The sequence below is a fragment of the Neofelis nebulosa genome, chromosome 6 (genome assembly GCF_028018385.1).
Source record: "Neofelis nebulosa isolate mNeoNeb1 chromosome 6, mNeoNeb1.pri, whole genome shotgun sequence".
NCBI classification, from domain to species: Eukaryota; Metazoa; Chordata; class Mammalia; order Carnivora; family Felidae; genus Neofelis; species Neofelis nebulosa.
This window is the reverse complement of record NC_080787.1, coordinates 81,868,948-81,979,639: the sequence shown is the minus strand read 5'-3', so window position 1 is coordinate 81,979,639 and position 110,692 is coordinate 81,868,948. Positions and strand designations below refer to the sequence as shown.

Genomic DNA, 110,692 nt, shown 5'->3' with positions numbered 1-110,692 from the left:
ACCTTTATGATATCTGTGCAAAGTGCATTTTTAAACATATTCACATTATAGATAACACTATACATACACAGAAAGCAAATTATATAAACACCTTAAAAGTCACCAAGGCACAAAAAATACATTAAATATAAATGATCCCCTGGCTATTAAAGCATGTTTAACAGTCCCTCCACCAGGGAGTCTTTATTATCTAGGACTGGTATTAGATATATGTAAGAAAGTAATAAAATAAAGAAATAAACTTAAAATATATATATTGGGCACGTGGGTGGTTCAGTCAGTTAAGTGCTGGGCTCTTGGTTTCAGCTCAGGTCATGATCTCACCATTCGTGGGTTCGACCCCCAAGTCTCATTCTGAGCTGAAGCATGGAGCCTGCTTAGGATTCTCTCTCTCCCTCTCTCTGCCCCTCCCCCACTCCCATGAGTACATGCTGTGTCTCTCTCTCCCTCTTAAAAATAAATAAACTTTAAAAAAAAAAAGAAGTTTGTAAGACAGTAATAAAACTACAGCTCTAAAATTCAGCTATTAGTAATTCACATGGGCCCTATGTACAACTGCCTATAGGGCCAGGCAAATAAGGCACAGGAGTAATGCAGGAGACCAAAAAGACAGCAGGGACTGGGACTAGAAATGTTTGGCCTATGAAAGGGCACAGCTACTACTCACAGGAATACTAGCCAAGTATTGGCAAATATTCAGATTTTTTTCCCAAGGGACTAGAAATCCAGATTTTATGTAAAATTTCCAGATTTTAAAAATTCATGTGGACCTCTGCTCTAATTGTTCCAAATTAGTGAGGTTTATTATACATTAATTTAATCCCATTAACATTTAATACTTTAATGAGGCTAAAATATTGCCTAGGTTTTAAAGTTTTAATGTTTACCATTAAAAATGATTTTAGAAATAAATAAGCTATCTTAGTCATAATCTTCTAAATATATTAATATCTAAATACATCATAATTTCAGCCTTTAATGCTGCCAAACTTTTTCTAACAAATAGAAGCTGAGTGGGCAGAGTTTTATTTTTCAGTTTTAATAGAATGAAAAATGTGCTCCAGAGAACAACTTTTAGTTTTTTGTAGCAGTTTGACAGAATCCAGAAAACATTCACACAACCAATGAATGTGCTAGATTCACAAAATTTAGTAATTTCCATTGATGCAAAGATATTTGTCAATATTTGCCACTGTTCATAACTTGGTGATATCTACTTTAAAAATACAGTCTTCAACTAGGTCTCATCAACAGCTCTAGTTAAGTTCACCTTGACCCCATATGTGATTTTACCCTGTCCCCCACGAAGACCAGCTATGTAAATCTGGGGCCTGGGCACTCGGGTGCTGCTTTCTCTCATAGACTGCGTGCTGGCATCCTTTGGTGGGTACACCTGTGAACAATTTTCTCTTCTCATGTGACTGAGGTCAGTTTGTACTGAGTGAGTAACCTTCCGACGCAAATTGGCCTAAGAAGAAAGAGAATACACAGGAATTAACCCATCTCTAAAGAACAAATAATTTGGCTGAATCTTTTTTCTCAGTCCACAAAGAAATTAGACCTACAACACAGCATTTTTCTACAAAACATTAAAACATTAGAAAAACTAGAACATAATAAATATCCTTTGCCAAGAAGTGAGAAAATACATAAAATGTTGAAAACGGACCCAAAGAAAGAACATACAGATCACACTTAACAGTGAGCCCAATTATTTGTTAATATAATCTTTTAATTCCTTCATTATTATATTTTGAGATTTATACAACTTGGATTTTTCCACCATACTCGGTTTATTTTTTTTAAAGACAAAAATTTAAGATTTCGTTTCTTTTTTAAATGGGCTTCACCCAAGACTTTTAATATAAAAAGTTCTGATGTCTTTAGGTTATATTTTACATTATTCTACATCTTGCTTGCTCTTTTTATGGATTACTAATAAACATGAAGTTAAACAGATTACTCAGGCTGGGAAGCAAAGAGGAGTTTTATTGAAAGGAGACAAGGAGTGGAGTGCCTGGGTTGCTCAGTCAGTTGAGCATCCGACTCTTGATTCTGGCTCAGGTTGCGATATCACAGTCCCTGAGACTGAGCCCCATATCGGGCTCTGTGTGAGTGTGGAGCCTGCTTGGGATTCTCTCCCACTCTCTCTCTGCCCCTGCCCCACTCATTCTTTCTCTGTCAAAATAAATAAACTTTAAAAAACAAGCAAACAAAAAAGGAGACTAGGAGTTACTGAAGTAACAAAGAAGTCCAAGAAAAGAACTCAGAAGCATAAAAGCCTGTCACTTAAAAAGGTAGAGACCGGCGTAGCGTAAATGGGTCCAACATGGCAGAAAAGTAGGGGGATCTGTACCTCTCGCATCTCTCAAAGAAGGGCTGAAGCCAAAGGACTTTGAACCTCAAGAATCTTGGAGAAAAAGAGACTGAGTCTACCGGGGAGAAACAGGGACAAACTGAAGGGCCATGGGTGGGTGATTGCAAACGGGGGGAGATAAAACAGTCCGCATAGGCACGGAGGGGAGGGATCCCCTTCTGCAGAGAGCCAAAAGGAAGAGAAAGAGTGGCTAGGGAAGCATAGGATTATATCTGGACAAGAGAAAACCCTTGGACCAGGATGGAGAAGGATCCCATCTCTAACTGCGGGGCTTTCTTCAGACTGGGGCAGGCTGCCTGGTTCATGCACCTGGGGAGGAGGGGAGCCATCTCTGGGTTCAGTGGTAGATTAGGGCACAGTCCACAGCAGGAGAAACCGGTCCTCTCCCCTGAAGTGCTTCCGCACAGGACAAAACCAGCTGGGACCACATATGGGGCCTGGATAGAGAGGCAGTTCCCCAGTACCACGGCACACGGAGCAGGGATTTAAATCCCAGCCAAGAGCCTGGCACGGGAGTCAGTGGAGTCAGACAGATAACCTCATTTGCGGCTGCGGCCAGTGAGGATGGCTCCAAAGGAGTGATTTGGGACACCGGGTTGTGGAGAAGAGACTGGGGCTGGGGGGGGGGGGGGGGGGGAGGGGGGTCGCCATCTTTCTCACCACCACCACCAAGGTGAGGCCTCAGAGATCCCACCATGGAAACCACAGTGGAGGGGTGGGACCAGCCTACACCAAACCACGCATATCTACTGGGTAACTGCGTATCTACTGGAGAGGGATAGACGCTTTGGAGGCAGTCGGCCCCCTCCTCCAGACTAGCACTGCTGCATTGCCTGGATTAATCCTAGGATAAATCTTGTTATTTAGATATATTCTCCCTTCCATTTCTCCTTCTTATCTCTTCCCTCCTCTAGGCTGGCTATTCTGGTTATTGGTTTGTTTAAACAGACATATTTAATCCATTCTCTAGATACGTGTTCTACACCTCATTTACTTTCCTTTCTCTCTCTCTCTGGAAAAATAATGTCTTCTAGTTTCTCTGTCTGGGTAACATTATCTTTGTTTCTTTTTCCCCACATCCTTCCTTATTTTCCTCTCTCTCTCTCTCTCTCTCTCTGGATTAAGCCTTTTAGTCTCTCTGCCTGGTCAATGTTTATTTTTTCTCCCCCCCAACGCCCACCCCTGTCATTTCTCTCTTTGTTCTTCAATCAGTACTGCCTCCACCCTGTTCTTTATTTGTAGCTGGTGTTCCTAGTATTTTATTTTTGGATTGTTTTTAGTTTTTTGTTTCTGTTTGTTTTATTGGTGTGTTTGCATATTTTTGTTTCCTGTTTGTTTGTTTGTTTGTTTGTTTTCCTTTCCAGGGCTACTTCAAGGAACAAATCAAAGCACACCTGATGGAGAGTCCAAAACATCATTACGAATAGGGAAATAAAATAACCAAAGTCACAACAGAGAACAAGTAACACACTCCAAAAAACATCTCTTGAAGAGCCATGCCCTGGACAGTGTATGACCCCCCCTTTAATATAGCAGTGCTCACAATGCAGAGCATATAACAAGCTTTTAAAATTCATAAGGGACAAAAAACTAGCCAAAATGATGATACGGAAGAATTCTCCTCAAAAGAAATTCCAGGAAGAAGTGACACTAAAGAATGGATCAAAACAGATAAAGGAACATAACTGAACAAGAATTTAGAATAATAGTCATAAAATTAATCATTGGGCTTGGAAAAAGCATAGAAGACAGCAGAGAATCTATTGCTGCAGAGATCAAGGAACTAAAAATAGTCATGATGAGTTAAAAAATGCTATAAATTAGGTGCAAAACATAATGGAGGCAGTCACAGCGAGGATTGAAGAGGCAGAGGAGAGAATAGGTGAATTAGAAGATATAATTATGGAAAAAGAAGAAGCTGAGAAAAAAGAGATAAAAAAAAAAATCCAGGATCACGTGGGGGAATTAGTGAACTACATGATTCAATCAAAGGGAACAATATCCGTATCATAGGAATCCAGAAGAAAGAGAGAGAGAGAAAGGGGCTGAAGGTGTACTTGAACAAATCATAGCTGAGAACTTCCCCAATCTGGGGAAGGAAACGGGCATTGAAATCCAAGAAGCACAGAGAACTCCTTTCAGACGGAACTTGAATCGATCTTCTGTACGGCCTATCATAGTGAAACTGGCAAAATACAAGGATAAAGAGAATTCTGAAAGCAGCTAGGGATAAACAGGACTTAACGTACAAAGGTAGGCACATAAGGGTAGTAGCAGACCTATCTACTGAAACTCGGCAGGCCAGAAAGGAATGGCAGGAAATCTTCAACGTGATGAACAGAAAAAATATGCAGCCGAGAATCCTTTATCCAGCAAGCCTGTCACTGAGAATAGAAGGAGAGATAAAGATTTTCCAAAACGAACAAAACCTGAAGGAATTCATCACCACTAAACCAGCCCTACAAGACATCCTAAGGGAGATTCTGTGAGTAAAATGTTGCAAGGACCACAAAGTACCAGAGACATCACTACAAGCATGAAATCTACAGATAACACAACGACTCTAAACCCGTATCTTTTAATAACAACACTGAATGTAAATGGACTAAGTGCTCCGATCAAAAGACATAGGGTATCAGAATGGATAAAAAAAACAAGACCCATCTATTTGCTGTCTAAAGAGACTCATTTTAGACCCGAGGACACCTTCAGATTGAAAGTGAGGGGATGGAGAACTACCTATCATGCAACTGGAAGTCAAAAGAAAGCTGGAGGAGCCATACTTACATCACACAAACTAGACTTTAAATTAAAGGCCATAACAAGAGATGAAGAAGGGCATTATATAATAATTACAGGGTCTATCCATCAGGAAGAGCTAACAATTATAAATGCCTATGCACCAAATTCAAGAGCACCCCAGTGTATAAAACGATTAATCACAAACATAAGCAACCTTATTGATAAGAATGTGGTAATTGCAGGGGACTTTAATACTCCACTGACAACAATGGATAGATCATCTAGACAGAGAATCAGTAAAGAAACAATGGCCCTGAATGATCCACTGGACCAGATGGACTTGACAGATATATTTAGAACTCTGCATCCCAAAGCTATACTTTCTTCTTGAGTGCACATGGAACATCCTCCAAGATAGATCACATACTGGGTCACAAAACAGCCCTCAATAGATATAAAAGAATTGAGATCATACCATGCACACTTTCAGATCTCAATGCTATGAAACTTGAAATTAACCACAGGAATAAGTCTAGAAAACCTCCAAAAGCATGGAGGTTAAAGAACACCCTACTAAAAAACGAATGGGTCAACCAGGCCATTACATAAGAAATTTAAAAATATATGGAAACAAATGAAAATGAAAATACAACAATCCAAACGCTTTGGGATGCAGCAAAGGCAGTCCTAAGAGGAAAATACATTGCAATCCAGGCCTATCTCAAGAAACAAGAAAAATCCCCAATACGAAATCTAATAGCACACCTAAAGGAACTCAAAGCAGAACAGGAAAGACACCCCAAACCCAGAAGAAGAAGAGAAATAATAAAGACCAGAGCAGAAAGAAACAATATAGACTCAAAAAAAAAAAAACAACAACAACAACAACAGTAGAACAGATCAATGAAACCAACAGTTAGTTTTTGAAAAAATAAACAAATCGATAAACCTCTAACCAGGCTTCTCAAAAAGAAAAGAGAGAGGACCCAAATAGATAAAAGCACAAATGAAAATGGATTTATTACAACCAATCCCTCAGAAATACAAGCAATTAGCAGGGAATACTATGAAAAATTATTAACACCTACACACTACCAAAACTCAAAAGGGAAGAAACAAAAAATTTGAACAGACCCATAACTAACTAGTGAAGAAGTTAAATCAGGTATCAAAAATCTCCCAGCAAATAAGAGTCTGGACCAGATGGCTTCCCTGAGGAATTCTAGCAGACATTTAAAGCAGAGTTAATACCTATCTTTCTCAAGCTACTCCAAAAAAACAGAACGGGAAGGAAAACTTCCAGATTCATCTATGAAGCCAGCATTACTCTGATTCCCAAACCAGACAGAGACTCAGCAAAAAAAGACAACTATCCCAGGCCAATATCCCTGATGAATATAGACGCAAAAATTCTCAACCAGATACTAGCAAATCTAATTCAACAGCATATAAAAAATAATTATTCACCATGATCAAGTGGGATTCTTTCCTGAGCTGCAGGGCTGGTTCAATATTCGCAAATCAATCAGTGTGATTACATCACATTCATAAAAGAAAAAATAACAACCATATGATCCTGTCAATAGATGCAGAAAAAGCATTTGACAAAATATAGCATCCTTTCTTAATAAAAACCCTCAAGAAAGTCGGGATAGAAGGAACATACTTAAACATCATAAAAGCCATTTATGAAAAGCCCACAGCTAATATCATCCTCAATGAGGAAAAACTGAGAGCTTTCCCCCTGAGATCAGGAACACGACAGGGATGTCCTCTCTCACCACTGTTGTTTAACATAGTGTTGGAAGTCCTAGCATCAACAATCAGACAACAAAATGAAATAAAAGGCATCAAAATTGGCAAAGATGAAGTCAAACTTTCACTTTTCACAAACGACATGACACTCGACATGGAAAACCTCACAGACTCCACCAAACGTCTGCTAGAACTGATACATGAATTCAGCAAAGCCGCAGGATACAAAATTAATGTACAGAAATCGATTGCATTTTTATACACCAATAATGAAGCAACACAAATACAAATAAAGAAATTGATCCCATTCACATTTGCACCAAGAACCATAAAATACCTAGGAATAAACCTAACCAAAATATAAAAGATCTGCATGCCAAATACTATAGAAAGCTTATGAAGGAAACTGAAGAAGACACAAAGAAATGGAAAAACATTCCAGGCTCATGGATTGGAAGAATAAATATTGTTAAAATGTCACTACTACACAAAGCAATCTACACATTCAGTGCAATCCCAATCAAAATTGCACCAGCATTCTTCCCAAAGCTAGAACAAGCAATCCTAAAATTTGTATGGAACCACAAAAGATCCTGAATAGTCAAAGTAATACTGAAGAAGAAAACCAAAGTGGGAGGCATCACAATCCCAGACTTTAGCCTGTACTGCAAAGCTGTAATCACCAAGACAGTATGGTATAGGCACAAAAACCGACACATAGACCAATGGAATAGAACAGAGACCCCAGATTTGGACCCACAAACTCAAAATGGATGAAGGACCTGAATGTCAGACAGGAAACCATCAAAACCCTACAGGAGAAAGCAGGAAAAACCTCTTTGACCTCAGCCACAGCAATTTCTTACCTGACACATCTCCAAAGGCAAGGGAATTAAAAACTATTGGGACCTCATCAAGATAAAAAGCTTTTGCACTGCAAAGGAAACAATCAACAAAACCGAAAGGCAACCGACAGCATGGGAAAAGAGACTTGCAAATGACATATCAGACAAAGGGCTAGTATCCAAAATCTATAAAGAACTCACCAAACTCCACACCTGAAAAACAATCCAGTGAAGAAATGGGCAGAAGACATGAATAAACACTTCTCTAAAGAAGACATCCAGATGGCCAATAGGCACATGAAAAGATGCTCAACGTCACTCCTCGTCAGGGAAATACAAATCAAAACCACACTGAGATACCACCTTACACTGGTCAGAGTGGCTACAATGAACAAATCAGTAGACTACAGATGCTGGAGAACATGTGGAGAAACGGGAACCCTCTTGCACTGTTGGTGGGAATGCAAACTGGTGCAGCCACTCTGGAAAACAGTGTGGACGTTCCTCAAAAAATTAAAAATAGATCTACCCTATGACCCAGCAATAGCACTGCTAGGAATTTACCCAAGGGATACAGGAGTGCTGATGCATAGGGGCACTTGTACCCCAATGTTCATAGCAGCACTTTCAACAGTAGCAAAATTATGGGAAGAACCTAAATGTCCATCAACTGACAAGTGGATAAAGAAGATGTGGTTTATATATACAATGGAATACTACTTGGCAATGAGAAAGAATGAAATCTGGCCATTTGTAGCAACGTGGATGAAACTGGAGGGTATTATGCTAAGTGAAATAAGTCAGTCAGAGAAAGACAGATACCATATGTTTTCACTTCTGTGGATCTGGAGAAACTTAACAGAAGACCATGGGGGAGGGGAAGGGGAAGAAAAAGTTACAGAGAGGGAGGGAGGCAAACCATAAGAGACTCTTAAATAGGAGAACAAACTGAGGGTTGATGGGGGTGTGGGGGGAGAGGGGAAAGTGGGTGATGGGAATTGAGGAGGGCACCTGGGCACTGGGTGTTGTATGGAAACCAATTTGAGAATACATTATATTATAAATAAATAAATAAAAATAAAAATAAAATACAATAAAAATGTAGAGACCTGGAAGGAGAGGAAATATTCCAGATTTTGAGACACCGTGGATGACTGAGAACCAAAACTACTTCCTCCACACTGAGTTTATTGTCTACATTAGTATGACTTTTCTATTTGGACATCTTCATTAGCATAATTTGATCATTCCAAGAGACTCTTACCAAAGCAAATAACTTGATTGTTCACTACAGAACATCCCAAAAGACACACCTTCAGTAGTAAGTACCAACACACAGATTCTTCCCATCAGTGCTGGGCTGCTTTTTCATGATCTTTACCTAATCTAATTCAAGCCCTCATCCCATCCCCTGACCTACTTTTGGCTTTGAAAGACCTACCTTCCCCCAAACTTCACATTCTCAATACATTCTGACCTTGCTCTTCCCCCTCAAGACACTGCCTAGGCTCTGCTGAGGTGCTGATTCCTCTTATAGCTTTAAGCAATACACTCAGTTTTGTCTTACCAGCACATTGTACTGGTCATATATAGGGAGCCAGCATTTGACGTGATGCGATTCCAGAGGAGAATTAGGTCTAAGGTGAGCCTCAGAATTAAGTGGAGGTTGAAGAATGAGAAGAAGAGTTCAGTCGGTATGCAGTGCAGCCCCACGGAATATGCCATTCTTTTAACATTTCCAGTCCAGACCTATGCTGGCACCTCTACCTCTCATATCCATCCAACCATCATTCCCCTCTTCTCCTTTGCCTATTTATACCTCAGACCAACTTAAAATGTCACCAGGGTTCATTTTTTATTTCACTTCTATTCTACCACTTACCAAGAGGTATTGAGATATTTTTAGTGTATCAGTGTCACTTGCTAGACAATTAGTTTCTGAAGAACAAGTGTGTAATATCTGTGTTACCCATAGGTATCTGATGGGCTCAAGTGAGTTTAGTAGATAACACAAAAGAACATTGGGGATGGAGCTTCATGTACTACAGAAGAGTAACTGATAGGAATGCTAATGGAACGAGGATCTGGAAGACATACCAGGAAGCTGATCCTTCCTCATCCCAGGAAATTAAGGGACTGAAAAGCTGCCATCACAAAGGGTGGCAAGAGAAATGCCATGATTGGTGAAAAGCCTGTGAGACACTGAATATACAAACTGCCAAAAGCTAGACCTTGTATGACAATAGAACTCAGTTCCACAACCTCTATAGCTGTAGCTATAAGCCTGGAACAGACAGGACTTGGCCAGCTTCCCTATTTTTTTGCTACCCACCCCCCCCCCCCACCTTCCAACTGAGGACCAACCAGAGAAAGCCAATTATGCCCACCAAACCATTCACATAAGAGCCTCAACTTTGAGTTAGCCTGCTTCCATTTTCCCCATGTCAACAATCTCCAGTCAGAGCATGCTTGAAGCCTTCCCCTTTTTTTCACTATAAGGCTTTCCCACTTTCCCTGCCTGCTTTGGAGTTCCTGCCAACGGCCAGTGATGATGGTTGACTCCCTTGCTATAGAAAACTTTGAATAAATAGCCTCTGTTCTGATTTGGGTAGTCTTCATTTACTCCCATACCTGATTTCAGTTAAAGAGATGGATAAAATATACTAAGAAAAGGCTATAGATATAAAAGTTTATTTCCTTCGTACTCTAAATACTTATTGTCTAAAATGACAAGATACTGTAAAAAGGGTGAGAGGGAAGAATTCCACTGAGTCATACAGGGATGAGATTTTCAAAGCCAAGCTTTGAGGGCAGGCACCTCTTATGATTAAGGTGACTGAGAATTAGAAGGACAAGAGAGCTCAGTGCCTATAGAGAACATGCTGACGTAAGAGGGGACACAAGAGAGGTTAACATTCTGCTCCTCAAAAAAAAAAAAAAAAAAAGACTAGAAAAGACAAAGATATACTTTAAATGATTAGAGGAAGCTGAAAGTGCTCTAAATCTCATAGATTACAATAGATGGATATAGAAAGAAAGAGAGAGCAACTACCATTGTTCTAGTCACTGGATGGTATAATTTGAGAATAGTTTCATGCTTCCGTATGTGCTTAAAATTAGAAGACAATCTTACAATGTAAAGCTGGCAAATTATATGCAAAGAACTCTGTATACATCCCACTAGTTTATACAAGTCATTTAAATTACCCACTCTATGACTAACAACACATTAAAGTTCCCTAACCTATAGCTCTCAGCTTTAGCACCATCTTCCTGGAAACTCCCACACCATGAGGGCCAAGTGGAGGGAGAAGCAAATACACAGGCTGAAGCGAGAAAGAAGAAAGATGAGGCAGAGTTCCAAGTAAATGGCCAGTGTGTACACCCATGGAAGCCACAGGAGCAGAAACAAGGAAAGCTAGAGGCCAGGGACGCTGGTAGAAATTGTTGGACAGCATGCCTATTTTCTAGAAATTGATTCAATGAATCTAGAACATCTATTGCCATCTTATCACAACAACTACCCTTGAGAGACCCACCCTGCTCGTACCAAAACAATCCCTTTTGGTCCTGTGCCCTGGACCTGTAACTTTTGGGACTAATTCTGCTTTAATTTGTGGCTGAATGTAACACATGTACAAAATATCATCTCTTCTGCTGTCTTAGCTGAAGAAAACAAATTCCCCAACCTATAAATAATTTTAGAAAATATTGTTACAAACCAATTTTATAGCTTTTCTTCTCAATTCCCATTCATTCCACTCATATGATCTCACAATCGTTGGTGGCAATATGTGCGTATCTGTTTGTGTGCTACTTTCACACTTTGTAATTGGTTTTATATGATGTTTGTCAACATCTTTCATCTAAAGAAATGAAGTTCTGTAATCAGTATTTATTAAAAAGCAGCATTATTTAGAGATAACTAAAAATAAACTGACAAAAAGATTAGAAAAATAAGAATTTTTCAACATGGAATATACTCATAAAGACAGCAGAGAAAATAAGCTAATAGTAGTGAACTAAACGTGATAATTTTACTGGGCACTATGGCTTTCTTTGTACCTGACTTTGTGAACTTAATATGGGAGGTATATTTTGGGAGGGGAAAACCTAACATCACTCATTCAAGTCAAATGCCCCTCTCCAATTTTCACAATCGGTAGCATACATGAATACTTTGTTGAAAACTGACTGAAGTTTAAAATAGCCATTAAATGTTAAATATGAATCACATTTGTTTAAAGTATCAAAACATCTTTAGGATATATCTAAACCCCAAACTATGCATACACTTGGTTTTGTTTTAGTTGAATATTTTGATTTTCTGCTGGGATACCCACAAGCTCACTATTAAAATATTAAATATTAATTCCAGGCTAAATAAGATATGATTGTGCTATATATGAAGTTGCTGGAGAGAGTGGTAGAGGTTTAAGGAACTCAGATCATAGTGCACAGGAGGGACAGATTAACTTTTTTTTTAATTCCAATGTAACTAACCCAGTGTTATATTAGTTTCAGGTGTATAATATAGTGATTCAACAATTCTATACATTACTCTGTACTCATCACGATAAGTGGACTCTTAATTCCCTTCACCTATTTCACCCATCTCCTCACCTACCTCTCCTCTAACAACCACAAGTTTGTTCTCTGTATTTAACAGTCTGGTTTTTTTGTATCTTTATCTCTTTGCCCATTTGCTTTTGTTTCTTAAACTCCACATATGAATGAAATCATATGGTATTTGTCTTTCTCTGACTGCCTTATTTCACTTGGCATTACATCCTCTTGATCCATCCATGTTGTTACAAATGGCAAGGTTTCATTCTTTGTTATGCCTGAGTAATATTCCATTGTATGTATGTGTATATATATGTATATGTGTATATATATACACATATATGTGTATATGTGTGTATATACATGTATATACATATACATACACACATATATATGCCATGTAAGATTACATATACATATGTACATATGTACATATACATACACACACACACACACATATATATATATATATATATATATATATATGCCATGTAAGATTAACTTCTTACTCAAATCAAACAGCAGATAATTACTGATTGCCTACCACCTAACATAAGATATAATTTTTTTTTGCCTTCAGAACGATGTTGTGGTATAGTTGGGTAGATAAAAACATGTTGCAAGATGATTAGCAATATTACACAGTACAAGTAAATGGCAAGTAAATAATTATAAGAACTACAGCTTTGAAATATGAAGGGAGAAAACTCACTTCCATAGGTACTTAAGGTCACTGAAGAAGAGCTGGGAATTAAGTACACAGAAAGAAAGGAAAAAAACAAGACCCAAAATATAGGGGAAAATTGTTTAATGGAAAACTATGCATTATCTACATATAGCATACATTTCTGATGATCTGATTCTAACCTTTCACTGCCTTTGAAGTATCTTACAACTCTGTAAGTTATAAATAAGTGGTGGCATGGTCAAATAATTCTTGTCTATAGACATGCAAATTCATAATTCCTTCAAGGTTTTTTATGGAACCTGACAATATAAATTCTCAAATTTATATGGAAAGTAAAGACTCAAGTATAGCCAAGATCCTTTAGAGAGGAAAGGGTGGGAGAACTCACTCTACTAGGTATCAAAACTTACTATAAAGCTATAGTAAGATATAGATACAGGAATTTTTTAAAAATTGAACTGAATAGAATAGAGAGATTAAAAATTAAGCCTGTGCATATAAGACACTATAGATATGGAGAAAGGAAAGAGTACTGAACAAATGGTCTGGGAAAATTCATTACTCAAATAGAAAAAAAATTAAAATTGGATCTTCACCTCCCAATAGACACAAAAATCAAATCCAAGTCAATTAAAGAGTCAGGTATGAAAGGCAAATCCAAAATCCATATTTTTTTACAAAACAATATAGGAGAATATTTTTATGATCTAAGATACATGAAGATTTCTTAAACAAGACAAAATTTGAGACGTGAAGAAAAGATTAATAAATGACATATTAAAATGAAAAACTTTCATTCATGAGAAGACATCACAAAAAGAATGAAAAACAGAGGGGTGCCTGGGTGGCTCAGTCGGTTGAGCATCTAACTCCTGGTTTCGGCTCAGGTCAAAGTATTCACATAGGCTACCAATTGTGAAAATTGAAGAGGGGCATTTGACTTAGGAATGAGTGATGTTAGGTTTTCCCCTCCCAAAATACACCTCCCATATTAAGTTCATGGGTTCAAACCCCACATACGGGGTTCTGCGCTAGCAGTGTGGAGCCTGCTTGGGATTCTTTCTGCCTCTCCCTCTTTCTCTGCCCCTTCCCTGCCTGTACTCGCTCTCTCTCTTTCTCAAAATAAATAAATAAGCTTTAAAAAAACAGAATGAAATACAAAACTGGGAGAGCACAAGCCAGTGGAACACAATTAAAAGCCTAGAAACAAACCCATTCCATATGAGAATTGTTAATTCAATGGAGGGGTCATCATACTGAGTGGGAAAACCATGTATTAATATTAGCATCACCAGCCACTGCTGGGATCACATACAGTTTTAGAAGTGGGCACAGTAGAAAATAGAACTAAAACCATTAAGCTTTATTAAGATATAATTAATGAAACTAGTAATTATTAAAAAAAACTAAATGGTACTATGAATGGGACAACCTAATATAATAAACATAAAAATTCTTTTATTATTTTAATTCATTTCCAGTTAAAATCTCAGTAAGATTTTGGGGGAAACTTAGCAAATTTATTAAGAAAACTACCATGCATGACTAAGACAATTTTGAAAAAATACAAGGCAAAGGAAAGAGCTTACCCTATCAGGTAATAAAATATATCAGAAAGTATTATCTTACAACTCTAAGTTATCACCTGTGTTATCTGTGTTAAGTTCTTTAATTTTAGATAAGGAAATCCTACAGACTCAGTTATTTATCTAAACGTAGTCTTTCTCTTCCAGATTTTTCCAGTCTAATTTATCAATTTGACTCCTTATCTTGTTTTCATTATTCTTTGTGGATTTCATTAGTTTCCTTCTTTGGGGTGAATCTCTTTCCAATAGCATTAAAGGCCCTCTTCTGATCCAGTCTCTGGACTTTGGAACAACAATGTATAGCTTTCTAATTAATTATACTTTTAAATGTCATAAATTCTTAAAATACTGACTCTGCTTACCTGAGAATATGGAATGAGGGTTTCGAACTGTTGATGAAGTTCCAGTAGCTGAATTAATTCTGCATTTTTTTTTGCTTTTTCCTTAATTAAATCAATATAGTTTTCAGGACTTTCTGCAAATAAATATGCAGCATCTCTGGTATTAAAAGTGTAATACTTTTCTTTATATTTCAAAATTCCAATTGCTGGATTTCCTGAAAATTAAGAAAAGGAAATGAATGAGATATAAAATAGTAAGTGATTCTATGTTTATAATACATCCATAGAATCATCCCCTACATACTGCATATTTAACATATGACTTATGCATATTTAACATGTTTTCATTTTGTTAAAATGCTAAAATTAGCAATTTTAAATTGTACATTTTGTTAAATTCTATTTTATGTGAAATTCATATTAAATTAATTTTAACGAATGGTTTTATGTAAAAATTATTTTACTATACAGATCTAAAATGTTTGAAAATCTTTTATGAGAAGGCACATAGTCATCTCGTGGTTTCAAATCTCCTTTAACTAAACTAACTACTATAAGCATTGTTTTAAAAATAATTCTATAAAAACTACAAAAATGGGACAACTTACCCAAAATATGTTTCCTTTTTTTTTTTTAAGATTTTTACTTTTAAGTAATCTCTACACCCAACATGGGGCTCAAACTCATGACCCCAAGATCAAGAGCTGCATGCTCCATCGACCAAGCCAACCAGGCATCCCCAAAATACAAGTCTCTATGTTAGAAAGTATTTCCCACTGTGAACAGATACTACAAAAATAAGGGTTATTAAATATCCACATAGTTGGTGGGAATTATATATGAAACAATAGTACTGCCTTATTTATTTTTTCATTTGTTCAACAAAATTTATTGGCCCTATTCCTGGCACTAAGGAAATAAAAACAAAATTGCTGCTCTCAACAAATCAACAAATATACCATAGGCCAGAGAGTACTGCAAAAAAAGGTTAAAAATAAAGCCAAGGGGCACCTGGCCAGTTAAGTGTCCGATTCTTGATTTCAGCTCAAGTCACGATCTCAGGTCATGAGATTGAGTCCCGCATTGGGTTCCGTGCTGGGTGTGGAGCCTGCTTAAGATTCATTCCCCCCCACCCTCAAAAAAAATAAATAAGCTTGTTAAACACATAATAAAAGGAAGAAGGGTGTGGTTGATATTTTAAATTGGGTGATCTAGGAATGCTAAATAAAATGAAGGAGCAAGGTATGTAGCTATCTGAGGGATAGACAGAGTTTTCCAAGTAGAGGGAATAAATAGCAAGCATAAAGGCTCTGAGGTGAAAATGGGCTTGAGATGTTCAAGAATAACAAGAAAGCCAGTGAGGCTTGAGTAGGCAAGGGAAAGTGATTGGCAATAAAACCGGTGTAGTCATTGAAAAGGATCCTAACTAGTTAGTAAGCCTTGGGATTTAAGTCATGTGGTCTGGAGTCCTGAATGGAAGGGGAAAAGTCCTACAGAATTCCTGAGTTAGTGCAGTTTGCTGCTGCCCAGAAAATAATGTAGCAAACAGAAATAATGTAGTGAACAAAGTAGTCAGGGCTAGCTTATTGAGAGAGGATTCTGAAACCCATAGCCCCACAAGCTCTTCTACTTTCCTATTTCTCTCTCTTTATTAGAATCCCAGATAGTGGAAGCTTGAAGGGGCCAAACAGACCTCCTGGACTAGAAGCCAGGCTCTCCTGAACCTTAGCCCATAGCTTTTTCAATTATATCATGCTACCTCTGTCATCACCCTACAGCTATGGTTCTTTGCGTTTGTGTCTCTTGTGACTCCCTTCCTTTCTTATTTGTGATGGATGGATGGATGGATGATGCATGGATGGATGCATGGATGGATGGAAGGAAGGAAGGAAGGAAGGGAAGAAGGAAGGAAGAAGGAAAGAAGGAAGGAAGGGGAAAGAAAAGGAAAAGAGAAAAGAAGAGAAGAGAAGGAAAGAAAGAAAACCATCTATATTCCATCACTTCTTATTTCTTCATGGCTTTTGATTGTTACCCCCCCACCCCCACCAGTATCACTGACCCTCATGGGGCCTCAGAATACTATTCTCTCAGCTCCCTATGGTAAACCTCTTACTTCCATTATGAAAAATCTAATACCATAAAAAATGAGTCAGGGGCATCTTGGTGGCTCAGTCAGTTGAAGAGTCCAATTCTTGGTTTTGGCTCAGGTCATGATCTCACAGCTCGTGAGTTCGAGCCCTGCATTGGGCTCTGTGCTGACAATACAAGAGCCTGTTTAGAATTCTCTCTCTCACCTTCTCTCTCTGCCCCTCCCCTCACACGCACTCTCTTTCTCTCTCTCAAAAATAAACTTAAAAGTCAGTATGCATGTTCTCTAGCCTGTATGTAGTTCCTATAATTCTAATAAAAAAAGTAATATCCAACTACGAAATATAACAAAAGAAATGACAAAGAAAGAAGAAAAGGAAAAAAGAGGTTAATGGTGTAAGGTAAATCAGAAATAATTTTGTCCAACTGTTTTCATTCTAGCCCTAGCTGACTTTTTATTTCCAATTCACACAGCACTTTTTGGATAATAATTTATTTCACCTCAATTTCTGACTTACTCTTTGTTAGGGGAGAAGCTCTAGTAATATATACAGAGAGATTTTACTTGATAAAATATTGGCCATTTCCTTAGGTGGATCTGACTTATACAGAAATCCTGATCTATGTTAATAGAACACAACCATAAAGCAACAGAGTATTTTTTTAATAAACATAATCAGCCAAATTAGTGTTGCTCTTTCAACTAATTACTTTGGAAGATGATCTATTTTACTAACGCCATGTGAATTTCTGGAGTCCCTCATTGGCCATATGAGTCATCCCTCTTTTATGATAATGTAGCATCCAGATTTCATTATCTACACATTCTATCACTTATTTGTTTTCGTTTCTAAATGTAGAAGCTTCATGAATTTGCATGTCATCCTTGCGCAGGGGCCATGCTGATCTTCTCTGTATTGCTCTGATTTTAGTATATGTGCTGCCGAAGCGAGCACCTCACTTATCATTTGTGTGTAATTCTTGTTTATGTCAGTCCACCGGATTATTCTGTGAGCACTTCAAAAATGAAGATTTTGGTCTGGATCATCTTTGTGGCTCCTTTCCTAGTTCACCGTCAGATCCCATAAAGTTTTAAAAAATGATAAGTGAAAAAAAAATGAATAAGTAAGTGGCAAGGACGGCTTTATTTAAAGAAAAAATGGGAAGTCAAAGCAATATCATTTCCCACAATATACCTGGAAGAAGAAGACCATCTGTTGTAGCAAATGTATAAGCACAAAATCCTCGATACTGAATTAACAATTTATCAAAATTGGCCGTTGTTTCTGGGAAAAGCCATTCTTGTTTTCTGAAATCCACCGGACGTACTCTATCTTCTAAAATAAAAGAGGAGGACAAGAAAAATTTCAGTCAAGGAGAAGAGTAAACAACCCAAGAAAATATGCAGAAAAGACTGGCTGTTGTGTGACTAAAATAGAGAGAAATCAACTTCATTCAAGACTGTATGGCTCTTCATAATACACTAGGTGGGCAAATTCTTTAAATGTGATGCTCCTATACTAGGACTATTGTTTCCTGAAACAGCTGAGAATGTTCTGAGCAGAAAGCTTCAAGGAAATCTCTCTTAGTAATTTAATTTTGATAACAAGGTGCACAATCTTTGTTCTTTACACTTTTAAAAATCCTTCCTAATGGTGGCTGGCTTACTTATTTACATGTGATAAACAAATAGTCCACATTTTTTATACAAACAAAAACACATATTTGTAAAACACTGATCCCAAAGGTTCTTAGCTTTGGCAATCCTACTATACTTCTGGGTCTGGCTCTACATCAAAACAGCAATACCACAAATGCCCTTGTGACTACAACTAGAAGTAAATGCATACTTTGGGGAAAATAAACCTTCCTTCTTTTTTCCTGATATGCCTGAAAGCCTCAAAACAGAGAGGAGATGTGGCAAGTGTTAATTAAATTCTTTTAGAAGAACATTCGGTCTCCCAATTCACTGGAGCAGTAACATGATAAATAGTGTTCTGGTGAATAAAAAGTTGTGACATATAGTGGAAAGTGACATGTTTAACTCCAAGAAGTAAATTGTCTTGCCAATAATGGTGAGTTTAAAATCTACTGTTGAAGTAGTTTAATATTTACTGCTGAAGTGACTTTAACCTTTTTTTAAATTTTTTTTTAACATTTATTTATTTTTGAGAGATGAGAGCACGAGCCGGGAAGGGGCAGAGGGAGAGGGAGTTACAGAATTCGAAGCAGGCTCCAAGCTCTGAGTTGTCAGCACAGAGCCAGATGCGGGGCCCAAACCCACGAACTGTGAGACCATTACCTGAGCCGAAGTCAGACACTTAAACAACTGAGCCACCCAGGCGCCCCTAAGTGACTTTAACTTTTTAATTTCACTTGGTATTTGTGTAGATATGTTGTTTTAATACAATAAAATAAGTAGGAAAAACTTTACCTGGAAGGATGCTTTTCAGTCTTTCTAATTTAGTTTTCAAGTTTATTTTTTAAGTCCAGTAGTTGAAGAATGGAAATTACAACTTCATTTTTATTTTCCACTTATACAAAATTTGAATTTGTAAAAGAAATTTAGAGAGTAAATTATCAAATCTCATTTTCTGGAAAAAACTTTCTTTTTAGGCAACAATGCCCAGACTCTATTTTGGCATTTCTCAAGAACTTCCCATTGTCTTTAAGACAAAAGATACCAAAAAAGTAAAAAGTAGTTTGTTGATAAAGACAGCCTTCTTATAAGAATCAGTGCATCTCTTAAAGGGTCTAAAATAAGCTCAATTTTACAGGGATAAATTTCATTGATTTATAAATTTCAGCCTGAATCTGAGGTAGATATATGGCAAATGACATGCTAAAGAAATAGAGGTCTAAATATGGCAAACATTAATATCTTCTCCTACTATAAATCAATAATAAGATCACTAAGACTACAACAGAAACACATAAGCAAGGAAAATCATTGCTAACCAAAACCCTGACAATAACATTAAGAATGCTTATTATTGGGGGCACCTGGGTGGCTCAGTAGGTTAAGCAGCCGACTCTTGATTTCGGCTCAGATCATGACCTTGGCTCAGATCACGATCTCATGGTCTGTGAGATCGAGTCCTGCATTGGGCTCTGCACTTATAGTGTGGAACCTGCTTGGGATTCTCTCTCTTCCCCTCCCCACTTGCTCTCTGTCTCAAAATAAATAAATAAACATTAATTTTTTTTTTTTTTACAAAAGAATGCTTATTACTGGATAGTAAGGTACTTAGCTTACATATTTTCTGTTTCCTGCACTTTTCATAATGAACATTAGTACTCTTTTAATCAAGAAAGATGTTTAATACCTTATCAAAAGGATAGAGCATGAAAATTTTACTTTTTTTAAAAACAAACTTTATGCTCAACATGGGGCTCTAACTCATGACCCCAAGATCAAGCGTTGGATGCTCCACTGACTGACCCAGCCAGGTGCCCCAAGCGTGAAAATTTTAAAAGAGTGCCTTTATTCTAGAGGCACTTTTAAGAGGAAGAGGAAGTCAAGGATGGTTTCTATTACCCATGTGTTCCTTCATCCTGCACACATCAGTCTTCACAGTCAGCCCATCAAGAAGATTCTGCATTACTTTCTCAGGAAAGAGGAGTTCATGAGCACCCAAGAATGGCTCAAGGTGAGTTGTCAAATTACTGAGGACACTAATCAAAACAGTTTCATCCTGGAAGCTAGTCCACAGATTGGAAAGTGCAATGAAGATGGGCTGAAGAAGAGAAAAGAATGTTTAAAATGTAACTGTTTAATAGAATTACAAATCACTGTGCTCTTAAAAACAAAAACAAATTTGTGTTAGTAAAGAAATTCTTCTGAAGACAAGTCAAAGTCTTGTGAAGTTAAACAATAAAATCTACATAGCAATAGGATTCATAAATTATGAGAAAAAAAAACTTGTATTTTATTTCAAACTATTCGTGTTGGTGTGATTGTCATAAAGTTAATTTACCCCCCCCCACCCAAAAAGCCAAACACATCGATCACCTAAGAAAGATTTATGGATGCTTGACCTCAAAAAGCCAAGAGGAAAATATCTTCTTTTTGTAAAAAAGCTAAATATGACTCATTACTATTAGATTAATCTGGTTCAATCATGATTAAAAGAACCTGAAAGTCTACAGATATATCTTGAGGCATATCTTGTGAGCTGCAAGTTAAAGATTTTAGATCAGTGAGATAAAAACTTTTTTTAATGTTTATATTATTTATTTTGGGGAGAGGCTGAGAGAGAGAGAGAGAGAGAGAGGGAGGGAGATTGGGGGAGGGGCAGAGAAAGAGGGAGAGAGAGAGAATCCCAAGCAGGCTCCACATTGTCAGCACAGAGCCCGACACGGGGCTCAAATCCATGAACCAGGAGATCATGGCCTGAGCAGAAATCAAGAGTCAGATATTTAACCTACTGAGCCACCAGGTGCCATGAGATAAAACGTTTTTTATTCATACTAAAGGTCACTGACTTATTGAATAAACATATACAGAAACTAATTAGGCCCTACTCATAGGTAAAACAACTTAGCCTTTTGTTTCTTGGCTTTTAAAACCTAACATTGGGAATGGTTACACAAAATCGTCAAGGCCTCAAAATGCTCTATAAAATATTGCATGTGCACCCTACACCTCCTTTGGGCTACCAGATTTGCCCCTAAGATGGTACAGATAATCAGAAAGTCAGTGTAAGTGCAGGCCTGGTAAACACAGGGATTATCCTCTGTCTCTTCATAAAGGACACAAGTCACATCACCCCTTGGCTGAAGGCAATCTCTAACCAGCCACTGTGAACGTGTTCTCAACACTGCATTACAGATTCGTTTTGTTGCCACAGCCCGTGCTGGTATTATGGCTATCATAATATATACCCGCGTTTCCTTTAGTAGCAACTGCCTGCAGAGGGAAGTCCCGCATCCAACTTACACGGTTATTACAAAACAACCATAAAGAACAGGATCAACTTGTACAAAAACCAGTATTATATTTTTAGTGATTAACTATAATTATGATTACTTATGATTCGATTGTATAGGACTCAAAGGTATATTCACTCTTAAGCAAGGTCAAAGTTGATGGCAAATACTTACAAAGACTTGTGATGTTGGGACAGCAGTCTTTGATTTTACAGTCATTTTTAATTGTTCCAGTTGGGCTCCTAACTGCTTTATCATCATTTCTACTTCTTCAGCACAGGTAATTATATCTGACTGTGAAGACAACATAATTTGCATTAATATTTTTATAACGTCACTAAAAAATTCATGTGTTTTAAGCCCTACCTGCTCCTAAGCACAACGGGAGCAGAAATTCTATTCTCCATGGTATCTGCAAACCAAGAACAGTGCTGGTGTGCCAACGGCACTCCAGAAATATCTGTTGGATAGATGAATCTTTTGAAATACAATAGCTATAATTTTTTCCCAAAGGTATTCTTTTTCTCAAGGTATTCTTTGACAGGCAGTATAACTGCATTCCTGAGAAGGGGATCCTACGACACAACTTTGTTCAGCTGTTATTTTCCCACTCCTTAATGATAAAATTAATGAGGTGTTCCTCTAAAAACAATTTTGATACCAAGATTTTTTAAAATTACATCCAAGAATGCAGAACATCTTAAAAATCACATCACTGAAAGAAAAACAATGTATTTCTGATATGACAATAGTAATCTGAAAATAAGGTATTAAATGCTGAATCTGAAATAATTACTAACATTTATTCTATGTGCTAAGCATCATAGTAAATACTTATAAGTACAAAAAGGACGTTAAGTATAAATAAGAAAACTAAGATGTAGACAGGTAAGTAAAGTGCCCAAGGATACACAGCTAATAAAGGGTGGAATCATGGTTCTATCCCAGACCAATGGAGCCCAGAACCCAGCTCTTACCCATTATATTGTACTGTCTAAGATGTGACCAGAAATAGCGGTGGTATGGGTTTATCAGTACACTGTAAAAGAGTGACAGTTACTTGGAGGAAAAAAAAATGTATTTGAGTCTTCAAATATGAGCCTAAGTATATGCTTTACTAGACTATTTTTTTTAAGTTTATTTATTTTGAGAGAGAGACAGAGAGAGAGAGAGTGCATTGTGCACACACGAGCAAAGGAGGGGCAGAGAGAGGGAGGAAGAGACAGAATCCCAAACCAGCTCCATGCTGTCAGCACAGAGCGAGAAGCGGGGCTCAATCTCACTGAACGTGAGATCAGGAGCAGAGCAGAAATCAAGAGTCAGACCACCAGAATGAGCCACCCAGGCACCCCTACTAGACTATTTTTAATTGACAAAAATATTACTTCTTTTAAAATATCAAATATTATTGTATTTCAACTAATGAAATATTTTATTCACAGATCTTAACATGCATCCTGTTTTAATTTTACCTATACTTTTCTTTAAGCATCTCCTTCCCCTTGCTACATGCTCCATGTAATCCTATCTATCCCATCTAATAGGTCCCTTGCCTACCTCATAGAGTTTTCCCCCTTGTTTGTTAGTTTTGTTTTAGAAATCAAATATGAGTGGTGTCTGGGTGGCTCACTCAGTTAAGTGTCTGACTCTCGGTTTCGTCTCAGGTCATGATCTCACAGTTTCATGAGTTCGAGCCCCACATCGGGTTCTACGCTGACAGCATGGAGCCTACTTGAGATTCTCACTCTCTCTCTCTCTCTCTCTCTCTCCCTCACTGTCTGACCCTCCCCACTCATGCTGTCTCTGTCTCTCAAAATAAATAAACTTAAAAATAAAAATAAAATATGAAAATGGGGTCCCTAAAGTCTCTTCAGATTTGTGCAACAGCAACAAGAAACAGAAATAATATGCTCTCCAAAGTAAAAGTTACATTCAATACATGACTTCATTAAATCTATAATTGAAAATACTCTAGACTTCCTCCCCAGAGCTATGCTTTCAGAGGACACCGACAGAGTAGTCATACAGAAATACTTGATTTTTCCTGATTATGACCTAAAACAATCACTCTGTTAACATTTTATCAAAAAGAATTTGTTGACAACTATGTGGAAGTTTTAGTGTAAAATGGTCCTCACAAATAAGTAGAAAGACAGTCTGTGTTCATGGACGGGAAGAGTTAATATTGTTAAAATGTCCATACTACCCAAATCCATCTATAGATTCAATGCAATTCCTATAAAAATTCCGGTGGATGGGGCGCCTGGGTGGCTCAGTCGGTTGGGTGACCGACTTCGGCTCAGGTCACAATCTCATGTTCCGTGAGTTCGAGCCCGCATCGGGCTCTGGGCTGACGGTTCAGAGCCTGGAGCCTGTTTCAGATTCTGTGTTTCCCTCTCTCTCTGACCCTCCCCGTTCATGCTCTGTCTCTCTCTGTCTCAAAATAAATAAACGTTAAAAATTCCAGTGGCATTTTTCAAAGAAATAGAAAAACAATCCTCTAACTTGTATGGAGCCATAAAAGACCCCCATGTACCCAAGCAAGCTTGAGAAAGAAGAACAAAGCTGGAGGCATCATGCTTCCTAATTTCAAACTATATTGCAAAGCTATAGTAATCAAAACAGTATGTTAGTGGCATAGAAACAGACACATAGATCAACAGAATACAGAGCCCAGAAATAAACCCATCATATACGGTCAACTAATTTATGACAAAGAAAGCAATAATATACAATGTGGAAAGGACAGTCTCTTGAATAAATGGTGCTGGGAAAACTGGACAGCAACGTGCAAAAGAATGAAACATACAGAAAATCAAGTCATATTGGATTAAAGACATGAATCTAAGACCTGAAATCCTGAAATTTCTAGAAGAAAACATGGAGCAGTAAGCCTCTTGACATCAGTCTTGGTGATATTTTTTTGATTTGACACCAGAAGCAAAAGAAACAAGAACAAAAGTAAACAAGTGAGTCTATAATAAACCAAAGAGCTTCTATACAGCAAAGGAAACCATCAACAAAATGGAAAGGCAACTTGCTGAATGGGATAAAATATTTGCAAGTCATATATCTGATAAGAGGTTAACATCCAAAGTATACAAAGAACTCCTATAAATAAACAGCAAAAACAGCAGCAGCAACAACAAGAACAACAAAACCCAAACAATCCAATTAACAAATGGCCAGAGGATCCAAATAACATTTTTCCAAAGAAGACATACAAATAGCCAACAGGTACATGGAAAAATGCTTGACATCACTTACCATCAGGGAAAGGCAAATTAAAACCACAATGAGGGATCACCTCACACCTATCAGTATCAAAAGACAAGTGGTAACAAGTGTCAGCAAAGATGTGGAGAAAAGCAAACCCTCATGCACTGTTGGTGGGGAAAATAAATTGGTGCAGCCACTATGAAAAATGGTATGAAGATTCTTCAAAAAATTGAAAATAGAACTACCACTGTAACCCCTATCAAAAAACACCAGCACTCTTCACAGAGCTAGAACAAATAATCCTAAAATTTGTATGGAACCAGAAAAGACACCGAATAGCCAAAGCAATCTTGAAAAAGAAAACCAAAGCAGGAGGCATCACAATCCCAGACCTCAAACTGTATTATAAAGCTGTAATCATCAAGACAGTATGGTACTGGCACAAGAACAGACACTCAGATCAGTGGAACAGAATAGAGAACCCAGAAATGGACCCACAAACATATGGCCAACTAATCTTTGACAAAGCAGAAAAGAATATCCAATGGAAGAAAGACAGTCTCTTGAGCAAGTGGTGCTGGGCTAACTGGACAGCGACATGCAGAAGAATGAACCTGGACCACTTTCTTCACCATACACAAAAATAAACTCAAAATAAGACCTAAATGTAAGACAGGAAGCCATCAAAATCCTCAAGGAGAAAGCAGGCAAAAACCTTTTTTTTTTTTTCAACGTTTTTTATTTATTTTTGGGACAGAGAGAGACAGAGCATGAATGGGGCAGGGGCAGAGAGAGAGGGAGACACAGAATTGGAAACAGGCTCCAGGCTCTGAGCCATCAGCCCAGAGCCCGACGCGGGGCTCGAACTCACGGACCGCGAGATCGTGACCTGGCTGAAGTCGGACGCTTAACCGACTGCGCCACCCAAGCGCCCCGCAAAAACCTTTTTGATCTTGTCTGCAGCAACTTCTTACTCAACACGTCTCCGGAGGCAAGGGAGACAAAAGCAAAAATCAACTACTGGGACCTCAATAAAATAAAACGCTTCTGCACAGCAAAGGAAAAAATCAGCAGAACTAAAAGGCAATCAATGGAATGGGAGAAGATATTTGCAAATGACATATCAGATAAAGGGTTTGTACCCAAAATCTATAAAGAACTCATCAAACTCAACACCCAAAAAACAAATAATCCAGTGAAGAAATGGGCAAAAGACATGAATAGACACTTCTCCAAAGAAGACATCCAGATGGCCGACACATGAAAAAATGCTCAACATCACTCATCCTCAGGGAAATACAAATCAAAATCACAGTGAGATAACACCTTACACCTGTCAGAATGGCTGACATTAACAACTCAGGCAACAACAGATGTTGGCGAGGATGCGGAGAAAGAAGATCTCTTTTGCACTGCTGGTGGATCTGTGATTTTATCTTACTAGGAAGTTAACAGTTTAGTCTGCCTTAGTTTCATAAATGGTGTTAGGGCTGGTAGGAATGCAAACTGGTGCTGCCACTCTGGAAAACAGTATAGAAGTTCCTCAAAAAATTAAAAATAGAACTACCCTACAACCTAGCAATTTCACTACTAGGTATTTATTCAAGAGATACAGGTGTGCTGTTTCGAAGGGGCACATGCACCCCAATGTTTATAGCAGCACTATCGACAATAGCCAAAGTATGGAAAGAGCCCAAATGTCCATCGCTGGATGAATGGATAAAGAAAATGTGGTATATATGTACAATGGAGTATTATTCAGCAATCAAAAAGCCATTTGCAACTATTTGGACAGAACTGGAGGGCATTATGCTAAGCGAAATTAGTCAGTCAGAGAAAGACAAATATCATGACTTCACTCATATGAGGACTTTAAGATACAAAACGTTCAAAACGATGAACATAATGGAAGTAAAATTAATATAAAAACAGAGAGGGGGACCAAACCTAACAGACTCTTAAATATAGAAAACAAACAGAGGGTTGCTAGAGGGGTTTGGGGAGGGGGGATGGGCTAAATGGGTAAGGGACATTAAGGAATTTACTCCTGAAATCATGCTAACTAACTTGGATGTAAATTTAAAAATTAATTAATTTAAAAATAAATAAATAAACTTAAAAAATGCAAAAAAAAAAAAATTAAACTACCATATGATCGATCTAGCAATTCCACTTCTCAGTATATGTCCAAAGGACATAGGCACCCCCATGTTCATTGCAGCATTATTTACAATAGTCAAGACATGGAAGCAACCTAAGTGACCATTGATGGATGAACAGATAAAGAAAATATGGCATATACATATGGGTGTGTGTACACACACAGACCCAGACACACACGCGCACACACACGCACACACACACACGCACACACACACACACTGGAATATTATTCAGTCACACACAAAAAAAGAGGGAAACCCTGCCCGTTGTGACAACATGGATGGACCTTGAGGGCATTATGCTAAGTGATATAAGTCAGAGAGAGAAAGACAAATATTGTATGATCTTATAGGTGGGATCTACAAAAATAAAAATAAAAAGCAATTTTTTAAATACAGAGAACAGACTAGTAGTTACCATAGGCAGGGGGTGGGCCGTGGGTGAAATGGGTGAAGGAGATCAGAAAGTACAAACTTATTTGTAAGATAAACAAGTCCCGGGGATATAATGTAACAATATGGTGACTATAGCTAATAATACTGTATCAGATGTTTGAAAGTTGCAGAGAGTAAATCTTAAAACTTCTCATCACAAGAAAAAAGGTTTTGTAACTATGTGTGGTGAAGGATGTTACTTATTGTGGTAGTCAATTTGCAATATACACATACACTATGTGTATGTTGTAAATCACTATGTTGTAAAACTGAAACCAATATATGTTATGTGTCAATTATATTTCAATTTAAAAAGCCAGTTTCACTCAAGAATATCTTTGACAATGCACAGGGCACCTGGGTGTCTCAGTTGGTTAAGTGACCGACTTTGCCTCAGGTCATGATCTCATGGCAGCTCGTAAAGTTCAAGCCCGCCTTGGGCTCTGTGCTGAGAGCTCAGAGCCTGGAGCCTGCTTCTGATTCTAGATCTTCCTCTCTCTCTGCCCCTCCCCCACTCTTGCGCACTCAAAAACAAACATTTTAAGAAATTTTTAAGAAGAGTATCTTTGATGATGCAGTAAAAAGTATTAATTTTACTAAATCTTGATCCATAAGTACAAGCTTTTTAACAATCAGTAAGATGGGATGGAAAGTACATATAAAACACATCTGCTGGATATTAAAATGCATAGTTCTCTCGAGGAAAACATTTACTGATTGAATTTTGAGCTGAACTACCATCTTTTCTTCCCGCAGAACATGATTTTTACTTGAAAGAGCAACTGACTGACAAACTATGACTTTTGAGCCTTAGCTATTTGGCAGGTATTTTCCTGAAATAAATGAAATGGGTCTCTCACTTCAGGAAAACAAGAGCTCTGGTTGCCAAAGATAAATTTTGCATTGTGAAACACTTGTATCTGACACCATGAAGTTGACAGCATCCTAACACTTAAACATATTTCTCATGAGACTGTTGGTGAAAAAAAAATAATAATAAAATTTGTCCTCTAGGAATTCTATCTCTTTTTTAAAAGTTTTTGTTCAGGAGCGCCTGGGTGGCTCGGTTGGTTACACGTCCGACTTCGGCTCAGGTCACGATCTCCCGGTCCGTGAGTTCGAGCCCCACGTCGGGCTCTGTGCTGACAGCTCAGAGCCTGGAGCCTGTTTCACATTCTGTGTCTCCCTTTCTCTCTGCCCCTCCCCTGTTCATGCTCTGTCTCAAAAATAAATAAACGTTAAAAAAAATTTTTTTTAAAAATTTTTGTTCATAATGAGTCAAAAAACTGCTTTGGAAAAGCATATGATGCCAGCATGCTTCTTCCCCACTCTTTTCTTTGTTTTTTTTTGGTTTTTTTGTTTTTTTTGTTTTTATAAGAGACAGCATCTCGAGTGGACAGCATCCGCTCTCGAGCAGAGAAGGGGCAGAGGGATAGAGAGAGAAAATCTCAAGCAGGCTCCACACTCAATGTGGAGCCAGACATGCTGCTAAATCCCACAACCCTGGAATCATGACCTGAGCTGAAATCAAGAGTTGTACGCTCAACTGACTGAGCCACCCAGGTACCCCTTCGTTTTAAAAGCCACCCAGTCCCTTTTAATTAATAAATTCCTCATAATTTGTTCCATGGACATTTTCAACAAGTCTAAAACAAACATAAATTCCACCTACCTGATTTTTTTTTTTTTTTTTACTGGCATTATCAGGAAAAAATCAAGAAGTCTAATGTTGTCTACTCTGTGAATAGGCCCTGTGAACATAGCTTAGGGAGAAGAAATCTACTAAAGTCTTGACTTACACATTTTACGAATGTTACATGTGAAATGCAGCATTTACTTGCACCATAACAATGAGTGGCTTTCTCTGGTGACTGCCTTGCACTTCAGAGCCCCACAGAGGATGGAATTCTGTTCCTTCAGCTAAGACAGCCAACAAGACTGTGATCACCCCTCCCTCGTCTCTTTCAGAATATCTGAATTTGTTGCGGTGCCTGGGTGGCTCAGTCAGTTAAGTGTCCGACTTCAGCTCCAGTCATAATCTCGCCGCCGTGAGTTCAAGCCTTGCAACAGGCTCTGTGCTGACAGCTCGAAGCCTGGAACCTGCTTCTGCTTCAGATTCTGTGTCTCCCTCTCTCTCTGCCCCTCCCCAACTCACACTGTGTCTCTCTCTGTCTCTCAAAAATAAATAAACGTTAAAGAAATGTAAAAAAGAAGAATATCTGAATTTGTTTCCTGAAGCAGATAAAATCCTAATAGAAAATAAAATAACTCACTACCTTACCCAGGCTATAATTAAATTTTTTAAATGAATGTTTACATAAACTTTATGTAATATTGGCAAAAAAAAAGTTTAAAATCAAATTCAAACCTTCAAAAAGTTATATTAATACATCCTTTCAAATAATGTGACTTTAGAAAAGAATATTCACAGATTTCATAGATAGGAAAAATTCTCAGCTCAACATAAACTGACATATTTTATAACCCAGAGATAATACCGATTAACCTATATCCATTCTATAACAAGCAACCTTAACTGTAACTCAGGTAGATTGATGGGAGAAGATTGGATATTTAAAAACAAAACAACAAAAACACCAACTAAGCCAAAAAGAGTCAGATGATTAAGAGAACTCATTCTGACCCTGACTAAAGTTAGCATAAAACAGTCACAAAGAGTGGGGAGACCAGAAAGTTAACTTTCTCAATAGAGTAAGCACCAAAGGGCTTCAACCTGAGATACTGTCTAGAAAAATAAGAGCTCTTCAGTTTGTTCTCCTCCAGAAATAAAATCAGAGCCATTCTGCTTAAGTCCTAACAACAATGACAGTGGCAATAATAAACATTATCTGGGGCCCCTGGGTAGCTCAGTTGGTTAAGCGATCGACTTTGGCTCAGGTCATGATCTCACAGTTATGGGTTCAAGCCCCATGTCGGGCTCTGTGCTGACAGTTCAGAGCCTGGAGCTGCTTCGGATACTATGTCTCCCTCTCTCTCTGCCCCTCCCCTGCTTGTGCTCTTTCTCTCTCAAAAATAAATAAACATTAAAACATTTTAAAAATAATAATAAACATTAGCAGCAACAGCAATTTATTGAGCACATAACTATGTGCCGGGCACTGTTCTACCTTACTTGTATACTGAAGACTATCAATAATCCCACTTTACAGATGTGGAAACCAAGACAGAGAAGTTAAGCAATTTCCTCAAAGACACGGATTGAGTGGCAAAGTCAGGATTAGAACACAAGCATTCTAGTTGCAGAGCCCACACTCATTGCTTATATACTCTACTCGCTGTCCCTCTAGCTCTGAGGATGAAAACAACAATGAGACTTTCAGACTGGAAATTAGCTGAGCATGATCCACAAATGAAAGCTCTGAGAAGATGCTACATAATGGATGACATTCTCTACAACATCCTTACATTATGTGTGACAGTTTCTGAAGGTTCTTTCTTATGGTATCCCTTCCAAACACAGATGATGAAGTCAATGTGAGATTCTTAATCCTACAGATCTACGTGTACTTCAAGATAAACTGATTATAAAATCCTCTCAGTATCTGACTAGTTAGATAAGGCTGATAGCCACAAATCAATGTTAGAGGAACATCCACCTAAAGAATAATTTGATTTAGGGGCGCCTGGGTAACTCAGTCGAGCATTCAACTTCAGCTCAGGTCATGGTCTCATGGTTCATGGGTTCAAGCCCCTCATCAGGCTCTCTGCTGTAAGGAGCCTGCTTCAAATCTTCTATCCACCCCTCTCTCTGCCCCTTCCTCTCTTTCTCTCTCTCTCTCAAAAATAAACATTAAACAATGATTCTAAACCATTAGAATAGCTGATTTACAATCCTCATCTCTGAAGGCAATTAGATAGTTGGCCAGTTGTGAGGACCACAACCTAGTTTCTTGCCATGAAGTAATGTCATCTGGATGTCTTTCTTTCTATTCCCTACAGTGAAGGTAAGGAGAGAAGATAGATCAAGTGCATCCAGAAGGAGTATCAAGTCATCAAGATACGAATTAAAAACACATCCTGTTCTGTCCTTCAAGACACTGGTATTCACTCATATGAAAGAAGTTCACTGACCCTGAGTCTCACAGTTATTGGAAAGTAGACATTGTGTAAAGGTAAACAGTGACCAGTGGGATGAATGTGTTAATTAACTCAATGGAAGAAACACGTTCACAATGTATACATACATCAAATCATCACATTGTACATTTTTAATATCTTACAGTGTTGTCAATTATGTCTCAATAAAGCTAAAAACAAAAACAAACAAACAAACAAAAAACATCGACTGGTAGGAACACAGCTCACTGTCAAGATGCAGTTAACAAACTGTGTCCCCTAAAACCCTAGGGTGGAATGGGGATGTTCCTTGGTGAAAAGGTCCCTCAATCCTTTCACCTAGATACCTGTTTTATACTTTTAGGGTTCTGAGTAAAATTGTATCTGAAAGTGCTCTGCCACTTTTTAAAAAAAGTTTAAAATCACCACTTTACCATATTTTCCAACTATGTGGGGTTACTGTGTGGCTTGTTCAATAGATCTAAAAATACTAGAAATAGGGATGCCTGGGTGGCTCAGTCAGTTAGGCATCCAACTTCAGCTCAGGTCATGATCTCATAGTTTGTGAGTTCGAGCCCTGCATCAGGCTTTCTGCTGTCAGCACAGAGCCTGCTTTGGATCCTCTATCTGTCTGTCTGTCTCCCTCTGCCCCTCCCCCGCTCACTCGTGTGTGTGTGTGTGTGTGTGTGTGTGTGTGTGTGTGCACGCGCGCACGCGCATGCATGCACATGCGCGCTCTCTCTCAAAAATAAACATGAAAATAATATTTTAAAAATAAAAATACTAGCAATAAAAATCTTTTCAACCAATTTTTGCAAGAACAATTACATAAAAATTATTTGGCCAACTACCTGCCAAAATGTACATTAGATACTTGCTTTGCATGAAAACAATACAGTATTACTTACATACACACACACACACACACCCCTGCTTAACTACAGCATACTAACAATCATTCCACTGAGCACCAGAGACAATCAACAACTACACAAATCAATTCCTATCAATATTTTTCATTAAAATAAAAATCCAGCTTCCCCATTTCTATTTTAGTTCTCAGCCCAACATATGCAATATAAACCGAGCAGTTATTAAGGCTGCCTCCTGTATCAGTAACCTGATTCTACCTTTTGTTTAATATATATTAAACAAAATATATAAATATTTTTAATATTTATGCCCATAATGTATAAAGTAGTTGCATTCTATGGAAAAGGCCAGATCTTATGACATTAACTCACCAAAATGATCTGAAGGAAGGTCTCATATTGCCGCATATTATACAGTGCTTCTTTTAACATATATGGCTGAAGTTCCATACTCAAGAGTGGGTTCTTTGCTACTGTCTCAAGGATGGCTGTGTAGCGGTATGCCTGGTCCTGCGCAATCTGAAGTTGGGAATCGATGTGTTGAGTGGTGGCTGGGATTGCTTCCTGTAGAATAGCTGGCACTGTTTTTAAAAGTATATTGAGAGACATGAAAGAATCTACAAAGAAGAAGAAGCCTACGAAGTGGTTGCATTTTGAGCATTAAATTTAGTTAGTTTTTTTCCTTAACCAAATTAATAATAAGAAGGTATATATTTCATATATTTCTCCCTACACCATGAAATAAAGAACTGGGCGGGGGGTGGGGGGGGTGAAATCTGTCCAAACAAAAGACATTGTAGAGCAGATCAGCTTTTGCCACTAAAATATAGAAGAATCTAAAGAATAGATAGACTTTGGTATTATGTGCTACTGATCATGTACCTCTAGAAAAGGCATATTTTGTTAAAAAAAAAAAAAAAAAGAAAGGGGGGAAGTATGTGACTTAAGAAACTCATCAGGATATTGGGGCACTGGGTGGCTTAGTCAGTTAAGCATATGACTTCAGCTGACAGCTCAGAGCCTAGAGCCTGCTTCAAATTCTGTGTCTCTCTTTCTCTCTGCCTTTCCCCCACTCACACTCTGTCTCTCTCTCTCAAAAATAAACATTAAAAAAAAAAAAAAGGAAACTCATCAGGATACCGAAAAAAACAGAACAGTCTAGCAAGATAAGGAACTTTATAAAGAATAGGAACTTGAGGGGCGCCTGGGTGGCGCAGTCGGTTAAGCGTCCGACTTCAGCCAGGTCACGATCTCGCGGTCCGTGAGTTCGAGCCCCGCGTCAGGCTCTGGGCTGATGGCTCGGAGCCTGGAGCCTGTTTCTGACTCTGTGTCTCCCTCTCTCTCTGCCCCTCCCCCGTTCATGCTCTGTCTCTCTCTGTCCCAAAAATAAATAAAAAACGTTGAAAAAAAAAATTAAAAAAAAAAAAAGAATAGGAACTTGACTTTCTAGAACAGTTTTTAAAACATAAAAACTGACCCTGTTATACTAGATAAGTGATCTGGTAAAAAGATACTAACATCTTCTCAGTGGGCCTACATGTATACCAAATTCATAAGGAAGTTCGTTCTACTGAGTCCTTAATCAAGTATTTCATGAGTGCTTTCAAACTTACAGATGGTGAATGCATTAAGTATGTAACAGCACAGTAAATGCTCCTGGATTTGCAGATTTGCAAATATCCCCTCTTATACCTTTGCATTCTGTTAATTGCATCAGCCACTGTTTTCAGGGTTATTTTTATTTTTTTAATTGGTTATTTGACTTGGAATAAAGAACACAGAGCCCATTGAATTAAGGAGGCTGGCCTCGAGGCAGGCTCCTCATTCCTTCTACTGATTCACTCTCCCCCACTAGCTTCGTGGTTTATGATACTGCAAGTCTTGCCCCAGAAAAACTAAAAATTACCATCTATTATGAAAGTAGTTGTGCCTAAGGTAGAGTCAAAACTGAACACCTTAAATCTAAGAATGCCAGCGGAGTACTGTACGTTATTTTCCTCACTGTGCAGGTTAGATTTTAAACCTGCATAACTTGTAGACTTAACCTAAGGATATACCTACAGTCATCAATGCCTTCTCCTCCTTTTCCACAGTCTCGGTTAAATAAACGAATCCCAGTAACAACCATGGTAAGTTCTTTCAGTTGGCGTTCTTTGTCCTTCTTAGAAAGTGTTAGAAACGTCCCAAGCTCAGCCTGAGGGAAAATACTCTGTAGGGCAGCTAAAACAAACCACAAAAAGGACAACAAAATGGTAGAATAAAGATATCAGATCCTAAACTATAGCGTTCTTTCAGCAGAAAGTTGAGAGGCCTGTCCTTACAGAGCTACTTATATGATTCTTTGCATTTCTGATACCTGGTTACAGAATATATAACAACATTTATCACATCTCAAAGCTGGGCTCCTGAAAATAATGCCATTGCCTTGTGTCTATTTTCAATAATTAAGCACCCATCAGTAATTTTTGACAATGGGCATTAAAACAAGCTTTCTAATTAGAATTCTGAATAGAAGAAATCACTGCTTTAAAATAATTGTGGAAGAAAGCCAAAAAAGACTAGAAATCTTGCGTCTTCCTTACCTTAAATTATCAAAGTGGGCAAATACTTCCTGAGGCTAAAACAGCGTCCTTTTCCATCATCCATTTTAGGTGACAAATGCAACGCCTTTAATCAATATGAAATCTCCCTTTCCAACAGTCCCCATTACCTGATCAGCCTGGCACTGTTAATCACACTGCCAGTGTTTCTCTCATGAGGAATGATGGATCCCTGGACATGTGCAGCTCCAAGAAAATTAACAATATGCACTTTCCAGAGGTGCTACTTGGGTTTTAGAGTTAATAAACACTGTACAAGGAATCTGGCTAAGTTTTAACCTCTTATTTGTGCTGATTTTTTTTTCCAGATAAAAAGGGAAATTCAGTCTTCAATACTTTTAATTTAACAGCTTTTACAAGATATACAATGTTCACATCTTTTCACATATGGAATGGGAATCATACAGATTTTTTACCTGTTGCCTCTCTGACAACCTTGATATCTGTAGGGGATCCCAGCCCAGAACGTAGTAACACATAGCTGACAATCTTTCGGTAGAGGCTTTCCAATTCTTCTCTAGTGCATGCTCTGTTATCTGTAATTTCTCTGATAACAGAGCCTAATCTAGACTCCAGGATTCGGTGATGTTCTTCAAGAAATTCCTCTAAAATTGGCAAAGGACAATGTTCCACATATTTGACTTAGAATTCTCATCACAGAAGAAAGTAGGACCAGAGGAAAAAAATAGCTTGGGTATGGCAACTCTATTGCACAAAAACAAGTGTTTTCTTAAGGTGTAATAATCACAATAAAAAATAAACAGTGGTCAGTAAGTAACCTCAAGGCAAAAATCTAGTAGGAAAGATTATTACAGTGCTTTAAATGGCATGTTTTTTCAAAATACATAAGACTTTCAACAGACAACCCAACAGTAATATCTAAGAGGGCTAAAACCTCCTAATTAAGCAGGAAAAGCATAAAAGACAATTTATAATATATATATATTATAAACACACATACTAGAAACATATATATATATGTATATATAGAAACATATGTATATATATATGTTTCTAGTATGTGTGTTTATAATATATATATATTATATATACACATATACACACACACACACACACACACACACACACATATATTTACACTACATGTAAGCCCAGGTAGTGTACTATATGCAAGCATGTATAGTATAAATATACATATATGTAAATATTCCTGTTCGATTATTTTAGGTCTAGATAAATTTACTTTGAATAGCATTACTGGTAATCTGATGTTGCATTGAGAATTATATCCCTCTCCCCTCTTCCTGTGATATGGTGAGGACTAGGCCTAATTGTGGCAGAAACCACAATTCACGTAGGACAATTCTTGCAACTAACTCAGTAAGACATCCCATTTTACTATTACAAGGGCAATAATTAACATACCAACCATGTACAATATATATCTAAACCCTTACCACAAAAACAACTGAGAACTTTATGAAATTTAAAAATCTAAATTACAATTTCATCAATTCCATTATCACTTTAAAATTTCATTATTATTAAGCAAAAAAGCAAGATATGTAATTTATATATGTAGCATAACTGCAAGTTCAATACACTTCACCAAATGGTTAATAATAATGGTATTGCAGTGGGGCAGAGGGAGTCTAGTCTATAGAGGAATTTATTTTCCTCTTTCTCTTGTTTCCAGTGTACCTTTGATGTATATATTAAACTACTTACATAAGGAAATAAGTTCTAAACTTCAATTTCCCATCATTCATTTCATTTTGGGATAGTTACCTAATTTAGGTAAGCACTATAAGATAATATAAAGCAAAAACAAAAAAATTAGCAAATGAGAAACTCTTAACTTCAATGGGCTGATTGTTTTAATTTCTAATTATAGTGTTAGCAATAAAATGGTTAAAGCACAATGGACTTGGAAACATAACTATCATAGGCATAATAATTAGACTTTACTTTTAACACTCACAAAGGCCATTAATGTTTTTCTCATTGAGCATATCCACCTTCATTACATTCTTCAAAGTTGGAAAATTTTTCAAAAGATAGACTAAAAAATTAAATTAATCACTGTCAACCAAATGAAGCCCTTATTACTTGCAATACAATATGAATCCTTTAAAAAGGGTATCAAAATAGGTAGCATGTTACCTCGACTTGTATAATTCATATCAAAGTAGACTTGCATCTTAATGGTGTCCAGGGATGGATTTTTACTATCCAATAGCCGAGATACACAAAGCTAGAAAAGAATATCCCATGTTTCTGGTTATATTTTCTGAAATATAAGTATTTCCTACAGTTATTTTCAAAAATTAAGAGAAACATCAAGGCAATGGTTTCTGACATTTATCCACCAATAGCCCCTTTTATTATTTTGCTCTTTGAGGACTTCATGCTTCACAGTTTACCCCACCACAACGTTTATTAAGTAATAAGTTATTTCCCTGAGATCAGCAATATCACCATATGCAGGTGGCTAATAGTCTAGTCAAAGGCGAGAAATCTGACCCTTTGGTTTGTCTATCCAGTCTGGATATGAGTAAATGCTCCACGAAGCTTAGGCTCCTGTCCAGAGCTCATCTAGAGCCCCTCATTACTATTTATTTGAGCCTCTTAAGCAACACTCATTCTTTGCTGATTTGGGGGGTTACTTTTATTTCATAAAAGGCTGTTCCTCTCTCACAAAATCTCTTTGGTTCTGGTTTCTATTTCAAAATTTCCTCCCCTGGTCTGTTTTCTCCCATTTTCCTCCCACATAGATGGCCCATTCTACTTCTCTTTAGATTAGATGATCAACCTGACTTCTTTCTCTCTTTCCTATCTCACCCCTTAGGCTTTATATATGCAGGCAGCAGACATAGCAGCGGCAACACCCTCCTTGCACCTTCCTGAGCACCAACCCTGCTTTCCTGGGAGGACGGAGACTGAATATAAGACCAAGGCCTGGAACCTGTGCTTTTATGGAGTCTGTGCACCTAGATCCCTCCAGGTGGAAAAGTACTGTTCTAAAAACAAACTTCCTTCACAAATACAAAAATTAACTCATCCACATGATTTTTAATTGAGAAAAAAAGGAAACAATCTTTGTCCTCTGAAGCAAGAGGTACATTGATAATTTATGTACCTGTCACATTAAAAGTAAATTGAGTTTGATTCTTTTTAACTTAGGTAAGTTAGAGGAAAAAAGAAAAACTCTTCTTGAGCCCTGAAAAAGAGAAAAATTTATTTTCTGCCTCTCCTTGATTTTCCTCCAGATATTTCCAATAAAATTTCTGACCGACCATCACGGCCATTTCCCCTATTGCTAAGAACAGGTTTCATACCACATTTAAAATCAGCACAGAGGGCTCCTGGGTTGTTCAGTCAGTTAAGTGACCGACTCTTGATCTTGGCTTAGGTCATGAGCTCACAGTTCATGAGGTCAAGCCCCAAGTCAGAGTCTGCACTCACAGCGCTGAGCCTGCTTGGGATTCTCTGTTTCCCTCTCTGCCCCTCCTCCACTCACGTTCTCTGTCTCTCAAAATACATACATACATACAGACAGACAGACAATCATCACAGAAAGACCCAGCTCTAGGCTGCCCTGCGTAATCATGGCATCTCTACTGCAAAATCATCCTAACAGCTCCAGGCTTCCAAAGCTCTTCCTGATCCCTCTGGAAGCTGCATATAGACCTGCGCTCCATTGTGTGAATTGTTGGCTATGAGAGACGATGGGTGATGGGGTGATGAAAATTTTCTCTGCCATTTGCTTGAGCCCAGGAAATATCCATACACCAGCTTGGGAAAGCTTGTTTATAAAGTCCTTTGTGTGAAGGAGGGAATTAAAATTAAAATCATTAAGCCTGGGAGAAAAAAATTATGTTCAATTTTTAGGAAATACATTTAGGAATATTTACAAAATAAATATGTAAGCACCTATATCCAGTGAGTCAAACTCAAAACACGTGAAAAAACTAATGTCTAAAATTTCTGCCTTCTTTGGTTCCTAAAACTAGTTTTCAGGCAAATATACTTTATTTCTAACTATGAATTATTTGCTAGAGCTTCAATTTTTCCTTCAGAATTGAAAAGCACAAATTACACTGAATCAATAATTATATGAATCTTAATTTAGTACTATGTAATTTTATACTGTATGACAAGTCAGTTAATAATGTTCTTGATGTGGGGTGCCTGGGTAGCTCAGTCAATTAAGCATCCCAACTTTGGCTCAGGTCATGATCTCACAGTTTGTGGGTTCGAGCCCCACGTCGGGCTCTGTGCTGACAGATCAGAGCCTGGAGCCTGCTTTGGATTCTGTGTCTCCCTCTCCCTCTGCCCTGATTGCACTGTCTCTCTGTCTCTCAAAAATAAATAAACACTAAAAGAACTTAACAAATAATAATGTTTTCAATGTAACATTAGATTAATAACAAGAGGTCTCTCTTGGGGCGCCTGGGTGGCGCAGTCGGTTAAGCGGCCGACTTCAGCCAGGTCACGATCTCGCGTCTGTGAGTTCGAGCCCCGCGTCGGGCTCTGTGCTGATAGCTCGGAGCCTGGAGCCTGTTTCCAATTCTGTGTCTCCCTCTCTCTCTGCCCCTCCCCCGTTCATGCTCTGTGTCTCTCTGTCCCAAAAATAAAAATAAAAAAAAACATTGAAAAAAAAAATTTAAAAAAAAAATAACAAGAGGTCTCTAAAATACTGTGAAGATACCGCTGCCTGCCAATATCCACACCCGTCCTTCCTAATAGCCCCAATCTGGACTGGGACAAAGATTTGTTCTGTTGAAAAAAAGAAAAAGAAATCAATGTCCCAGGCTCACTTGCATTATCATTCTGGTCAATAAATGTAAGCACATGAGAAAAGTTCTGAGAAAGCTATTACTTTCTTAATAGAAAGTGACAGACCCAACTGGCACACACACTTTGCCCTTTGCCCTCTTCCCTCACACCTACCTAGAGATGGAGTAACTATCTTGTAACCATTGCATGAAAGCCTATACAGGATGGTGGCCCAGGAAGCCAGGAAAAACAACCTATGTATCTCTAGACTTTATGAGAAACAATACATTTCACACTTGTTTCTACCACTAGTTGGTAGGGTCTTATTTCATGAAGCACAGCACTAATGGCTAACACAACTATTGTATTCAGAATTGCAAAGAAATAATTTAAAATTTGAGAACTGTTGTATAACCACCTTAACAAGTTTCTGTACGTCACTTTTCATGAGAGTTCTATCCATGTTAAAGCCATTACTTGGGTCCAAGACAACAGCTTTCACCTGTGAATAGGAAAGAATCTATTAAATCATTTTATCTCATATAATTATGAAACTATTTTGTTTCCATTTTTTAAACAGCTGCCTCCTGATTACTCAGGGGTCGATTATTCAGCTGATTTTATCATCCAATTCATCAGCACCTTCATTACAGGTCAAAGAAAGGAAGCAATAAACATCAAATTTGAATATGGTGTTCACAAAATTATATGGAGAAATAACTTGAAAGCAGTGAGTAGACTCTAGATAGGGAAACTATTTGAATATTTTATCACATTTTTATTGTGTATCATTAAAACAAAAGCAAGAACATAGAGACCAAGGCAATGAGTAATTTTTACAAAGGTGAACAAAAATACACGTTAAAACTCTGACGTATGACATAATTGATGTTTCCAAAACCAATCAAGATCTTCTAAATCAGTTTCTATATATCTAGAACTGACATGCTTCATTGAAAAACATTTTTTTGCTAACTTGTCCAATGGTCTCAATGTTTGCAACTGAATAACATTTAGGAAAGCTTCACAGAATTTTAAGAGCGAAATGGGTACCACTTAAGGCTATTTTTTAATAAAGCAGTAATTCAAAAAAATATTCATTCTTACCATAAAAGCTGCCAGAGTTTCAGAAACAGTCTCTCCATGGGCTGCACATTCTTGTCCTATTTCTCGAATGATATTCTTTATAACACTTTCTGCCTGAGTGGGAGGCATTCTATCTAAATAAAACAATGTTTTTTTTAAGAATTATTATTTGAAATGACTCTATTCAAAAACCCCACCCCCACCCCCAGCCAAGCTTACAGACAAAATTCACAGGTGGCTGCACTTGGCCCCGACTCTTTGTTTTCCTAGGTCACAGGGCCCTCCCTACACTGTCAGAAAATAGATCCCAACTATAAAACATATTCTTCTCTAGCCTGACCACAACCCTCATCTCAGACAAGCCCCAGACAGAGCCCCAGGAGAAACCTGCTGCCTCCTGCTCTACCTGGACAAGAATTGACCCCCTCCCTACCTCCCCACACCCACCATGGGTACAGGTGCAACCCTATCACATCCTAAAAGAAGAAAAACAAACAAACAAAACCCTTAAAAGTCTCAGCCCAGGGGCGCCTGGGTGGCTCAGTAGGTTAAGCCTCTGATTCTTGGTTTCGGCTCAGGTCATGATCTCACAGTTTGTGAGTTCGAATCTCGTGTTGGGCTCCATGCTGGTGGTTTGGAGCCTGGTTGGGATTCTCTCTCTCCCCCTTCCTTCTCTCTCTGCCCTTACCCTGCTTGCTCTGTCTCTCAAAATAAATAAACTTAAAAAAAAAATTTTTTTTTAAAAGGCCCAACCCAAAAGAAGTCCCAGCGACATCTCTCTGGATATCTGGCCCCTCTCCTCCCGTGGAGAGTAAATAAACTCTGTCCTGCCTCTAGCTCTACTCTTCGTGCAATTCTTTGCCACCCTAACAGTATTTATATATGATTTTTTCCTCTTTAGATTTCTTATTATATTTGTAAAGAGTCATACAATTATTTATCTCAACTTATTAGCATGCATTAGCATCTATAAAGATAAAAAACTTCTATATTTATAAAAATGAGGGATTTTGTTGATGACAGAAAGAGCAATCAGGACGTCAAACTGGGACTGAAATATTTTCAATTTTGTGAAAATGACATAAGTAGAGACATTTTTAAAATAGAGCAGGAGCAGCCATTTCAGGGGAACTGCCTCACACGTCCCCTTCTCTGAATCTTTGAACTAAGCCAAACTGCCAACATTCCAAGTCGGCAAGAACAAGAAAATCCTGTTTGAAAAGCATGATGATAAATACAAACTTTTGACTAGTGACTACTTCACCTGACCAATGAATGAAGTATAAATCTAGCCCTGCCTGTCAGCACCAATGAGCTCTTTTTTAAAAACTTACCTACACTTTTTTTTCCATAAAAACCCTGAGGCCACCTCCTTTAATCAGTACACTATTTGGGTTTCTACCTAAACCTGTACACCCCTGACCCCAATCATTTTATCCCAAACAACCGCCTTATCCCTTGAACTGGTTTGTTTTTGGGTTGACAATTTAAATGATAGTCACCAAAAGCATATTTATATTTTTTTAATTGGATAACTAAACATTATTGGGGAGGTAGATATAATGAGAAACATCAGGCCTATGGGCAGATGGCAGATTACAGTTTGAAAGAGGAAACGCTTATGCCACCACATTCACTAAATGATCTTTAATAATTATATGAGACTCTTGGAAAACAATTCTTGCTTGGATCATCTAAATTCTCTTTCCTACGCATCCAAGTTGGAGTTTGGACTTTTGATTAAAAACATAAAAGAAAAAAATCAAAATCTATTATGTGAAATATCAAACAATTTTTAAATGAACTCCTAGTATTAAGTATTAATTCCATTTACTACAAACCAGTAAAGGGTGGTAGGTTTTAATGATTATTGAGTTTTCCGATCTTCCTAAGCATCCATCAGTAACTGAGCACAGGATTTCTTTGCATGTAGAGAATAACAAAGACAATTCGGGTAGATAAAGCTAACTCTCAGCATTATTTGTGTTCAGATAAGGTCGCACTTGGCATTTTGTCCAGCAGAACCAGACTGCCTGGGATCCACGGTGACTTGTTCATTTTCTTTTTTTTTTTTTTTTTTGAAATTTCATTTCCTTGGTTATTTTTTTTTCAATATATGAAATTTATTGTCAAACTGGTTTCCATACAACACCCAGTGCTCATCCCAAAAGGTGCCCTCCTCAATACCCATCACCCACCCTCCCCTCCCTCCCACCCCCCATCAAACCTCAGTTTGTTCTCAGTTTTTAACAGTCTCTTATGCTTTGGCTCTCTCCCACTCTAACCTCTTTTTTTTTTTTTTCTTTCCCCTCCTCCATGGATTTCTGTTAAGTTTCTCAGGATCCACATAAGAGTGAAAACGTATGGTATCTGTCTTTCTCTGTATGGCTTACTTCACTTAGCATCACACTCTCCAGTTCCATCCACGTTGCTACAAAGGGCCATATTTCGTTCTTTCTCATTGCCATGTACCTGAGACTCTGGACATTTGCTTCCCCTCTCCGTAAGCCGGCTTCCTCCTCTAAAAAATTTGATGAGACTACTACCCTCTCCCCAGAGTTGTCCCAAGACCGAAGTAAGTTCTACACACTTAGTGTTTAAAACAGCACGTGGCATAACGCAAGCGCTTAATACGTGTAACTAGTATTCAAAAAGTGTTAGTTGCGCGTGTGCGCGTGTCCGTCTGTGCGTGCGCCCATGTCTGTGCGCGTTCCCGAGTGCCGTGGGCCCCGCGCAGGGGGTCACTACTGACTCCCCTCAGTACCCTCCTCCTTCCCACTTGAAGCTCTACATCTCCCGACATCTGGCCTTTAGGGGTGCGAGTAACACCCCGGAGAGACCCGAACCTCTGATGCCGGCTCAGAGCGAGTTAGAGGTCTGACCTGCGGGCCTGGGAGACTCCGGCCGGAAGCAACCTGTTTCCGCTCAGCCTGGGCGCAAGGAAAGGAGTTCTGACCGACAGGTCTCAACCGAGGCTGCACAGAGAGTCTCCAGCCTCAGGGGCTCTACCCGCTGTCCGTGCTCCCTCCTCGCGGCTGAAGGGCGCAGAGCCCCGGGTGGGGTCACCGTGGCTTGGAGAGCCGGTGGCCAGTCTATACGATGGTTTCCCTCTTTCCCCGCTTTGCGGGACTTCAGGGTACTCCACGAGGGCCCGGTAACCATGGAGATGTAACGCTGGGCCAGCATGGGCGGGGCCGGCATGGGTGGGACCAACGTAGGGAGGCGTGGCTGGGCCCAAGCTGCAGATTTTCCCGGGAAGGATGGGCAAGAGATTTTAAAAACCGAAACAGAATATGGAAGGTCCTAAACCCGAAGTAGACTACAGGTTCACTACACCTCAGTGGTTAATTGTATCAAAACACAAGATTTCCTAAAAAAGAGTACTTACTTTTGTGAAAAATTAATAAAAGGAAACGTCACTAAAAGCGCAGTTGAGAGGCTAGAAGGGGAGCCTGGTAGGGGGAGCCTCTACCTCTTCACCATTAAATTATAGGAAGAATTGTCAGTTACACACTTCAACAAAAGAACCCTCAAAAGGACAGAATCATCAATTACAGGCCCCAACAGAGAAAGATGTATATTGTAGCCTATAAGAAATTGACTACCCCTGCAACTCAGCCAGTGAGAAACCTTCATCCCCCTAAATTCTTGCTTTTCTCCAATGGACTTTTATTCAAAACAACCCCTCCCAACTTCCTCCTTCTCAATTAAATAATGTTCCTTTGCTTTGTTTGTTGTTTTTGCCTACAGCTCTTATCCCAAATTGCAGTCATCTGTTATTCCTGAATAAACCTATTTTGCTAGTGAACTAACTGAAGCTTTATTTTTCTTAAAGTCAGCACAGATTCAAATGCAGGACTCCAACTCACAGATGGTGAGATCATGACCTGAGCCCAAATCAAAAGTCTGTCACTTAACCAAGTCGATGCCACCTTTAAAAGGGAGCCAGGGGAGGCAGGATCCAGTGTGGAGAGGATAAGAAAATGGAGGGGCTGTATTGTTGGAGTTTATATAAAAGTACCTGGGTTTTTTTTTTTTTTAAATAAAAAGGATCACAGTTTAACTTCATGCACTGTTTAAAGGAAGTCTGTAATAGGATGGTGTAAGATGTCAGAAGAGAAAACCACACATTCAAGGAAGCACATTATAAGGACACACCCACGACTAAAGTTGGGATAATGAGGTTTTATTCCTTAACAGTAATGTTCATTAGGCCTGCCTACTGACATGGAAGTACAAAATGGGATTAAACTGATACTAGAAACCAGTATCAACAAAGTTTTATTTTTAAACAGGCTACTGACAATTTTTCTGAAACAGCAAAGACAGTTGACCCTTGAACATCTTTGGGTGCTCTGACACCCACCTCCTCCCTCAAAAATCGAAAGTTTCTGACTCTGCAAAAACTTAATTACTAATAGCCTACTGTTAACCAGAAACTTACCCATAACACAGTTGATTAACATGTATTTTGTATGTTGTATGTATTATATACTGTGTCCTTACAATAAAGCTAGAGGAAAAAATGTTATGGGGTGAAGTAGGTAAAGGGAATTAAGAGGTACAAACTTCCAGTTATAACACAAGTAAGTCACAAGTATGCAGGTATGCAAAGCATAACCTAGGGAAAAAAATCAATAATACTGTAATAATGCTGTATGGTGACAAATCATGGCAGATGATAACTACACTTATCATGGTAAGTATTTCATGAGGTATTAAGTATTTATTCATTATGTTGTACACCTGAAACTAATGTTGCATGTCAACCATACTTTAAATAAATAAATAAATTAATTAATTAATTAAATTTTAAAAATTATTTTTAAAAATCTACTTTTCTTTATGATTGCAAACTATCTTTAAAGGCAATAAATGATGAGGGGCACCTGGGTGGTTCAGTCGGTTGAGTTTACAACTTCGGCTCAGGTCATGATCACATGGTTCATGGGTTCGAGCCCCATGTCAGGCTCTGCACTGAGAGCTTGGTGCCTGCTTGGGATTCTCTCTCTCCCTCTCTCTCTGCCCTTCCCTGCTATGCTCTCTCTCTCAAAAATAAATAAATAAACATTTTTTTAAAGGTAACAAATGATGAGTGAAAGCATTAATTCTTTGTTTCCTATCTTTTTGTCCATCACATGAGTCAACCAGTAGACAAACAACAAGCCTTAGGATCAGATTTTCACAAATCAGGGGGAAGTTGAAACTTTTACTGCAGATAACCGAGCATGGGGTCCTGCTCTTTCATGTATTACGGATGAATCAAAATTATAAAAACACAAAATGAAACAAATTAAACCAGTGAATCCTATTATCATGAAATTGAAACCTCTAAAAAAAAGTGAAGGCAGTAGTGGTTCTTTCTTAAAATTATTTTTCCCTTATAATAATCCTCATCAGGAAAACAAGATCCAAGCACAACAACCTTTGCTATTATAGGCTCTGTGGCCAAGATTCTCAAGTCTAAGTCTGGAGATGGGTAGCGTTCCTTGGGACCCCCCATGATGAACTCTGATATGCCCTACTTATCCATTTTGTGTATGTGGACAATATTACTGCGAGTGTCTTCCTGTCTTTACCCACCCACTCCCACACCCATTTCCCCAATCTTTAACTCATAACCAAGTCTTCATTAATGTCTGTCAAATCCATTCAGTTCTCTCCATTCCCACTTCTCCTGAATTAACTGAAGCAATCTTTTCTTGTCTGGATTACTGCAGCAGCCGACTAACTGAGCTCCCTGACTTCAGTGTTATACCCTCCAAATCTTTGCCTATACTAAAATGATATTTTAAAAATATAAATCTTATTGTGTCATTCTCCTGCTTAAAATCTCATGAAGGCTTCTGAGTGGCTTTGGGGTGAAGTTCAAACTCCTAGGCATGGCATGTAAGGGCTTTCATGATGTGATCTCAGCTCCACCCATCCAACCTCAGCTCTTGCAACTGCCTTCCTCCTCCTCACAGAACACTCTTTCCATTTTCTGATCATGTTGTATTACTCACTGGCCTCCCTTGCGAATAGGTTACTCCCTCTAGATGATGTCCCTTTTCCCTCTTCACCTGGCTAATTTCTCCGTGTTTCCAGAAGTCATGTCTATTTTGAAGCTTTCTGTGGCCTGACAATATTAGGTTTAGGGTCCTAAACCTTAACATCTATCTAATTCCAAAACATTTTCACCACTCCCCAAAGAAAGTTCCATACCCATTAAGCAATCACTCCCCATTCCCCTTCCCCACAGTACTTACATTTGACAGAGCTGTCAGTACTCTAGGGAAGTCTATTTTCTTGTCTGTCTCTTCTACTAGACCATAGGCTCCTTGAAGGCAGGGAACACGTTTTGTGGACCTAAGAACAGAGCCTGGTATGAAATAGTCACACCAGATTATTTGGATAAAGAAGGTGAGTATAGGTGTGGGTGAATGAAAAAAAGAGAAATTTTGGAAGTCTTTAACGTCTTTAATGGAGGGTTGGATAAATTTCAGAAGGAAATAACAATTTTAGAGGGAAAGGAAAAAACATTTAAATTATAGGTCTCCAGAAGAACTTCTGACTCTACCTTGGCTCTCCTGATTCAGGATGCCCTACTTATCCCCAAGCACCCCTTTACGCAGCCCCAAGAAGAGACTGCCCTCAGTCTTCTCCCCTTCCTTCCATGCCTCAAACTAGAGCTGAACAGTTTCTAGTGGTACCTGGGCTTCAGAAGGTGGGGGCTGAGTTAACTAACCCCTAGGCTTATAAGACTTCTTAGGAGACCAGGTGTTGGAGGTAGGCATGGGGGGTGGGGGTGGGGATTTGGTTCCAGATTGAATTTCATCTTTGTTATTTTCTCCCACAATGGGGAGAACTATGGCATGACTCCCAAAGGTGAACTTTAATTTGGTACAGTCTAAACCTTTATTAAAGGAAGAATATTTTCTCAGTTATCAAGGAACTCACCTTGCTCTGAAGCCCATAAGTCCTCATTTTTGTGAGGAGGGATTTTTTTTGGCTCCCCTTCCAGGTTTGCTGAAATTATAAAAGAGCTACATTCCACTTTCAGAAGCTGTCTTCTTATGACCAAATAAAGGCCAAAGACCCATCAAATTATTTCCTTTCAATTGTCCCTCTGATGGGGCAGGCTGGATTGCCAGTTCCTCCTGACACACTGCAAGGGATAATGTATCGCCTGGATTTCTCACTCCACTCCAAGCTCATTATCTCTAACACCAATCTTCTCTCCAAACCAGTCCTGCTCTCTTCATTCTTTATTGGGATGAATTGCCTTTAATTTATTAACAGGCCCCGTAATTTTAGCAGCCCCAAACCTGCTTTGGGTAACCCTGCTTCTCTCCCTCCCTGATCTTTCACACTCAGATCCATCACTAAGCCTGTATATCCTACCTTTTTAGCGTGTCTCATAGCCATTCCCTTCCCTAACTACCATGTTCTGAGGTCCATTACTGGAATCTCTTACTTGTTTCCTTTGCTTCCAGCCTGCTCCACTCCCAAAGGCAAAGCTGGTCGTATAATTCCCTATGTACAGCCACTTGGAGACTTCTCATTACCTACAGGAGAAAGTCCAGTTCCCCTTGCATGGGATGCAAGTTCCTTCTTGATCCGGCCTCTTCATCATTAGACCTGCACTGTCCAGAATGGTAGCCACCAGCCATATGATCTGTTTACATTTAAATTAGTTAAAATTAGATGAAATTTAAAATTCAATTCCTCAGTTTCCCTACCACATGTGGCTAGTGGCTACTGCATTTGACCATGAAGATATAAAACAGTTCCCTCCTGCACTGTTGGTGGGAACACAAACTGGTACAGCTACTCTGAAGAACAGTATGGAGGTTCCTCAAGAAACTAAAAACAGAACCACCCTATGATCCAGCAATTGCACTATTATGTATTTACCCAAAGGACACAAAAATACAGATGTGAAGGGACATGTGCATCCCAATGTTGGTGGCAGCATTATCAACAATAACAAAACTATGGAAAGAGCTGAAATGTCCATTGACTGATGAATAAAGAATATGTGGTATATATACATAGTGGAATATTATTCGGCCATCAAAAAGAATGAAATCTTGCCATTTGCCATGAATGGATGGAGCTAGAATTAACTCAAAAGGGATTACTTACACTAAGTGAAATAAGTCAGTCAAAGACTACCATATAATTTCACTTATATGTAGAATTTAAGAAACAAAAGAGATGAACATATGCGAAGTGGGGGGAAAAGAGAGAGAGGGAAATAAATCATAAAAGACTCTTAAAGACAGAGAACAAACTGAGGGTTGATGGAGAGAAGTGGTTGGGGAATGGGCTAGATGGGTGATGGGCATTAAGGAGGGCACTTGTTCTGATGAGCACTGGGTATTTTATGTAAGTGAGGAATCACTGAATTCTACTCCTGAAACCAATATTGCATTGTATGTTAACTAACTAGAATTTAACTAAAAATTTGAAAAAAAAAAAAAAAGAATTTCCACTCCTTTAGGTAAATACTAAAGAGTGAAATTACGGACTCATAAGACTATGTTTAATTTTCAAAAAAACACCTGCCATACTATCTTCCAAGGTTGCTGTACCATTTTGCATTCTCACCAGCAATGAATGAGAGTTCATGTGCTCCACATTTTCATGTGCACTTGATATTGTCAATATTTTGGATGTTCCCCATTCTAAAAGGTGTGTAATAGTATCTCACTGCTTTAATTTTGCAACTCCTTAATGACTATATGTTAAACATCTTCTCAAATGTTGTTTGTTATCTGGATATCTGTTTTTGTGAGGTGTCTATTCATATTTTGTGTCCATTTAAAAAATTGAGTTGTTTGGGACACCTGGGTGGCTCAGTTAAGCATCTGACTCTTGGTTTTGCCTCAAGTCATGATCTCTCAGTTCGTGAGATCAAGCCCCAAGTTGGGCTCTGCACTGACAGCTTGGAGCCTGCTTGGGATTCTCTTTTTCCCTCCCTCTCTCTGCCCCTCTCCCTCTCATGCACGCTCTCTATCAAAAATAAATAAATTTTAAATAAAAATCAAGTTGTTTGTTTTCTTGCTGTTGAGTTTCAAGAATTCTTTGTATATTTTAAGAAATAGTTGTTGTTGTTGTTGTTGTTTTATCAGATATGTGTTTTGCAAAGACTGTCCCAGTCTATGGTTGTCTTTTCATGCTCTTAATCAGCTCTTTTGCAGAATAGAGTTCTTAATTTTAATTAAGTCCAACTTACCAATGTTTTCTATCATGGATTGTGCTTTTGATGTTTTATTTGGAAAGTGATTGCCAAACCCAAGGGCACGCAGATTGTTTTTTTTTTTTTTTTTCCTATGTTATCCTCAAGGAGGTCTTACAGTTTTGTACAGTTAGGTCTATGATCCATTTTGAGTTAATTTTTGTGACAGGTTTAAGGTTTGTATTTGTTGGCTTGTTTTTATGTTTCTGGATGTCCAGTTATTCCAGCACATTTGTTGAAAAGATTAACCTTTCTCCTTTGAATTGTACTTGCTCCTTTGGTCAAAGATCAGCTGACTACATTTGCGCGGATCAATATTGCTGGTATCTCTATTCTATTCCATTGATCTGTCTATTCTTTGACCAATACCACACTGTCTTGTTTACTATAGGCTTGTGGTAAGTCTGAAAGTAAGGTACCATCAGTTATTCCATTACTTTCTTGTCTTTCATCTTTTACTATTCTAATTTGGCCTTCTGGTTAGATGTTGAAGTGTAGTATTGGTAATACCGAGCTCCATCATTTTCAGAGAAATGCTTATATTATCACATTAATTATAGTATTTGCTGGAAATAAATACCCCCCCCCCTTTTTTTTTTTTGTTAAGGAAGCTCCCTGCTATTCCTGGTATGGGAATTTGCATTTTGACAAACACTCCAGGCTATTCTAGTTCAAGTGGTCCAGAGACACACACTTTGAAAAAGTAACTAATAGGGGCGCCTGGGTGGCGCAGTCGGTTAAGCGTCCGACTTCAGCCAGGTCACGATCTCGCGGTCCATGAGTTCGAGCCCCGCGTCAGGCTCTGGGCTGATGGCTCAGAGCCTGGAGCCTGTTTCCGATTCTGTGTCTCCCTCTCTCTCTGCCCCTCCCCCGTTCATGCTATGTCTCTCTCTGTCCCAAAAATAAATAAAAAACGTTGAAAAAAAAAAATTTAAAAAAAAAAAGAAAAAGTAACTAATAGAAAAATACCATATCCAGCAAGGAATTCCCCATCTTTTTAGCATTATATACAAATTCTGTCTTTGATTCTAATGGAGAACGATACACTTGTGTATTAGACACTTTAAAAAATAGATCAGCTATGTTGTTGATGGAGTAATAAACATGACTTAAAATACCAAAAATGTCATGATTTACTGACACTTGTAATTTTTTAACCAATATTAGAATTGCTGAAGACTTCCGGTACAATAAATTGCATGTAACCAGGTAACCATAAGCACAATCAAGATAATTAACATATCATCAGCCCCTCTGCCCCAAGTTCCCTCCTGTCTCAGTGTAATCTCCCTTTCATTCCTCCCTTATGCTTCGATCCCAGGCAACCATTTATCTGCTTTCTGTCTCAATAGATTAGTTTGCATTTTCTAGATGTTTATATAAATGGAATCATACAATATGTATTTTTTGCTTTTCTATTTTTTTTCAGATAGCATAATTGTCTTGAGATTCATCCATGTCGTTGTGTACATCAATAGTTCATTCCCACTTCTTACTGATTAATATTTCATTGTATGGATATACCACAATTTTCTTGTCACTAGTAAATCCAAATTTTTAATGCGGTAATAACAAAGTTATTTGGCTCAGAAGAACAGATTAGAAACCCTTTAACATTACAGAAATTCCCCAAACAAGGAAATGAAGAATAAATTATGAGAAAAGGTAGGATCAGGGTAGGATCTTTGTGATGAGAACAAAGTCTGAAAGAGAGAAGGCAGAGGAGGGTGAGGAATTTGGAAAATAAAAATAGAATATGAACTGAAAAATCTATCATAAGAAGTTGGTAGCAGGTACAACAGTCAATTTCAAAACATTTAAGTTTAATGAGGTTAATTTATCAATCTTTTTCTCTACAGTTAATACATTTTATGTTCTATTTAAGAAAAGCTTACCGGGGCGCCTGGGTGGCGCAGTCGGTTAAGCGTCCGACTTCAGCCAGGTCACGATCTTGCGGTCCGTGAGTTCGAGCCCCGCGTCAGGCTCTGGGCTGATGGCTCGGAGCCTGGAGACTGTTTCCGATTCTGTGTCTCCCTCTCTCTCTCTGCCCCTCCCCTGTTCATGCTCTGTCTCTCTCTGTCCCAAAAATAAATAAAAAACGTTGAAAAAAAAATTTAAAAAAAGAAAAGAAAAGCTTACCTACCACTTGAAGATATTTTAAGTTGCCTTTTAGAAGCTTTACTGTTTTGCCTTTCTCATTTAGATCTCTGCTATACTGTGAACTGATTTTGGTCATTGGTGTGAAGTAGAAGCAAATATTCTTCCCTACCTTCACCCCCACCCCATATGGATATCCAGTTGGTCTTACACCATTTATTTAAAAAGATCATTCCTCTTCATCATATTGCAGTGTCTCCTTTACCACAAGTCAGTAGGTGTAAATGTGCTGTTATGGACCTGTATTCTAGTCTTTTATCCATCCTTGCCACAATACCATACTGTATTAATTATTGTAGCTCTGTAATAGATATTGGTAAGAACAAAACAACCATTGTTCTTCTTTAAGATTATATTGGTTATTTTTAGCTCTTTGCCCTTCCATGTAAAACTTAGTGTAATTTTGTTAATTTTCATGAAATTACTGGTTAGATATTTTTTGGTTTCCATAGATCAACTAGAATCTATAAATTAATCTTTAACCTCTTTATAATATTGGGTCTTTCAATGGACGAGCATTAAATATTTTTCTATTTACTTAGTTCTTTAATTTCTCTCAATATATTTTATAGTTTCCTGTGCATATGTTTTGCATATCTTTTATTAATTTGAGGGCCATTGGAAAAATACTGATGTTCAAGCCCCACTCCCAGAGATTCTGAATCAACTGGTCTGGTATAGGTTCCACTGATATTTCTCCAAGATCCCCAAGTGGTTATAGTGTGTAGCCACAGTTGAGAAACACTGCTCTGGAAACCTCTCTCAAGGCTGAAATTAATCTATTATGTGTGTTCTTGAGGTGCTGTCATTCACCCAGTTAAAAACTGTTTACATATATTATCATCCAGTCTTGGCCTTTTAGCTCTGGAACCTATCAATGTTATCTTATTTGGAAAAAGAGTCTTTGCAGATGTAATTAAGTTAAGGACCCTGAGTGAGGAGTCAGTGAGGAGATTCTCCTGGATTATCCAGGTGGGCCCTAAACACCATTCCAAGTATCCTTATAAGAGAGAGGCAAAGGAAGAGAACACAGACACAATGAGGAGAAAGCAATGTGAAGAGGGAGCACAGAGAGATGTAGCTACAAGCCAAGGGATGCCAGCAATCTCCAGAAGATGGAACAGGCAAGCAACAGGTTTTCTCCTAAAGCTTCCAGAGGTAGTGGGGCCTGACGATACCTTTACTTTAGACTTCTGAGCTCTAAAAGCTGTGACAGAATAAATTTCTGTTGTTTTAAGTTACTCAGTTCATGTGAATTTATTACCGCAGCCCTAGGAAATTAATACATGGCCTTTTCGGATAGCATCTGCTCATTTAAACCTATAAGCTGAATATGCTAGAAAAGAAGCATACAAATAGAGTGGAGTGATTAAGGCTTCGGACATGAACTTGGAAAAGTTACTTGAACTCTGTGGGTCTTACTTTTCTAATCTGTACAACAGTGCCTACTGACCAAATGGTCCTTGTGATCATCCGGTTATTTAGGATACAGAAAGCCCTTGGAAGAGATCCTGTGCTAACAATTATTGTAAGAAAAGAAAACATCAGGGGCGCCTGGGTGGCTCAGTCGGTTGAGTGTCCGACTTCGGCTCAGGTCATGATCTCACGGTTCGTGAGTTCGAGCCCTGCGTCTGGCCCTGTGCTGACAGCTCGGGGCCTGGATCCTGCTTTGGATTCTGTGTCTCGCTCTTTCTCTGCCCCTCCCCTGCTCATGCTCTGTCTCTCTCTCTGTCTCAAAAATAAATAAAATATTTAAAAAAATGTTAAAAAAAAAAAACATCATAAAGAAAGAATGTGACACAGCAGGTAGAATGGTTAGGTGTTTTTGTTTTTGTTTGTTTTTTTTTATTTTTTAAAAATGTTTATTTATTTTTGACAGAGAGAGAGAGAGAGAGAGAGAGAGAGAGAGAGAGACAGAGCATGAGCGGGGGAGGGGCAGAGAGAGAGGGAGACACAGAATCTGAAACAGGCTCCAGGCTCCGAGCTGTCAGCACAGAGCCTGATGCGGGGCTCAAACTCACAGACCGTGAGATCATGACCTGAGCCAAAGTCAGATGCTTAACCGACTGAGCCCCCCAGGTGCCCCATTTTGTTTTTTTGTTTTTTTTGTTTGTTTTTGTTTCTGAAGGAAAAAAATATCTCTTTTTCTAAGACAGAGTTTTAATCAGAGGTGCATAGGGAGCTTCTAAGGCTGTATGGACCTGATACTATATTCAAACTGCTGTGTACATGGGCATTTTTTTTTGGAGAGAGGGGTCATGGTTTTATCAGATCCTCAAAGAGTTTTATGATTCAGTGAAGGTTAAGGGTTGAAAAGACTGAGAGGGTGTGAACAGAGAGTGCTGTGGTGAGGAAATACTCTACTCCACAACACTCCAGCCTCATATTCTCCATCCCTCATTGAAACAAACTTGACAATTACCATGTTGGGCAGGGAGGCCAAGGAGCACAGTACAGTAGTGGAAACAAGGGGTGGCTTAGAGACAAGAGCGTTAGATTCATCTTACTTCCTTAATAAACACATCTAAGTAGAAAGAGGAGTGTGCTATGTGAATATAGCTTCTAGGCAAGTCCTCAGCTCCTTCCAGTATGTTGCTGCCCCAGCCTATCCTATATAAAACATTCTGGGTGCAGCTCATGGAATAAATAAGAGAGTCGATAGGGTATGTGCAGGGAAGGGAGACCTAAGACTGGCCTGCGGAGGCAAAGGTGGAATTGATGGACGAGGTAACCTTTCTTGTTTCCTCGTTTTAGAAAGCCACAAAAAAGGGGAGCCCTAAGTAAGCTCCCAACACTGTAATCCTGTTATTTTAAATCTGCAATGACCCAGATTTGCTCCATTTGTGTACTTTCCCCAGCAGTACGCCAAGCAAAAGACACTAGCAAAGGTCAAACTGACGTGGAGAAATAGTATGGGAAAATGTGCCAAGCTGACCAGGATGGGGCTGAGTTTACCAAGTGTGTTTACCAAGGCCCACGTGGTGGAAAGAGAGAGTAGTGCTATTACTTCTGATACTGAGTGAGACGAAGCTGAGGTTTGTGGAGTCTAAATGTCAAGAAAGGGTGAAATGAAAATTTCCTGGTGTGTGATCAGTGTTACCACTAAAACACGTTGGAATGGCGGGAAGACCAAATTTGTGCTGTCTACAGCATGTATAAGTGAGGTACTATTGAGGCTGAACAACAACCTCTATGAGGGAATTAAGGGAATAAGTATTGCCAGGTGTGTGACTTTTCATTCCCAGAAAGAATAATAATCAGGTTGTTATCCTCAGAGGTAAGCAGAGCTCCTAAGAAGGAAGCTCCTCCTGCTGCTTTAATATCATCTTTCATACAAAAAAAAAAAAAAAACACTGAGAAGGATTACTTCCAAATTCAGCCTCAATGATATACAATAAGTGATAACCACACAAATGATGGAAAGGATTCCTATGTAGACCATCATGCCACTTTTCTTACCTATATGTAAGGGAGCCATCTGCTGTCAAAACAGGATCCTACAGCTACAAATTCTTCCACTTCTCCCTGCAACTACTTAACTGCATAAGCTAGTTCCAGACTAACAATTCTATAGAATTCTGTAGAATCCGAGAAATTGACATAAATCACTTTTAGAGAGAAGAAACTCAGAGTACCCAATCTGTTTTGCAAGTCAGAAGATATTCATTTCTTCTGAATATTCATTTTGCAAGTCATAAGATATTCACTTAAATACATTTATTACATACTGCAATTCTCAAAGAGGGTTCTGTCTTGCAGGAATTAATACGGCAGTCTGTAATCACAAACCTCCCTGTCAATTTCCTTCTTCGTGTTTTTGGTAATATTATTCCTTCCTCAACTTGTCTTTGCCTGTCCCAGTCCCACCCAACCCCCATCCTCAGTTCAAGCCTTATTGCATTCATGAAGACTCTGTCATTGCTCTAGCATACAACGACCTCTCCTTGGACCTCTGCTGTACCAGTTTGCACATCATCGTCCACGCACCGCTTCATGGTAACATGCTGACGGCCAGCATACCACACATCCGCACTGTTGTAAGCACTTCACTTGTATTAACCTGTTCAGTTCTCGTAACAACCCTATGAGGTAGTTACTATTACAATCCCCATTTTGCAAAAGAGGAAATTGAGCCTGAGCGAGGCTAAAAAGACCCCTGTCCAACACCATCAAGGCTATCACACCATGTGGCCACCATTAAACTCACACGTCAGCCTTTCCCATTTGCTTATAAGCACTCAGAGAACAAGAACCGTGTTGTAACATTCTTCAGGAGTTTTCACGGTGCCTGGCCTGGCGCTAGGATCTTAGGGGCTGATGTCCACAGCTTTACCACAGTTTACTAATTTTACAGTAAGTCAGAAGACTGAGAGAAGAAGATCATTTTGTCCCATTTAATCAGGCACATAAAAAAAGAGATACTACAGTAATACCAAGAAACTTGTACTGAGGATGTACTATGAGCCAGGCACGTGGTAGGTATGTTTATATACTAACTTATTGAATCCTTTGAATAAGTCATTTAAGAAAGGTATGCTTATACATATTTGGCCCTTGAGGAAACTGAAGCACAGAGAGGTAGAGTAACTTGCTTGAGGTCACACAGACTCCAGCCTATGCCTAATCTACATGCTATCATCTCATACTTACTACATAAGAATGCTTCTCTGCAAAGGAGTTTAGAAATTTTGAAGGCTATAAAATGAAAATGACCTTCCCCATCTTATACCAACTCTCAATCTTGCAGGAGTGGTACAAGAAGGTGAGTCTCCACAGATGCATTGCACTGTCCCTTGGGGACCTCACTGGTTACTGCTGCCACCATGAGCTGACCTCAGGGGGGCACTGCTCCCCTTTTAACACCTTGGCTTTGACACGTTTGCTTTTAAAACTCACAGCAATCCTAAAGCAAGTCTGGAACATTTAAATCAGAATTTGCCAAAGTCCAGGGTAATAAAACAAAGAAAGAAAGAGCGTAACAAAGAGTACCATAATCTGCTTATAAGATGTACCCTGCTGAGGGCACCTTGGTGGCTCAGTCAGTTGAGCATCCAACTTCAGCTCAGGTAACAATCTCATGTTTGTGAGTTCAAGCCCCATATCAGGCTCTCTGCTGTGGGCAAAGAGCCTGCTTTGGATCCTTGGTCCCCTCTCTCTCTGCCCCTCCCCAGCTCATCCTCGCTCGCTCTCTCTCTCTCTCTCAAAATAAATAAATAAACTTAAAAAAATAAAAAAGATGTGGCCTGCTTGAACTAAATGTACGCTTGACCTTCCTTCCTGCTGAGGCTCCATTCTTGTGTTTACCCCACAAGAGCACTCACCTGGCACCCTTCCTCTTCAAAGTCATGAGGCCGTTAGAGGGCTTGGTCCAGGAAAAATAAGACCCTTCTGTGGGATGAGACAGAATTCAGATTCCTGTTTCCTGCTTCTTCCACAGATGACAGACCCTGGCATTGAACGCTTTCTTGGGGAGATACCTTCCCGTTAGCCACTCCCTCCAGGAATGAGACCTGTTTTTAAGGCTAATAGGACATCCTAAATCTAATGCCTCTATAATATATTTACATGTACAGTAGTAGATGGCCGCAAACCAATGTCGTTGGCCAGGGTATCAAAAAGAAGTCTCATACCAGAATGCCCAAGAGATTAATGAAGCCAATACAATGAATGAACTCCAGCCAAGAGCTCATCTCCCAAAACATGTGCAAGTGCACAGGAGCCTGCATGCGCATGGATTAGAGGGTGCTGATGGGCATTTTTGTTTCCAGATACTGTAATCTGAGGTGCTAATGACTGGGAGATCATCAAGGAGACTATGTATGGAGATAAAATCATTGAGGACAGTATATTCACGATCACTTCTACTGACACTGCCTCCAAACCTTTTTGTCTGCTGCTGCCAGGAGCCTGACTACCTTGAGGAGAATGAGACCCATAATTAGAGATGCTCAAAAAGCTATCCATTAATTTAATTAAATGCCTGTTTAATGCTTTTATTAAAAAAAAAAACAACTCTTTCTGAATTTAGCAACAACGCTTTCTTTACCTAGAAGTCTTTTTCTGGGGCTTGTTTTGGGATCAATTTGGTCTTAGCTTCTAGTGAATCCACCCCATCTAGTCCCAGGATATATAGGCTCTTATGTGTTCCAGCAATTCTTGCTTTAAAAAAAAAATTATTTATTTAATTTGAGAGAGAGTATATGTGCACATGCGAGGGGCAGAGAGAAAGAGAGGGAGAAAGAGAGAATCCCAAGCAGGCTCCAAGCTGTCAGTGCAGAGCCTACCTTGGGACTTGATCTCTCGAGTGTTGAGATCATGACCTGAGTCTAAACCAAGAGTCAGCCGCTTAACCGACCGAGCCACTCAGGCGCCCCTCCAGCAGTGCCTTCTAACATGGCACATATCACAAGTATAAGGCACTGCAGAGGTAGTGGTTATTGTTAAGAATAGATGAAATAGTTTCTTCTACTCGAAAAATATTTCCTTCCTGATCGTTTAGAAATAATGTTATCAATCATGTCTGTTTTGTAGATGCAACTGTAAATAATGTTATCAATCATGTCTGTTTTGTAGATGCACAGAAAAGGAAAACTTTTCTGTGGACGTAGATATCTGTGACATCTTTACACAAAGTAAAGTTCTGTAAATCTGGCCTGCAGGCCAAATTAATTACCCTGCCTGTATGGCTTGTAAGCTAAGAATAATTGTTATATTGTTAACTACTTGAAAAAAACAAAGAGCAGTAATACTTTGTGACATGTGACAGTTACACCAAATTCAGATGTCAGGGTCCATAATAAACTTGGATTGGAACCCAGCCACCCTTGTCCTGGGTGTTGTTATGACAGCTTCTGCTCCACATCGGCAGAGCTGAGGAGTTGTGACAGAGCTGGTATGGCCTGAAAAGCTGGAAATGTTTCGTATCTGGTTCTTTACAGAAAAAGTTTAGCAACCCCTGACATTGTGTATCAGACTGTCTTCCTTTGATGAACAAACTATATCTTCATTCTTTCAAGTCATCTTAGAAATTACAAATGTAATTTGTAAGGAAATAAGAGACCCAAAGAGGTTATAAATAGTTTGAGTGATATAGAACCTGAGCTAAAACACTTGGCCAAATTACTTAAGTTCCCTACACCTTAGCTCTATTATTTACCAAAAAACAGTGCTGACCTCATACAGTTGCAGTAGAGGGGAATGGAAATAGCACATAAGGGGTTTAACACAGTGTCTGGCATAAACGTTTACTAAATGTAGCTATTTTTATTAGCTAATAATATCATTATTACTATTAAAATTCAGATCTTTTGACTTATCCTAATACCCTTTACACTATAATAAACTGTACTTTCCCCCAAAGAAAAAACAGGGATAGGTTATATAATCATTGATTTTAAAATGTTATTGCTTTTTATCAAGACTTGAGATAGTTTCTACTCTCCAGACATCTGATCCTCTCATATCCTCGTTTCTACCAGTGTGACATCATAATGGCCACAGATGGTCTTTTGGTAAATGGATATCACTCAGGAAGACCTTACAACCATTTCTCCTCTTCTATCTGCACAGTGAGAGTAAGAATGCTTGTTCTACATAACTGGAAGCTCAAAGGAGATAGTAGATATGAAGGCGCTTTGAGAAGTGAAATGTCTTTGCAGTAAAATTATACATGTATGGAGCCTTTTGAAAAGTAGGCAATTCCTAAGATTGCTATCTGTTCATAGGCTGTTGAGAGTCTTATCATGTGAACTATGACCTAAATATAACCCCTAGGTTCTCCTGATTTGGAGAAGAGCGAGAAATGCCCAGCTCAGAACCTTGGAGACAGTGCCAGCGATGGAAGAAGAGAAGTTGTCAGGAGAAAGTGAACAAATGAGGGATGTTCTGAAGTTCTTGCCTGCTGTGTGCCTAAGCACTACCCACCCCGTGCCTCTCTCTGTGGACCTGGTCTACTTGTATCCATGTGCCTTCCTTTCTTCCCCATCTTCCTTTTTGCTCCTGTCTTCCCTGTTCCCTTCCTCCATCTCCCTCCCTGCGCACTGTCCTTTCTCCTCCTCTCTTACTTTATCCTCAAGAGTATTATTAGTTTTTATGCAACAAAATACTTCTCTTCCATGTCCTTAATGTTATATTATTCTTCCACTCATGTAAATGATTGTTTCATGTTACTTGAGATGAAAGAAATAAATAGGACTCTGTTACACTTATCATGATGAGCACTGAGTAATGTATAGAATTTTTGAGTCGTTATATTGTACACCTAAAACTAATATAACACTAGATGTTGACAATACTGGAAGTTAACTGGTAAATAAATAAATAAAAGACTTTATTGTTTGCAAAGCTCTTTTCCATGATTTAATTTGTTAATCCTTAGGTCTTCTCACCCCATTAGAAAGCAATGTTCCAAATTACAAAAACAAATGACAGCAAAGAGCTTTTACCTATTTTTTATTTCCTAAATAGAAAAGTTCCTCTTAACTGAAGAGCTTCCTGAGTCATGAATCTGGAGTATCACCTGGTTGATTTAGCTCCTTATTTCCTGATCTTACTGTGGATATCTTTCTCTGATCCATTTTGAAGATGTTCATGATCATGTGTTGACTTAACTAGCAAATTCCTAATTCTGTAGCATGGTATTGGAGGGCCTCCATGATTACCTGTGACCTCTCTTTCCAGCTTCATTCCTCACGACCCCTCTTTATGTACCATTTTGTTTACATTTCCCTGACTGTGCCTTTCCTCATAAATTTCTCTCTGCTTAGATTACCCTAACTTCTTTTTACCAAATCTGCCAATTGAGATTCAACTAGTCCTTCAAGGCCCTGATCACAACTAAACCATTATATTTCTCACAACTCCTACATCCTGTTGTTAATGCTTTCCCTGGAGCACTCTGGCATTGTGTTGTTATTATTATTATTTATAAACCCATCATCCATCATGGATGGATCCATCCATCCATCAACCCATCATGATATATCTCTAATTCCTGCAAATTTAGTACAATGATTGCACATAATAGGTTTTCCACAAACGCTTAATGAATGACCAAACCTACCATCTCCAGCCTAAATTCTCTATACAAGATACGAAAACAATTCAATTTTTAAGGGTTTTCATTACATTTTGGAGTCAAATCACCTTCCTTATTAAGTACCAGATTTTACCTTAGCATTTTTGACATGATGTTTGATATGCCACTGCTAGGTGTTTTTCTACGTAAAATCGTAGTTCTGGGAAAAATGAAAAACATCTGCCATAGGCACTTATTCAAACACTACAATCACATAAGGACTAGGCAAACATGATTCTGAATCTGATGCTAACCTTTAGGATGGCTTTAGGTTTTACAAAACGATAACATGACCTCAAGGCTGGCTTTACTTTTAGATTCCAGTAATCCAGAAAACACTCTATTTTATTTATTTTTCTGCGATGGGTCATAAAGTGTGACATTGACATGGTGGAAAAAATTACATCTGAATCCATTTGTAATTGAAAGAGAATATGTTTGATGATATATTTTGGAAGTGCCCCTCTACAAAGAAAGTAGGAATCCGTTATATAATCATTTATTTTAAAATGTTAATGGTGTTTTACTAAGACTCAAGACATCTGATCCACTAATGTCCTCAAGTTTCTGCCAAGGTGACATCATAATGACCACAGATGGTCCTTTGGGAAATGGATATCACTTACTCAGGAAGAGAATGCAGTATATTTTCAGCTCAGATTTCTTAGCAACATAAGGAATTAATTTGGGTAAAATCAAAAGCCATTTCCTCTAAAAGCTACTGTTTTTTACCCTTTTCAAGTTCAGCAATTTCCCCCCACACCCAGATTTTTTTTTAACTTTATTTTCACCCAGACGTTTTCATGTTTCCTTCTAAAGGTTTATATAACCTATTCTTAATTAAATTAAATTAAATTAAATTAAATTAATTAATTAAAAAAAATTTTTTTGAGAGAGAGACAGAGTGTGAGGGAGGGAGGCGCAGAGAGAGAGGGGACACAGAATCCTAAGCAGGCTCCAGGCTCTGAGCTGTCAGCACAGAGCCCCACATGGGGCTCAAACTCAGGAACCATGAGATCATGATCTGAGCCGAGGTCAGATGCTTAGACTGAACCAGCCAGGTGCCCCTCCTCATGACTTTTTATAAACAATCCCTTTTTTTCTGTCATAAAGCTTTTTATGTTTATGGTGGTTTTTTGTTTGTTTGTTTGTTTGTTTGTTTTGTTTTGTTTTTAAGTAAGCTCTATACCCAACATGTGGCTTGAACTCACTACCCTGAGATCAAGCATTGTATGCTCTACTGACTGAGCCAGCCAGGAGCCCCAGGGCTTTTTTGTTTAAATAGAAATAAATGAAATACAAAATTGAGTGTAGGTAAAATAGGGACCAGAGAGGTGCAAGAGAGGTGGCTTGGCCCTGGGATTATGGGGGTGGGGGGAGGAATATGTACAGATGTGTCCATGATGGTGGAGAATAGCATTGTCACTTTTTCTGTCTTCTCAATCACCTTCTCCCTCTGCAGAAACCTGTGTCCCCAATGGCACTCCTAGTGACCCTCAAATGGACCCTAATGCCATCCTTTGAGATGAAAGAGGGGTAAGTGTTCATACTATTCCACAAGTTGAGTTCAAGGTCTCCCTGAAGGGATGAATCATAGGTTAACTCTTTAGAAACACAGTTTGTGAATAAGAGCTGATGGATTGGATATTGATTAAAAGCCATGCCAGAGATCTTTTTTCTCCTCTTCATTTGCAGACTCTCAAAAACTGACCCTCTCTCAACTCTTGCCCGACTCCTGGCACAAGTAAATAGCTAAGTGCATGTTTATGTTTTATCACAGCGTGAGGGGCATTTGGGGCAAAAACCATATATTTGAAGCAATTTAGAAACTCATCTTAGGCAATTTGCCAGAGAGTTAAAACATTAAACGATTCCTTCTAGGTGCTCCATATCATCACTTACTGTTTTAGCAATGAAGTCGATTGAGGATTGCAAGGCTCCCTCTGCTCCTATCCCTCACTTGTTCATTCTCTCTTTCAAAATAAATGAAATAAACTTTTAAAAAATTGCTATGATTTTACTTCTCTCTAGATAATAAAATGGTGATATGTATCAACATGGATAGATCTCAAAAACATAATGTGAGGTGAAAAAGGCAAGCGTCAGAATAATGTATTCAAAATAAGAGCATCTATTTAAAGTTTATCTCTTATTTCTGAGTACAAAAGTGTAGTAAAATGAAGACTGGGAGGGTGTGCACTCAGGAGAGTGACCATCTCTAAGGAGGGAAGAAAATGGAACTGAAAAGAGAACAGGAGACCTACATTTTATCTGTGCTATTTTATGTGTGTTATTAGAATATATAAAGCAAACATGACCATGCTACGGACTGAATGTGTTCCTCCAAATTCATATGTTGAGATTCTAATCCCCAGTGAGGTGATGTTAGGGGCTGGGGCCTTTGGCAGGTAGTGGGGTCATGAGGATGGAGCCCTTGTGGATGCAACTGGTGCCCTTATTAAACACACACACAGACTTGACTTTGCTTTCTCCCTCTGCTCCCTGCCGTGTGAGGACACAATGAACCCGACTGTCATCTGCAAGACTATCATCACTCTGGGTCTGCTTATGCCTTGATTCTGGATTTCCCGGCTTCATAACTGTGAGAAATAAATGTTTGTTGTTTAAGTTACCAGTCTGTGGCATTTTGTTATAACACCTTGAGCTGATTAAGACAATGACCAAATGTTGACATTTGTTCATTCTGAGTAGTGGACTATATAGGTGCTTCTTATATGATTCTCTGTACTTTTCTGTATTAAAATAAAACAAAACAAACACACAGGAACCAGAAAGTATTGAGCAAGAATTAGAAGAATGAATCAGGTATATATATTTTTTCTATGTCTGATTACTTTAATCTCTAGCTATTTCATTTAGTTTTAGATCATAAAATAATTCTGAATTTTTTCCAAGAGTCAGAATAGCCTTACGATAGATAACTACTCACTCTATTGTATTCAAAAAGCACAGCAGCTGGGCTTTATAAAATTAGCTGCTTGTTAATCCTAATAAGGTGTAACTTTTGCTACTAATTAGTTTCAGAAGACAGATTTGCATTCAAATTTAACACATTATTGTGTTAAAGAAGAGACCACATCTTGATAATTTTTTTTAATTTTAGTATCTTATATATAGTAGATGTTCAATAAATATCTTTGAAATCCATGAAACTAATTTTTTTAAGTTTATTTATTTATTTTGAGAGAAACAGAGAGAGTGCGAGTAGGGGAGGGGCAGACAGAGAGGGAGAGAGGGAGAATCCCAAGCAGGCTCCGCACTGTTAGCACAGAGCCCAACTTGGGACTCAATCTTGTCAACTGTGAGATCATTGACTGGAGCCAAAATCAAGAGTTGGACACTCAACAGACTGAGCCACCCAGGTGCCCCTCCATGAAACTAATTTATCCTTTTCTCAGCATTAAAAAAAATTAGCAACAAGAGGGGCGCCTGGGTGGCTCAGTCTGTTGAGCGTCTGACTTCGGCTCAGGTCATGATCTCGCGGTCTGTGAGTTTGAGCCCCATGTCAGGCTCTGTGCTGACAGCTCAGAGCCTGGAGCCTGCTTTGGATTCTGCGTCTCCCTCTCTCTCTCTGCTCTTCCCCCACTCATGCTCTGTCTCTCTCTCTCTGTCAAAAATAAATAAACATTAAAAAAAATTAAAAACAAACAAACAAAAAATTAGCAACAAGAAAAAAACTTCCAGGAACAGTTATGTAGCAGTTTTATAATGTGAGTTATAGTTATTATTTTTTTAATGTGATATATTCACATGGTTCAAAATTAAAGGTTTAAAGTGATATGCAATGAAAACTAAGGCTCCATTCAACTCTTGATCCCCAGACACTCACTTCTCTCCTAAATAAGCAACCAAAATGACCAGCTTTTGTGCATATGTCTGGAAAAGAGATATTATATACATATACAAGCAAATGGATATATATCCTTTTTTTCTCTGTTTATACAAATAGTAACATATTCATGGCTCTAAATACCATCTACAGATGACATTGATTAGACAGTCATTTGGATGTCTAATAAATATTTCCGAGTCAACATTTTCAAAATCTGAATTCCCGATCTTTCCTCCAAACAGGTTCCATCAGCGGCTTCCCTTTCAGTCCATGGCACCCCCAGCCTTCAGGTTGCTCAGTCATCCTTGACCCTCCTGTTTACATGCCACATCTAGTCTATCAGAAAAGCCTGTTGGCTACTATGAAAACATTTCCAGAATCTGATCACTGCTCACCACCCCTCTCTTGTCGCCCAGGTGATGGACACCAGCCTGTCTTCTGAAGGTCCCTGTCTCCCCTGGCCTCCCAGGGCTCTCTCTGCTTCCACTGCTGTCTCCCACAGCCTATTCTCCACAAAGTACAGGATGAAGGCCTTTAAATTCGAGGTCATACAATGCCACTCAGTGCCTCAGATCCCTACAGGGCTCCTCATTCCTCAGAATAAAAGTCACCATCCTGACATGGCCCTGCCTTGATCTGTCTCCCACTGTCTTTCTCACTTTCTTCCTACTGCTCTTTCCAGATCCCTCAACTCAGCCTGGCCCACCTCTCTGCTGCTCCCACACCAGCAGACACATCCCCACACTCGGGTCCTTTACTCTAGCCCCTATGCTGAGAACTCCTCTCTCAGAAACTTGATGGAAACAAATTCCATCAAGGCTTTGTTCAACTCTTGCCTTAGAAGGCCCAACCTGAGGGGTGCTTTGGTGGTTCAGTTGGTTAACCCTCCAACTCTTGATTTCAACTTAGGTCATTTTCAACTCAGGTCATGATTTCATGGCAGTGAGATCGAACCTCGAGTTGAGCCTGGCTGAATGTGATGACTGCTTGGGATTCTCTCTCTCCCCCTCTCTCTGCCCCTCCCCCATTCTTGCTCTTTCTCTCAACATAAATTAATAAACATTAAAAAAAAAAAAAAGAGGCCCAACCTGACCAAGGTATTTTTATTTTTATTTTTTTTCAATATATGAAGTTTATTGTCAAATTGGTTTCATTACAACACCCAGTGCTCATCCCAAAAGGTGCCCTCCTCAATACCCATCACCCACCCTCCCCTCCCTCCCACCTCCCACCAACCCTCAGTTTGTTCTCAGTTTTTAAGAGTCTCTTATGCTTTGGCTCTCTCCCACTCTAACCTCTTCTTTTTTTTTTTTTCTTCCCCTCCCCCATGGGTTTCTGTTAAGTTTCTCAGGATCCACATAAGAGTGAAAACATATGGTATCTGTCTTTCTCTGTATGGCTTATTTCACTTAGCATAACACTCTCCAGTTCCATCCATGTTGCTACAAAGGGCCATATTTCATTCTTTCTCATTGCCACGTAGTACTCCATTGTGTATATAAACCACAATTTCTTTATCCATTCATCAGTTGATGGACATTTAGGCTCTTTCCATAATTTGGCTATTGTTGAGAGTGCTGCTGTAAACATTGGGGTACAAGTACCCTATGCATCAGTACTCCTGTATCCCTTGGGTAAATTCCTAGCAGTGCTATTGCTGGGTCATAGGGTAGGTCTATTTTTAATTTTTTGAGGAACCTCCACACTGTTTTCCAGACTGGCTGCACCAGTTTGCATTCCCACCAACAGTGCAAGAGGGTTCCTGATTCTCCACATCCTCTCCAGCATCTATAGTCTCCCGATTTGTTCATTTTGTCCACTCTGACTGGCATGAGGTGATATCTGAGTGTGGTTTTGATTTGTATTTCCCTGATGAGGAGCGATGTTGAGCATCTTTTCATGTGCCTGTTGGCCATCCGGATGTCTTCTTTAGAGAAGTGTCTATTCATGTTTTCTGCCCATTTCTTCACTGGGTTATTTGATTTTCGGGTGTGGAGTTTGGTGAGCTCTTTATAGATTTTGGATACTAGCCCTTTGTCCGATATGTCATGTGCAAATATCTTTTCCCCTTCCATTGGTTGCCTTTTAGTTTTGTTGGTTGTTTCCTTTGCAGTGCAGAAGCTTTTTATCTTCATAAGGTCCCAGTAGTTCATTTTTGCTTTTAATTCCCTTGCCTTTGGGGATGTGTCAAGTAAGAAATTGCTACAGCTGACTGACCAAGGTATTTTTAGTGATGCACATTATCTTCTTCTTCACCCCCAGCCCTCTGGATCTCCCATGCCTTGCTCTACTCTTTTACCCATAAAACCTACCAGTGTCTGATATACTATATAATGTTCATGTTTGTTATTTACTGATTGTCTCCTTTAACAGAATGCAAGCTCCACTACAGTTAAGATCTTCATCTATTTTATGGACATATCCCAAGTGTCTAGTGTGATGCCTGACACATAGCAGATGCTCAAGTGTATTTGATGAATACATGAATGTATAACTAGATTATACTATGCATATCATTGGCACCTTTTCATTAAATGATGTATTCATTTATCCAGCAAATATATTTTGGAGACCTTGGAATTTTTTTACCAGCACATACTTTTTTCTTACAGAAGCTTATTATTTCATTGGCATTACATTGTTGGAAAGATATATCATAATTTACATAATTCACCCAACCAGTTCTTTTAGATTGGTTCTAGTCTTTTATTTATACAGATAATACTGTAATGATAATCTGGTCCATGTTTATTTTACATATGTGAGAATATCTATAGGATCAACCCCTAGAAGTGCAATTACTGGATCAAAGAGTATATGCTTTTTAATTTTAATAGCACTGCCAAATTGAATTATATAGAACTTGTACCAATTTACATTCCTTCCAGCAATGTATGAGAATGTTTGCTCACACTTTCATCAAGGCAGTTTATAATCTTGTTATCTTTGCCAGTCTGATAGGTAGACAATGTAGCTTTAATTTGCATGCTCCTATTTTGAGTGATTGGAACATTTTTCCATAGGTTTAACTGACATTTGATTCTTTTCTACTTACTATTTATGTTTTTGATCTATTTTTCTATAGGGTTGTTGATCTATTTCTTACTGCTTCCTAGAAGTCCTTTATATATAGCAGAGATATTTGCCCTTTGTCTGTGATAAGAAATGCAAATAATTTTCTTTGGTTTGTGGTTTGTCTTTTGGCCTTCTTCCGATTTTTGGCCTAGCAGATTAAAAAAAATTTTTTTTAGAAGTTGGGTGCACTGTGTTTGTTTGTTTAATATTTTAGAGAAAGAGATTGTGAGCAGAGGGTGGGGGCAGGGGCAGAGGGAGGGAGAGAGATTCTTAAGCAGACTCCATGCTCAGCGTGGAGCCCCACCTGGGGCTTGATGCCGCAACTCTGGGATCATGACCTGAGCCAAAATCAAGAGTTGGACGCTCAACTGACTGAGCCACCCAGGTGCCCCTGCCCCTGGGTGTTTATTCATGCTTTTTTCTTCTGGGTTTTGCATCAAATATTGATGGCCATCCTCAATCTGATTTATTTGAACATTCTCAAGTGGCTTCTTCTAATACATTTGCAGTTTCATTTTTACTTTTCAACATTTGATCCACCTGGAACATCTTTTGATGTGTTATGAGATAAGAGTTGATAACTTGGCAATGGCTACCCACTTGCCTCCAAGCCATTAATTAATTGAATAAGTCATTTTTTTTCGCTACTTCAAAGTGCCATCTTTGACCTAAGCTGAATGAATAAATGACATTAAGAAGATTCAAAGTCAAATATTCTGTTGTTTGAGACAGTATTCTTAAGTTTTCCCTATACTTTTACATTTTATTCTTTTATTTAATTTTTTTAGGTTTATTTATTATTTTGAGGGGGAGGAAGGGCAGAGAGAGAGGGGGAGAGAGAGAGAGAGAGAGAGAGAGAGAGAGAGAATCCCAAGCAGCCTCTGTGCCACCAAAGCAGAGCCCAACACGGGGCTTGAACCCACAAACTGTGAGATCATGACCTGAGCTGAAATCGAGTCCTACGCCTAACCGACTGAGCCACCCCAAGCACCCTCATTTTATTCTTAATTTCTATTCTGTGCCACTGATTCTTGCGTCTACTCATGCCCAGGACTCCTGTTTCAGGTTTTAATGGCATATAGTGAAAAGGCCCATCCTCATAGGTACTGTTGGAATTTCCCTAAATATTCTTGCTGCTTATTTTTTCACTTGAATTTAGAAGCAGCCTAATTACCTTCCAAAAACAATGCCAGGACCAAGCCCAAGATCAACAACAAAAGCAACAACACCAACCCTGAGGTATTTCTCTGGGTTTCTCTTACATTCATGCTCTCCAGCTCCAATCTTGGCTATTTCCTGTAGCATATTGAAATCACCAGAAAACAAACTCTTTCCTCTTCTGTCTCTGAGCTAATTCTTTCTGGGGGTTTGGTTGCAGGGGCAAGCATAGTTTCACCCCCACGGCTGCCTTAGGCTGTTGTCCTGGACTCTGAGCTTCAGCAAGGCTGTTACCTTTCTATTCATTTTTTCCTTATCAGTTCATGTGATAGCATAATTTAAAGTGGTTTGTTCAAAATCATAATTATAAGGGACTTACCACAATATGCTTTTTATTAATTTCTTTTAGACAGAAGTCTTAAAATCCTGAAACAATCTTGCAGTCATTCCAATTCAAACTGTATGTTACAATTCTGTCCTTTAAATTTCTAAGTGTACTTTCCACTTGAGTTCTTAAAGATTCAGAGACATGGCTGGTTTCTATGCAACCACTCAGGTGAAGTACATATTCTATCTTGCTGCTTTCCATTCCTTAGCGAAGTGCTTAACATCTGTAGTCAATAAACATACTCCACAGGGTGAAAGAGGGGGAAAAAAAGAATTGAGTAAAAGTATTTTAACTTTTAGCAGGCTTTCATAAGATTAAAAATTTTAAAGCTACAATAAAAGAAGTTCTACCCATCATAAACTAAATATACTTTAAAATCCACAAGCAGTCAATAAGCTATAATTCACACCACACACACACACACACACACACACACTGAGGAAATAAGATATAATGAAGTTGGTACATCCTACAATTTAGAATAAATGCTTTAGGATCTGCATGGGAAATGCAGAACCATATGTGTCCTGTGGTCTCATTTTTATAGGGATGAAAAATAACTAACATTTGGAGTACTTCCTTTGTCTCAGGAACTATGCTAAGTATTCCACTGATTCCTCAATAAGACCTTAAGTGTCTGGGTACAATTTTTATCTATACTTTGTAGATAAAAAATATTAGGATTAATAAGCAATTTGCCTAAAGTCAGCAGCTACCAGCTGGCTGACCAGGATTTACCCCAGGAAGCTAGACTCCAGATCTCTATGCTGCTACTAGACTTAAATGAGATGCTAAAATGGGAGCATTTGCAGGGTTTCTTCCTAGATGGGGTAATTATAAATGATTTTTTAAAAATCAGCTTTATGAAAGTTTAATATACATAATAAAATTCACTAATTGTGTATACTATTAGATACATGTTTTTAAATATGTATTCAGTGGTATTATCATCACCAAAATTGTAATATTGAACATTTTTATCATCCCAAGAAATTTCTCTGTGCATCTTCACCATTGACCTCTTTGCCCCCATAGTTCCTGGCTCCTGGGAACCCCACTGATCTCCTTTCTTTCATGAGAGTTTTGCCTCTTCTAAAATTTCATATAAATTAAATCATATAGTAGTTGTCTGTTGAGGATGAATTTTTGAATTTACCATAATGCATTGGAAATTCATTATGTTGTTGCATGTATCAGTAAGTTATTACTTTTTAAAAATCTTTTTGAGTTTTTATTTATTTTGAGAGACAGAGCAGAGGAGGGGCAGAGAGAGAGGGAGAGAGAGAGAATCCCAGGCAGGCTCTGTGCTGTCAGCACAGAGACCGATGCGGGGTTCGAACTCATGAACCATGAGATCACGACCTGAGCTGAAACCAAGAGTCCGATGCTTAACTCTAACAGAGTGATTCATCCAGGTGCCCCGGTAAGCTATTTCTTTTTATTGTTGAGTGATTTTCCATCGTATGGGTACACCACAATTTGCTTATTTGCCAATCGATGGACATTTGGGTTATTTTCAGTTTGGGGTAACTACAAATAAAGCTGCTATGAACATTTGAATACAAATCCTTGTTTGACATATGTTTTAATTTCTTCTGAGTAAATACTACAAATAAGACTTCTGGGTCAAATGGTATCATGTAGTCATATGATAAAGCTGTATTTATCCTTATACAAAATTTCCAAATAATTTTTCGAAGAGTGTGAACCATTTTGTATTGCCCCCAGCAATGGGTAAATGTTGTAGTTATGCTATATCCTTGTCTACACTTGGTATTGTCCATATTTAAAGTTTAGGCATTAGTGTGTGGGTATGTGTATAGTGGTATTTCATTGTGGGGTTTTCTATCTACAAATATTTATTGAAGGCCTATTATTTATCACGTACCATGCTATACATAGGGAGTAAAATGGTTAGTAATACAGAGTTGATCCCCACCCTCATAGAGCTTAAAGACCTGAGGGGAAGACAAATAAGCAATTACGACAGAGAATGCCTAAGCAGTGCTGTATTATGGTGACTCCTAACACAAAATAGCTGCAATTTTGTACCCACCAAGACTTCTTTTCCATAATTGAAACATTTACATGCAAAGTTGCTCAGAGAAATAAGGAGAAAAAAGAAGACTTCCATAGAGGTGATTTTAAACTCCATATTAACAACATTCTTATACATACTAGCTGCTTTGTCAGTATTTACATCCTGAAAATCAGTTTGAAAATACACAATATTTTAGAACTCTGGAGACAGGGAACCTGATATTTTTTAGAGCAAAGAACCAAAAATATAAACACAGCATCAATCCTGATTTGTGCTTCTAGAATCCTATAGAATTAATTCTTTGTAAGCTGATGTTACTTGTGGAAAGTCTTTGAAAAGACAAGACAAGTGTGGTCAATTTTCCAAACACTCATAAAGTTCTATGTAATTAGGTTCTGAAGATATACAGGGAGATGTACAACTTTTCAGTCTGGAAGCGGATGAAGACACGCTGTCAGATCACTCCATTACAACAGTTAGTAGAGTACTACCTGAGCAGAGGTGACTGCAAAGCACAGTGCAAACCAAAACAATGGCATGTCTCCTAGTAATGGAGAGAGCTGGGGAGGGTTTCAACAGAAGTGGCATCAAGATCCTGAGTGATGAATTATCAAGTCCAGGGGTAGGATGGAAGAAAGTATCCAGGTGGAAGTAATGAGGTATACTGCTACTTCACCTTTGTAAGTCATGACTTTCCCAGAATAGCAGACCAGTGCCTCTCAGATGTCACACAAAGGTATCTGAACCAATAAAATAACGACAAAAATCTGGTACCTAGAGATTCTTCCATTCAAGCAAAATTACAGGAGAGAAGCCCTCCCAGAAAATCTGGACTGGGTGCGGCCCCACAGCTTCTCAGTTTACCGAGGCTGATATTAATCAGTTGTGACAACTGGGTAGGAAACTAGTCCATTGTTTAGTAGGAAAGAACCAAAAGAAAGCGATCAGTGTGAACAATAGTGTAATTGAGAAAAGTCAACTTGGCAAGGGTACTTATTTTGTACTGAATTTGAAATTTACAAAGCTCTCCTTCCAACTTGGAGGACTACAAAAGGAAAGAAGGTAAGTTTTTGTCTTGAACAAAGGACACTGGTTTAGGAAAGAAAGGGAGTAGCCTAATTTGGTAAGGAAACATAAGCTTTAAGCCAATTCTCCTAAAATTTCAACAGGAGCCAATGCAATGCATATTCCATTCCATTAAACTAACATCCATGATGCTTATGAACTGGGATTCACCAGAAAATCCACTGAAATGTCACTCCAAGTACCATTACTTCTTTGTGAAATGGCTTTTCTTTCACTCTTTAGCCCCAGGGAGGTCCTTAGGCTTGAAAGACTAGCCCTTGTCATTTTACAATTAGATGCTGTGTGAGCTTAAGCATTTGTAAGAGACTAATTTTCTCTATCTGTAAAATTAAGCCAGTAATATCTACTTCATAGGATTTTTGTAAAGAAAGTATGTCGAGTTCTGAGCACAAAGCTGTACCTAATAAAAAAACAAACAAAAATATACTAATCATCCCATCTTTCTGGCCAGGGTACTGCAGGCCTATGACCTGTAAAGATACCCTTTAGCAGTTTGACTTATGTCAGAAAGCCTGTTCCCCTGAACGTGTCCTCTACATAACCATCCCCCCCACCAATAACATATCTGTGCATCTCAAGATATCCTGAAGCATTATTTTCTCCTTACAGTAGGGGCTGGGACTCCTCAAGGTAATTAGAGAAAGAAGGCACAAGGGAAGATAATTTAACTGGGAATAAAATTTGCACTATGAACAAAATAAAACACAAAATTCAAATCTTAATCAGTTTGGAAAAATCATTTCAACTGAATATCCCCAAAGAGAAAAACTTGATGCATATTGTTCCTTTTATTCAAAGGCTGAATGGTAAGCCACCTAGGACTTCCAGGTTTTTCTTTCTTTTTCCTGTGTAGTCTCTGGTTGTTCCCATTTCGAAATGGCCGTTGCTGCTTTCCAAGGAAATGTTCAGGAGGGCAGCTGCCTTGGAGGTTGGTCACCAGGACTCTTCGGCATTAAAACATGAATATAAAGGCCTGCTAGAGGCCTTGTCTAGCTCTTAGAGGTAGGCAGGTCCATGGCTGTGTGCTGCCCTCTCTCTTAGTCCCAAAGTCTATTTTTGCCTGTCTTTTAAAAAGAGACCTTCCAAAAATAAAAAATAAAAATAAAAGTAAAAATAAAAATAAAAGAGCCCCTCAACAGATGCTCTATTCAATAACTATAAAAAGGCAAACTGGGGCGCCTGAGTGGCTCAGTTGGTTGAGCATCCACTCTTGATTTCAGCTCAGGTCATGATCCCAGGGTCATGGGATTGAGCCCTATGTGGGGTTCCAGCTGAGCATGGAGCCTGCTTGGGATTCTCTCTCTCTCTCTCTCTCTCTCTCTCTCTCTCTCTCTCTCCCTCTGTCCCTCTCCCCCACTCATGTTCTCTCTCTCTCTAAACTAAAATTAAAAAAAAAAAAGGCAAATCAGTTGTAGTCATTTAACACCATCTCAAAGCCTTGATCGTAAATGGTGAAATGGCCAGCATAGCCATGCTGTGTCCAAACTCTCAAGTGCACCACTGCTTTTTCTTCTGGTGGTCCCATAACCAAGAAACTGACATCATGCAGGGAACCGTCAGGGTCCACCTGGAAGACCCAGGTGCCCAGCAGCTCAGGGGCTAAGTGAAGTTGGCAAGTGTGTTGCAGTGTGCAGTGTGGACCCTGGAGAGGAGCAGCAAGAGGGTGGAGAGCAGCTAGCGGGATCAGGGACCCATGATGGCAGGGCCCCAGAAGAGAGAAGGAGAGAGCAGGAGCCAGAGAGCAGCAGGCCAAGAGTCTCACTGTGGTTTTTATTTGTGTTTCCCCAATATTAATTTTGAATAGCTTTTCATGTATTTAATTGCCATTTAAAAAATGTTTACTTATTTGTTTTTGAGAGAGAGAGAGAGAGAGAGAGAGAGAGAGAGAGAGAGAGAGAGAATCCCAAGCAGGTTCCATGTTATTAATGCAGAGACTGATGTGGGGATCAAACCCACAAACCATGAGATCATGACTGGAGCCAAAATCAAGAGTCAGACACCTAACCACCTGAGCCACCTAGGCATCCCTAACTGCCATTTGTATATCTTCTTTGGCAAAGGGTTCAAACTTTAGCGGGAAGGACTGTTTGACTTCTTATTGAACTGTGAATGTTCTTTATATATTCTGCACTAATGCTCTTAATCAGGTATATATTTTCCAAATATTTTCCATTATTTTGTGGCTTGCTTTCTGAGTTCCAAATATTTTCTAAATTCACTTACTCTTTGTTTTCTGACGTGTGGGTTCTTTAGAAGTTCTTTAATTTCCAAATATTTAGGGATTTTCACATATTTTTTTTTAATGTTTCTTTATTTTTGAGAGAGAGAGAAAGGGAGGGGCAGAGAGAGACAGGGACAGAAGATCGAAAGCAGGCTCTGCACTGACAGCAGTGAGCCCAAAGCAGGGCTCAAACTCATGAACCATGAGATGCCTAAGTTGGCCGCCTAACTGACTGAGCCACCTAGGTGCCCCTTTTTCTGTATTTCTAATTTAATTCAGTTGTAATTAAAGAATATATTTCACATATTTTCAATCCTTTTAAATTTGAGACTTGGTTTTGGCCCATTTTATGGTCCTTATTTATGAGTACTCCATATTTATTTGAAATATTAATTAGGTCAATTTGCTTCATAGAGTTGTTCATGTCTTCTAAGTCCTTGTTGATTTTCTGTCTTCTTGTTTCACCAATAACCAAGAGAGGATTGTTGACGCTTCCAACTATAATTGAGGATTCATTTATTTTTCCTTTCTATTCTATCAGTTTTTGCATCATATAATTTGCAGCTGTGATATTGAGTGAATACACATTTGTGGTTGCATGATCTCTTGATGAATCAATCGTTTATCATTTTGAAATGTCCCTCTTTTCCTCTGATAAGATTGCTTGTTCTTAAATCTACTTTGCCTATTATTAATATAGCCAATCGACTTTTCTTTTGACTAGTGTTTGTGTGGTATTGTCATTTTTCATCCTTTTACTTTTAACCTGTGTGTCTTTATACCTAACTTGGGTTTCTTGTGGGTGGCAAATGGTTGAGTCTTGCTTTTTTATCCAATCAGACAATCTCTACATTGTAATTAGAGTGTTTATACCACTTACCATTATACATACCATTATACCATTTACACCGAATCCATTTACACTGAATACCATTTACACTGTATCCATATAGCTGGGTAAACCTGCCATACTGATACTCATTTTCTATTAATCTCCTCTCTTCTTTGTTCCATTTTTCTCTCATTTTTTTGCCTTCTTTTGGATTAATTGAATATATTTTGTGGTTCCATTCATACATTATTGGCTTAGTTGCTATAACTATTTGCCTTCTGTTCTAGTGGTTGCTCTAGGGCTTACATTGTACATCTTTAACTTATCATGGTCAAATATTATACTACCATTTAACACGGGTGTGTAAGAGTCTTACTACACTATGCTTCCATCTTCTTCCTCCCATGTGGTGTAATTGTTGCCATACATGGGAGTGGGAGGGTTTTTTTGGCATTTTTTTAAGTTTATCTATTTTTATTTTTTTATGTATAATTTATTGTCAAATTGGTCTCCATACAAGACCCAGTGCTCATCCCAACAGGTGCCCTCCTCAATGCCAATCACCCACTTTCCCCTCTCCCCCGACCCCCCATCAACCCTCAGTTTGTTCTCAGTATTTAAGAGTCTCTTATGATTTGCCTCCTTCCCTCTTTGTAACTGTTTTTCCCCCCTTCCCCTCCCTGCTGGTCTTCTGTTAAGTTTCCCAGGATCCACATATGAGTGAAAAAATATGGTATACGTCTTTCTCTGCCTGACTTATTTCATTTAGCAAAACTCTCCAGTTCCATCCACATTGCTACAAAAGGCCATATTTCATTCTTTCTCATTGCCACATTGTATTCCATTGTGTATATAAACCACAATTTCTTTATCCATTCATCAGTTGATGGATATTTAGGCTCTTTCCATAATTTGTCTATTGTTGAAAGTGCTGCTATAAACATTGGGGTACAAGTGCCCCTATGCATCAGCACTCCTGTATCCCTTGGGTAAATTCCTAGCAGTGCTATTGCTGGGTCATAGGGTAGATCTATTTTTAATTTTTTGAGGAACCTCCACACTGTTTTCCAGAGTGGCTGCACAGTTTGCATTCCCACCAACAGTGCAAGAGTGTTCTCGTTTCTCCACATCCTCTCCAGCATCTATAGTCTCCTGATTTGTTCATTTTAACCACTCTGACTGGCGTGAGGTGGTATCTCAGTGTGGTTTTGATTTGTCCATACATGTTACTTCTACATATGTTATAACCTCCACAACACATTATTTGTCTTCAAATAGTCAGTTATAAAGAGGTGGAAATGAGGAAAAATATCTTTTACATTTACTCACATATTTATCAATCCTAGTGTTCCTTATTCCTTTATGTATATCCAACTTCTTATCTGATATCACTTCCTGCTGCCAAAAGAATTTCCTTTCATATTGATTATATTGCAGATGTGCTAACAATAGATTTTCTCAGCTTTTGTTTGCCTGATATTTTGCCTTCATTTTTGCAGAATGTTTTACTGGGTAGACCTAGTTTTGTTTTTCTCTCTCAGCACTTTAAAGATGTCACTCCATTGTTTTCTGCCTTGTTTAGTTACTGATGAGAAACTTGAAGTCAGCTGTGGTTCTTTGTTCCTCCATAGGTAAAGTATCTTTTTTCCTCTGGTTGCATTGTAGCTTTTTTCTTGATCACTTACTTTTGACAGTTTGATTGATGTGCTTCAGTGTAGATTTCTTTTTACTTATTTTGTTTGGAGTTTATTAAGCTTCATAGATCTGTGGCTTTGTATTTTCCTCAAATTTAGAATATGTTCAGCTATCATTTCCTCAAATATTTTTTCTGCATCTCCCACTTTTTTTCCCCCTGCAACTCCAATTACATGTATGTTAGGCTTTTTTTTTTTTTTAATGTTGTTACACAGATCTTTGAGACTTTTAATATTTTCAGTCTGTTTTCTTTTTTGTGCTTTTCAGTTTGGATTTCTATTGCAATTAACTCCAAGTTTATCTTTCCCTCTTAATCCCACACAGGGTATTTTTCATTTCAGATGTCATATTTTTCATCTCTACTTGATTCATTTCACACACACACACACACACACACACAGAGGCACCTGTATCACAAACTACTCTTTGAAAGTAGCTTTGGGTGGTACATGCACATGTCCTCTTAACTCAATGGACGTTGACCTGGACCACTGCAGTCTCAGGAGACCATACTGTAATGGTGGACATTTAATCCTTGTGTCCATTTCTCCAGGGTAAACCACTGCCTCCTCCCCATTTCAACAGACACTCTGGCTTCTGTTCCTCCTTAGTGTAACCTTGCCCTTTGCACTCACTCTGTACCCTTCTGCATCCTCTTCCTTAGCCTTCCTGGTACCTCCCTGCTCCCCAGTTCTCTGCTCCCACACTCCACTCTCAGGTCCTCTTTCTTCAACCCAACCTTAGGGTACTGTCTCAGTTCCCATCCTGATGCTTCCACTAGCTTCCTATTTCCTCAACTTCCATCAATACCTTCTTTTCACTCTTCTCCCAGCATTAAACACTCATTCCTCAGGTGTTCACAGCGTCAGTCAAACTTCAGTCTACTACCCCAGTTCTTCCAAATCAATCCCCAAACCTCCTAACCACCTACCCTCCAAATTCCATTCATACCTCTGGATCTAGTCTTTCTTTCTCAATTCATGGAATTGCGGGAATTCATGTTGCTGAAGTTCTGCCAATACCTGCCTCCTTCCCCATCCTTACCATATTCCTGCCCACTCTTGTTCTTAGCCCTTGGGGTCATTATTACTTGCTTAGTCCCTCTTCTCTCTGTCTGGTTTTAGCATTTCCACTCTGCCCTGCCAGTCTCCATGAGGCCATAATTCTTCCTACCTTCTCTCTTTCTTCCCAAAGCATGATGTTTACTTAAGTAAAGATTTAAATCAAACACCAAATAAATAATACAGAGAAGAGTTCTTAGATATGGGGAAATTATGAAGATGGTATGCGATGATTGCCTTTTGTTATCTGATCCAAGGAGCCTACAAAACCATATTAATACAAAAGAGTATATTTCATTTTTAGTTAATTATTTCAATAATAACCTCTTTTATTGCTTATCTGGAAATAATATTAAATTATTTTTTATTAATTATGCAGAAATTAAGGGATAAAATGCAAAACAAAATGAGTGATAGATGAGTCTAGGCATTTCCTTAACAATATATTGTGCATATTGTTATGTTGCAAAGTTAAGATGAGTGACCAAGTCAAGATCAGTCAAGATACACACTTCAAGTAATTGAATTACCAAATACTACCTGTTGGCCAAGAAGTCTTCTCAGGGTATCAGTGTCCTTATGGAGGCAGATAAAAGCCTAGAGATGAGACACAGGGAGTGATTGGACATACCCCTTGGAGACTGGCTTGTCTAAATTTCTCAGCAATAAAATTGTGGAGTTTATTCTCACAACTCACCTGTTATGTTTGGGATGCTCCCTGGCCAGAGTCTACTGAGTGGATATGTAAGACCAGAGAGCATGAAGCCAGACTATGACCCTCTGCAGCTTCCTGGAACTGAGTGACCACAGTTGCAAGATTTTCTTTTGTATCTTCCTGAGGCCTTTCCCAAAGAGGCTGTGATTCTCCTTGACTTATAAAGAACCCAGAGATCATATTTAATCAGATAGAAGTCTGTTTGCCTCAACCAACAGACAAAATAACCATCTACTCTTGGCCACGTGACAATTTTGAGAAGAACAAAATTCCGTGAGAACTAGGAAAAATTTCCCTTCAGATTGTAGAAGTCACTTTGCCGGGAAAAAAATTTGCATCAAGCCATTCCTTCACTAATGTGGATAGGACTTAGCACTAAACAAAAATATCAGTTAAGCTAGAAGGCGACTCATGGTAAATTTTAACATCTGCCAGTACAGAATAAAAAACATGAATTAGGGAATGGGGCTGTGAGTACATTATTGTTGCTTCTCCAGCCCCTGACAATATTATAACACATGTATTCACTATCTTTCTATTCACTTGGCTGACTTTCTCCAAGAGTAAATACTACCACCTACTTCATGTACTAAGAACCCAAGCATCTAACCTAGTACCTGACATACAGTAGGTTGCTTCCTGATGCATGTTGAATAAACATAAGTAATAGTTAATATCCCATGTGTCTCTATATATCCCATATGTTTCTAGAGATTGTATTCTCTGGATTGTAGATGAGATTTCTAATTGAAAATATGAGATTTCTAATTGAAATATGAGATTTCTAATTGAAATCTATAACTCAATGGATAATTCTATTGTGTAATTAAACGATAGTCCTTCAAATGGGTAAATGATACAAATAGCCCTGCTTGGGAGGAGGTCAGCCTTTCACTCTTTGCAGATGACATTATATTCTATACAGAAAACTCAAAAGATTCCACCAAAAAAACCTGCTAGATTGATTCATGAATTCAGCAAAGTTGCAGGATATAAAATCAATGCACAGAAATCGGTTGCATTCCTATACACCAACAATGAAGTGACAGAGAAATTAAGGAATCAATCCCATTTACAGTTGCACAAAAAACCATAAAATACCTAGGAATAAATCTAACCAAAGAGGTGAAACATCTATACGCTGAAAACTATAGAAAGCTGATGAAATAAATTGAAGACGACACCAAAAAATGGAAAAAGATTCCATGCTCCTGGATAGGAAGAACAAATATTGTTAAAATGTCGATACTACCCAAATCAATCTACATATTCAAGGCAATCCCTATCAAAATAACACCAGCATTCTTCACAGAGCTAGAACAAATAATCCTAAAATTTGTATGGAACCAGAAAAGACCCCAAATAGCCAAAGCAATCTTGAAAAAGAAAACCAAAGCTGGAGGCATCACAATCCTAGACTTCAAGCTATACTACAAAGCTGTAACCATCAAGACAGTATGGTACTGGCACAAGAACAGACACTCAGATCAGTGGAACAGAAGAGAGAACTCAGAAATGGACCCACAAACGTATGGCTAACTAATCTTCGACAAAGCAGGAAAGAATATCCAATGGAATAAAGACAGTCTCTTCAGCAACTGGTGATGGGAAAACTTGACAGCAACATGCAGAAAAATGAACCTGGACCACTTTCTTACACCATACACAAAAATAAACTCAAAATGGATGAAAGACCTCAATGTAAGACAGGAAGCCATCAAAATCCTCGAGGAGAAAGCAGGCAAAAACCTCTTTGATCTTGCCTGCAGCAACTTCTTACTCAACACATCTCCGGAGGCAAGAGAAACAAAAGCAAAAATGATCTACTGGGACCTCATCAAAATAAAAAGCTCCTGCATGGAGAAGGAAACAATCAGCAAAACTAAAAGGCAACCAATGGAATGGGAGAAGATATTTGCAAATGACATATCAGATAAAGGGTTAGTATCCAAAATCTATAAAGAACTTATCAAACCCCACACCCAAAAAACAAATAATCCAGTGAAGAAATGGGCAAAAGACATGAATAGACACTTCTCCAAAGAAGACATCCAGATGGTCAACCGACACATGAAAAAATGCTCAACATCACTCATCATCAGGGAAATACAAATCAAAACCACAGTGAGATACCACCTTATACCTGTCAGAATGGCTAACATTAACAACTCAGGTAACAACAGATGTTGGCGAGGATGCGGAGAAAGAGGATCTCTTTTGCATTGTTGGTGGCAATGCAAGCTGATGCAGCCACTCTGGAAAACAGTATGGAGGTTCCTCAAAAAACTAAAAATAGCAGTACCCTACGACCCAGCAATTGCACTACTAGGCATTTATCCAACGGATACAGGTGTGCTGTTTTGAAGGGACACATGCACCCCCCATGTTTATAGCAGCACTATCAACAATAGCCAAAGTATGGAAGAGCCCAAATGTCCATCAATGGATGAATGGGCAAAGAAGATGTGGTGTATATATATACAATGGAGTATTACTCGGCAATCAAAAAGAGTGAAATCTTGCCATCTGCAACTATGTGGATGGAACTGGAGGGTATTACGCTAAGTGAAATTAGTCAGAGAAAGACAAAAATCATATGACTTCACTCATATGAGAACTTTAAGAGACAAAACAGGTGAACATAAGGGAAGGGAAACAAAAATAATATAAAAACAGGGAGGGGGACAAAACAGAAGAGACTCATAAATATGGAGAACAAACTGAGGGTTACTGGAGGGGTTATGGGAGGGGGGATGGGCTAAATGGGTAAGGGGCACTAAGGAATCTACTCCTGAAATCATTGTTGCACTATATGCTAACTAATTTGGATGTAAATTTTAAAAAATTAAAAATAAAATTAAAAATAAATAAACAAACAAACAAACCCAAATAGCCCTGCTTGGGAACACTGAGTTGGGAGTGAGGGGATAGGAAATACTTGTGCAGTATAAAGTGATATATCAAGGATACTGACTGGCTCTGGAGTTTGTTATGGGTCCTCTGCAGAAAGGTCTCAAAGTTTAGTGGTGGGATATAGACACCCACATGGATAAGAGGGAAAGAGACTATGGGAAATAGGAAATATCACGTATGGTCAAGAGTAAAAAAAAAAAAAAAAAAAAAAGCAGACTGACAGACTTGGATCCTCGAAAATGTTTAGACCTAACATGAAGTCGCTATGTATAAAAGAGTAATTTTAAATTCATTCAACTCAATATTAAAGTGTTTTTATTTGGAACTAACTAGAGTAAAGCCCACTTATTATCAATCCTGCAATTTGGAAACAGATAGCAATGGGTTGAATGCATCCGAACTTCTCAGGTAGTGTGACCTTATGCAAAATACCTAACCTCAAAGTGCCTGAAATTCTTTGTCTGGTTGCTGTGAGGAAGAGGTGGAATACTGCAGGTGAAACACTCACACACACTGCCTGGCTTATAATAACTGGACCACAAACAGCAATGCTTTCTTCTTTCCTTTTCTGAGTGATGTCAGCCAAGCAAGAGGAGTTTATTAGTGGCAAATGAATGTCAAACTCCTCTGATCTGTAAGTGAACCTAAGTTTTGCCGAATAGTGACTATCTGGTGTCAGTGTAAATAAGGCCCCCAAAACTAGAATATGCAAGATTTAAATAGGTTAAGCGGAATCCAAGTTAGATAAAACATCAAAGTGACTTCTTTGTAACATAAAGGTCCACTGATTACTAAATAGCCCAACTCCTGTGCTTTCTGACAGGATGGGTGGGGTCTTCTCCATCTCTCCTAGGGGTACCCTGCATCTGTTTCCCAGCTTGTGGATCTATTTTCTCTAAAAACAAGATTTCTTGTTGGTGGTGGTGGAATGACTTCTAGAAAATTAAACTGAAGTCATTTCTTAGAGTCCCCAGATTAAGTTCCCAGATGGCTTCCAGGAATTAATATAGCTTCCTATATATCAGAAACCATGGGAACTGCATGCACTTCTATTTTATAGGTAGCACCTAAGACAACTGAAAAAAATGTACTCTTTAAGGTATCCTTAAAAGAATTTTCCAAAATGTTTCCAATTTTAATAACTTACATTGGGCTTAGTCTCTAAGGTCTATAATGATCTCTTTAGGTATTGTACTCAAAGTAAATGATATCAGGAGAGTTAAGTGTTCTCAACTCACATTATGCTAAAAAAAATGGTTCACTCAAGGAATCTTTCTTTTTGAAAATAGTCTGATTTAGTCTCAATCAAGTTTCCCCAGATAACCTTGGAGTAAGTGTCCCACTGAGATTTCAAAAACATACCTCATTATCAATTTTCACTTGACCTGGAGATTCTCACCTTTGAACTACAGGCGATTGATCTCTGTTCAGGACCCCAGGGGGAATCTGCCCTTCTAGACTTTGGAGTGGTGGGAGGGAGCTATTGGGTATGCCCCTCCATAAATTCACCCCTGGGGCTTGGTATCTGGGAGAGCTCATCAAGCACATTGGAGAAAGTTGTCCAGTTCTTCACCCCTTCATTCTTGGCTCCCAGCCACGACCACTGGAACAGCCAAGATTCTGCACAATAATTCAGACTTGCCCTGATACAATTGGCAGCTACTCAGTGTTTACACAGGCACTAAATTAGGCTGTCATGCTGTAATTGTGGAAAACACATGGGCTTGAAGTCAAACAAGTTCTGTGATCTTCAGCAAGTGACTTTGCTTCTCTGAGTCTCAGGTTGTTCATTTTCAAAGTGGGGATCCTCGTAGGAAGCTTACAGGGTTGCTATCAGATTTCATTAAGACAAGATTTAGGGGGCGCCTGGGTGGCTTGGTTGGTTAATCGTCCGACTTCGGCTCAGGTCATGATCTCACGGTCCGTGAGTTCGAGCCCCATGTCAGGCTCTGTGCTGACAGCTCAGAGCCTGGAGCCTGTTTCAAATTCTGTGTCTTCCTCTCTCTCTGCTCCTCCCCTGTTCATGCTCTGTCTCTCTCTGTCTCAAAAATAAATAAACGTTAAAAAAAATTTTATAAAAAAAAAAAGACAAGATCTAGTAAGGAACCTAGCACACAGTCTGATACCCAGGACATACTCAGTTAAGTGGCCATTGCTATATTTTCCAGTGTATCATTTTTTAATCCATCAGGGTCATCCTTATCAGTGCCATAGAAACAAGAGACTACTGAGAGGTCCCATAGAATGTGGCACTGGAACGTGGATGGAACTGGAGAATGTTATGCTAAGTGAAATAAGCCATACAGAGAAAGACAGATACCATATGTTTTCACTCTTATGTGGATCCTGAGAAACTTAACAGAAACCCATGGGGGAGGGGGAGGAAAAAAGAAAAAAAGGGGTTAGAGTGGAAGAGAGCCAAAGCATAAGAGACTCTTAAAAACTGAGAACAAACTGAGGGTTGATGGGGGGTGGGAGGGAGGGGAGGGTGGGTGATGGGTATTGAGGAGGGCACCTTTTGGGATGAGCACTGGGTGTTGTAATGAAACCAATTTGACAATAAATTTCATATATTGAAAAAAAAAAGAATGTGGCACTGGAAATATGAGTGACATCTCATTTTTAGTCTACCATCAGCCTTTCTTGCTTCTTAGGGCCATTATGTATCCACTGTGAACTGTTAATTCTCAGGGGTATACTATCTGGAAAACATTCAAACTAGGAAGAACTATGGATTGAGGTGATCAAATCAGGGTGAAGGATTTGGGTAAGGGCAAAGATGACGTTCCTTCGGTCTGGTCCTGGGAGAGTAAAGCTGAGTGAGAACAAGAGAAGTGAAAGAAGACCCTCCTGCCATGGTTGGTGCTGACTCCAGACTCTGAGGTGAGTGGCAAATGGGGGCCTGGGATCAGGTCAGTCTGTCCTGATAGGACCTCCTGTGATCACCCCCTATGACAGGATGATGATTAGCATTTTGTGAGAGTGGGCAGGTAAGTCCTCTGATGGATCCAAATTACTTTGAAAACTCTAAGGAAGCTGTTGGTTGGGATTGAGGTGGGAGCAGGGACTGTAGTATGGACAAGGAAAATATTAAAAACACAGATAATTTCATTTCTTCCAATCTGGTTGAAGACTAAGAAGCTAGGTTCCTTTTTCCAAACCAAAAATACATTGCCTGCTTTCTTTTCACATTACCCACTATGTCACTGATGCCAAAGGAGTCATACTTAACTGCGGCCATAAAGTGAATACCTTCAGAAGACAGTTTCCTTCTGTTCCCCTATGGTATGTGGTCACATTTGAATCTGGTAGATGACTCCAATAATTCAGATACGACAATGTTAGGTATGACTTCCTCTGACTTCTACGAGACAAAAATAATGTATGACATAGAGAACATACCACGTTCTTCCTGTCCTCATCACAGAATCCACAAAGACACGACACAGACTTGCAGAGTACCCAGCAGACACCAAAGCCTTGGCGTTCAGGCTGAACAAAATAATGACTAAAACCATGGACTGAAGACCCACACTCTGGCTGTGACTGTAATAGTCATGATTTGAGGGAAAGCTGCATGACTTAGAAAGTTAACCTATCTGTGACTGTGTTACTGGTTTGTACCTTTCACAGACTGCTGTGAAAATGAATGAGTCCTCTTATGTGCCATGTTCAGCGTGCCTGGCACACACTAGCACTTCCTAGTGTTGACTGCTGTTATTATCCACTGGATTCTGAAAAACCTTAGGTCTCTCTCTCTCTCTCGCTGCATCCATGTGCCTGTGCCTTGTAATATTTTGAACCTTAGCTCTGTCATTAGTTGTGTGCTCTGGGAAAAATTATTAAACCTCCCTAGCCTAAGTTTCCCTCTATAAATAGGGGACAAGAATAATTAGTTTCAAAAGTCATTGTGAGGATTGAGAATAATGTTTTTAAAGTGTTCCACATATGTAAATATCTGAACACACAGTAGTTTTTATTTTGTTATCTGTAAAAAAATAGGGTAACAGATGCCTGTCCTGTCTCTCTCACGGATTGTTGTAAGAAGAAAGTAAATGAAAAAGCTGCAAAGAGCACTATATAAATGTTAGTACTTCCAGCAAGCAGGCAATCAGTTAGTAGGAATTGCTCTGGTCCTGCAATATCAGGAAGCTACATACTGAGGAGAGTGTAGTCCATTATGCAATTGTAAACAAATTGCCATTTTTACCATTCGGAAATTGAAGAATGGTCAATGTAAACAAATCTACTTAAGGCTTGCTCAAGAACAGTACTTGTTAATTTACTGAAAAATGCTTTCCAAGTTGTTGTTTCAAAGCCACCAACATAAGTTGGTGATGAATAATTTAAGGATGTTACATCAGAGTGGATAGATTTTTAGAGAATTTAGTATGGCTTGGGTTTTCTTTCATTCAAATTTAGTAGATGTTGACATGTATTGATCCTGAGCATTGTGGTACTTAAGTTTTCTGCATTTTAACCCAAAGAAGGTGGGTTCAAAGCACTCTTGGGCTCGAGTATAGATACAAGAAGACTTCCTATTCCTGAAGCAGGAGACTGACCTCTAAAGATGTATTTTTCGGGATGCCTGGGTGATTGAGAGTCCAGCTCTTTATTTCGGCTCAGGTCATGATCCTAGGGTCCTGGGATTGAGCCCTGCATTGGGCTCCACACTGAGTGTGGAACGTGTTTACGATTCTCTGTCTCTCCCTCTGCCTCTCTGCCCCTCTGCCCCACTCACGTGCTCTCTCCCTCTCTAAAAAGTTTAAAGAAATAAATAAATAAAGATGCATTTTTCTTTCACAACTGACCAATATAAATGAATCTTCTCTGAATTATCTTATATAGGGCTCCCAGAACTTAAATGTTATCTTACTGGATTTGAGGGAAATTGCTTTTTTTCCCTACAATGCTGTTGCAGTTCACCAAAAAACAGTCTTTACTGGACGTTAACACACCTCTCCACAATGGGAACAATCTAAAAGGATGACTCTTAACTTGTTTTCAATGGCAACAATTTCTAAAATAGTTACATGTCTGATGTAGACATGAATAAAGCCAGTTAACAGAAGTTTCTTTGGACTTCTTCCAAGAAACCTTCTCCCCTCCTAAATAGTTTTAGTCCCTCTTACTTTTTTTTCTCCTCAGTTAGATTTAGAACTCAATGTAGCCTGGAATGTGCTTTTTGAGTATTTTGGTTTTCCATCAAAATGCCCACAGCCTGTTGTACCCTGCACGTAACTGGGAATCAATAAATGGTTTTTGAGTTCATTTATTTAGTCTTCGGAACAATGGCTTTGTAGTGAAATTTCAGTTAAAGACTTCTTCTAATCAAGAGTTGTTTCATTCTCCTCAATAATAAGATTGGAAGGTGTTTTCTTTCTTTCTGGCAGAATAAAATCTGCGTGTCCTGGTGAAAGCTTAGGAAATGTATAATTGATGTATTTTTGAAATGCTGCCCTTGTTTCCTGCAATTCCTCCTCCAGGAAATCCTTCCAATTTGTCATGATGCCTAGCTGTTTCACTATGGACAGCAGCTCCCCCTGGGTGTTAACCAGCTTATCCATCACATTTCCAAGTGTGGCCTGATGTGTCTTCTCTGCCTCTTGGAGCACTTCCTGAACCTCTTCTTGCTTCTGCCTCTGAGCCATGCAATAGTAGACGTTCATTTCATGTTCTTTTTCTTTTATCAGTTGGCTCACATTCTTCTTTTGATCCTTCATAGCTGTTATACCAGTATTCAAAAGTTCCTCCATGGCCATTCTACAAAAGATATGGATTTATAAGTTAGATGGGTTAGCCGCTAAAAACAAAAAGATGTTGCCTTTCACCTAAGATGGATGAGACATTATTGCATTGTTTAAATGAGCCACCAGTCTGAGACAGGCAGGTAGAAATGAGCTTTTGGACTGCATTAGCTGTCAACAATTCAAAAACATTTTTCAAGCAGGGAGGTCACTCACTGAGTTTCCCGCTGGAGGCTAAGGCGAGGCCTACTAGCCGAGTATCTGGTAGTTTTAGGGACCTGAGTCCTCTCTGGCTAGAAAAATATGAATGCAATGTGTAAAAATGAAGAAATATAGGGTCAGAGTTCCAAACCCCTAGAGAAAGCATTTCTCTGTATCAGTCCAGCACTTCCCTTTAGCCAGAGGGGAGGAAATTGTACTCATAGTTTTATCTGAACAGTACTCTATGATAGTTGCCTGAACCTTTTGGTCTCAAAACACCTTTTGACTCTTAAAATGATCAAAGAACCCAAACGACTTTTGTTTATATGGATTATATCTAGTGGCACTGATAGTATTATAATTAAAAGTGAGACATTTAAAAAATATTCATAAATTTATGTAAGGTATGATTAAATCTATTAAATGTAATTAACTTACCTTTTATGAAAAATGTATTTTCCAAATTAAAAAAAATGGTGAAGGCGTGCCTGGGTGGCTCAGCTGGTTGAGTGTCTGACTCTGGTTTTGGCTCAGGTCATGATCTCATGGTTCATGAGTTCAAGCCCCACTTTGGGCTCTGTGCTGACAGTGTGGAGCCTGCTTGGGATTCTCTCTCTCTCCCTCTCTCTGCCCCTCCCCTGATTGCTCTGTGTCTCTCTCAAAATGAATAAATAAACTTAATTTTTTTTAATTGGTGAGAAAAGTGGCATAATTTCACATTTCTTCTTGTAAACTCTTTACTTGTCTAGCTTAAAAGCAAGGAAGATGGATTTTTCATATTGTTTCAATCTGTTGTGACATCATACATCATAAAACCATAGAAAATGCCACTATATACTTGTGAGGTAATGAGAGTGAAAAGGCAAATAACATCTTACTATTATCAAGAAAATACTTTGACCTCAAGAACCCCCTGAAAGGGTGTTAGGGACACTGAGCAGTCCTGGGATCACACTTTGAGAACCACTTCTGAACGAGTTCACAGACCTCTGGTTGTTATGTATTTAATTATATGAAATTTATAGCAGCCAACTGTTTTGAATTCTTACCGTGTCCAAGGCAAGGCAAGTAAATGAGCATCCCATATATATATTTGCACAATATTTCCTCAGAACAAATCCCATGAGGTATATCTATTATTACGCCTATTTTACTGATGAGGAAACAGGCTCGGAGAGGTCAAGTAATTTGCCCAATTTCACTTAATTAGTAAAGTGGCAAAATGAGCAACCTAGGCAGTCTGAGTCCAAGTCGAAAGCTTTTAGCTGCTGCAATATACTCTGGTGGATGCCTTGGGTTAACCTAGTTTGAGTAGAACCTCTAAAGATTTGAGGATCAAGTAATTTACAGATGTGATTCAAATATTTAGGGTTGTTAATAAAAATCCTCCCCCCCCCCGCCTCCTAGTCTAACACAATCTTCCCAAGACTTGGCATCTGCCCTTCTTCTAACTGCTTTCTTCTAAGATACAATTCTCTCATTGTCTCCAATTCTTTCAACTTGACTTTCAAACGTGGCCAACTTCCCCAATCTTGAGGTAAACATCAGTTGTCCCCTCACCTCTCTAGCTGCAATGCTATGTCTCTCTTCTCCCTTTTCCCACCAGTCAGGCTGTATCTATGGTTAAAGACAAGGGTTAACATTTACTAAGTACTTACTACCTGTCCTGCTTTAGATTCTCTCTCTCTCCCCCTCTGCCCCTCTCCCCTACTCACTCTCTCTCTTCAAAAAAATTAAATTAAGTATTTTTTAATACAAATTACCCATAATTTTTTTTCTCAAAAGAGGGCCTAGAAATCATATCATATGAGGAAAGACTAAAGTAACTGGCTTAGTACTTTTTGTTTTTTTCTTTTCTCCTCCAAATGAAAGCTTGGACAATCTCTCTCTCTTCTCAAGTCTCTGAAGGATCACTAACGCAGAGAGTGAGAAGCCAAGTGTGGATGTGAGGATGAGACTGAGCACATTTTGGATCCACATTAGGAAGCACATGACAAGAAGAGGCATTCGGCATTTTAACCAACCACTTCAACCACCTGCAAAATTCCTGTTACAGAAGCACTCGGGAGGCTCCCCAGTGCCTGGCAGGCATCCAACAAAAGGGATGGCAGGTTCAACTCGATGACCTCCAATGCCCCTCTGACATGATGTGAATGTTTATGCTTCTTTCTGTAAGTGGTGGGGTCTATCTGCCATCTCTAATTTTATGAGGCTCTATTCTTGGAATTTCAGAATTACATACCATATTTACATGTAGTGCTGGCCAGAAATGAACTATTTTTGAATAAATTTAGTATGTGTCCTATATATGTGTGTGTATATATATATATATATATGATTCAGTCTGATATTTTATAAAATGGGTTCTCAGAGAAGAAAAATGGATTATTGGGGTGCCTGGGTGTTTCAGTCAGTTAAGCGTCTGACTTTGGCTCAGGTCATTAACTTGTTTTCTGAGTTTGATCCCCACTTCAGGCTTTGTGCTGACAGCTCAGAACCTGGAACGTACTTTGGATTCTGTGTCTTCCTCTCTCTCTGCCCCTTCCCTGCTCGCAGTCTGTCTCTCAAAAATAAATAAAGATTAAAAAAAACTTTAAAAACGTAGATTGCTAAATAAAAAATAGAGACTAATATATAATAATCCAACCTCATTAGACTCTTGGGGAAAAAAATGAAGCATGGAAAAACCATACCAGCAATTGATTTGTGCTTTGCTCTTTAGGGCCTCTCTTAGCTCCTTCTCTCATTTTTTGGGGGACACTGTTGAAATGGTACAAGATATATAGCTCACAAGTTTAAAGAATAATATCTGTCCATTCCTTCCCTTCTACCTAGTAAGTGAACTTTTCATTTTCCCCATATATTTTGCTAAGAGTACACTTTTCAACCTCCTTTCTATGTCTATCAGTAAAAATCCTGGCTCTCTTATATCAGGATGAACCAATGCTTCATTTCCCCATTTCTTCAATTCCTAAATTATAAAGGGATTTGTTCCCCAAACTCATTTGTCATCAGGTATTTAGGGTGATGTTGAAAATTTGCCTGATGTGCCCACAATAAGCTATTAATCCATTTTTTCACTTGAACTATAGGACTGTTAGCACTATTTTAATCAGTTATAACCATTGTGTTGTGAGGAAAATATATTCTGATTATCCGCCTGAGAAGCTGGGAACCAAAGGGCACCCGGGTGGCTCAGTTGGCTAAGCATCCAACTCTTGATTTCGGCTCAGGTCATGGTCTCACAGTTTGTAGGATCAAGCCCCACGTCAGCTCTGCACTGACAGCGTGGAGCCTATTTGGGATTCTCTCCCTCTCTCTCTGACCCTCCCCCACTCATTCTCTCTCTCTTTTTCTCTCTCTCTCTCTGCCTGTCTCTCTCTCTCTCTCAAAATAAATAAACATTAAAAATTAAAAAAAAGAAAAGGAAATTGGAAACCTGGTCTTTCAGGATTAGTGATACCCTCAAACTGAGGCGACAGGCATTATATAGGTTTGGTTGTGGGCGCATCTCCAGAGACCAACCTTCAGCAGTGCATTTATATCTCAGGGTTGTTTGTATTCTTAACCTTCCCTTGGTTCTGCATCATTACACTACCCACTTTCCCCTCTACATGTTTGCTCATGCTGTCCTCACTCTTTTCAGTCTTTCACAAATGGGATCTCCTTCCTTCCAAGTCCCAACCCAAGACTAACTGCCTCCAACAAACCTACCTCACCGCACAGCTTGCACCCTTGTTACTTGACCTTTCCAGGGCTTTCCCAGCACTTACATGTTCTTTGTACCTGCCCATCTAGCCTTGGTCTGTGGGGCAGCCATGCTTTTGTGACTTCACATGTTGAAGAAATACCCTTATTTCCTTACACTAGAACTCAGGACCATATCCACAGAAGATACTTTATAAGCTCTGGTGAAATGAGAAGGGTAGTATAATGGAAGGTCATAAGCTTTGGTATCATATAGACCAGGGTTCACATCAGGCTCTGTCACCTCTCCTCTACATGACCTTCTCTACATGACCTCTAAATGAGGTTGCTCAGTCTCTCTCTTAAGTCTCAGAGTTTTCATCTGAAGATATGGAGAATGATAGAATCCCTCAGGAAGGGATATAAGAATTCAGTGAGAAGCACACAAAGGGCCTTGCATGTGCTAGGTGTTAAATAAAAGGTAGCTATCATTAGGAATTAGAGCCATGACCACAAAAATTCCTGAGCAGCCACTTCATTCACACCTTTGTCTTGGACTAGAAAACACTTAGAAGAACCTTTCCAGGCAAAGCTTGCCTGCCTGCTTGCTTGCTTGCTTGCTTGCTTTTTTTCTTCCTCCTCTCCTTCCTTCCAGCGAAAGAGTATGGTGTCTCCTAGATAATCTATTTAGAATCTAATCACCCCAGTCCACAAAAACATTTTCTGTGAATTTAACATATTTGTCATAATATGTATGTGTTCGGAATACTTAAGTCTTGATAGTTTCTAGTCAAATAAAAGATCTACAGTTGAATTCTAAACACTGGTCCTTCTCCATGTATTGGTTTCTGCAAATACTCTAAGGAACACTAGAATCTAGCAATGTCTAGAAGTAAGATCTGATGTACTGCAGAGTGAGTTCAGCTAATTAGAACAGATTTGAAACTTTGTTTAATAAATATATTTTTTAAGTTTATTTATTTTGAGAGACAGTAAGGGAGCGGGGAAGGAGCAGAGAGAGAGAGAGAGAGAGAGAGAGAGAGAATCCCAAGTAGGCTCCACGCTGCCAGTGAAGAGCCTGACTCTGGGCTCGAACTCATGAACTGTGAGATTATGACCTGGGCCGAAAACAAGAGTCAGATGTTTACCAACTGAGCCACCCAGGCCCCCCATGTTTAATAAATATTTAAAGAATGCATACCCTGTGCCAAGCTCTCTTCCAGGCATTTGGAATACATTAATGAACAAAATGGACACTCCAGTTGGATACACGTAAACAACAGACATGGCAGTTCCCTAATTTTAGTCAACTGATTTAATAAAAGGCAGTCATTGAAAATATTCTATTCAAACCTCAGAGAAGAAAGGGCTGGGGCAGCGGGGAGGTGGGGGGGTTGTGGTGGTGAAGGCAACAGAGTGAGGGAAGGAGCAGACACTGTAGGTACATGAGGAGTGGTTCCAGAAGCCCCTATAGGAGGAGCGGACTTCCTGTAGATGCAGGGCGGGGAGAAGGGAGAGGAGGATACTACCTTTCACCACATCGGACCACAACTCATTTGGGAGTTACCGCCTTCTCTACCTTTCTCCCAGAATCCTCTTTTACTTTCTTCTTCTTTTGCCTCAATGATGATTTATAGCCTATGCATGAAGAAAGGTACCACTGAAACAGCCACAGCTGCAGCCTTCATTTTTACTTATCTGCAAAATAAGATTCTTAGAGGACTTTACCTTTGGCCCTGCTCTAAACAGTTCTAACAAAGAAGATTTTTACCCATTAACTACACACAAATCGATTTGTTCATTAAGTCAAAGAGCAAAGCAAAAGAGACAAGTCCTAGACTAGATGGCAAACAGAGGTTTCAGTCCTGGTTCTGCTGCTGCAGCCATGTGATCTTAGGCAAGTCACTTAACACCTGGAAACTGTGGTTTTTCTCTTGGTCCCAATAATCACTAGGGATCCTGACTGTTGTCCTGTTAAAACTGGCCAATTCCATCAAATGTTCATTGAATACGTAATAATGGTTACTTTGGGGGCACATGGGTGGCTCAGTCGGTTAAGCATCCAACTCTTGATTTCAGCTCAGGTCATGATCTCACAGTCATGAGATTGAGCCCTGCATTTGGCCCTGTGCTGAGGGTAGAGCCTGCTTGGGATTCTCTCTCTCCCTCTCTCTCTACCTGTCTCCTGCTTGTGCTCATGTCTGCTCTCTCTCTCTTTCTGTCTCTCAAGATAAATAAATAAACATTAATTTTTTTTAATGTTTATTTATTTTTGAGAGAGAGAGAGAGAGACAGAGCACAAGCGGGGGGGGAGGGGAGCAGAGAGAGAGGGAGACACAGAATCCAAAGCAGGCTCCAGGCTCCAAGCTGTCAGCACAGAGTCAATGCAGGGCTCAAACTCACGAACTGTGAGATCATGACCTGAGCAAAAGCCAGTCGCTTAACCAACTGAATTACTCAGATGCCCCAATAAAAAACATTTTTAAAAAATGATTACTTTGGTACTCTTAAAAACAAGTGATCTGATTTATGTAAAAAGTATTTGTGATTATGTAAAACATAAGGCTATAGTTCATCAAAAGGGCACGAATGAGACAGACCCATTATTTAAAATGAAGTCCTTGGGAGACAGAGAGGGTAGGAAAGCAGTAAGTCAGGGCTTAACAAGTTTTGCCCTATATATTTCCAAAGTGTCGATTTTATTTATAGCGTGTATTACTTGTGTAATAAGAAAAAGACCAAAAGTAACACATCCATGCTAGTGTATGATATCAGCTAGAGAATGTGAAGATTGCCTTTTATGTGTTTATGGGGAAATATTTGTTGATTTCTCTCCTTAGCCTCTTAAAACTGGAGAATCAGAATGAAAAACACATTATTTACGATGGTAGTTATCTCTTGAGAGTGTGGAGAGGAAGGAAAAATGATTGAGGAGCTTCACGTGGGAACTTCAGAAGTGTTAGCAATTTTCGGTCTCTTCAGATGAGTGGTAGGTCATTGAATATTCATGTTATTTTTGTTTAAACCGTACACACACACACACACATTATACAATGTATTATATATTGTTCTCTATGCTTGATATATTCCATAATAAAAATGTAAAAACACAGGGGCGCCTGGGTGGCTCAGTCGGTTAAACATCCAACTTCAGCCTGGGTCATGATCTCACAGTTCATGAGTTTGAGACTTGCGTTGGACTCTGTGCTGACAGCTCAGAGTCTCCTCGAGTACTCACTGTCTCGTGGAGGAAACCAGCAACTTAATCGTGCAATGAATGTTTTATGCAAAAAAGGATTCTCTGTCTTCCTCTCTCTGCACCTCCCCCACTCGTGCTTTTTCTCTCTCTCTCAAGCTAAATAAATAAACTTTAAAAAATGTAGAAACACAGGGGCACCTGGATGTCTCAGTTGGTTGAGTGTCTGACTTGGCACAGGTCATGATCCCGCGCTTTGTGTGTTCGAGTCCCACGTCGGGCTCTGTGCTGACAGCTCAGAGCCTGCAGCCTGCTCCAGATTCTGTGTCTCCCTCTCTCTATGCCCCTGGGAAATATGTGCCTCAACCTTACCCTTTCTCCAAGTAGATTTGGCCAGAGTAAGATACTGATTTGCAAATGTGTTCTCTGGAATACCTTTTCTGGGCCTGGATTGCCTCCTGGGCCATCTGTCTCTCTTCAGCCCTGGCCTTCTCCACAGCCTGGACCTTCTCCCTGTGGCACTCCATCACAATCCTTTGGATTCTATGCACCATGCGTTGTTCTGCAGCCAGGTGTTCTCTCTGTAGTTCATCTTCCATGTTTTGGTGCATCTCTATCTTGGTTTTAGCTGCCATTTCCTTTGAGAAACAGTTTGACAGCTTTAGATGTTACAGCTTTGATGTCTAAAAATGCACACTAAGAGGTTATTCAAATCATAGTTCATTAACCTGCTGGAATGTGCACCGGTGAACACTGATGATTTAAAAGAAGAGTGTGTATAATATGGAAAACTTCCATTTATATGATGCACCAGAAATGTGCAAACTATATAGCATAGATATTTATTTAGGTAATATTAGAAGGGAATATGCAAAAAGGAAAAATAGGTCTGTCTCTTTTTCCTTGATTGTCCCAAATCCTATAGTGTCATATTATCTTTACACATAATTAGAAATACATAATATGATTCTGTTAAGAAGTCAGTCCTGGAAAATGACAGAAATAATGACTGTGCCTCCAAAATGTCTCCTGGGTGTGGGGGGCAGAGGGAGCCTGAACTCAGAGAGCTAACAGTTGCCCATTACTCTAGTCACAGGAGCTTGCTGGCCGGTCCTCCTGCCATTTGGGCATTCCAGCTCACTAGCGTTGAGGGGTCCTCTCTTGTTCACGAAAGGGACAGGAACAAATGCTCCATTACTCCAGGGCAGAAGGACCTGTGGATGCCTTTGGCCAAGTAAAGTGAGGAGGCACTAGTCAGACCAGGACTCAAGAAAAACAGATTCTCAAAGAAAACCCTGTAACCATTCTGGAAATGCCAACCAACTCCGCTGTGTGCCAGGCACCTGCTGGACCCACACACTACAAACATAAGAAGGCTAGAATCTTCCTCCTCAAGGACTCACTGTCTCATGGAGGAAACCAGCAACTTAATCATGCAATGAGTGTTTTATGCAAGAAAGGAGGCAACAATCAATTCCGTCTAGAGTTTCAAAACTTACATTTGAACATAAATTTTTATCTCTATTTCAGGGATAACAAGAGAGCATAAAGAAATTAAGTTATTTCTCATAGTGAGTCAGTCAAAGAACTAGGAACAGAAAGCAGGGTTCTTAATGTCAGTTTCTTGCTTCATTGTTGGCCGTGATGCTAGGGTCCTTCAAGAGATTCATCAGTGTATTTTCATTCCAGACACCCCGTACAACCTTCTAATTACAGTGAGCACGACTGCTTGCTTTCTCTCTCTCTTTCTTTTGAACTCTACATCTCATGGGAAACTGAAATCATTTTAGCTTTGCAGAAAAAAGTGTCTCAACAATTAAAATGTTTGTTAGACTACAGTTTTTTTCAAGAGAAAGAAAGTCTTCAACTTCTCACTTTGGCTACTTCAAGGGTGAAAAATTTTTTTAAAATGAATAAAACAACAGAAAACAACTTTAAGAATCTCTCCAGAGTGGCCTCAGTTCATGTATTTAGAAAAATTTTTTAAGGGAAACATTGGCTGTTTAGAAATGCCAGCTAGGTTTTCCATACTACAGAAGGCTTTGTCTCTTAAAGGACTAGAACTTTTTGGTAATAAAACATTTTGAATGGAAATATTTCTAAATGTCTGTGACGTCTACCTTACTTCATAAAAAGAGTAGAGTGAACACACTTTAACATTTCTTGGTGATCTAGGCTGGTAGATAAAGGAGAATGATTGTATTGAGCTAAATACTTTGTACTACACTTAGTAATCGTTCAAGTTTATTGGGTTCCCTGTCTCGGTTATGAATGACCCCAGACTGCTTTGCTTTTGGAGATCTGATACCTGGTTTTTGTAATGTTTCTTGTTCTTCACATGCTATTGTGCTGAGAACTCTCTGTTCTAACTGCTGTCTGTGAGCTCCTTTTTGTCATTTCTAGTTGCTGGCATTTAATCTATTTTGGATTTGTGAAGTTGAGCAGCCACATCTGTTGGGCTCAGGCTGTCAAGTAAGTGTAAATAACATTTGAGTGGGGAATGGAAAGGTTCTGCTATGAGTAATAAGCCTGAGTTTCTGTCTTGTAGTCAGAGGCCTTTATTTAAGTTCCCAGGGGATATTTTAAATTATTTCTGGGTTTTCAAGTGTATTCTCAGTAATTGAAAGGGCTGAATGGTTGAGCTTTAGATAAATGAAGTAGTACATAAAATATTTTTATTTGAATCATAGAATTTAAAAATGACACCCCAGCCCTTTATTTTGGCTGGGTTCTGAACTTGGATTCAAAGAACTAAAATGGAGTCCTTCCTTTATGTAATGATGTATTAAAAGCAAAATCATTTTACTGCCTCACAAAGCATGTGGGATATATATTTAAAGCTACAAAAATAATTCAATGACTGACTATTTGGCAGTGTTCTTATTCAATGGAAAGCCTCCCAGCTAAATTACTTTTACTGAAATGCATTTTGAGTAAATCAGCTCATATATTGAGATATTGTAAGAAACAGCCTCATGAAACCCATCATATTTACTGTGCAGATGTTTGACAGACATTTATGACACAACGTCTCCCTTAGGAGAAGTTTCTCTCAGCTATCACATGCAGGAATATCTGGGCCTCTCTATCTGATTTGTTTTTACCTAATGGATATGGTGATTCATTGAATTTTCGTCTTTGCATTGACTGCCAGAAAGCTCAAGGCCCAAATAGTGAAAATTGCACAGGAACTCATGCACACATACAATTTTAAGTTTTAAATTCACTCCTGACTTCATTATATTTTCTACTCTGATTTTACCTTAGGTTCCGTTTCATCATTTGCTTTTTAATATTATTGTATTTGAATAAGTTAATATAAAAATCTTTTCAAAATAATGTCTGTTCATTGGGTAAGATCTTGAAATTTTACTCAACAGCAAGCATCTGAGACTTGCACCAAATTCTTAATGTTATAAAAGAGTAATACATAGTGATTTTTACATACCAGAATTAAATGGTATTTGGTTTTAGAAGGGCTTGGTTTTCTGCTCTATATATTGGTAATCTTAAACTTTAATACACAGAAGAATCAGACAGAATGCTGGTTAAAAACCTTGCCCCTGACTCTGTAGATCAGGTGGAGCCTGGGAATCTGCATGTTAAGCTCCCAGGTGAACAGATTCTGAGGCAGGTGGTTCATAGACACCCCCCTGAGAAGCAGTACTGATGTCTATGTCTGGGTATCCTACAGTTGAAACAATCCTATGCATCCCTCTTAGATAAATCACTCTTTTGTTATATAAAAAATGTCCTGAGATGGCAGTACAAATGTGAGTTCCCAAACCCTAGACAACTATTTTAGAAAGGTCAACCTCCTTCTAACTTTTCCCCTTTCCATTTTCTTAGGACTTCCTCTACTTTAGCACTAAGTGTATCAACTCCACTCAAAGACAATATGAGGGACAGTCAATGTGAGCTCCTTGAAACAGGCATCACAGCTAAATTATCCTTCTATCTGCACAACATAATGCCAGGAGCAATATTCAAAATACTGGGGCACCTGGGTGGCTCAGTCAGTTAAGTGTCTGACTTAGCTCAAGTCATGATCTCACCGTTTGTGAGTTGGAGCCCCACATTGGGCTCCATGCTGACAGGAGCCTGCTTGGGATTTTCTCTCTCCCTCTCTCTCTGCTCCTCCCCTGCTTACTCTCTCTCTCTCTCTCTCTCTCTCTCTCTCTCAAAAATAAATAAATAAATAAATAAATAAATAAATAAATAAACAAATTTTTTAATGTGCATACTCTGGCTGCAGCATTGGGGCAGGGTCCAGCTTTGGAGTTTCCCACCAATTTAAAGGGGTAGCCCTTTTAATTGGGGGAGGTCTTGGAGACTGGGGAAGGAGCCAGGGTGACTTAGGTGTTAAGGAGCTTGGCAAGTGGCTATCTATCAACTGATAGAGAAGTATTTAAATGCTTATGGTCATCCTGGCAGATGTCAGCTGAACAGTAGGCCTGCCTAGACATGCTAGAAACGCTCTTCATGTTTTGAACTGAAAAAGGGAATGGGCGTGGACCACTGCAGCCAACCTCTTGGGAACCAGGCCACTGGTGCAAAGCAGGGAGGATCCCACTACCCTTTAGGAACCAGAAGCAAAGCTCCCTTTGCTGCCAACAAGTTTCCTGAGGACTAAATAAGGATCTGATATACAGTAGGTGCTCATTGCTGAAACAATGAATAAATGGGGCCAGTGGTCCCTGAACTGTTTGTTAATTATGTTCTTATTAAGTTAGGCCAAACCTGGGGCCAGACTTCCGCCACTTTCCCTCCAGCCTCTGACCATGAATTGTCACATCTATACCATGTCCTTTCCTATACCTCCTGTGGCCAACATGTAAGAATAGTTCTATATCCTTTTCCTTTGATCAGCTTTTGTAACTGAGGTACTGAACTAAATAATGAATTCCTGGGCCTCTGCCTGGAAAGTTTGCTAGTTACCTACAGTTGTGTGTTCGAACAGGTTACAGGTTACAAAGAGGACCCTTTGTTTTATGACCTTTGGCACTGCAGGAAATATTCAGTAGCAGCTCAGGGTCCCTCTTGGTATTGCAGTAAATGCAAATTTAGGGAAAAGGATGCAATCAGAGAGCCCAGGAGAAGGAAGAAAACAGCCTATTTCCTTCGTTCAGCACCAACTTTAGCACTTCTAAGTCAAGGCCCTGTGTGGGACACCGGGCTAGAGTGGTAATGAGAGTCAAGCCCTAATGGAGGCTACAGTCGTGTGCAGGTCAGACATTCAACAAGTAATCACACAGTCTATTTAACTGCAGTGATGGGTGTAAAAGGGGACAGGGTGTCAAGGGCAGACTGATTCAGGTAAAGTAGTGATGTTTGAGCTAAATCTGATGAGGTGGGGGAAGGACATTCTGACAGAGACCCTGAGGTGGGAAGGAGGTGGGACACTCAGGTTTGAGGACCCAGAAAAGGGCCATGAGAGAGAAGAGAGGCTGGCACAAGAGATGTGGTGGGTAAGGCAGGCAGGATGGCTCCTTTGGGCCTTGAAACCCCATCAAGGTTTGGGTTCAATACATCATAGATTCTGCTGCACCCATTCATCACTGCTGCCTCTCATCTGTGAGCCTAGCATCTCTTCTGTGAAAATCCTGGGTCTCCTGACCAACCTCCAGGAGACACCCATCAAGGTTTTACAGATTTTGTTTTTCTCTTCTCCCTTTGCCAGAGCTTTCCACTGACGTATGTACTCTTAAAAAGACAACAAACAAGCCATTATAAAAACCTGTAAGTCTTTTTGATGTTCTTCTTTCAGAATCTGAATATTCATTTTGTGTTTGTCATTTGCTTCTTCAAGTGCCTTCTCGATTGCTTGTTTTTGGCGTTTATCAGCCTTTGAAAGAAACAGTCCAAATTTATAAATATTTATATATTAATATATACACTTATATTAACATACATTTTTCATGTTTACTGAAAATTAGCAACCACCCTCATCACTTGCTCCGTTCCCATCTCAAACCTCTCCCAGAAAACTGGCTGCCTTAGCCAGAGATGCCCTAACACATCCCAACCTAACATGGCTAACATCACTGTTTTGTGAACTGCTAAAGAGGGTTTTAGTATAAGCTGCTGGGTTGTCTTTTATTTGGCACTTTATTTCTTGCTTGATTGACTATCAGAGCAATGTATGCTCATCGCAGAAAATCTGGAAAATATAGAGAAGTGGAAAGATGCACAAAGCAAGAATTTGCTGAGAAAGGAGGCTGAGCACCATCCCAGACCTCCTGCATCAGGTGTTCAGAAAGAGGTTCTATTATTTTATTTGAAGAGAGTGCCCAGATCACTAGATATGATGGCATTCAAATTGTAGATTACTCACAAAAGCATTGCCTTATATTAGGGTGTATAATTGATGGTTTGCAATTAATTTGAATTTTACTATTATTGATAAAGATAGAGGACTACTAAGATTTTTATTCATATATCTTTGCACTTGGTGAATTTTGCACTTTCCAAGTACTTTAATACCAAGCTTGTGCTGGTACTAATGCTGGACAGTTCCAACACCATTTGCTATGATGTCTATGTTATAAAGGAACTGAGAAATAATGCTCTAAGCACTGTGGCTTGTCCTGCCCTCATGGAGCATAATTCTCTTCAGGAAGTCGTTTATGTTATTCTTCAGGAAGAAGTGGAGGTTGGAGGATTGAGATTTTGCTTCAGTTAAGGGTCTGGGATCTGACTATGAACCTCAATACACTCAAATTGCCCCTATGACCCTCAGCAGTCACGGGGACAAGGTATCAAGGACTTTGGAGAGAAGAGAGCAAGGAGAGTAGGCGATAATGCAGCATTTGGAAAAAAAAAAAAAGAGCACTTGGTCAGGGGTATTTCACACTGCACAAATGTATGGTCTACATATTAAATATTGAGCAATAATAAACAATTATCAACAAGGGTGTCTTTTTTTGTTGTTGAAGTTTTAAGCCAATGAGAATAAAAAAAGCAGGAGTCATCCACACATAGGGGCAATTTAGAAGGAAGGGAGCTCCTAATGGTGTCTGCCTCTTACTAAGCAGCTCCTATGCACCTGACATTATTTCACTGAACTCTTCAACAGTCCTATAGAATATTATTGTTCCTCTTTTACATTTGAAGAAGCCAAGACTGCAGAGTTGGAGAACTTGCCCAAGGTCCCACAGATAGCCAGGATTCAAAATCAGTTCTGCTTATTGTTTCAGACAAATCCAAAAAGTGAAAGAACTCTAAAGATGCATTTAGGTTGATATTCAGTTTCTTTTACCTGCACCCACACATCAGCTTCTGCTTTTGCAATACGTTCTTTGAGTATTTCCTCTTGGAATTGCTCTTGTTTATTCAGAGTATTTGCCCCAATATCTGTGTATTTGAGGAAAAACAATCACAAGTATCCACAGACTGTTTTTTCTTCTTCACTATTACCTATTTATTAGAGTTATCTAAAAGATATACACTTTTAGGAGATGCCAATCTTTTCTTTTAAAGGGGTACACTTTTCCGTAAAAAATGAGAGGGAACTCACAGTACCGTTGGGTCTTGAGACAGTCTGTTCCTGTCATCACACTTGGGCCATACAATAGGCAACTGGGGAGGTAAAGTGACAGAAAAGAGCATTTTGTGTTCCTAAAATAGGACAGTGAGGGAATATTCAAGTGATATTAGCACATTATTCTGCTCCTGTCTGCTTGTCCTTCTCTGGATGCTGGCATTCTCTCCCTCAGGGAAGAGGCAGCAGAAAATGCTTTCTTCACTCTGAAACCTGCTTTCTTCATGTGCAGATCTTCATGGTTTAGCCGTTTCAGTTGTGGAGTAAGGGGGCAGCTGTTTAGTACTTGTCTGTCAATGGTCTCATTTAATTTCCACATAACATTCCCATAATGATAGCCTCCCTACCCGGACAAAAAAATAAAAGCCTACATAGGTTAGAGGACTACACAGATAGCTAGGACTACACAGATAGAGCGAGACCTGCAGCCAAGCTCCATCTCTGTCTGCCAGAGCAGACTGTGAGAGGTGACTCAGGACTTGTATGCAGGCTACGAGCCTTTTCAGTGCTCAAGTCACACACAAAGTGATCTTTCTCCCCAGTCCAACTTCTTACGCTACCTACCCTTCATTCCAGTTATTTCTCACATCTTTGATTTGTTGAATTATTAACTTTCCATGTGATTAGGTCTTGACAATCAACTTCCTAAAATGACAAAGCATGTCTTATATTGCAGTGTCTCTCTTACGGTGCTCAGCTTGGCAACACCATTGTAGACACATGTGGTTGCCCAGTATCTCTGCTCTCCCTCCAGTAACAGAAACCATTTTTCTCAAGAATGTCCCTCTCTCACTTCATGTTGTTCTGGAGGCGGGGTGTGTGTGTGTGTGGGGGGGGGGGGGTTCCTGCAAATCACTGCAGCCATCCTGCATGTCCTATCACATTGTCCCCATCCTCCAGGCGATAATAATCAGCCCAGGATTGGGCACATGCTCCAGCCTGGCTAACCAGGCTCTTCTCTAGGATTTTATATAAGGAAGTAAGGAGAATATAGCTTTTTTTTTTTTTTTTTCTCCCTCTGATATTTCTAAGCTGGAGGTAACAGCCACATAGAGCAGTCTGGGACAACTTTTATTCTTTTCCTCTCTCCTGTAAGCCTGGTTGCAGGAGTAAACAATTAGGCCAACTCACTGAGAGCAAGTGTGGCTACATTGAAAGCCCTGGAGCCAAATCCTGCTTGGGTTTCTCTGTTAAAAGGCCAAGAAATTCTATTTTATGCATGGTCTAGTCTGAGTTGTGTTTTTGTTACCTGCAAATAAACATCCATGTTTGGTGGCATTAAGAGTCTATGATACTAGATTATCAGTGAACCTGAAAACACAGGGCAGGGGATACTATAGTAGAGATGGACATATATTTTGTAGGCTCAACACTGTGCAGATATGATTATGAAAGATCTAGGAAGAAAGGTGACTGAGCATGGGCCATCAGTGTATTAAATTTCATAAAAATGTGATACAACTGTGGGTTGCTATTATTCTTTTTTAGCCTACATCCCATTATTTTATATTATTCTCAGCCCTGATTGTACAAGAGGATTCCCACATAGCTTTAAAAAAAATACTCAAAAAGGAGAAGACTACTGATACAAAGAATAACTTGGATGGATCTCAAGGGCATTATATTGAATGAAAAAAGCCAATTTGAAAGTTATATATTATATGATTTAATTTATATAACAATCTCAAAGGGGTAAGATTATAGTGATGGAGAACAGATTAGTGGTTGCCAGGGGTTCAGGTTAGGGTGTGTAAGGAGTAACACAAGGGAGTTCCTTTATGGTGACAGAGCAGCTCTACGTCCTGATTGTGGTGATGGTTATACAACCCTACACGTGATAAATTTCATGAAACTATGAAACAAGAAAAAAATGCACATAAGTTCTGTACCTGAGTTAATAGTATTATTCCAATAGCAATTTCCTGGTTTTGACTATATACTAGCATTATGAAAGATATCAATGAGAGAAACTGGAGGAATACATGGGAACTCTGTTGTTAACACTTGTGAGTCTTAAACTATTTCCAAATAAAAACTATTAAAATATGAAACAAACAAACATAAAAAACCAACACATGCTGAAGCCTGATTCTGAAGGTTCTAATTTAGTGGGTCTATGTTGAATTAATATGAAATCCAATGACTCTGTATTTAGATATTTGTAGTAAAAACAAAAATTTTTAAATGTTTATTTACTTTGGGGGGGGGGAGCTCGAGTGGGGGAGGGGCAGAGAGAGAGAGAGGGAGACAGAGAATCCCAAGCAGGCTCGGCGCTGGCAGGGCTCAAGCTCATGTACCATGACATCATGACCTGAGCTGAAGCCAAGAGTCCGATGCTTAACCAACTGAGCCACCCAGGTGCCCTGTAAAAACAAATGTTTTAAAAGCTGTGTGCACTGCTAGGGTTGAGGACTACTGCACTATGCAATATTCATTTAACATTTATACAGACATTCCCACATGCTCTTGAATTTACTCATTAAGAACATTGACTTAACAGTCAATGACAGGGATGCTGGGTGGCTCAGCTGGTTAAGTGCCGACTTGGGCTGAGTTCATGACCTCACAGTTCATGGATTTGAGCCCCACCTTGGGCTCTGCACTGACAGCTCAGAGCCTGGAGCCTGCTTCAGATTCTGTGTCTCCCCTCTCTCTCTGCCCCAACCCCACTTGTGCACTCTCTCTTTCTTTAAAATAAATAAACATTAAAAAAAACCTTTTTAATAAAAAAGTCAATGACAAATACAGTTCACTGTATATAAAATATTAATTTCTACCTAGTTAGATTTAATTTTGCTTATCTGGATTTAAATATCTCAGAAGGCATAAGAAGTCAATCATTAAATGCATATCTAAGAATGGATATCCACCGGCCTGGGTGTAAAAAGCCAAATCATACCAGAGATTGTAATTAATAAGTCACACTAAACATTTACTAGAAGTTAAAGTCAGTTTGGGTATTGATGTTTTTAGAGGATGATTCCAATTTGACCTCTCCCTGTACTGTAGTTTTTTCAAAACACTCTCCATTCTTTAGTTCCTCATATTTTCAAAGATCAGGAGTGAAATTAAATCAGTAGTTTACCAGGTATAAAGGAAGAGAGGGTCAGAGAAGTATCTGGAGAGTCCTTAGGAAAACATTTCTAAGGCTCAAAGTCAGACTACGAACTCTGATGGGGATAAGGAGAGAAGGAAACCTGTAATTACAATCTGATTTGCTTGTATAGTAAATATTCTCAGGTTATCTCCATGCTACCTATGTTTATGTCACCAGCTACTAGTAAAGGTTATAGCTTCACTATTTATTAAGGTGTTACTTGGAGGTATTTCCTCTACTATGTGTAAGGAAGTTGCCAAAGTATGGGCCAGGGCAAAAAGAACTCCTGTTTACTATTATATGCCAACAAATATTTCGTTAAAGCCTCATAACCAACCTGCTAGAGAGGTATTAATATCCCTACTTAATATAGGACTCCCAACATCTCTATAAGGAAACACACTGAGAGGCTAAGTGTACTGTCTAAGGTACACAACTGGTAAGCAGAGAAGCTGGATTTCAACCCATATTCTTTTCATGCCAAACAGACACCCCTGCAAGACAAGCAACTTTGATCAGAAGAGCTGATAAAAGTCAATATAGCAGAAAGAATAGCACATAATGCTATCAAATATTAGAACAAAGGAAAACAAAATTTACTTACCCAGTATATCTTTGTGAGTGTAAAAGCGTGTCTTAAATGGCTTGTATTGATGGATCCGTTTGAATGTTTCCCCCAAAGGGGCTGGTGGAATTATTTTATTACAAACAGCACAGCAAACAAAGTTCGTGTAATTCGGATTTCGGATCATAATTAAGATATCTTTTACTATGTGCAGTTAAAGTACACTTAAGATCAGAAATAAAAGTTTTAAGAAAATCTGGAAGTTTAAGGAAGCTAGAAGAGGATCAAGGTTTTAGGACGATGTTAGAGGCTGGTAAGGATGAAATGATTCGCCATGATTAGGCAGTGGTTATGTGCCTAATGGTAAAGAACGGTTCTAAAAGCCTTTGCCACATAAGGTATGGGCACTGGATTTGGGAAGATTTAAGCAATGGCTCTCTTCCAGACTTTAGCACTAAACTGTTAACTTACTTAGCAACTGTTGCTAGGTAAGACAAGCTTTGCTCATAAAAGCAACCAGAAATAATGAGGAAAGGGAGCATGGTACAGCCATTCATTTCCCAGATACTCTCTGGACTAGTTTCCTATTGCTGCTGTAACAAATCACCCCACATTTAGTGATTGAAAACAACACCATTTACTCTCTTGCAGTTCTGGAGGTCAGAGGTTCAAAATGAGTCTTATGAGGCTAAAATTAAGGTGTCAGCAGGGCTGGTTCTTTCTGGAGGCTTTACAGGAGAGTCTGTTTCCTTGCCTTTTTTACCTTCTAGAGGCCACCTGAATTCCTTGGCTCATGCCTCACATGATGTAGCCTTTTCTCCCCCTGTGTGCATGGACCTCTATGCTTCTTCCCCTGATCTTCAGCCTCCTTCTTAATAAGGATTAAGATTATATCAGGCTCGGGGCGCCTGGGTGGCGCAGTCGGTTAAGCGTCCGACTTCAGCCAGGTCACGATCTCGCGGTCCGTGAGTTCGAGCCCCGCGTCGGGCTCTGGACTGATGGCTCGGAGCCTGGAGCCTGTTTCCGATTCTGTGTCTCCCTCTCTCTCTGCCCGTCCCCCGTTCATGCTCTGTCTCTCTCTGTCCCAAAAATAGAAATAAAAAACGTTGAAAAAAAAAAAATTTTAAAAAAAGATTATATCAGGCTCATCTGGATAATAAAGGGTAATTTTCCCATCTCAAAATCCCTAACTTGATCATATCTGCAAAGTCCCTTCTGCCATATAAGGTAACATAATCACAGGATCTAGGAATTAGGATCTGAACATCTTTGGGGGTGGAGTAGAACAGGGGGAATCATTTTTCAACCTACATTTTCTTTTAAATGGTTTATTTAAAGGGGCACCAGGGTGGCTCTGTCATTAAGTGTCATTAAGAGCCATTTGGCTCAGGTCATGATCTCACAGTTTGCGAGTTTGAGCCCCATGTTGGGCTCTGTGCTGACAGCTCAGAGCCTGGAGCCTGCTTTGGATTCTGTCTCTCTGCCACTCACACTGTCTCTCTCCTTCAAAAATAAATAAACATTAAAAAAAATTAAATGTTTTATTTAAAGAATTGATTTCTTTTAGGCCAGCAAAGGAGAAAAATTAATAAATTAATATATTTTAATTAAATTTTTTAATGTTTATTTATTTTTGAGAGAGAGACTAAGCATGAGCAAGGGAGGGGCAGAGAGAGAGGGAGACAGAATCTGAAGCAGGCTCCAGGCTCTGAGCTGTCAGCATGGAGCCCAACGTGGGGCTCGAACTCATGAGCTGTGAGATCTTGACCTGAGCCAAAGTTAGATGCTTAACCTATTGAGTCATCCAGGTGCCCCAATAAATTCACATTTTTATAAACGTGATGCTTTGGTGCCATGGCAATAAAACTGGGAAAACATCACAGTATCTTAAAGGAAAAGTTACTTTCCATTAGCACTCAAAATTAATAAGCCTGGTTTTTAAAATCACAGTTAACTAATGTGTTGTCCTTGTTTTATTTTATTTTATTTTTTTTTTTAAATTTTTTTTTTTTCCAACGTTTTTTATTTATTTTTGGGACAGAGAGAGACAGAGCATGAACGGGGGAGGGGCAGAGAGAGAGGGAGACACAGAATCGGAAACAGGCTCCAGGCTCCGAGCCATCGGCCCAGAGCCCGACGCGGGGCTCGAACTCACAGACCGCGAGATCGTGACCTGGCTGAAGTCGGACGCTTAACCGACTGCGCCACCCAGGCGCCCCGTGTTGTCCTTGTTTTAAAATGTATAGTCCTGCATCCCAAGAACCACCTCCACGCCTAACAAATTGGAAAAGATTGGTTACCCTATAGAGGATAAGGCTACACCAATAAATAACTTCACAGTTTATTCAGGAAATTCTTGAAAACCAATTTATCAATTGAACAGCTTGCTCCTCTGGGCAAATAGCTCTCCTATCAGAATGGATTACTTCCTTGGGCAAAAAGGTCACTTACCACTTATTAATATTTTACTTATCGAGACTTGCTTCAAGACCTCATCTATTAAGTTTCTGAGTTTTGCCCAGTCTCAACCAGATTCTCACACTGAAAGACATTCCTTTAACCACTTGAACCCTGATTCCAAAACGCTGTACATCTCTCGCCTGGACCATTCCTTTCTTAGACGCAATGTCCAAGTGGCATTTTTCCCTCAGAGAATGAATGAGAACATCAATACACAGCCAGGCAGCCTTTGACACTCTGCACACACACAAAGCCCATGCTGTAACTTGTAACCATCATGTAATAAGTATAATAGTTAGGTTACTTGTTCCTAAAATTCAGTGTGATTCTTCGCTCCCAGAATTTTTCACAGCTGTGCACCTGCCTCCCTGAATCCACTGCTACCTTGGTTCATTCCCATACATAGATGTCACATGGCTGAAGGCTGCTGTATTTCCTGCTGTCCTTCTGTGCTGTGATGGTCTCTTGATAGTTCACCTAAACAGTATCTCCCCCAACAAATAACAACTTATTCTGAATAACAGAGAAATTCTAAAAAATGATGGTGTAATATTAAATGCATAAGTTGAAAACAGAAGAATTCTAATTCTTTAACAGCCAAAGTACACAGGGAAACCAAAAGCAAAATATAATACTTTAAATTAAAAGGCATTTTACACTACTTAAGTGCATTTTAAACTATATGAAGTGTACTATATAGAGAGACATAGCAAAGAAATATTTAGGGCTCAGGAATAAAGTTCTGATTTAGTTGCATACAGATAACTCAGTTATTTAAGCTCTTTAATATCTACAGACAAGACATAATTACATTTTCATACAGCTTACAAACCACAATTAAGTACTAGAAATTAAAAATTCACACTATGGTGGGGCACCTGGGTGGCTCAGTCAGTTAGGCGACTTCAGCTCAGGTCATGATCCCACCGTTTGTGAGTTCAAGCCCTGCAATGGGCTCTGTGCCTGTGCTGACAGCTCAGAGCCTGGAGTCTGCTTTGGATTCTGTGTCTCCCTCTCTCTCTGCCCCTCCTTCACTTGCACTCTGTCTCTGTCTCTCTCAGAAATAAATAAACATAAAAAAATTAAAAAAAAATTCACACTATGGTGATAAACTCTGCTTATACAGTTATTGTTATTTGGCAATAATAAATGAAACAAAATTTCATAGATGAGATTTATTACTGAGCCCCAATTATAGTGATTTGGAAAACAGATAAAAATCTACACATGCTACAGGTCCAAAACCCTTGTAAGAGAAATCTAAATTATATGCGGTAAACCCAAGAGAGTAAGAAGACCTTCTTTTCTTATTTGTTGGATAGTCCTAGTTCTAAAATAACCATAAGAAAATTTGCTTTTATGTTTGTAAGATCATTGTAACATTAATTTACAAAATCTAAAATAGATAACATTTGGTTGTAGTCAAATAAAAACATCATAGCTCAGTAAAATATACTTTTTTTTTTTCAAAGAAAAACTCCAATTGGGTTATTCTCTCATTTATTTATTTTAGTAGTTGAGTGGGACTACCTTTTCAAATGAAATAAAATTCTGGACCAAAGTAGCTGAAATGGAACGCCAAAATATATGAGCCATC

At 39.0% G+C, this 110,692-nt stretch overlaps 2 protein-coding genes and 1 non-coding gene across 12 annotated transcripts; all 3 read right to left on the bottom strand.

Annotated features, from left to right (window-relative positions):
• Positions 1-1,010: 1,010 nt before the first annotated feature.
• Positions 1,011-48,064, bottom strand: CFAP206 (cilia and flagella associated protein 206). Of its 9 annotated transcripts, XM_058734662.1 has the most exons (14): positions 48,048-48,064; positions 47,357-47,469; positions 41,130-41,242; positions 40,441-40,524; positions 37,407-37,497; positions 35,699-35,887; positions 34,744-34,902; positions 33,055-33,263; positions 22,092-22,211; positions 20,527-20,725; positions 18,185-18,325; positions 14,922-15,115; positions 11,442-11,585; positions 1,011-1,468 (listed from the first exon to the last, which is right to left on the bottom strand). In XM_058734662.1, exons 3-14 carry the CDS (start codon positions 41,235-41,237, stop codon positions 1,238-1,240), a joined length of 1,869 nt encoding a protein of 622 aa, XP_058590645.1. In that variant the 5' UTR covers positions 41,238-41,242; positions 47,357-47,469; positions 48,048-48,064; the 3' UTR covers positions 1,011-1,237. The 9 variants fall into 9 exon arrangements, with proteins under 9 accessions (XP_058590645.1, XP_058590643.1, XP_058590644.1 ...); XM_058734660.1 differs by lacking the exons at positions 47,357-47,469; positions 48,048-48,064 and adding an exon at positions 43,991-44,264; XM_058734661.1 differs by lacking the exons at positions 47,357-47,469; positions 48,048-48,064 and adding an exon at positions 43,991-44,264 and having other exon boundaries at positions 41,130-41,238.
• Positions 17,838-17,944, bottom strand: LOC131515546 (U6 spliceosomal RNA). Its single transcript, XR_009263616.1, has one exon. It is a non-coding gene; the product is annotated as a U6 spliceosomal RNA (small nuclear RNA).
• A 39,794-nt stretch (positions 48,065-87,858) lies between the features above and the next one.
• Positions 87,859-107,220, bottom strand: C6H6orf163 (chromosome 6 C6orf163 homolog). 2 transcript variants are annotated; one of them, XM_058734657.1, is made up of 5 exons: positions 106,675-107,220; positions 102,692-102,786; positions 101,171-101,278; positions 95,869-96,071; positions 87,859-88,365 (listed from the first exon to the last, which is right to left on the bottom strand). In XM_058734657.1, the coding sequence occupies exons 1-5, from the start codon at positions 106,820-106,822 to the stop codon at positions 87,930-87,932; spliced, it is 990 nt and encodes a 329-aa protein (XP_058590640.1). In that variant the 5' UTR covers positions 106,823-107,220; the 3' UTR covers positions 87,859-87,929. The 2 variants fall into 2 exon arrangements, with proteins under 2 accessions (XP_058590640.1, XP_058590641.1); XM_058734658.1 differs by lacking the exon at positions 106,675-107,220 and adding an exon at positions 102,950-103,706.
• Positions 107,221-110,692: the final 3,472 nt, after the last annotated feature.

Bases quoted from the DNA above. Each gene is read 5' to 3' on its own strand.
- C6H6orf163 (XM_058734657.1), bottom strand. From the start codon at position 106,822: ATGATCCGAAATCCGAATTACACGAACTTTGTTTGCTGTGCTGTTTGT. The intron at 102,787-106,674 runs GTAAGTAAATTT...TCAAATACACAG, and splicing joins CACTCACAAAGATATACTGG to ATATTGGGGCAAATACTCTG. The intron at 88,366-95,868 runs GTATTCCAGAGA...TATCTTTTGTAG, and splicing joins GCAATCCAGGCCCAGAAAAG to AATGGCCATGGAGGAACTTT.
- CFAP206 (XM_058734659.1), bottom strand. The intron at 18,326-20,526 runs GTAATAGAAACC...CTTTTATTTTAG, and splicing joins CAGGATGAAGGAACACATGG to AAGATAGAGTACGTCCGGTG. The intron at 11,586-14,921 runs GTAAGCAGAGTC...TCATTTCTTTAG, and splicing joins CCCTCATTCCATATTCTCAG to ATGAAAGATGTTGACAAACA.